At 34.6% G+C, this 144,179-nt stretch overlaps 11 protein-coding genes, 3 long non-coding RNA genes and 1 pseudogene across 14 annotated transcripts; 4 read left to right on the forward strand and 11 right to left on the reverse strand.

Moving 5' to 3' along the window:
- Window positions 1-17,329: 17,329 nt before the first annotated feature.
- LOC108472201 (cytochrome P450 83B1-like) lies at window positions 17,330-19,050 on the reverse strand. The gene is made up of 2 exons (XM_017773708.2): window positions 18,154-19,050; window positions 17,330-18,062 (listed from the first exon to the last, which is right to left on the reverse strand). Exons 1-2 carry the CDS (start codon window positions 19,033-19,035, stop codon window positions 17,451-17,453), a joined length of 1,494 nt encoding a protein of 497 aa, XP_017629197.1. The 5' UTR covers window positions 19,036-19,050; the 3' UTR covers window positions 17,330-17,450.
- Window positions 19,051-22,193: 3,143 nt separating this feature from the next.
- Window positions 22,194-22,890, forward strand: LOC128285177 (uncharacterized). Its single transcript, XR_008275618.1, has 2 exons — window positions 22,194-22,513; window positions 22,610-22,890. It is a non-coding gene; the product is annotated as an uncharacterized LOC128285177 (long non-coding RNA).
- Window positions 22,891-25,772: 2,882 nt separating this feature from the next.
- Window positions 25,773-26,754, reverse strand: LOC108472434 (uncharacterized). The gene is made up of 2 exons (XM_017773957.2): window positions 26,120-26,754; window positions 25,773-26,020 (listed from the first exon to the last, which is right to left on the reverse strand). The coding sequence occupies exons 1-2, from the start codon at window positions 26,553-26,555 to the stop codon at window positions 25,938-25,940; spliced, it is 519 nt and encodes a 172-aa protein (XP_017629446.1). The 5' UTR covers window positions 26,556-26,754; the 3' UTR covers window positions 25,773-25,937.
- An 8,729-nt stretch (window positions 26,755-35,483) lies between these two features.
- On the forward strand, window positions 35,484-37,560 carry LOC128289425 (uncharacterized). Its single transcript, XR_008279072.1, has 2 exons — window positions 35,484-35,559; window positions 37,124-37,560. It is a non-coding gene; the product is annotated as an uncharacterized LOC128289425 (long non-coding RNA).
- On the reverse strand, window positions 37,518-38,485 carry LOC128289424 (uncharacterized). Its single transcript, XR_008279071.1, has 2 exons — window positions 38,010-38,485; window positions 37,518-37,737 (listed from the first exon to the last, which is right to left on the reverse strand). It is a non-coding gene; the product is annotated as an uncharacterized LOC128289424 (long non-coding RNA).
- Window positions 38,486-39,729: 1,244 nt separating this feature from the next.
- Window positions 39,730-41,247, reverse strand: LOC128289415 (uncharacterized). Its single transcript, XM_053025261.1, has 3 exons — window positions 41,073-41,247; window positions 40,190-40,545; window positions 39,730-40,083 (listed from the first exon to the last, which is right to left on the reverse strand). The coding sequence occupies exons 1-3, from the start codon at window positions 41,245-41,247 to the stop codon at window positions 39,730-39,732; spliced, it is 885 nt and encodes a 294-aa protein (XP_052881221.1).
- A 4,025-nt stretch (window positions 41,248-45,272) lies between these two features.
- On the reverse strand, window positions 45,273-47,131 carry LOC128289426 (uncharacterized). The gene is made up of 4 exons (XM_053025276.1): window positions 46,811-47,131; window positions 46,089-46,729; window positions 45,606-45,930; window positions 45,273-45,521 (listed from the first exon to the last, which is right to left on the reverse strand). Exons 1-4 carry the CDS (start codon window positions 46,965-46,967, stop codon window positions 45,409-45,411), a joined length of 1,236 nt encoding a protein of 411 aa, XP_052881236.1. The 5' UTR covers window positions 46,968-47,131; the 3' UTR covers window positions 45,273-45,408.
- Window positions 47,132-74,234: 27,103 nt separating this feature from the next.
- On the reverse strand, window positions 74,235-74,940 carry LOC128289416 (glutamate receptor 3.5-like). Its single transcript, XM_053025262.1, has 2 exons — window positions 74,679-74,940; window positions 74,235-74,596 (listed from the first exon to the last, which is right to left on the reverse strand). The coding sequence occupies exons 1-2, from the start codon at window positions 74,938-74,940 to the stop codon at window positions 74,235-74,237; spliced, it is 624 nt and encodes a 207-aa protein (XP_052881222.1).
- On the reverse strand, window positions 74,571-76,229 carry LOC128289427 (uncharacterized). Its single transcript, XM_053025277.1, has 2 exons — window positions 75,798-76,229; window positions 74,571-75,694 (listed from the first exon to the last, which is right to left on the reverse strand). The coding sequence occupies exons 1-2, from the start codon at window positions 76,093-76,095 to the stop codon at window positions 75,051-75,053; spliced, it is 942 nt and encodes a 313-aa protein (XP_052881237.1). The 5' UTR covers window positions 76,096-76,229; the 3' UTR covers window positions 74,571-75,050.
- Window positions 76,230-80,062: 3,833 nt separating this feature from the next.
- On the reverse strand, window positions 80,063-82,337 carry LOC108472200 (glutamate receptor 3.1-like). Its single transcript, XM_053025263.1, has 5 exons — window positions 82,220-82,337; window positions 81,458-81,540; window positions 81,073-81,364; window positions 80,513-80,922; window positions 80,063-80,428 (listed from the first exon to the last, which is right to left on the reverse strand). The coding sequence occupies exons 1-5, from the start codon at window positions 82,335-82,337 to the stop codon at window positions 80,063-80,065; spliced, it is 1,269 nt and encodes a 422-aa protein (XP_052881223.1).
- Window positions 82,338-86,269: 3,932 nt separating this feature from the next.
- LOC128289433 (uncharacterized) lies at window positions 86,270-87,561 on the reverse strand. Its single transcript, XM_053025286.1, has 2 exons — window positions 87,147-87,561; window positions 86,270-87,037 (listed from the first exon to the last, which is right to left on the reverse strand). Exons 1-2 carry the CDS (start codon window positions 87,349-87,351, stop codon window positions 86,421-86,423), a joined length of 822 nt encoding a protein of 273 aa, XP_052881246.1. The 5' UTR covers window positions 87,352-87,561; the 3' UTR covers window positions 86,270-86,420.
- Window positions 87,562-90,192: 2,631 nt separating this feature from the next.
- LOC108473946 (glutamate receptor 3.1-like) lies at window positions 90,193-92,894 on the reverse strand. The gene is made up of 5 exons (XM_017775781.2): window positions 92,414-92,894; window positions 91,676-92,307; window positions 91,299-91,581; window positions 90,802-91,214; window positions 90,193-90,718 (listed from the first exon to the last, which is right to left on the reverse strand). The coding sequence occupies exons 1-5, from the start codon at window positions 92,667-92,669 to the stop codon at window positions 90,323-90,325; spliced, it is 1,980 nt and encodes a 659-aa protein (XP_017631270.2). The 5' UTR covers window positions 92,670-92,894; the 3' UTR covers window positions 90,193-90,322.
- Window positions 92,895-94,054: 1,160 nt separating this feature from the next.
- LOC108472199 (uncharacterized) lies at window positions 94,055-94,861 on the forward strand. The gene is made up of 2 exons (XM_017773706.1): window positions 94,055-94,119; window positions 94,210-94,861. The coding sequence occupies exons 1-2, from the start codon at window positions 94,055-94,057 to the stop codon at window positions 94,859-94,861; spliced, it is 717 nt and encodes a 238-aa protein (XP_017629195.1).
- A 1,000-nt stretch (window positions 94,862-95,861) lies between these two features.
- Window positions 95,862-99,755, forward strand: LOC108474082 (uncharacterized; annotated as a pseudogene).
- Window positions 99,756-100,607: 852 nt separating this feature from the next.
- On the reverse strand, window positions 100,608-101,504 carry LOC108472983 (uncharacterized). The gene is made up of 2 exons (XM_017774550.2): window positions 101,223-101,504; window positions 100,608-100,934 (listed from the first exon to the last, which is right to left on the reverse strand). The coding sequence occupies exons 1-2, from the start codon at window positions 101,336-101,338 to the stop codon at window positions 100,721-100,723; spliced, it is 330 nt and encodes a 109-aa protein (XP_017630039.1). The 5' UTR covers window positions 101,339-101,504; the 3' UTR covers window positions 100,608-100,720.
- Window positions 101,505-144,179: the final 42,675 nt, after the last annotated feature.

Genomic DNA, 144,179 nt, shown 5'->3' on the forward strand with positions numbered 1-144,179 from the left:
ATTTTACTGATTTTGCATTGTTCAAGCACTTTCATTAGTGTATATATATATATATGAATATATTTTAATTTATTTTATTTTACAATTTATGTATTAAAATTCTCTTATATATATTTTACATTTGAAGATTTATGTGGTATTTAACCTCATACTATTATACATGACTGATATTAAATTATTTTTACTTTAGTACACGTTATTGATTTCATATTATTCTATGTAAACATTTTCTATGTATGTATATATATATTTTCCTTTAAATTTATTTATGTGTATAATGTGTTTCTTTTAAGGACTCTATTTTAAATTGTATATTTTACTTATTCTATACATTTCCATATATTATTATCTTTATGTAAGTATTATCTATACATATCATTAATCCAAATCAATTTATTTCATACGAAATTATTTTATACATTATTTATTTCAAATTTCTTTTTACACATACATATATATATTGGTACACATGTTTGATTTATATACATCACTAAATCCATGTATTTTATACATATAGTTTTTCTTTGTATACATAATTATGTTTTTAAAATCTATTACATATATAATTTATGATAAAATTAACTTAATCTTATATGCATTATTAATTTCATGTTATTTTTACAAATAATTACTTCTAAATCTGTTTATGTACATATGTATTTTGTAAACCTATTATTGTGTATTTCCTAAGATTATATTTTATTATGAATTCTTGCTATCCTTTCATATTTTATATATTATTTAAATTTTCCTTTATTGTATATATTTTAACAAATGTTTTTAACACTTGATATATTATTCGATTTAAAATCTTCATTCGTAACACTTATTTTAATGATTACATATATATCTCTAGTTTTTTCTACAAATAATTTCAAATTCATCAATTCATATATTATATATATTATGTGTTCAACGGTTCATCATTATTTTAAATTTGTCTTATACCATATTATTTTTAATTCTCATTTTGTTTTGTATATTTTGTATCGATAGTATTATATTAAGCTATATATCATTGTTGTATACTATTTTTCATTTTTTATTTGTTATATCAATTGTTCTCCATACATGCTTGGAAAGTTGGTTTCATTTTGCTTAGATATGTTATATTCAATTGTTTGATTTGATTGGTTAAATAAGGTTATGTTATCTTCATTTACCAAGTATTGTATTTTATGCATGCTTTTATCCCATGATTATTTTTTTTTCTTTTGGTTTACAAATGTTGCTTTATAATTTTCAACTCTTTAAAATCAATTATTACATTTTATTTCAAATAAATTAAGGCATTCTGAGTTAGTTTACAATCATTTATTTAAATTTTTTAAAACAAAGCAATGTTCAATATTTGAAAATTCAGAAAATCGTGCCCTACCGTGCTGGGTTTCGATTTTTCGTTAGACTAAATATTTGGATATCCTGTTGTAATTTTTGACCTAAAAGCTTTTGGGAGTCAAAAATCAATCGTGTTTTCAAAGGTATAAAGGATCATGTCCTATCGTGCTGGATGTGGTGTTGTATACCTTTGAAATGAGAGAGTTTTGACAACCAACTTGAACCACTCAAATGTTTTAAAAAAAACCATATTTCAAATTCTTTTTAAACAAAACCCTAGACATAAGGACAGTACTTAATCAATCTGGTACCAGTTTTTGGGCGTAGTGAGGGTGCTAACCCTTCCTCATACGTAACCGGCTCCCAAACCCATCTTTTTTTTACGTAGACCAAAATTGATTTAAATGGAACAAAATGCTTTAACAAAAAGATTGGTGGCAGCTCCACATTTTGTTTTAAAAATTTGATCCTCGTTTTTCTCTAAAAATGGCTTCGACAGCTTGGCGACTCCACTGGGGATTGAACAAGGGAGTCAAGCCATAAAATTGATTATTTTCTGTTCTTTTATCTAAATTTGAAAAATTAATTTGAAAATCATGATTCTTTGTGGCCTTTGTTTGCATGATTGTTTTGATCCATGTCTTGTGGAATAATATTGCATTGCATTGCATAACTGTTGCGGTTATACCTTTAAGTGGGAGTGAGAAGCTATGCCTTCGTGAGGTTTTCACCTCCGCATGGGCTAGTAGATTACTTCCGGGATACATCCGTACCTATGATTTCGTGAGATTTTCATCTCCGTATGGTCATAGGGAAATGTATTCTACTGAACTGAACTTGATCCATATGAGCCTATAATGGGTGAGGATTAAGGAATCTGCTGGTTCAGGTTCCATTTCTCTAGAACCAAGCTACATATAGTGAATCCTAAGAGTTCACCTTAGGTAGGACTATATCCGAAGGTTAGTAGTCACCCGAATAGATACTTTATTTGTTATTTATTTCTTCTGTACTAATGTGTTTTGTTTTTGTTTTGTTTATAACTGCATTGCATTACATAATCATAGAAATGAGGTGTTGATTCATATTTGATTGCTAAACAGAACAGTTTGTCATAGGAAGACGAATTTCTTGATAAAGTGGATTATAATACGGTTGTCTGAATATGGTCCAAGTAAACACAATAGAAGAAGGCTGATAGTTCGCAGAGGAAAACAAGAATTTGTTTTATTGCCCAAGGATTCAAGCCAATAAAGATTATTCAAGAGCCGTCGTGTCCTGACTTTCTTAAAGGAGCTAATCAACATCGCGAGGATAATAAGTCGCGGCCTGGATCAAGCAAAAAGGAGCTAGTGGAGGCATTTATTGGAAGCTTGATAGATTTTACTTTTACGAAGAAAAGGGATCGGTGTTTTCACCTGGAATATGAAAGCAATTTCGTATATGTAATCCGTTTTATGTAAAGGAATTTGTTTTCTAGAAAAGTTGTTCTAATGGAATTGAATTCAAAATCAACACCTTTCTTTCTTTTACATTCATCCCATGCATTTGCATTGCATTGTATCATTGCATCATTTGCATTAGGTTTTTATAAAAAGGTCCCTAATTAGTTGAAACCATTTCAGTTAATCTGGGAACCAATAAAAACTTACCAACCAAGTTTCGTTACGGTACCCGTGCTAAGAAAAAAGATATAAACCAAAGATTGGAAAGGCTTGAACAACTTCAAAGGGAGATGCAAGACCAGTTACAAATGCAAATGCAAGAGCAGCTAACTAAGATCCGACAAGATATGAGAGACCAAGTGCTAGAGTCTCAAAGGAATATGATGGATTTGTTGTCCCAATTGCTAACTAAGGGGCTAGGAAAAGGGAAAAACTCCATGATTAATGCTGGGGAGAACAAGGAGGAGCCTCTCTACCTTCTGGGTTTCACCCCGACAAATGCTCAAACATGTTCGCAAAGTGTACCTATTATCAAAACTTAGCAATATCAGGCTGGTACCTCGGCACCAGTAGATTACCCAATAGGCTTAGGCTCTAATTCGGGAGGCAACCCAACCAATCTTGAAGCTCCTGATTTGGATAAAATGGAAAAAGTAAAGAGGGAACTGCCAAGACAACTTGAGGATCGATATAGGTAGTTGGAGGAAATATTGAAGGCAATGGAGAATGTTGGCTTCTACTGTGGGATTGATGTCAAGGATCTGAGTTTGGTCCTCGATCTAGTACTCCCGCCAAAATTTAAGATTCCAGAGTTTGAAAAGTAAAATGGGACTAGTTGGCCTGAAGTTGACATCACAATGTTCTGTCGAAGGATGATAGGGTACGTTAACAATAACCAATTATTAATTCATTGCTTCTAGGATAGTCTAATCGGGTCAGCAGCTAAATGGTACAGTCAGTTGAGTCGTGCTAAAATCAATTCATGGAAGGTCTTAGCACAAGCTTTTATGAAGCAGTATAGCCATGTAACAGACATGGCACCCGACAGAATTACCCTGCAAAATGTAGAAAAGAAGCAAAATGAGAGCTTTAGGCAATATGCCCAAAGATGGAGAGAGGTAGCAACACAAGTCCAACCGCTTCTTCTGAAAAAGGAGACTACGACACTTTTCATCAATACTTTGAAAGCCCCGTTCATTGACTATATGTTGGGAAGCGCTACTCTGAGCTTTTCAGATATAGTAATGTCTGGTGAGATGGTTAAAAGTGCAGTAAGAAATGGACAAATAGATGTGGGAGAGAGCGCTAAAAGGTCAACCCCGATAAACAAAGAAAATGAAGTGAACATTGTGAGCATGCCTTCTAAATTGGTCAACATAGGCCAGCCGAGAGTTGTAACAACTAGTTATCAAAGAGAATTTAAATGACATATCCAAAAAGAGGTCCAGGGAATAAAAGATTCCAAACCCTTATATACTTGGGGATGTTTTAAGCAATAGGATTGTGGAAGAGATCCCTGTATTTTTGGAGTTAATCTAGAGTAATGTTCAAAGCGCGCTTGTTGCTTTTAGCCTAGGGGCAATAAGAATCCTTTTGTGAAATAGGCTTATATCTAAAAAATTTTATTTCAATAAAATACATTCTTTTTGAATAAATATTTTTTCATTCTTTATATATTATTTTTTTCTTTAGACTATTTTTTAAAATATACTTTCATTATTCATTCCTGGTCATACCATACAAATAATCATCATTGGAATCATTTATTCTTTGGAATTTGCCTTTGTACCTACAATAGGTCCCCAAATATCAATAACATGAGCAACGTTGTAACTAACTCCCTTTAAGGGTGAGATACGTGTTTAAGTGGATCTCAGGACTTTAAAGATGATAGAGATTGTGATTTATTTCCTGATTTGTTAAGGACGGTAGAATAAGATGAAAAATGGATCCTACTTTACGAAGGATCATTGGACATTGTGAGCAAGAGGCAAAGATCGAAGCCTGAGTCACCACAAAGACAAAGCGAATCGTCATTGCATTATTCCAAGAATTCAAAGATGTTATCGCATAATCATGTCAGATATACTAGGGATACCAAGACTTGTGGACGCTAATAAATGTCTATACGGGTGTAAGAATGACACATGTTAATGGTTTCATGGTAGCCAAGCTAATCATGAGGTTTGGGTATTGTTGATCCACTATGGAAGGGGATTGCATTAGTTAGGCTATATTTAGGGAGACAAGATTTATGTGACTCATTTATTTCTTCACAGGTTTTCTCTATGTGAGGCATGGATGTTATTAGGCCATTCTCATCTAATATACATCGATTTATCTTGGCAGTCATTGATTACTTCACGAAGAGGGTGAAGGTCACTTCATATGCCAATATTACATGATTGATAGTTATCAAATCTCAAAAAAAAAAGGTTGCTGACTAGTAATGTCAAAAAGGATCACTTTTAATACAACTACATAATGTCAAAAGTTTGCAATCTGTTCAAAGATCAGACACTATATCACAATGCAGCAAAGGTATCCAAAAAGAAAAACAAAAGTATAAAAAAATAAAAAAATAAAAGGAAAAGGAAAAGCACTAAAACAATAAAACAAAGGTCATAGTGAAAGATGATCGAGTCTTGTAAGGATTGGCATAAAGAAGTTATCATTTACCCTCTATGCTTATCGAACGTTGGCCAGGGCCTTCCCTGGGGCAACACATTACTCATTGGTTTATGGGATAGAAACAGTTTTGAAGACGAGATTCTTTATCTCCGAGTCTTGTCAAAGTTGAAGAAGGCAGAATGGATCTAAACTCGATAGATCAGTTGAATTTGAAGAGAGGAGATTTTGTCGTGGTCTAATACACTAGAAATGAATGATATGAGAAAATTCCATGAAGGGAACTTGATATTGAAGAAGATACTTCCTATACAAAAAGACTTCAAAAGAAGAAATATGCCGAACTAGTAGGGACCTTATGTAGTAAAGAAGGTTTGTTCTGGAGGACCATTGATATTGACCAAAAAGATTTCCCCAATTCGGGGAATTCAAAATGTAGTCAAAGAGTATTCTACCAAAAATGGGAGAAGCCAAGGTAAAAACCCGCAAAGGGCGCCTTGAGACCTTAAAAAAAAGATCGAAATAAAAAATCACAATCAAAACGAAAAAAGAAAAATCAAAAAAAGAATCAATCAAAAAAATAAAATAAAAAATAAAAAAGAAGAAAGAAAATGAGAGGCTAAGACGAAAACCCGCAAAGGGCGCTTTGAGACCAAAGGGGATTTGAGTTGAAAACCCAAAAATGGCTGCTCAAATTTGGATCAAAATGGGGCATACAGTAGTCTTGCTATGCCTGAATTAATAATGAAAGAAGTATGTTACGTCTTGAAGCATCGACAAAGTACTTCGGATCTCCTAAACATAGATTGAGCTCAGAATGGTCCTCAAGAAGTTTGTACAAAGAAGCTCAAGCTGCGATATCTGGGGCACATAGCTTTCTATTTTTACCCATTTTTTTGTTGTTATCTTTGATTACCTTATTCTTTTCAGGTCACGTCTCAATAAATTTCTTTCTTGATTGCATTTGCTTGTTTGTTTTGAGCAATGTTCTCAATTAATTCCTTTCTTGTCCATGGTTATGATCTTTTTCAAGCATTTTGCATTGAAATGACGATTTTTGGACTAATAATACTTTCATAAAAGAAGTTTCGCATATTACTTTGGGAAGTTTCTAAATAATACAGGAGCCTGAAATAGGACTATTGTTTAAAACTCACCAAGCTTAAGGGTTGGAAATATTTAAGCCCAAATTGGATTATCTCTTTGGAATTTCTGTCAAAAATATTGGTTGAACAAAAAGAAATTACATCGGTGTTATAATCCCAATGAAAAGTGAACAATAAGATTATTCTTGAGAAAAAAATGGTATTCTGTATTCCTGCAGATATCAGGCATATATGTCTGGTTATTACACCCAAAGAATGGTGTAACAGATCAAATTGATTGAAGATGATGCAAATCCTATACCTCTGAGTTACAGCAGGATGGATAGAAGAAACCAAATGATTATTCCCCTGAGGTTGCAATGGGAAGTTCAAACTTTATGTCCCAGAAGTTACAGTGTAAGGGACTCTGAAATTACAGTAGGGCAAGCTTACTGAGCAAAATGTGATTGTTTCTTTGGGTGTTCTGTCAAGAATACCAGCTGAACAAGATGACAGTATAATAAATCAGTGATAGTGCCTTAGTAAACAACGAGCGATGATACCTTAAGCATTTTTTTAAAAAAAAAAGATCATTTTTATTTTTGCATTCATATATCATTCATAATACATCTAGTTAGGAGCATTTGATTCATTTCGATCATAGCATCCTAATTATTTGACATAAGCATCACATCTAGTTAGGAGCATTTGATTCATTTCGATCATAGCGTCCTAATTATTTGACATCAACATCATATCTAGTTAGGAGCATTTGATTCATTTCGATCATAGCGTCCTAATTATTTAACATCAGCATCACATCTAGTAAGGAGTATTTGATTCATTTTGATAATAACATCCTAATTATTTGGCATAAGCATGATACATGAAACCGAGTTTACAGGACATGTCCAAGAGGATGGTGTAGTAGCATCGGTGAAGTCAGATCTTATATCCCTAAAGTAAAGATTACAAACCTTATCTCCCTGAAGTTACAGTGGAGCAGGCTCAATATACAAGTCTTATCTCCCTGAGGTTGCAGTGGAGCAGACTGAAGATTGAATATCTTATCTCCTTGAGCAGCTGTGGAGTAGATCGAAGATGGCAAATCTTATCTCCATGTATCGACAATGGAGCAGATTTTAGCCACTAGCCTTATCTCTTAAGGTAGCAAGAGAGCAGGTTGGCGATTGTAGTCTTATCTTCCTGAAGTAGCAAGGAAGTAGACTGAAGATTGAAGATCTTATCTCCCTAAGCAATTGTGGAGCAGATCGAAAATGGCGAATCTTATCTCCATGTATCGGCAATGGAGCAGATTTTAGCCACCAAGGAAGCAGACTGAAGATTGAAGGTCTTATCTCCCTGAAGTTGCAGTGAAGCAGACCAAAGATGGCGAATCTTATCTCCATGTATCGCCAATAAAGTAGATTTAAGCCACAAGCCTTATCTCCCTGATGTTGCAGTGGAGCAGGCTCAATATACAAGTCTTATCTCCCTGAGGTTACAGTGGAGCAGACTGAAGATTGAAGATCTTATCTCCTTAAGTAGCTATGGAGTAGATCGAAGATGGCGAGTCTTATCTCCATGTATCAGTAATGGAGCAGATTTTAGCCACCAGCCTTATCTCTCTGAGGTAGCAAAAGAGTAGGCTGGGATTATAGTCTTATCTTCTTGAGGCAACAAGGAAGTAGACTGAAGATTAAAGATTTTATCTCCCTAAGCAGTTGTGGAGCAGATCAAAGATGGCGAATCTTATCTCTATGTATTGGCAATAGAGTAGATTTTAGCCACTAGCCTTATCTCCCAAGGTAGCAAGAGAGCAGGTTGGCATTTGTAGTATTATCTTCCTGAGGTAGCATGGAAGTAAACTGAAGATTGAAGATCTTATCTCCCTAAGCAGTTGTGGAGCAGATCGAAGATGACGAACCTTATCTCCATGTATCGGCAATGGAGCAGATTTTAGCCACCAGTTTTATCTCTCTGAGGTAGCAAGAGAGCAGGTTGAAGTTTGAAGTCTTATCTTCCTGAGGTAGCAAGGAAGCAGACTGAAGATTGAAGGTCTTATCTCCCTGAAGTTGTAGTGGAGCAGACCAAAGATGGTGAATCTTATCTTTATGTATCGGTAATGGAGTAGATTTAAGCCACAAGCCTTATCTCTCTGAAGTTACAGTGGAGCAGGCTCAATATACAAGTCTTATCTCTCTGAGGTTGCAGTGGAGCAGATTGAAGACTGAAGATTGAAGATCTTATCTCCTTGAGCAGCTGTGGAGTAGATCAAAGATGGCAAATCTTATCTCCATGTATCGGCAATAGAGCAAATTTTAGCCACCAGCCTTATCTCTCTGAGGTAGCAAGAGAGCAGGTTGGGATTATAGTTTTATCTTCTTGAGGTAGCAAGGAAGTAGACTGAAAATTGAAAATTTTATCTCCCTACGTAGTTGTGGAGTAGATCGAAGATGGCGAATCTTATCTCCATATATCGGTAATAGAGCAGATTTTAGCCACTAGCCTTATCTCCCAAGGTAGCAAGAGAGCAGGTTGGCGTTTGTAGTCTTATCTTTCTGAGGTAGCAAGGAAGTAGATTGAAGATTGAAGATCTTATCTCCCTAAGCAGTTGTGGAGCAGATCGAAGATGACGAACCTTATCTCCATGTATCGACAATGGAGCAGATTTTAGCCACCAGTTTTATCTCTCTGAGGTAGCAAGAGAGTAGGTTGAAGTTTGAAGTCTTATCTTCCTGAGGTAGTAAGGAAGCAGACTGAAGATTGAAGGTCTTATCTCCCTGAAGTTGTAGTGGAGCAGACCAAAGATGGTGAATCTTATCTTTATGTATCGGTAATGGAGTAGATTTAAGCCACAATATCGGTAATGGAGTAGATTTAAGCCACAAGCCTTATCTCTCTGAAGTTACAGTGGAGCAGGCTCAATATACAAGTCTTATCTCTCTGAGGTTGCAATGGAGCGGACTAAAGGCGAAGATTGAAGATCTTATCTCCTTGAGCGGTGTGGAGTAGATCAAAGATGGCAAATCTTATCTCCATGTATCGGCAATAGAGCAAATTTTAGCCACCAGCCTTATCTCTCTGAGGTAGCAAGAGAGCAGGTTGGGATTATAGTTTTATCTTCTTGAGGTAGCAAGGAAGTAGACTGAAAATTGAAAATTTTATCTCCCTACACAGTTGTGAAGTAGATCGAAAATGGCGAATCTTATCTCCATATATCGGCAATCGAGCAGATTTTAGCCACTAGCATTATCTCCTAGGTAGAAATATAGCAGGTTGGCGATTGTAATCTTATCTTCTTGAGGTAGTAAGGAAGCAGACTGAAGATTGAAGATCTTATCTCCCTAAGCAGTTGTGGAGCAGAGCGAGGATGGCGAATCTTATCTCCATGTATCGGCAATAGAGCAGATTTAAGCCACCGGTCCTATTTCCCTAAAGTTACAGTCAAGATTCAGCAAAATTGGGCAAAATTGGCCCTATTTGAAGTCTTTGCTCTATTCTCATTACACGACAATGAGCAAAGAGGGGCAGTTGTAATAGGCCCATTTTTCCCGGGCCCATACCAAAACCAAAATGAAAAAAGCAAAGCAAAATAACAAAATAAAATCCAATGATAAGTGTCTAGTCCATTTACAAGTTACACTTATGGCCCAACAGACCCAATAAACTTAATTACCAAGCCTATTTACAAGAAAACTATCATAGCCCAAAATTTTAACCCAATTGAAACCCGACCCAGGTGGCCCAATTTCTGGTTTCAGGGACTAAAACCCTAAGACCAATATTGCAACCTCCTCAGCGAGGGTCTCTAACGCCACAAAGTCCCGAGCCTCATCCACGTCATCCCCACGAGCGTTCTCCTCCGTACAATTGAACCTGCGAGAAGAAAATAACTGACTAACAACCATAACAGTGCAGCAATTGACAGAAATAAGCTAGCAAATGACAGCAAAAATTAGTGTTTTTTTAAATATATATTTTTTATTTATTTTGTAAATCCGGCTATAAAAAACCATGGATATAATCTGTAAATGACTTACGCATACTGAATAAAAAATACGAAAGCAATTTTGAAAAGGTGATTCAGTCATCAATTTTGGCCTTTATTTTTTCTGTTTTTATTTCTTTCTTATTGGTGAATCTATCATGCAAATATAAAAATGAGGAGGATAGTTTGCTTACCAGTCATTTGGCGTCGATCCAATCGGCGTTTGCTCCTCCGATCCAAAGGCACACTGATCCTTAGGGACCGGTTGAAGCCATGGCGGAGATGAAGGATTATTTCGGTGTCGTTGAGGTTTGCATGAGAGGTTAAGAGGTTTTAAGGAACTGATTTAGGGCTTTCTTTTGAGGAAATAATCTGCTAATTGATTTTAGGGCAGATTTTAGCTTTTATATGCGTTTAAAAACGGCGTCGTTTTAAGCCGTGCGGATTGGCGTTGAAACGGCATCGTTTCATGATGCAACCCAATGACTCGACCCGATTTCTTTAAAGATCCGTGCGTCTTATAGGGAGGGGATAATTGCGCTTGCGGTCCATCAACATTTCCATTATGTTTTAATACGGTCTGTTTTGTTTTCAAGTTCTCCCCTTAATTTCAATACTGTTTCAAATTAGTTTGTTTCTAAACATTTCATTTTAGAATTTGGTTCATTTGCACTTTTAGCCCTCTTAAGTTTGCGCGTGTTGTATTTTGGTCATCCATATTGTTTTAATAGTTTCATTTACTTGTAAACTGTTTCTTTGATTTTATTTTTATTTTAATGGAGTTTTTTATTTTATTTTTTCCTTTCTTTTATAATTCTTTTATTTTCTTTAAAAATTATTTATTATTCATCTCTACCTTGAATTATTTTACTGATTTTGCATTGTTCAAGCACTTTCATTAGTGTATATATATATGAATATATTTTAATTTGTTCTATTTTACAATTTATGTATTAAAATTCTCTTATATATATTTTTACGTTTGAAGATTTATATGGTATTTAACCTCATACTATTATACATGATTCATATTAAATTATTTTTATTTTAGTACACGTTATTGATTTCATATTATTCTATGTAAACATTTTCTATGTATGTATATATATATTTTCCTTTAAATTTATTTATGTGTATAATGTGTTTCTTTTAAGGACTCTATTTTAAATTGTATATTTTACTTATTCTATACATTTCCATATATTATTATCTTTATGTAAGTATTATCTATACGTATCATTAATCCAAATCAATTTATTTCATACAAAATTATTTTATACATTATTTATTTCAAATTTCTTTTTACATATACATATATATATATATATATTGGTACACATGTTTGATTTATATACATCACTAAATCCATGTATTTTATACATATAGTTTTTCTTTGTATAATACATAATTATGTTTTTAAAATCTATTACATATATAATTTATGATAAAATTAACTTAATCTTATATGCATTATTAATTTCATGCTATTTTTACAAATAGTTACTTCTAAATCTATTTCGTACATATGTATTTTGTAAACCTATTATTGTGTATTTCCTAAGATTATATTTTATTATGAATTCTTGCTATCCTTTCATATTTTATATATTATTTAAATTTTCCTTTATTGTATGTATTTTAACAAATGTTTTAACACTTGATATATTATTCGATTTAAAAATCTTCATTCTATAACACTTATTTTAATGATTACATATATATCTCTAGTTTTTTCTACAAATAATTTTAAATTCATCAATTCATATATTATATATATTATGTGTTCAACAGTTCATCATTATTTTAAATTTTTCTTATACCATATTATTTTTAATTTTCATTTTGTTTTGTATATTTTGTATCGATAGTATTATATTAAGCTCTATATCACTGTTTTATACTATTTTTTCATTTTTTATTTGTTATATCAATTGTTCTCCATACATGCTTGGAAAGTTGGTTTCATTTTGCTTAGATTAGTTATATTCAATTGTTTGATTTGATTGGTTAAATAAGGTTATGTTATCTTCATTCACCAAGTATTGTATTTTATACATGCATATTATCCCATGATTATTTTTTTTTCTTTTGGTTTACAAATGTTGCTTTATAATTTTCAACTCTTTAAAATCAATTATTACATTTTATTTCAAATAAATTAAGGCATTCTGAGTTAGTTTACAATCATTTATTTAAATTTTTTAAAACAAAGCAATGTTCAATATTTGAAAATTCGAAAAATCGTGCCCTACCGTGCTGGGTTTCGATTTTTCGTTAGACTAAATATTTGGATATCCTGTTGTAATTTTTGACCTAAGAGCTTTTGGGAGTCAAAAATCAATCGTGTTTTCAAAGGTATAAAGGATCATGTCCTATCGTACTGGATGTGGTGTTGTATACCTTTGAAATGAGAGAGTTTTAACGACCAACTTGAACCACTCAAATGTTTTAAAAGGAACCATATTTCAAATTCTTTTTAAACAAAACCCTAGACATAAGGACAGCACTTAATCAATCTGGTACCAGTTTTTGGGCGTAGTGAGGTTGCTAACCCTTCCTCATACGTAACCGGCTCCCGAATCCATTCTTTTTTTACGTAGAGTAAAATTGTTTTAAATGGAACAAAATGCTTTAGTAGGTGATCCAATCACACCTAAACAAAAAGATTGGTGGTGGCTCCACATTTTGTTTAAAAAAGTCGATCCCCTTTTTTCTCTAAAAATGGCTTCGACATTGTTAATTCAAATTGAGTTTTAAATGATTATATTTAGATTTGATATTTTTAAAGGAAGCTTGGATTCAAAAATGGTAAATCTTGAAATCTTGGGTAAACTTGTGCTTTCAAAGTGATTTTTGATTCATTCTAACCTAATTATAAGGTATTTCACTTCAATTTGATAGTTCATAATTGAATTTCTAAGAATAAATCATTTTCCTTTTTACATGTTCTTGAAAGCTTCCATTTGTCGGAAATTTTAGGATCACAGATTTATGTGAAATTATGTAAAATTAAATATTATTTAGGATGTTTGAAATTGAAATGGAAGATTAGAAACGAGATTAGGATGTCGAAACTTCAATTTCGACAAAACTAGTTAGTTTTCGATAGTGAGAAAGAAGAGGCTTGAATTGTATTTTCTTGTTGTTTTGGTTGTGCTCAAGGTTATTTTTAATGAAATTGCAATGTGTTTATTGCGTGTACAAAGTTTCGGATCAAGTGAGAGTATCTTCGAGCAAGTCAAAAGGCAAGCTTTTGACTAATAAGTGGAAGCATGATTGGTGAGTGTCCGAAGTCGTTGTTGGTATGCATGATTCGTAGCATTAATCGGGAGCTCAGAATTAACCTAAACCCCTATCTTAAGTTATGAGTGTAAGCCTTCTCTATATTCTTTTACATTTGTTGTGAAATTATGCTTGATGTATGTCGAGTTGTGGAGTGTGAGGCTATTATGACAGGTAATGTGTGTGAATACTTATATGTGATATGTGATATACTAGTTGTAATGCACAAATGTGAGATGTAATATATGTTGGCTCAACGAGCATTATTGTGGCACATGAAGTGCAATTAAATGTGAATTTGATAGGCATGAGTTGTGTACAAGTTTGTGATGTAAATTAAGGAATATGAACAGAGATTATGTGCATTAAAACAATAATTAAATATGTATAATTGAGGATAATTTGGTCTTATGATCTCTTGAAACCGTTGAATATAGTTGGCATGCCATAGGATTATAAGTACTCACATTTGTGTTTTTTTTTATTTGGGCATTGAGGCCTCGAGACAAATTGGAGATATAAAGGAATGTTGAGCTCTATTTATCAGGACATGTTGGTGTGTTGGAGAGTGTTTAGCTTTATGCTATACTTATGGGAAATGTTGGACTTTTTGAGTCTTTGGTGTAATGGAGATCCATTTATCCAATGTTGGTGATAGAGCCCACTTTTATGTTTCATATTCTTAAGTTGCCAAACTATAATTAAGTGAATTATATATATGAGTGATGTTATGCATAAGTGAATGTAAGAGTATATGCTAGTTTTATGAATTAATGAAGCATGGAAATGTTATTTTGACTTGGTGAAAATATGGTTGTGAATATGCCCTAGTATGCTCTTGCTTATCTTATGATGTTGTGTATGTTTTGTGGTAATTCCTAACATTCGCTGATCTTATTTTAAGCTCACGCACTCGACGTTAAAATTTTATAGATAAATAGCTCTTTCGGTGTGAGTGGAGCGGCAAAGGAAGTGATCTAAGCAAAGTAATAACTTTCGAGTATGTGGTTTTATAATTTTTGGACACTTTGAATAAAGACAATGTGGGTTAGAGTTTTAGTTTTAGTTATTATCATTATTTTACTATTACTATTTTGGGATTAGATTGATAGAATGTTGAAGATGCTTTTGGATTTCGCTTATGAACATTTTGATGTTTGAGATTGAGGTTGATAATACATGTTAGGTATTCTCGATGAAAATGTATTGATATGGCATGACAAATTATTAAAAGATGATATTAGGTTCAATTAAATTAGACACTAGTTGTATGTTAAGTAAGAATATTGTTTTGAGCATGAAGAACATTTTAACTTATGAAATTTTTAGCATTCTAAGTAAAAGTATCGATACTCATGACCAAAATAACGATACCATAAGAATGGAACATTTTCAAAAATTGACAGTAACCCAATTTGGTATCGATACTTGTGATAAAAATATTAATACCCCTAACAAGGTATCAATAAAATGTTTTAACCAAAATTGGCAGAGAGCTAAAACAATATCGATACTTACGTTCTATTTTGAAAATTTTTAGATTGGTTCCTATTTCTTGAATAATTCTATTTCCGATGTTCATTATATGTTGATTATTCATGATTTCATCTTTAGATGTTAGTGGTAGTCGTTGCTCATAATTAAAACCGTATATGCATGTGTATAAGTTCCTACAGTTGTTGTAGCATCCTATAACACGAGTCTGACGATCAAACCGGATGAGGGGTTTTACATTTGTAAATGTCATAGCCAACACCTAGCTTGGTAAAATATTGTCCACTTTAGGTGCACATGTCCCTCACGGTTTTGTTCTTGGGAGCGCTCATACACCCCCAAAATGTCTCTTACCACTTAAGTGTTGTTATCCCCTTTATGTAGCCGAGGCCTCTCCTGTGCTTTGCCGATGTGGGATTTGCCTAGGATGTTATAAAGCGTTTTCTTGTAAATTAGTTAAAAACGCTTACAGCTGAAAGTGCTTTTCTTATTTTGGCCTAATCCGATAACTTTTTTAAAAAAAATTCAAGTCTAATATATATGATGTGATGCTAATATATATAAAGAAAATTAATATATTAAAACAGTAATGATATAAAAATAATAAAAATATGACATAAATATCTCCTTTTCTTCTTTTTAAATAATAAAATATGACATAAATATCTCTTTCATATACGTCTATTAATAGGATTTTCATTTTATCCAAAATAAAAATTTCCACCCGGTTTTAAAATTTTTCTTAAGAAAGAGATGCAATTATTTATATACAAATTTATGAATTTATATATTGTTTATTTGAAAATATATATATATATATAATTGTTATGACTACCACATTCTTCTAACTCATTTTTGTTTGTGTTAAAGCTTTTCATAATTGAATTTATCTAATTAAACTGATTAGATTAGAAATTGATTAAAATATTAAATTTAAAAGATTTAAAAATAATAATTAATTTATAAAATAATATAAATTAATTGAGTTTAAATATCATTTTAGTCTAAATAAAATTAATCTTATATAGTAAAATGAATGAACAACACTGGGATTATATTAAAAATAATATTAAAAATTTTAGTTAATAATTAATAGTTAATTGTGTGAATTTTAGATATAAATTTGTTGAATATTCTCCAAGATCAACGTGGGAAAGAGAAAAGGACGCGTGCACGGGTTTAACGAATGAATTTAGTAATCTTCCACTTACGTCGTTTACTAGCTAATACTATGCAACTGTCTGTAAAATGAACGTCCAATCTTTCAAAATTTGGGTAAGCTCTAATGTGGCAAAATAATCTCAACATCACATATACCAAATGTGAAAAATTATAACATTACAACCTGCCTGGTTATATATTTCAATCTCCGACCAATTGAAGATGACAATCGGGCACAATAATTTGCAAACAATAAGCATCGTAGCAGATTTTGACTTAGGATTTAGAATTTCATATGTTAAGATTGGGAATCTTAATTGGATACAGCATATCCTAGAAAAGGTTTATACTATACGCATATCTTTGTTTCTTTATTTTTATCACGTGACCATATAAGTTATCTGCAAGTTTTATTGATTTTCTCAAACATAGATTTAAATTTTGATGATACTCTCTATTGTCACCGAAAAAAGTGATTTAAGAAAAAAGGTAATATTGCAAATTCAGCTCTTATATACTAAATGTTAACTTAGCTTTGATGAAATGAACTGATAAATGAGTGGTTGATTTTTTGTATATTAGGTGTATATAGTAAATTCATGTGGGTAGTCATGAGTGTTCTATGTTGCCATTTATGCCTTCAATTGATGAATTTGCATCAATGGTATGATTTTTAAGTAAATTTTATTGGAGGCACTAAAGGATGAATTTTAAATAATACTGCATTGATAATTGTATTAAATTCTAACACCAAAGTCGATCAAAGAAATTATATTGGAATAGAAACCTAAACAACCATTTGTGTTGATTGAGGCCACACCTCTAATTGATTATTGGCACCTGTTGTCCCTTATTGCTGCAAAAGAGAATATATACATATATATATATATATATATAATTGAGAGTTTTATTCATAACTTATTTTTTTAAGTGATTTTCATATTGCATATCAAAGCTACAGTGTTACTAAAGACCTTATTCATAAGCACGCAGTAAACAAGTAACTATCACAAAGGCAGGGATTGTTTAATCATAAATCTTCCTAGCCACAAGGATAAGAGCATTTTTTTTGTGTGTAGCGAGACCAGGTAGTGCATCAAAGTCTATGTCTTCTTTTGTCATCGCAATCGGCATTTCCCAATCGAACTTGTAAAGAAGATTAGCAAGGGCAAGTTCCACTACTGCAACTCCCATATGCATTCCAGGACAAACTCTTCTACCAGCACCAAATGGTATGAGCTCAAAGTGTTGCCCTTTGTAGTCAATGGGACTACCAATGAACCTTTCAGGATAAAACTCTTCTGGATTTTCCCAAGTTCCAGGGTCTTTTCCTATTGCCCACGCGTTCACATAAACCAAGGTTTTGGCAGGTATATCGTACCCACCTATGTTGCACTTTCGGAGTGTTTCTCGTGGCACTAACAATGGAGCTATTGGTTGCAATCTAAATGTTTCTCTTATCACAGCTTTTAAGTAAGTCAAATCTCGAGTATCATCTTCATTTACAAAACCTTTTTTTCCAATCAAATTCCTTACTTCTGCTTGAGTTTTCTTCAAACATTTTGGATTTTTCATTAAGAAGCTCATCACCCATATTATAGTGGCTGCGGATGTGTCTGTTCCAGCTATAAACACGTTCTGCAAGAAAAACAATGGGTTCTATATATGTAAAAAGTGTGAAGCTCAAAAGTTAATTAAAGATATAAGTGTTGAGTAAAGATGAAATGACCATAAGAATAGCTTTTATCTGATCGATAGTCAGATCAAATGAAAAGTCGTGATCCTTCCATGTTTGTAGTAACACGTCGAGTATGTCCTCTTGTTGGGGTTTTGGCCTATTAGGATCAAGACGTTCATCAATGAGTTGTTGATAAAAAGTATCAAGCTCTCTGAAAGTTTTTTCAAGACGACTAAGCAATCCAGTGAATCTATCGAGCCAACCCATGTACGGAAAGTAGTCAGAAAAACTGAAGCTTGATACTATGGCTTGACTTTCATTAAGCAGCTCATGGAATCTGCTTCTTTCGGCTCCTTCTTCGTCGTACCTCTTGCCGAAGGCTATTCTACAAATTATTGTACTGGAAAGGCACATTATTGCTTCACTCAAGTTGACAGGTTTAGCATCAACAGATAATTTGGATATTTTTTCAATCAAGCGATCAACTTCATCTTCTCGGATGGGACGATACTGTTGCACTCCGCTAAAGAGATGTACAACACAAATTTTCCTCATCTCCCTCCAGTAGTCATTATACGGTGAAAAAGCCACATCCGAGGCATTGTAAGATAGTTTATGACTACAACGTTGATGAGGCCTGCTGCAAAAGTCAAGGTCATGGGTTTTCATAACCTCTTTAGCCATTTTTGCTGAAGAAACTACAAGGATTGGCTTAAACCCAAATCGCAAGTACACGAGAGAACCATACTTTTGAGAGAGTTTGCTAAGAAAAAAATGAGGGGCTGAGTTATCAAACAGCTGTATATGTAAGTGACCAATCAAAGGAAGAGAAGGAGGGCTAGGGGGAAGACGATTAGAATTGCCATGTTTTAGGAGAATGAACAGGAACAAGGAGAGTGGTAGAAGAAAGACCAGAAACACTACTATTTCCATTGTAATCTACTCAATGAATCTGTTTGAAAGTTGAGATGGATGCTTCCCCCCTTATATAAGAAACTGAGAACCGTAACCCTGTGGTGCTTATTGACCATTGTGGTTAATTAAGATATATCTTCATGGACAGGAGTAGCGAGGGAGAATAAGTTTCAATCACTTTGCGTCTATAGTATGAATCATGAAAGATGAAATGTATTGTAGAAATTTAAGCTTCGTATTACGTATTTAGCTTTAAAATGATAACAGATCATTAAAAAAAATTAAGTTTAGCAAGGATTGTTCAGCCTCCATTGTATTACATGTTCCACAAATTAAAAGAAAAATAATACAAACAAATGATCGAAAGAAGTGGAAATAAATTTCTCCTTCGAGTATTTGGACTAAATTCTAATTTTGAAATCGATATTATAGGAAGAATTTTACTTGAATATTATCCCGACCCAAATAAGAATAAATTCAAACCACAAAATGAAAGAGAACTCCTATTATTATATCAAAATAGTAAAAATAATAAAATCTGAATTTTATTTTTCTCCTTTTGCTTTAATTCTTTTAAAACTATATAATTATTTTAAATTTAAATTATGTATTTAAAAGGTAGGGTTTTATTTAGGTTGATTTAGAAAAATAAAGTTGTTTTTTCTCCTATTGCTTGGTTTTTGCTTTGAATTTTCTATAATATATATACGTATTTTAATTTTAAATAATGTATTTAGAGGGTTGGATTTAGACGGAAAAGAATCCTTTTTCTTGGATTTTTGCTTTGAATTTTCTAAAAAGAATATGTAGTCATTTTAAATTTAAATAATATATTTTTAGGGTTTGATTTTATTTGGGTTGATTTAGAATTTGTTATATTATAATTATTTTTCACTAGTTAATTAAGAGATAATTAATAAAAAATTATATTTTATTAATTAAATTAATATGAAGTAAATAATAAATAAAGTAGTTTAAATATTTGTGAATCATTCAAATTAAGAATTTATATTTCAGATGAACACTCTTTCATTTGAATGAATGACATTATAAAGGTTCACCTCCAAACCATTTAACAAAACTTCACAAGTTCAAGAAACCAGATGTTAAAGTGCAACATGTGTCTAATTTTTGTTATTTAATATAATTTATGTAAGTAATTATTATCAAAATATAATTAAAATATAAAAATAATTTAATAATAAAATAATTAAAATAGTAATTAATGTAATTATAAAATATTTAAAAATTATATTTGATACATTGTTTAAAAGATGGACATATTACATGTAACATCCTTGACATCCCCTCGAGATGTGATCAATGTCAATTCAGATCGATACTCTAGAATAGATAAAATAGAATTATTAATATTAATGGGGAATATAATTAGAATATTATAATAAATTAAAAATTTTGAATTTAGGGAAATTAATTTAAGAAATGAACTAAATTATAAAAGTGTGGGAAGTGTTGGGTTGTAGTGTAAAAATTAGAAATAAGAAAAAAAAACCAAGAACTTGGAGTGTAATTTATCCATTAAAATACAAAAAGGAGCAACTTTTTTACCCAACTAACCTAAAAAAAATAAATATTTATAAAAATAACCTAACTTGAAAGACTATGACGTAAACGGCCTAAAATCTACAATGTTGGGCGGTGTTGATATTCCAATTTTCGGCACTCGAGTTAATCACGGTGTAATGATTGACTGCTAATTGGGTCGAGGTTTAAAAAAAATATGTTTTTGATGCCGACACTGCAATAGTCGGCATCCGTATGTATTTTTTGTGTACTTTTTTGAAAAATATAGGCATTTTCCGATTCAAAAATATTTTTTATTAGGTGTCAGCGTCTAGGTGGCCGGCACAAAAAAAAATTAAAAATTTAAAAAAAATTTCTTTATTTTTTTGTGTTGGCACTGTGGTGGTCAGCACTGGTGGCACGATTTTTTATTTTTATTTTTGCCTTCTCTCCACCATCACTAGTGTGATTTTTAAATTTTTTTCCCGACGTGTTATGGTTATCGAGACCACTGATATTTGGTTCTTCTTTAAGCCTTGAACAATGTGACTCCTAAGCCATCAGTTGCATAAGAAGAGAGATTTGAAGAAAATAACACAATATCAATAAAGAAGTACTGAATATTTGAGAAGAAAAAAATAGTTTTAAGTTTAATTTACTTATTATAGTACTTAATAGGCAAAGAAAATAAGAGAAAAAAGATGATGGAAAAAATTCAACACTCAAGAAATCAGCAGACGAAGAAGATAAAGAAAAATGAAGAGTTTGACATTTATGATTTTAACAGAGAAAAAAGTTGTATATGAAATATCATTAATAAATTAAATTAATGATTTTTTATGGTTTCAAGGCAAGAAAAATGTAATGCAATTTTATATTTTCAATAGTAAAAAGGTTGTATATGAAAAAAATGCCCATTAATTAGTTTTTAATCTCCATATACAATTTTTTCCCTTAAAAGGTTAATTAATAGCCTTAAAAGAATATTGTTTAAGGCTTTTAACTTCAATAAAAAATTTATAATACATTATTTAAACTTTTTAAATCATACCATTTAAAAATAATAATGCAGTTATATTATATATGATTAAAAGACATTATAAAAATAATTTTGGTGGAAATATATACAACTCAAAAATAAAACACTAAATGAAAGACATGTGTGGACTCCTCCAGCAACCATAAACAAGTTCTTCTATCCCTTATTGTCTTAACGATATTGTCTGTAAGTTTATTGTCCTATTTAGAAATATGTTGAATATTTCGGTGACTAAAAAACTTCAAAACCGTATGAATTTTCCTTACTAAAATGAAACTAAAGTTTCCGAAATCGCTATCCCTAATTATGTTAATAGCTTCGAGGCAGAGACATTATAAATTATTAACCATAATTCATGTTTATGTTCCATATTAATGAATGATAATGATATAAATTGATGCAAAATTCCATTTCATATTGATTATTAAGAATCAGCAATCAAATATTCATATATATATATATATATATATATATATATATATATAAACGTTACCATAACTATGTTAAATTCCTTATCAAATACAAATTAATATATATATATATATATTCCAAGTGCTAATCTCCACCATTGCATTGGCATAAGAATTGCAAAGCTCTTTAGTCATCTGTCGAACCATAAACGATATGATTTGAAATTTTGTTGGAAAGACGTACAAAAAGAAAAAACCAAAGACAAAGACGTCACACCTTGTTATATATCATCATCATTTCACAAGCTTCACTTCCACGTCTCTTTTTCCCTAACCTTACCAAGTTTTGTTTTTCTTTCATTTTAGTCCCTTCATTTTCAATCCTTTCCCAAACTTAAACATTTCTTCCTTAATTGTTAGCAAAATTAAGAGTATAACTCCATAGTAAGCTTATCATCTTGCAAAGCTAGTTAATAGCCATTTTAGGAGGAGAAAGAAAAATGAAGAAAGTTAGGGATTTAAGGTAAGAAAGATAAATTGGCTCATAGAACATCAATTTTATTTCATCATAATGCATGGAAATAATATATGATTTTTGTTTTGATATTGAATATTGTAGATGTGTTGTGTAATGAAGAGAAGGAGAAGAAGAGTGAATATCAAGTGGGTGAGAAGGGTAAGGAGATAGCAAACAAGTGAAGAAAGAAAGAAGGGGTACTTCATTTCAAGCAATTTTTATTGTAAGTATTTCAAGAATTTATTTTACTTGATTTAAACCCTATTTAAAAACATGATAAATTGGTTAAGTAACGTTCATGTAATATGTTTTGTTGTTAAAAAAATATGTTGTATTTTGGAAATTATTTCAAAATAAAACAGTATTAATATAATGCATTGAAAGTGTATGTGTAGTGAAATTAGAGAAAATGACTAATTTGCAAAGAGTGAAAAAGTTAGATAGGTGAATTAGATATTGACATGGATTGATTTAGTGAAATGTTGAATGTAGACACATAATAGGTGTCAAGTGAAATAGATGATTGGTTGATTCTATTTGGTAATGACTAAATTGTAAAAAATGGTAAATTTTGAATTGATTTCTTTGGTGAGAAAATACAATAAAATTGCATAGTTTGAATGTCCAAGTGGACAAAATGAGAACTAGTAGGATATAAATGAAATGTCATTAGGAAAGTGACTACACACACTAGTGAGAGCGGCACTACGGTGCAAGTGTTGGTGGCACTTCTGTGCAAAATGACATCTGCACGTTCATGCAAAGAATAGTGGCACTTCGGTTCACCTCATCGACATTTTTGTATATCCTATTGTGTTCTATTAAGTCTACAATTGAGCAACTGAATTGAAAGACAAGTGAACGTTAAAGTGGCATTGGTAAGTGGCTTGTATTTTGTTGAATCGGTATCTTATTGTAGTTTTCATTAAAACAAACTTGTGCATAATGATGGAGATTAATGTGTCATTCAATTTTTGATATGTTTACTAACTCGTGAGCTTAACATGTTTCTTTCAAACATGTTGGTAAAGATTTTTTTTGAAGCTAAAAAGTGAATATCGTCTATAACTCATTTCATCACATCTCCAGCATTAGAAGAAGTTGAAAATGTTATATATAAATTTAAAAAATGAAATTATTAGGTATTGATCTTCATTGTAAACCTAAACATGCTAGTAGGCCTACCAACACATCACGTCCAAATACATGCGTGGGAAGCCTAACATGACTCAACTTTTAGTTGTTTTTAGTAAGACAGCTATCTTAAGGCATCAAATCATATAAATCCTTTTCATTAGTCAGATCATTTTAGAACACACCTTTTTACATCGAATACACTTCTATGTGAACCAACTTCCGTTAAGCCAAGAGGAACAGATCCATCTTCTTCCCTTGGTCACAAAGGATTCTAACTTTTCTTGCATCCGATTTGAAGTTTAGAACCATGGCTGCAACAAGTTATTAGTGTCAGCCACTTATTTTCAATGCAAAACTATTTATTTCATATTCCATTTTTTAAAAAAATTAATTTAACAATTTTTCATCTTTTTAATGTTCAAATTTATCTTTTATTTAAATTAAAATAAATTGAAAAATTAATTTTGTACTTTATTGACATAGAATACAATAAGAATTTAATTAATTTTAAATTTTAAAAGTTTAAAAAGTATTTTTAAAAATTAAAATTATTAAAACTATTTAAAAATATACCCATTATAAAAATAATTTTAAATTTTTAAATTTTAATTAAATGTTAATATGTTATTTAAATTGTATATCATGTTAGTAAAGTTAACAAATGTTAATTTTTCATAATGTTAAAGTGATTTGACAAAAATATACAAGTTTAAGAGCTAAAAAATAAAAAAATTAATTACAAAAACTAAAATAATTTATTTTATAAAATTAAAAGACGAAAAATAATTATGTTGAATATAAAAATCACATAAAATTACATCTCTCTAATTATTTTAAAGGCTAATCAAAATCCAACGGAAAAAGTAATTCATTATAGCTTTCTAGGATATGAGTTTTTGTTTATAAATTCAACCTCGTACCAAATTAATGATCTTTGGCGCTAAGTAGAGGGGATTATCCGCAGGCTAGGCTTAATAAAAAATTTAAGTCCATTTATTAGACCCAGGTTCAGCCCGAAAAGTGGGCCTAAAATTTTGTTCAAGCCGACTTAGATAAAAATATTAAAATTTAAACTTGACGTAGCTCGTCAGATTAGTTTTATATTATTTTTAATATTTTTAAATATATATAGTACATCAAAATATTAAAAATATCAAAATAAATATATCCCAATAAATTAAAAATAAATTTTAAAAATATGTAGACTTAAATAATAACACTAAAATAAGTACAACTTCACAAACAAGTACCTCTAAAGTAATAACAAAATTAACAAATGTCTTTAAAATAATAACAAAATTAACAATAAAATAAATTTTATACAATATCCAAACAATAATAATAAAATAGTAACAACATAATAGTAAAATGGTAGCAAAATAGGGAGAAAACAATAAGAAAATAACATTAAAAAAAGAGTAATTTTTTTTTCTTTTAGTGAATTCGGGCTAGGTTAAGTCGAGCCTGGGCCAAAAATACCTTACCCCTCGGCCTAGTCCATTTTTTAAACGAGCCTTATTTTTTTTTATCTAAACCTATTTTTAGGCTTATATTTTTGCTCAAACCCTCCCATAATTCAGGCGAGCTTTTAGATCAGACCAGATGACCCGACCCGTGATCAGGTCTAATGCTCAGTGCTAGCATTGCCTGAAATTCCTGTTGCTAATTGTAGATACGAATGAATCCCTCTTCACCTTGTCATCACATTGGTACACTTTTAAATAGAAATGCAATCAAGTTGAGTTAGAAATCGATTTTTTCATTCGAACTTAATTGAATATATATTTAAAAGCACTCATTTACATAATTTTTTTACTCAAGCTGGTGATAAAGATAATTAAAAAGAACTCGCATTAAGGAAAAAGCATAAAACCCTTTTCCTTAAACCCATCCATGAATGAAAGCAAGCTGTATCCACTTTCTGTCCAACGGATGGATTCCATTATCAAATACAAAGAGTTTAAAGCCCTTAAAGTTGAAAAAAACATACGTGAAAAAGCTGCCGACATCTTTTGACCTTTTACACATTATAGTTCAGAGTTCAGACAGAAACTACATTACCTTAAAAATATCAATTTGGGTAAAAAAAAAAAAAGAAAAACTATGAGAGCATTGCAAAATTGCCTACTTAAAGCAAGAACAGTCAAATCTATTAGTAGCTCCTTTTTTTTCAATACAAGATAGCGATTTTCAACTGCTTTTCTTCAATTTCCGAATGAATCAAAGTTCTGGAATTTTTTGTTTACATTGATAGCAAATCTGGGTTATCCTTTTAATTTGAAGACCGTCATCATCACCGTGAGCTTTGCCTCACCGAACAAGCAACCACTTGTGCCCATTGCTTCAGCCTTGTCTTCACCGTCTGCGGTGGATCAGCTTCACCGGTCATCAAACAATAAAATCAGAAAACGAAAATGAAAATGAAATAATTCCAACAGATTTAAGATACTATTGAATTGAAAATTTATTACTTACCAGGGTCAAAGATGGCATGGGGACTGCCAACAGGGGAAGGGATACTATCACAATCGGAAGCAGCTGAAGGAGACGACACAGACCTGGAAACAACGTCGTTATAGTTCTTGTTAACGGCGTAGTAAAGACCCAAAGCCGGGAAAGTACTAGACAAACGCTGATCCAACTCGGTAGAATCGAACTCAAACCCAAACCCCAACTCAATACAAGCCTTGAGTTCATCAAGGTCTTCATCCGTCACGCTCTTGCTTCTCCTCTTCTCGATTTTTCCTTTCCTTCTAAGCCATGCCTCGTCACGGTTAATATCCGGCGACCACGATCGCTGCTTGTAAAGCTGGGATAAAGAAGGCATCATCGGCAGTTGTTGCGGTGATTCTGATTCTAGCTTATTTGCTCGCTGTTGTGGAAGTGGTGGCGGGTTAATAAAATTAGACATGGAAACAGCCGCTCCCCCGAGGAGGTCCTGAGGAACCTCGCCCGCCGGGGTGGGGAGCTCAATGGCGGGTGTGTTGATTTTGGGATATTGGTTTACAAGCGAAGGATGAGATGGGTTATATGGTGGCGGTGGAGGTGGTGGGTCAGGGGTTGACGCTGAGGAGACTTGGGATTGGTTGGTCTATCTTTATTCTTTTCCCTTATTTATTTTGCTTTTAAATAAAGTTTTAAATGTTTCTTAGAAGATTGGTAATCGTAAATTATACTACTATTTGTTTCCTTATATTATATTAAGCAATCTATAAAAATTTTTTGGTTCTAATCTATAAAAATTTTAAATTAATGTTGAAATCAGCATACAATCAAGGCGAGGTCTAAGGAACTTCTATTTTAATTTGAAATTAGCTCTATATCACTTGCATATCACCATTAATTATAAAATTGAATAATGACGTGGGATGTAGTGGTTATTATCTTTTAATAATGAGGTTTGGGTTTGATTTTTGCCTATAGAAATAGTCTACATTTTATTCTTATCTGTTATCTATTTAGAAAGTATTAGCGACAAGAATATTAATCATTTTTATTGACGGTAGATGTATTGATTTCTAAAATATAAATTATATACATTGTATAATATTAGTAATTGAATTTAATCGAATAGAGTTAATTACTATATTTTGGGTTGTTCTAAAATTTTAAATTTTAAAAGATAAAGATTAATTTTAATCAAATTAAAGTATATAAATTAAATTTACAACTTTCATAAAATACAAAAACTAATATCATAATTTAACCAATTTTCTTTCATCCTCTTTACATTAATTAATTAATTTTCATTGAATTTATTGAATTTTAAATAATATATATAGCATATGGTCAGCTTCAGCCACTTGAAATTTCTAGCTGAGTTTCTCCAAGAAGTTTCCTTTATAAGATATAACCCAATTTGAACACTGTGAGAATTCCAGTGTCGTATATGTAAAAGTAAAACAAGTATTACAAGTTATGTTTTCCATTTGAAAAATAGATAATTTAACTTTTATATGTTAGATAAAAATAGTTTTTTATTAAAAATTTTATCTATTTTCACTATTAAAAGTTAGTGTAACTGAAAAAATATCCAGACAGTTATACATGGTGTGTCACGCGTACATCATGCTAACGTATCATGACTAAATTTTAATAGTAGAAATAAATAAAAATTTTTACTAATAAACTAATTTACTCTTTGATCTAATGTGTAATAAATAATTTACTTTTTTTAAATAAATGACACATAACACAATTTAATTCTTAATACAAAAATTTCATAATAATTTTATCGAAAAATAACACCTTATATATCTTTATATATTCCTCATCAACCTATCGAATGAAGTAATTAAATTAAATTATTTTTATTTTCATAATTTACATAATTATTTTCATGAATTTCATTGACATAATTTACATAAAACCAATCCTTATTTTTGGTTAAGTTATTGATTGCCGGTCAGAACAAGCCTTTCTAAGCTATTGACTTAAACCACAAGGCATCCCATGGGGCATGGGCATAGCCCACTGTATCAATAAATTTTCACAGCATATTCCACTCGCCGATGTTTTACATGTCATGTTTGAATGTGGAGGAAGAGTCTATGTCGGCAGCTTATCATCATACAATTTCACAATATAAATTCTTCAAATTTTTGAAATATAAAAATATAAGCCACATATAAAAAATAAAAATTTGAGGTTATGTTAAAGTTTTATAATAGATATTTATCTTTGCAGATATTTATAATTTTAATAATTATTTTAAGCTATTAAATAAAATTATTTATTGATTTATAACTTTCAATATAAAAGTATTGATATATATTTCCAAAAGAAGATCTCTAAAAAAGTTTCTATTAGAGATAATGTACAATAGATATTTGAGTAAATTAAATAGGTTTGAGAGGCACTGGGAAGAGTTGTAGAAGTCCTAGTCTTATGCACATTTTATTTGCTGATGACAACATAGCCTCTGGTGAGGCTATGAGAAGTGGTGCTTTGTTTTGATCCATCATTCAGGAATACGAAAATTTCTCGAGCCAACAGGTTAATTTTGGTAAATTTACTTATTTTAGTGGTCGACTTTATGGGAGCCTAAATTTATTGGGGGCATGTGGTTTCATGATATGGGGAAGTCCAACATTGCTTTGTTATCCATATAGTTCAACAGGAGTCGAGAGATATATGAAGATATTAAGACTACTGTTATTGAGCCATTTGCTTTTATTACGTTATGGAGCTAAAAATGATCTCTAATATAGGTAGCAACCCAGGCCAGCTTCAACAAGCGTAGTAACAACCGCCGCCACAGGAAAGGGAAGGCCAGTTTTGGTATCATGGTCCGTGACTGCAAGGGAGCAACTATTGGGACTTGCATGCAATAGAGGCTAAATATACTTGTATTACTAAATGTAACCAATGACCACTCTTCACGTAAATACATGCAAGACTACGACTGTTCTACTTTTGAAGTGGTCACCAACGTCCAATCATAATCGAAAATGCTTCTATAACACTATAACCACCGTTTAAATCCTTGGTCGTTGAAGTTGCAGCTGATTTCCCCTTTGGCTGCGACAAAACTGGGTAGTCAGCAACACCCTGAGTCCTCTACTCATTATTAACATTCCTTGAACCAATCTCTTCCAACGTCTTCTCGACGGTGGAATGACCGTGATCAACAATGCAATTGCAGACGTCGTGCTTGATAAAATTGTTGGGTGATAAAATTGTTGGGTTTTAACAGCAAAGGAGGAAAATAGAAGCAAGTAATCCGGATGAAGTATGAAACTCTGTCTGGAAATAGAGTAATAACGTAATTAACCCGGATAAAATATGAAAGCAATTTAAAATTCAAAGACTTGAGAGTTGCAGAGAAACTACTAACAAAGCAGAAATTTTTGGAAGAAAAGAATTTTTTTTTTGACAGTTACCTAACATAACTGCTCCCATAAATGCTTGTCAAAAGCTTAGCTAAAATTACAAACAAAATGTAGCTATCATACCAGTTATCACATTCAAATCTTGACCAAATCCTACTAACTTAAAAGTTAGATTACAAAGCAACCAAATCAAGTTAGAAATAAACAAAATGATTTTGCTTCATTTGGTTCAGCTCCAATGTTGGTTTGCATGTTGCGTTGCAGGCCAAAGCTTAACACTCCTCCTTGGACTGTATGCAACAAACTCCAATCTTTCTTCTCAAAGCTTCAAATCGTGTGGCACTGAAAGACTTAGTTAAAATATCAACAAACTGATTTTCTGAGCTGCAGTGAACCAGATTTACCTCCTTCGATTGTTCAACCTCTCGAACAAAATGGAATTTAATCTTAAAATGTTTGGTTTCGCCATGAAAAATAGGATTTTTAGCTATGGCAACCGCTGACTAGTTATCAACCCTGATCTCAGTTGCTTCAACTTGTTCTTCATTCAAATCACACAAAAGTTTCCTAAGCCAAATGGCTTGATTGACAACTGCAGTAGCTACAATGTATTCTGCTTCAGTTGTAGATTGAGCAACAGTTTGTTGCTTCTTTGAACTCCAACAGAAAACTCCCGAGCCAAGAGTAAAAAAGTATCCAGAGGTGCTTTTCATGTCATCAATGGACCCTGCCCAATCACTATCTGAATACCCTATCAATTTGAGCGTTTTTGCCTTCTCAAAAATCACTCCATGATTCAAAGTTCCCTTCAAATATCTAAGAACTCTCTTTGCTACTTTAAAATGGACAACATCACCGCAATGCATGAATCTAGACAATAAGCTCACAGCATACATAATATTAGGCCTAGTAGTTAAGTAAAACAAACAACCTACCAAGCTTTGATATTCCTTTTCATCAACCCTTTCTTGATCCCCACTACTAGTCAACCTCCCCTTGAGCCACTGGTGTGTTGACTGTTTTGCATTTTGACATGCAAAATCTATTGAGAATCTTCAAAGCAAAGGCATGTTAGCTAATGAAGATGCCTTGATCAGATTGATTCACTTCCATGTCAAGGAAGTATGTCATGACTGCCAAATCTGTCATCTCAAAAACTTCTTACATCTGCACTTTGAACTCATTAATCAACTCTTCTTTGCTTCCAGTTCAACTCTTTTTTGCTTCCATTTACAAGCAAGTCATCCACATAAAGTGAGACAATCAGAAGAGTTTCATTTTTTGACTTCTTTATTAATAGTGTAGGTTCACTAAAACTTTTCTCAAACTCGAGCCTAGATAGGTACTCATCAACCCTATCGTACCAGGCCCTTGGTGCTTGTTTTAGACCATACAAGGCCTTTTTCAGCTTGTAAACTTTGTCCTCCTCACCAGAAACCTTGAACCCCTCTGGTTGTTCAATAAAAATTTCTTCTTTTAAGAAGCCATTTAAGAATGCTGACTTGATATCGAGCTGGTGAATTCTCTATTGCTTCTGTGCAGGCAAGGCAAACAGAAGTTTAATTTTGTCTAGCCTTGCTACTGGAGCAAATGTCTCCATGAAATCAATGACATATTGCTAACTGTAGTCTTTCACCACAAACCTTGTCTTGTGCTTGTTCAATGAGCCATCAACATTGCACTTGGCTCTAAATACCCACTTGACACCTATGACTTTCTTATGATCAGGTCTATCAACCAAATCCCAAGTGTCATTCTTGTGGATCATATCTAATTCAGCTTCCATAGCCTTCTTCCAACATTTATCCCTAGCAGCCTCTTCAAAATCTGAAGGTTCAACTATTACAACATCACATCTTTGGTAGATATCAGCAATGGTCTTTGTCCCTCTCACAGGTGCTTCATCAAAATTATCATCAACTGGCCCTTCTTTAATTAGTTCCAAGCTGCTGTCTAGTTGATCTTCTTCAATCAATCTTGCATCTGTATCATCCCAGCTCCAAACCTTCTCTTCATCAAACCTCGCATCCCTACTCACCAAAATCTTCTTTGTTGAGGGATCAAATACCGTGTAGCCCTTATTGATGCTGCTATAACCAACAAAGATTACAGGCATAGATCTTTTGTCAAGTTTGGTTCTCTTTTTAACTAATATAAGAGTGTAGCAGACACAACCAAACACCTTTAGGTGTGGCACTGTTGGTTTGAGATTATGCCAAACTTCAAAAGGAGTTTTGTCCTTGACAGCAGTGGTAGGCAGCCTGTTAAGTAAATACACTGAAGTGTTTGCTGCTTCAGCCCAAAATTTACTTGGCAATTTGCTTTCAAATAACAAACATCTAGCCATATCGAGCACTGTTTGATTTTTTCTTTCACAAACTCAATTTTGCTGAGGAGTATAAACTGTTGTTAGATGATGATGAATTCTAGCTTGCTCACATAGCTTCTGAAACTTCTCGGAAAAATACTCAGCACCATTATCTGATATCAAAGCTTTGATCTTGCAGCCTGATTGGTTCTCAACTAGAGCTTTAAATTTGTTGAATGCTTCAAACACCTCTGATTTTTGCTTTAAAAAATAGATCCAATAGAATCTACTGAAATCGTCAATAAACAGCACAAAGTATTTGCCTCGACCTTTCCATGCCTTATTAACTGGAAAAGGCAGTCTTGCCTGCTTACCAAGCTGGCAAACCTCACAAACATCATCACTGACCTTAATTTTGGACATGTCTTCAACCAAATTCAATCTATTCAGCAAATCAAGTGACTTGTAACTGACATGGCCTAACCTTTTGTGCCATAAGCTAGCTAAGTTAGTAGCACTAGCATAGGCCTTTTTCTCTAACTGATTTACATCCAACATAAAACACTTATCAGTCATAGCCACTGTAACCAGTACTTGACCAAATGCATCCTCAACAACACAGGAGTTATTCTTGAAAACTAGTGGATAACCCTTCTCAATTAGTTGACCAACACTAAGCAGGTTTTGGTCTATGTCAGGCACATAAAGTACATCAGAAATAACTTTGTTACCTGAATGTGTGTTGATCACTGCACCTCCTTTGCCTTTGGCCTCACTAAGGTTTCCATTTCCAACTCTGACTTTGGAAGTAAACCTTCTGTCAAGATCCTTGAACAGCCTTTCATCTAAAGCCATATGGTGAGAACAACCACTGTCAACTAACCAGTTCTTACTGATTTTGTTTAAGGTTGCATAACAAGATGCAGAGAAAACATGCTCCTCCTGAGCTTGAAGGTTTCAGCAGCCTTAGCTTGCATTTGCTGCTGACCTTGTACCTTCTTTTTATTCTTGCATACCTTCTCAACATGAAATTGTTTACATCTCCAGTACTGAACATCTGTTCTATACCAATAGTTTTTCTCCAAATGTGTGGTCTTTTTACAGTGAATGCATGGTGGAAAGCTTTTTCTTTCAACATCCCTTTTTGATTTCTCCCTTTTGTCAAGCCATGGTTTCTTCCCTTTCTAACTTGATCCTGAGTCTTCTTTGACCTTTGCTTGGAAAGCTCCTTCAGGATGCTCTTCCTACCTATTGGCCCTCCTTTGCTCAAGTGCATACAAGGAATTAACCAACTCAGACAGTGAAATGGCTGATAAATCCCTCGAGTCCTCCAATGAAGAAATCTTTGACTCAAATTTCTCAATGAGAGTTGTAATGACCTTTTCAACAACTCTGCTCTCACTGAAATCATCACCAAGGAGCCTAATGTTGTTGACTATAGCCAGTATCCTATTAGAATACTGCTTCATGGTCTCTGACTCTTTCATCTTCAAGTTCTCAAAGTCTCTCCCAAGGTTGATCAGCTGTTGCTGCCTTGTCTTTTCTGACCCCATAAACTCCTCCTTTAGCTTCTCTCATGCTTGCTTTGGTGAGTCACATGCCATTATCCTAGTAAAAGTCACATCGGATACTCCATTTTGCAAGCAAGCCATAGCCTTATGCTTCTTGGCACAATCTTCACTATGTTTCCTTATCTGTGCAATAGTGGGATTGGCCCTCAATGGAGATGGTTCAGTATCATTCTCTACAACATTCCACAAATCGTGTGCTTGGAGATATGTCTTCATCTTCACTACCCAGATGTGGTAGTTTTCTCCAGCAAACACAGGTGGTGGTGGTGTAAAACTCATCTTGCAGCAACAAAAACAACTTCAACTTCTTTCTCTGTAAGTTTTCTCCATAAAGAAAAATACCAACAATAGAGGCCCTCAAAGATGACAGGCTCTTGATACCATTTTTTGGGTTTAACAGCAAATGAGAAAAACAAAAGCAAGTAATTCGGATGAAGTATGAAGCTCTGTCTGGAAATAGAGCAACAACGTAATTAACCCGGATAAAATATGAAAAAAGTTTGAACTTCAAAGACTTGAGACTTGCAAAGAAACTACCAACAAAGCAGAAATTTTTGGAAGAAATCAATTTTTTTTTGACAGTTACTTAATATAACTGCTCCCATAAATGCTTGTCAAAAGCTTAGCTAAAATTACAAACAAAATGTAGCTGACATACCAGCTATCATATTCAAATCTTGACCAAATCCTACTAACTTAAAAGTTAGATTACAAAGCAACCAAATCAAGTTAGAAATAAACAAAATGATTTTGCTTCATTTGGTTCAGCTCCAATGTTGGTTTGCATGTTGCATTGCAGGCCAAAGCTTAACAAAAACAAAAAAAAAAACCTAAGAAGGGTCTGCGTCCTTTTCCTCGTTTCATAGTGTCATCAATATTTGAACTCGAACAATCTGAAAAAGATAGCACATCTAAATCTTCTTCCTTAATCTGCTTGAATCTGAGAACGGCCTTGATATCTCACTAACAGAAGGAAAACTCCGTGGAAAAATCTGTAATGTAAGAAAAAAAAACCTAAAATGGTCATAAAGAAAAACTCTAAAAGCTTGAACAACAAATTAACATAACCAAAACTGAAAGGGCATGGTTTATATTACAATGGAAGAACCGTGTGGATTACAATTTGGGTTTCCAAAACTTTGCAGTAGTTTGCAAGCAAAAAGTGATTATCAGGCGTCCAAAAAAAGGCAGCCGTTATAACTCCAGTTTATAGTGCCTTGGCATAATCATCAAATGAAGATTGAGTACTGTGCTTGATATTCTTTCTTTGGAACCCAATGTCCTCCACTAAATGTTGCAACATCATTAAGTCTTCTACATCACAACCCAAAATTGCATTTGTTCTCTTGAGATATTTTATATCTAACCAACATGATGATGACTCAATTTTCGAGCATGTTGCTATCATGGAAGTAAAGCTTTGTGTATAGGTTAAGAAACAACCAAGATTAGGACCAACCATAGGCTCAACATAAAATAAGTCAAGTTGTTCCTGGGTAATCGTCCTGCACTATAAATAATTTGAGTATACCTGTAAATGGTCATGCTCAGAAACTAGGTGAACTACTATAGATTTATCTTACCATGCCCTCCATAGAAGAGAGTTGCTGTAACAGTCAAATTTTTCAGTGATGTCGGAAACAGTGATTCGAGATCACTAAATCTGACGAGTAAGTTTAGAAATTTTAACAAATAATAATTATAGGCCAAGCGTGAACTTAAAAGAATTATTTTTAATTAGTGAATTTTGCGATTTTAAAAGAATTAATCAGGTAAATTGGGTTGAAAACGAGATATCGAGACCCCAGATTCACAAACCGAGCCATAAATATTTTTATAAATATTTATGGAGTGTTATTAAGTTAGTATTAAAGTTTCGTTAGAAAATTTTAACGTTTCGTTAGTCAATTAATTAAAAAGGACTAAATTAAAAATAGTGTGAAATTTATTAAATTGTGATTAAATAGTTTAAGTGATTAAAAAGGAGGGATTTAAAAGGCAATTGGACCCAAATTGTATGGGCTGGACGGTTGGGCAAGAAAATCAGCAAAAAAGACAAGGAGAAACAAGGGCAAAATGGGAAATTTTGCAAATTAAACATATAAAACAAGACAAAATTGAAAAATCTAGAGATATCATCATTTTTCTTCAGCAAAAACACCATGGGAGGTCTAAAAGCTGCTGGTTTTTCATACTTTGACATATGTGAGTTCAATTCTTGCCCTTTTCTTTGAGATTTTTATGTTTTTTGTGACTTTTACAATTAGGTCCAAGTGTTTAATTCATTAGTTTTTGATTTTATGGACAAAATTAAAAGCTATCATTGATAAGTGTTGGCTGTTTATGATGAAATAAAATGAATTTTAAGCTTTGATTTTGTTGTTTGATGATTTTATCAAGTAAATTCAATAGAAATTGATTTTAGGACCTAATTGTGAAAAAGTTGTGAATTAAGGTTTAGTGTTACAATTCTGATTTTCAAAGGTTGTATAATAGTTTAGAATGATGGAATAAAATGTTAATTGAGAAAAATTAGCTTAATATATGGGCTAATTGAGCAAGGACTGAATTGTATGACCTGTGAAATTTAGAGGAAAAATGGTAATAAACATCTTGAACTAAAACAGCTTTGGACAGCAGCAGTAGGGGAACTTTGAAAAATCACCATAAATTTTAAAAATCGAATTAGAGGATGAATAATATATGAAATTAAAGCTTATTGAGTCTAGTTTCTCATAGAAGAAACAATGTAAGCAATTGAATTATAAATTATGAGATATAATGAATTTTGTGAGACAAGGTTAGGATGAATTCGGGTTCCCCTATTTTGACTTTGGAAAATCACCAAAAATTGGAGAAAATTAATTAGAGGCTAAAATTTATACGCTTAGAATCCTTAATGAGTCTATTTTCAATATAAATCAACGAGAACATTATCTGAGTTCTGTACTATGATATAATTAATTTTTAGTGAAGAGAGGTTAGAACTGTCGAATAGTGAAACAGAGGAAACTTAAATAAATAAACTGTACTAATTGGATAAATCTAAAATTTTGAAAATTTTATGGTGGAATGATATGTGAGCCTAGTTTCAGGAAAAATTTACGGATCTTAATTTGGAGCTCTGTAGCTCAAATTATAAATAATTGAGTGACTATGACTCGTGTGAACAGTTTGATGTGAGCATTAATAAGTAAATTGTGAAATCGTACTTATAAGAATATTATATACATTAAGGATGTGGAATGAAGAGGAGGAGGAGGAAAATAAATGATATATTTTTATAAGAAAACAGTATGAGAACGATACATATCATGACATGTATATATATGACTAGTTTCAATATGATGCTTGTTGGGTATGAAGTTGAATTGAAATGTCTAAGGCAAGTATTTTATTCTGCGCATCTGAAATGTGGTATTTTATAAAAATATGATCTAGCTTTAAATATGAATGCTTGATGATTAAGCGAAAAATTTTATGAGAAATCAGTTGAGTTCCGACTTGATTTTAATGTTCATGTTGGGCTTCGAGGGCCCAAATAAATGTTATTATATATATATATGATCTCAGAAAGTGAATAGTAATGTTTTGATTAATCTGTAAATGTTTTGTATGTACTGGTAACTTATAACACTCTGTAACCCTGTTTTGACGACGGATACGGGTTAGGGTGTTACAGTTGCTATAGGGAACCACAATATAGCTCTAACTTGTCCAAAATGTCTAGTTGTGGATTCAACTAACCAAAATAAAAAAAGAATTGCAGACCGTCATAGCTGACAAAGAAAACCTCATCTCGTTCGGGAAAGGCATCATGAATGAAAAAACTTGGTTCAACTCTGTTGAAGTTGGCCTGCATGCAGCACATGAAGCAGCTAAAGAGCAGACAATGCAGCCCGAGCCATGAAGTTGCAGTTGAAGATGAAGCTGCAGTTTTGTTTTGTTACTTCAAGCACTAGTTTAGTTACTTAGTTCAAAATGAACTTAGTTGGTATAATTTTGAAGGAATTAAGTGCTGATGGATTGATAAATCAGCATAGCTTTGTGTGCAAGCAATGTTTTATAAGTTTCAATGTAACTAGTAGTAGTAGGTGATGATTAGGTGATGTTTGTCTCATTTTGACCAGCATATGGACTGGTATATGTAATGGCTTAGTGCATTCATTCGAATGTTAATGAAATTTATCAGAATACATTACAAAACTCCCTTTTCTTTGCTTTCATTTTTTATCATTTCAAGCAAATTCTGTTTTGTTTCTTCACCAAGCAACAAGCCTTCAAACTCAAGGTTCTATCAAACCTTCATTCATCCTTGTTCTTAGTTCCAACAAGCTCATGGTCTTCCTTCTTCCGTGCACTGGCGTAAGGCGGATATGAATGCTTCAATACATTAAAAAAGATTTGGAAATTTCAGTCAATCAACAGATATTTTATAATAGCTACTTATTATAAGCTTCAAGACTCAGATCTACAGAACTGTAATCTTCGATCTCATAACAGAATAAAGAACAACTTATGTATATCATGGTAGAGTTAGTACTAAATGTAAAGCGAAGAGAAAGGGATTATAAGGAACAAACTAACGTTGCGAGAAACTTCTTTCAGCGATAGATCAATAGAATCTTGTATTGGAACCAAGTCATAAATGGTACCTGTTGCCATCATTGTGGTTCTTGTCGTCATGGCTTATGTAAGCAAACTGCCTGGGAATCGATCTTACTGCTGCAGCAATGCCTAACTCTGTATAATAGTGAACTAGCTTGGATGTTGAAAACGATAAAGTTGCAGCTATTTGAATGATCCCACCTGCATTTTGCGTTGGAGGGCGGCTTTTCAAGTTGAAAATGACAATATCTAAATCACACTTTGTCAGACTTCTCGTAGACAAGCATTCCAGGCTCTAACTCCCGATAATAGCCGATTGCACTAATCATTTGGTAAACAATTTCATGCATACAACGAGACATGCAACTTCTTGATGATTCATTTACCGCTGTTGCGTTAGCTCTTGCAGGCAGAGCACAAATTACAGTCACCTTGGCTCTCCTGGTAAACGCATTGATTTCTGAAAGAATGCCTATGAAAATAGAAACAGAAATGAATTTTAAACTGAAATTATTATTCCTTGACCTGAATGAACACCAAGATGATGTATTTATACACAAATAGAACAACTAGTTATGAAAACTGTTTAACAGAAGTAGTTGTAACAGACTAACAGTTCACAACTTCTAATAATTTCTACAATTTCATAACTTGTGACAGTACATAGAATTGGCAACCTGCGTGAATTCAGATTCTTGAAGGCCTCATAATCTGCAGTATTATCAACAACAGTCAGATTCATACATCAATTCTAACATAACTAAACTTCGATACAGGGCGAAGCTAGTAAATATTTTTAGGGGCTAAAATAAAATTTTAATAGTTTGTTATTTTTAAATTTTTAAACGATTAAATTAAATTATTATTTTGAAGGAATTAAAATAAAATTTTGTTTTTATTAATTTAAAATTTTAAAAATTTCTCATTTTAAGGAACCAGTATTTACCAGTCCCCTAGATACGCTACTGCATATATATCTATGGGTGTAACGTTCCCATACGGATGGTTGAATTCCAATATCATTGCCAAAAGGTTTCCTCCTGCATCTGCATTCTCTGATGAGTAGAAAATCTTTCCATTTCTCCTTGAAAATTGAAACTGAATCTCCTTTTGCTTTGGGTCATTAATGGTAGGACAATTTAGTCCACCGCAAGTTATCTCTTTGAACTTCCACTACTTTGAAACCTCCTAGTAATTACGTAGGGCTATGTTGTGTGGAAAAATGAGCATCTCACCTAATTATATTTGAATCGTTTCTCTTTTCTTAATCACGTCAAAAGAATGTTGAATTTAGACATCACATGGGACCACCATGATGAAATATCTCAAACTAAAAGGGATTGATTTTAAAGTTTATCTAACTTCAATTATCAAATAAATTATTATTCAATTTTTAATTGATGATTGGTGCTTATAGTCTTAACATAACTTTTCTATTAATCCATCATAATAAATGAGTTACCTCGTATTGATTTAAAAGATAAAATTATAACATTTAAAATTATTAATAAATTAATAGATTCAAATATATTTTTATATTAATTTATTGTTTTAATAGACTTAATATATTATGAATTTAACAAATATCATTTGAGTTTTATCGTATCAAATTATAAATAACATAGTATATTTTTAAGATTTGATTATCTGTGAGAAAATTTTAAGTATCTACAATAATATAGATTTAATGCCTTGTGTGTTTGTGGCATTAACGAGGAGTATCCATTAAAGTCTATAATCACAAAAAAAAATCGAAAATTCATCTATTTAAGTCCTTACTAGCTCAAGTTGGAGCTGATATCCCCTCTGGTTTCGACAAAACAAAGCTGACAGCCAAACCCAAATTCCTCTACCCATCAACATTCCTTGAACCAACCTCTCCCAACCACGTCTCAACAGTCGAAAGACCGTGATTAACAATGCAATTGTAGATGCCGAGCCTGATAAAATAAACAAACCTGAGAAAGGTCCGGGTCCTATGCCTCGTTTCATGGTGCCATCACCAGTTGAACTCGAACAATCTGAAAGTGATAGCATATCTAAATCTTCTTCCTTCATCTGCTTGAATCCCAGCACAGCCTCTGGTATCTCATTAACAAACGAAGAACCCCGTTGAAATACCTGTAATGCAAGTAAAATAAGAGACCCAAAAATGGTCAAAAGACAAGCCTAAAACCTTTAACAACAAATTAACATAACCAGAACTGAAAGAGAATGATTTTATTACAATGGAAGAACTGTGTCGATTACAGTTTGGATTTCCAAAACTTTTGCAGTATTTTGCAAGAAAAAAGCGATCATCAGGCGTCCAGATGAATGCTGCCTTTATATTTCCAGTTGATAGAGCCTTTGCATAATTATCAAATGAAGATTGAGCAATGTGCTTGATATTCTTTTTTTGGAACCCAATGACCTTCACTAAATACTGGAACATAATTGAATGTTTCATATCACAACCCACAATGGCATTTGTTTTCTTGAGATTTTTTATATCTAACCAACATGTTGATGTCTCGGTGTCTGAGCTTGTTATCATGGAAGTAAAGCTTTGTGTGTAGGTTGAGGAAACTGTTGAGATTTGGCCTGCATTGCAACAAAGAACCAGCAGCAAGATTGAAAGTAAGCTGCACTTGAAGCAGAATTGGTGGCGTGACTAATTCAGTTCATTTTGACTTTTTTGTTTCAATGTAACTTAGTTTAGTTACTTTGCAACTTGTTGCCAAAGTTAGTAGGATTTGATTTTTGATTTGAAGTTGATGTAGTAGCTGATATGTCAGCTTACTTGTGTTTGTCATTCAATCTTGTATTAGTAGATTAGTGGGAGTAGTTAGCTCATTAGGTAATAGTCATTTTGACTTATAAACTTTGTATTTTAGTTCTCAAAAAAAAAAATACAGATGATGAATGCTGCTGATTTTATCATCCAAGTGTGTGCTCAAGTTCACTCTCTCTTGCTCTCGGTTTCATTTTTGTTCTTAAGCAAATTTATAGTTGTTTGTATATTGTTGCTGCTAACTTTGTTCTAACAAATGGTATCAAGAGCCTAAGTCTTTGAGGGCCTTCTCTTGTTGTTTGTTGTTTGAGATTTTAAGCTTAAGAAAGTAGGAAACCGAAGTCGTTGAACTTGTTGTTGAGGATGAGCTTCACACCTCCTCCACCACTGTTTTCCTTGGTGAGAACTACCACATTTGGGTGGTAAAATGAAGACTTATCTTCGGGCACATGATCGTGGAGTGTAGTGGAGAATGATGCCGAGCCACCTCCCTTGAGAGCCAATCCCACCATTGCTCGGATGAGGCAAGACATCTTGAGGAGCGCCAAGAAGCCAAAAGCTATGGCTGTTTGCAAAATAGAGTGTCTGACGTGATCTTCACTGCATTATGGCATGTGACTCACCTAAGCAAGCTTGGGACGGAGTTGAAGGAAGAGTTCATGGGGTCCGAGAAGACCAGCAGACAATGATTGATCAATTTGAGGAGAGCCTTCGAGAACCTCAAGATGAAGGAGGTTGAGTCTATCAAGCAATATTCGATCGAATTATGACCACTTGTCAACGATGTCAGTTGCTTGGTGATGATTTTGCTGAAAGCAGGGTTGTTGAGAAGGTGATCACTACCCTTCCAGAAAGGTTTGAGTCCAAAATCTCCTCATTAGAGGACTCGAGAGACCTTACCACTATTTCTTTGTCTGAGCTTGTGAATTTACTCTATGCCTTGGAGCAGAGGAGGGCCAATAGGCAAGAAGAGCACTCTGAGGGGGCCTTCCAAGCAAAGGCCAGAGAGAGCTCCAATTCAAGTCAGAAAGGCAAAAAGCCTTGGCTTGAGAAAAAGGAGAAGTCGAGAAGAGATTCAAGCAGGAGAAGTTACCCACCATGCACTCACTGCAAGAGGACCACACATTCAGAGAAGTTCTGTTGGAGAAGACCAGATGTTCAATGTTGGAAATGCAAACAATTTGGTCATGTTGAGAAGCTTTGCAGGAATAAAGGCAAAGTACCAACACAACAAGATCAGGCACAGGTTGTTGAAGATGTTCCAGCTTAGGAGGAGCATGTCTTCAGTGCATCTTGCCTTACAACCACGAGCAGAGCCAAGTGCAGTTGGCTAGTGGATAGTGGCTGCTCGCATCATATGGCAGCTGATGTGAGTCTGTTTAAAGAACTTGATAGGAGTTTCAGCTCGAGGATCAAGATTGGGACTGGAAACCTGATTGAAGTTAGAGGCAAGGGAGATGTGTTAATCAGCTCTAGTTCGGGTAACAAGCTAATTTCAGATGTTTTGTATGTACCCGATATTGATCAGAACTTGTTAAGTGTTGGTCAGTTGGTTGAGAAGGGCTACTCATTGATTTTTAAGAATGGTTCTTGTGTCATCAAAGATTTTCTTGGGCAAGCGCCCACAGTTCCTATGGTGACAAATGTTTCATGTTGGATGTTAGCCAACTTGAGAAGAAGGCTTATTCGAGCAGAATGAGAGTCTTGGTCTATGGCACAAGAGGCTAGGCCATGTTAACTTCAAGTCACTCGATCATTGCATAGACTTGGTTTGGCAAAGGATATGACCAAGGTTGAGCCATTAGAAGGTGTTTGTGATGTATGTCACTTGGCAAGCAAGCAAGAAAGCCATTTCTGTCGATCAAGCCCGGAGAGCTCGAGAGAAGCTTGAGCTAGTGCATTCGACATTTGTGGCCGATGAAGACTCCTTCATTGAATGGGAGTAAGTACTTTGTCCTTTTCATTGATGATCGACTAGATTTTGCTGGATTTTCTTCCAAATGAAGTCGATGTGTTTGAAGCATTTGCGAAGTTCAAAGCTTTGGTGAAAACCAAGTTGGATGTAGGATCAAAACATTAAGGATGGACAATGGGGTGAGTATTTGTCGAGAGATTCAAGAGGCTATGTGAGCGGTGGGATCCAACATCGGTGACCACGTCTACACTCCTCAACAAAATGGAGTGTGTGAGAGGAAGAATAGAACTGTGATGGATATGGCTAGGTGCTTGCTTGTTTCAAAGCAAGCTTCCCAACTCTTTTGGGCTGAGGTGTCAATAGCTCGGTGTACTTGCTCAACAAGCTTCCAACACATCTTGTCAAAGTCAAGACACCCTTCAAGCATGGCATGGACTTAAGCCAACAAATGTCTCATTTGAAGATTTTTGGATGTGTGTGCTATGTCCTTGTACTGCTGAAAGAAGGACCAAGCTCGAGAAGAGGTCATTCCTTGCATATTTGTAGGCTATAGCAGTAACAAGAAAGGTTATAGAGTCTATGATCCTTCAACAAGGAAGATATTGGTGAGTAGAGACATTAGATTTGATGAAGAGAGGACTTGGAACTGGGATGGTTCGAATGCATGTCAGCTTGAAGAAGATTCAGCTGAAGGCAACTTGGAACTAGCTGAAAGTGATCCTATCAGTGGCAATGTTGATGATCTTCCTGTGAGAGGTACTAGATCCATTATTGATGTCTATCAGAGATGCAATGTGGCCATTGTGGAGCCTTCTAGCTACGAGGAAGCAGCTAGGGACATGAATTGGAAGAGAGCTATGGAGGCAGAATTGGACATGATTCAAAAGAATCAGACTTGGGATTTGGTTAAGAGGCCAGAAAAGAAGAAGGTTATTGGTGTTCGATGGGTCTTTAGAGCAAAGTTCAATGCTGATGGGTCATTGAACAAGCACAAGGCAAGGCTGGTGGTCAAAGGGTATAGTCAGCAGTATGGAATCGATTTTGAAGAAACCTTTGCCCCAGTAGCAAGACTTGACACCATCAAGCTTCTGCTTTCTTTAGCTGCACAGAAGCAATGGAGGATCCATCAATTGGATGTTAAGTCAGCTTTCTTGAATGGTTATCTCAAGGAAGAGATTTATGTTGAGCAACCTGATGGCTTTCAAGTTCAAGGACATGAAGATAAGGTGTATAGGCTTAAGAAAGCCTTGTATGGGCTGAAGCAGGCACCTAGAGCCTGGTATGACAGGATCGATACTTACCTGTCGAGGCTCGGGTTCGAGAAAAGCTTGAGTGAGCCTACCCTCTTTGTGAAGAAGTTAAAGGAGGAGACATTGCTAATTGTCTCGATTTATGTTGATGACTTGCTAGTGATTAGAAGCAAGGATGTCATTATTGATGAGTTTAAAGCACAGATGCAAGAAGCATTCGACATGACTGACTTGGGAACTATGACTTACTTCCTTGGGATGGAAGTAAACCAATCCGATCGAGGGATTTTCATCAGTCAGCAAGCATTTGCCTTGAAGATTCTAGATAAATTTGGCATGCAAAATTGTAAGCCTATGAGCACTCCTATGGCTCAAAGTGAGAAGCTGTCAAGCATTAGTGATTATGAAAAGGTTGATGAAAGGGAGTATAGGAGCGTAATTGGCTGTTTACTCTATTTGACAGCAACTAGACCAAACTTGATGCATGCAATCGGTTTATTGGCTAGATTCATGCATTGCTCGAATATGGTGCATTTCAAAGTCGCTAAAAGAGTGTTGAGATACATCAAGGAACCTTGAAGCTTGGTGTATTGTTTAAGAAAGAAAAACAGTTGAAGTTAGTTGGTTATTCGGATAGTGATTGGGTGGTCACGATCGATGACATGAGGAGCACGTCGGGTACTTTTATACCCTTGGCTCAAGTGTGTTCTGTTGGAGTTCGAAGAAGCAATGATCGTTGCTCAATCAAGCTATGAAGCGAGTATATAGCAAAGAAGAAGAAGACAAATCAAGCCATTTGGCTTAGGAAGTTGCTATGTGATCTAAATGAAGAGCAACTTGATGCTACCGAGATCTTGGTTGACAACCAATCGGAAGTTGCAATAGCCAAGAATCCGGTCTTTCATGGAAAGACCAAGCATTTCAAAATCAAGTTCCATTTTATTCGAGAAGCTGAGCAATCCAGAGAAGTTAGCTTAGTGCATTGCTGTTCAAAGGATCAGTTGGCTGACATTTTGACAAAGCCACTTGGTACTGTACGATTTGAAGCTTTAAGGAAATCTATTGGTGTTTGTTGCATACAGTCCAAGGAGGAGTGTTGAGATTTGGCCTGCATTGCAACAAAGAACCAGCAGCAAGATTGAAAGCAAGTCGCACTTGAAGCGTAATTGGTGGCGTGACTAATTCAGTTCATTTTGACTTTTTGTTTCAATGTAACTTAGTTTAGTTACTTTGCAACTTGTTGCCAAAGTTAGTAGGATTTGTTTTTGATTTGAAGTTGATGTAGTAGCTGATATGTCAGCTTACTTGTGTTTGTAATTCAATCTTGTATTAGTAGATTAGTGGGAGTAGTTAGCTCATTAGGTAATAGTCATTTTGACTTATAAACTTTGTATTTTAGTTCTCAAAAAAAAAAATACAGATGATGAATGCTGCTGATTTTATCATCCAAGTGTGTGCTCAAGTTCACTCTCTCTTGCTCTCGGTTTCATTTTTGTTCTTAAGCAAATTTATAGTTGTTTGTATATTGTTGCTGCTAACTTTGTTCTAACAGAAACAACCAGGATCAGTATGAACCACGGGGCCAACACGAAATATGTTAAGTTGTTCCTCGGTGATTCTCCTGCAATATAAATAGTTTATCTGTAAGCGGTATCCTTAAAGAACGTGCTCAGAAACTAGGGGAACCACCATAGATTTATCTTACTATGCCCTCCATAGAAGAGAGTTGCTATAGGGTGCCACAAAATAGCTCCAACTTGTCCGAAAGGCAAACTACCAGATTCATGACTAGTTGTAGATTCAACTAACCAAATAACAAAAACATTGAAGACCGTCATAGCTGACAAAGTAAACCACATCACGTTGGTGAAAGGCATCATGAATGAAAAAACTTGGTTCAGTTCAAGGTCTTCCTTCCTCAATTGATCTGAGCCTTTTTCAAAATATGGAGATGATAGTTCTACATACTGGTCTGTCACCATTCTTTGGTAATCCCTAATTACTGGTAAGCCAACGGCTGCATCATAATCCTTCAATACATAAAATAAAATAAAATAAAAATTGAAATTGAAATTTCAGCCAGTCAACAGATATTTTATAATAGCTACTTACTTTACTGTAAGTTTCAAGATTCAGATATTCAAAATTGTAAAGCAAAGGGAATAGATTATAAGGAACAAAAATTAACCTTGCGTGAAACTTCATTCAGCGATTCATCAATAGAAGCACCACAAAGTCGAATCATTTTATTTTTCCTTGTGGTGTCTGTTGCCATTATTGCAGTAGCTTTCTTAAAAATATCAATCCAAAACCCTGTTAATTGTGTATTCTTGTGGTTCTTCTCGTCAGGGCTTATGCTAACAAACTCGCTGAGATTCGATCTTACTGGAGCAGAAATGCCTAACTCTGTATAATAGTGAACCGGCTTGGATGTCGAAAACGATAAAGTTGCAGCCATTTCAATGATCCCTCCTGCATTTGGCGTTGGATTGCGGCTGTTCAAATCAAAAGCAACAATGTCTAAGTCACTAATTCTGTCACACTGCCCATAGACAACCGTTCCAGGCTTTAACCACAGGTAGCCGCCGATTAGACTAGCAAGTTCGCTAGCAATTCCATACTTATGTCGAGACATGTAACTGGTTGAAGATTCGTTTCCCGTTGTTGCTTTACCTTTTGCAGGCAGCGCACAAAGTACGTTGGCCTTGACTCTCCTCGTAAACACATTGGTTTCTGCAGAGAATGTAGTTTCATAATTTGTGACAGTACATAGAATTGGCAACCTGTGTGATGTTAGATTTTTTATCGCCACGTAATTCTGATAATGATCTGCAATATTATAAACAACAGCTACTTAATTATCGATCATGAAACAAGGAGATTACATCAAATGTTTTTGAATCACTTTACCTTCGATATCTATGGGTTTAAATTTCCCATGCGAATGGTTGAATTGTAGTTGGATTTGGTGTGCATCTCCAACAGTGTTACATTTTGATGACAGTAATAATAATAGCAAAGCAAAAGCAAAAAGCTTGGCAAAGATGCTACTCGTTTCTTCCAACATGCCTCTAATGAGTATAGTTGTTGCTCCTATTTCTCCTTGAAAATTGAATCTGAGTAATCTCCATTGGTTTGAGCTTGCAGGGAAGGACAAGATAATATTTTTAATTTTGGATCAACAGTTGGACTTTTCTTGGCATGTTTTCACATTGTTGACCACCCCTAATTGTCTTAGTCTCTTCATTGGAAAGCTCCTAGTAATTGTGTTAAGGCTATGTTGTATGGGAAAAATGTGCACCTTATGCATGATTGTTGGAGTTTGACCCAATTAAGTAATGAATAAGTAAAGAATAGTCGAAACAGATTCGTACAAAATTAAACTTAAGTGGACAATTCTAGGATAGAAGTTACTTTAGAACAAAATAGTAAGACTTTCTAAAGATGCGTTTGAACCCCCAACCCCAAACACATACACAAAGCACATAGCCAAAAATACAGAGAATAAATTATTATTGAGTTCCACAATTAAACATTCAAATTTTTGGGGCGTTACACGATTCCCATGCTTCAATATCACGATACCCTTATCCTTGGTGATTTTTCGCTCAATTTCGTGCCACCATCGAGTTTCTACAATACTCAATCGATTGTTAGGGTCCAAATGACACATTTGACCAATTTAGGTCTCAAAATAAGAAAAAAAAATCAATTAACACTGATTAGAATGCAAGAACTAAAATTAAGCTAAAACTACGAAAAAGACTTTTAAATTTCTCGATAATAAGCTCTGTAGGTGTAACGAGGAGCCTAATTTGACATATCAAATTATGATAGATCAATGCTAATGGCCAAGTCAGTAACATGATTATTCTTAATATTTTAAAAGAAATCATGCTAATTCCTATCACAAATATACTTGAATCCAATAATAACCATTCTAGAGATGCTTTTGGTTGATGTTATGTAACGTTTTACTATTGTTGTTAGAATAAGACAGTATTAGTTTGAAATAAGATGTTGTATCAGTTGATTCGTAACTTAATCGAATCAGATTAAAAAAATCAATTGAACTGTCGGCCGAACATTTTGATACTAAATCTTTGATGCAAAGATTGAAGAATTTTTTTAACAAGTTTTGAACTCATCTCTAAGGGTAAAAACTTGATTAAACAAATCACAATGTTTGGCATAAAACTCACCAATTATCCCATTTTATTGCATCCTCTGTTACGCCACGAGATGGAGTATGACACGACCATATCATCTTAGTACAATACTCAATAATTTAAGTATTGTCTTAAGATGATATAAAGGGAAATACGACAGCGTCGAAAATACTCTCAAGATTAAAGGGAGACTTTGTTATCCTTCCACACATATCACTAACAATATATATTTCTATTAAGGATATAAATAAGAGTTCAACCCAATAGTGAAACTATGAGCTAACTATTATAACCCATTAGTGGGGCCAATGCCAACTATTATCACTCGTTAGTAGGGCATGTGCTAACCATTATAGCTCATTAGTTGGGCCTAAACTAACTACTATAACCCATTAGTAAGGTCAACGGTAACTTCCATTTGTCAATCAAATACGAAGCATTAAACTCATTTGTCTATATTACTTCTATATAAATTACTAGTCCAATAAAACCATAAGGTTATACTTTCCTTTCATAGCCTTAACTCTTCTCCAAAAGTTACTAAACATGTCCAAGATTATCTTAATATAACATAATTTAAACAATGCTTTTAGAAACCAATTATGAAAGTGAATAAAAAATATATCTTTCGAAAGATTACAACTCGAGTTATAAAACATGAAATCGAGAAACACTTAAAGCGAAAGAATCTAGAATTTATAACTTTTCAACCATATAAAGGAATGGTTGGTATTTGTGTAACACCCTTAAAATTTTTATATTTTGAAAGTAGTAATAAATTGAGATTGTGTATAATTGATTTCTCAATAAAATGAAAGAAGAATGTTGTGATATATTAATTTGAGATAGGGACTAAATCGTAAAGATGTGAAAAGTTTTGAGATTCAAGTATGATAATCCAAAATTTGAAAGATTGAAGTAAAAACATGAGAAAATTGAAGGACCAAAAGAGAAAGTAACCCAACTTATTATGACAAGGAATTGGTATGCAAGACCAAATTGAATAAGTAGAAAACTACAATAGATTAAATCACAATTTTATCTAAAGTGAGAAGTGATTCAAGGATGAAATTTTGAAAAAACATGAAAGGTAAAATGTTCATTACTCAAAATAGATAATTATATGGTGTAATAATTAAAGAAGAAAAGTATTGAAATATGATTGAAAGATTATTTTATTATTAATTTATTATAAGGTATTTTATATTAAATTGTATTATTTTATTGAAAGATATTTGCATGGAAACATGAAGAAAAGTCCCCATGCTTCCAACGCCACTTATATATATGAGACACTTTTCATAAAACCCACTTTTCTCTCAAATTCCTAGAAATTTTTCATAGTAACCCAAAAGGAGAAATGATGTAGACATATTAGAGAGTTAGATAACCATCTTAGAAGCAATAAATGAGAAAATAGAATTAATGAAAGTTGAAAAAAAAGGCATGAAAGTGAGAAAATAATACAGGAGAAGCAAAGACAAGGAAGCTCTTATGAGAAAAAGGTGAGTATTCATACTATCCTTATTTATATTTCAAAGATTTAATTTAATATATGATAATGATTGAATGTATGGTGTGTGAATTTAATTAAAGTAGTAGTGATGAAAAGTAAACAAAACAAGTTATGTGGAACTAAATGTTGAAATGAGAATATAAATGAAATGAGATGAGATAGTGATGAAATAAAAGGGAAAGTGTGATGATATACATAATTAAGTGATCTTGAACAAAAATTTAATTGTTTATAAGTAAAATAGATGTTAATTATTGGTATAAGTGATACAAATTAAAATAAGTGAATATATTCAACAAAACAGTTTTAGACAGAGAGTGAGTTCAACTTTAGAAATTCACTAAAAATTATAGAATTCGATTTAGGGATTAAATTAAATATTTAATTAAATCTTATTGAGTCTAGTTTTGCACAAAAAAAATGGTGTAAGTAATGAAATGGTGTAAGTAATGAAATTGTAAGTTATGAGATATATGATTTTTTGTGAGACAAAGTTAGGATGATTTCGAGTTCCCAGTTCTGACTTTGAAAATTTATTAAAAATTGTACAAAAAAATTTAGGAGATTAAATTTATATGCCTAAAATATTGATGAGTCTATTTTCAATGGAAATAAACAAAAACATAATATGAATCTTGTACTGAAAGATAATAATTTTTTAGTGGAGAAGGGTAGAAACTACCTAGCAACAAAACGGGGGAAATTTTAAAAAAACTTAATGTATTAATTGACTTATGTGAAAATTCTAAAATTTTTATGGTAAAAAGGTAATTGAGTCTAGATTCAAAAATAACAAGCAGATTTTAATTTGGAACACTGTAGACTAAGATATAAATAATTTAGTGATTGTTACTTAAGTGGACAACTTTGTTAAAATTATGTAATTAGTAAAATTGAAATTAATATTGCATATACACATACAATACTAAAAGCCATAAATTCTTGTATGAGTACATGTACACAAGAATGATGAATGAAGAGGAGCAGGAGGAAAAATATTAAAAGAATGTGATGCTAAGAAATTAATATAAGTCATAGAATTTCTAATAATAATAGTTTAAGTGAATTGTTAAGAGATTAAATGAATAATTGTAATATGGTGTATTAATGAATTTATTTGTAAAATTTTGATAGTTGTGTTAATATTTAATTAGAAACATATGGCATTGAAATTGGAAATAGTTACATGGGAATTATATGTATATGAAATTGGTAGAATTTTGGTATACAAATTTGATTGTAAGTGATAAGAAATGATAAAAAGGAAATCAATTGGACACAGAATTGATGTCACGACAAAAGGTTCACCGTGTCGCGACGAGCAAAGATAGTGAGTGACGTCAAAACAAGGAACCGCCAACGTTGCGACTAGGGCTCGGGATTTTGAAAACTTTTTAATTTAGTCCCTATTTAATTATAAACTATTACGAAAGCTATCGGAAGCTCGAATTGAATTTAGAAATACTTTTAAATTGAGTTGTAAAAGTTATCTGGTCTTAGTAGTACGATTAAAATGATGAAATGAATTGAATTTAATAATAATTGTTTCGACAATGAATGTAACACATTGGCACCATGACTTGATGATCGGGTCGGGTATGAGGATGTTACAATTTAGTACTGTATCAATGTACTTTTTTTATTCCATAAGCAGCCTTATAAAATTTTCATGGGTCTTTGTTTTTAAAATATTTTATTATACCCTTATAGGACACTTGTCAACACCTTGCCCTACTTATGGAGTCTAAAAACTCTACTGGCAATGTACCAAATACTTTCATAAATCAAACAAGTACATATACCTAGAAAATAATAATACAAAAATTTTGTTACTGTGAAAAATAAAATAAAATAAAATAAATAAATAAAAATACACAGACTTTACGTGGAAACCCTTTCGGGAAAAAACTGTAACAACTCTTACCCGTATTCGTTGTCGGAATAGGGTACAAGGCATTACTAGAGTTTACCGAATTAATTTTCTGTTAATACGAGTTAAATACTATTCATTTACTAAAACATGTCATTACATCCTTTAGATGGGCCTCCAAAGGCCAAAACATACTTCGAGACCAAACTAGAATTAAATCGAAACCATAGGGAATTTTTCGTAAAATCCCAAAGTTTTTTTTTTTTGCTCAATATAACCCCTTTATAAATATCTAACCTTCCCTACAAATTTTAAACCGAGACCAATCCAACCAACCAATTCATTTCAATCAATTTGATACCAAATTATACTACTATTACAATTATACTATTTAACATATTCATCATTCTTTACTTTAATGTATATTCATTAAACAAGTCTTAGTATTTATATAATTATCAAACCTTATACATGTCATATAAATCAAAAAGGAAATTTACAAAAGCTACCAGAGATAATCTGGATAGTGTGATCCTCTGTGTTGATCCGATCCTCCGTATTCTTCCACGTCAATCTACAAGAGACATTGAATACATTCAAGTAAGCTTATAGAAGCTTAGTAAGTTCATAGGCATAAAACATAAATTAAATCTTACCAAATATTTATATATTTATACAATAAACACAACTATTAAGTTCACCTGTCAACCACAGTCATTGGTGAGTTCTCTTGTATAAACTTACTACCATTCATCCATTTACTTTAATTCTTTTGGGCCCGTTTGTCACATATCATTCTTCAACCAAATTAGGGAACAGTTACGAAAAATTGAGTACTTCACTTTCACTTTGCCATAGTATAACTGTGGTCTTGCGTATAATCACTTATCACTTTTTGAAGTCATAGTCCTGCCACAGTCTTACACTAATCACATTTATCACTTGTCACTGATCAGATAAGTGTAGCTAAAGCTACCACTTATCACTTATCACTTATCACTTATCACTTGTCACGGATCAGATAAGTGTAGCTAAAGCTACCACTTATCACTTGTCACTTATCACTGATTAGATAAGTGTAGCTGAGGCTACCACTTATCACTTGTCACTGATCAGATGTACTCAAATCCGATGTTCCGCTCAATTTGATCATTTATTTGATTTTCGGGTTGTTATTTTATTCTCTATTCATCAATAAATATATTTCATCATACATTATATAATTCATAAAATTTACATATAATCATTAAACTTCAACCATATGAACTTACCTGGGTCGATTTGTAAAATTTGTGAAAGTTCAAGGACTAATCAGCTACTTTTTCTTTTCCTCGACTTGCTTCGGGTTCTCGATCTATCATTGTAAAATCATTCACTTATCAGTATTGACTTCATCTTCAACCCGCTTATAAGTAATATTATCTATAATTTAATTGTTTACTTATGTATATTCCAATGTTGTCCATCGGTGTCATAGTCACTAAATTATTTTTATATTTAGATACAGAACCCCAAATTAGGATCTGCTAATTTTTCCTGAAACTAGACTCATATATCTTCTTATCATAAAAGTTTTAGAATTTTTGGTTTAGCCAATAAGTACAATTTATTCTTTAAAGTAACCCCTGTTCTGCTGTCTGACAATTCCGACCCTTCTTCACTAAAAATTAATTATCTCTTTGTAAAGAATTTGGATGATGTCCATGTTTGTCTCTATTGAAAATAGACTATTAAGGATTTTAAAATATAAATTTAAGCCCTAATTATTTTTCTCCAATTTTGATGATTTTCCAAAGTCGAACAGGGAACCGAAATCATTCGACATTGTCTCACAAAATCTATTATATCTCATGATCTACAATTCCGTTGCTTACACCGTTTCTCCTATGAGAAACTAGACTCAATAAGATTTAATTTCATATTTTGTTCATCTTATAATTAAATTTTTACAATTTATGGTGATTTTTCAAAGTTAGACTACTGCTGCTGTCCAAAACTGTTTTAGTGCAAATGTTGATTTCGATTTTTGCCCCAAATTTCACAGTTCATACAATTCAGTCCTTGCTCAATTAATCCCTCAATGAAGCTAATTCTTCCCAATTAATGCTTTACCTTGACATTATAAGTTATTTAACAATTATTTAAATTCATAATTTCCACATAAAACCCTAACTTCAAACTCTTTCACCATTAGGTCCCAAACATTCACTTTCTATTCAATTCTTTCAATAAAATCAGCATATAAACAATTTAAAACTCTAATTCCATGCTAAATCATCATATACTTCCAACACATATTCATAACAACTTCCAATTTCTTTCATAGAATCAAAAACTAATGCATTCAACAAGTGGACCTAGTTGTAAAAGTCATAAAAACACAAAAATTTCAAGAAATAATCAAGAATTGAACTTACTTGCAGTAAAAATATAAAAAAAAAGCTTAAGAAAACCCTTATATGGTGTTTTTTCTGATGAGAATGCAGAAAAATAATGAGAATTCTAGATAATTCCACTTTAGTCCTAGTTTATTAAGTAAATTTTGCAATATTTCAATTTTACCCTTAATTCATCAATTTTCCTGATTTCATGCACCTTGCCGTCCAGCCCAAATAGACCTTGGGTCTATTTGCCTTTTAAACCCTCTTTCTTTTATCATTTAAGCTATTTAATCATTTCCCATAATTTTACATTTGTTACAATTTAATCCTTTTATTCAATTAACTATCGAAACTTTAAAATTTCTTGTGAAACTTTAATACTAACTTATTAACACTCCATAAATATTTATAAAAATATTTATGGCTCGTTTTGAAAATTTTTCAAACTCTCGATATCTCGTTTCCGATTCTAATTTAATTTTTTTATTTCTAGTACACTATTCGCTATTTCAAAAATTTTCCTAACTTCACACTTAACTTATATTCACTAAATTATTAATATTTTCTACTCATTTATCGGATTTAGTGATCTCGAATCACTGTTCCGACACCACTGAAAATTTAGGCTATTACAATTCAAGGGCAGAGGAGAAGAAAATTCACTATGTCGAATTCGAATAATTACAAGAGGAAAGACTATGTCTATTTATATGCTTGTAAAGCCATATTCTAGTAAGACTGAAATACCTTATTCTAATCAATATCAAATAGATGGAATTTAATAAGGTTTAAAAAACATTATTCTAAAATAAAATAAAAGAAGTGTAATTCTACATGGATTCTTCTTTTATTTTATTTTATCACTGTATTTTATTTAAATAAGGATTCGGGTCACTTAATTCTAACAATCTCCACCTTGACACGAATTCTCAATGAACAAGTTCTTCATCGCGAACTCTCAACGAATAAGTTCTCCACCTCTTCCACAAAACCCTTTAAGGGTTTAACTTCAACAATGAACACCAACCAAGTCTAAGCAATGCTCAAACTTGGTTATAGGAAGTGACTTAGTCATCATATCTGCAGGATTTTCATGAGTACTAATTTTGCTCACAACTATATCACCACGAGCAATAACATCACGAACAAAATGATACCGAACATCAATGTGTTTTGTTTTCTCATGAAACATTTGATCTTTTGTAAGAAAAATGGCACTCTGACTGTCACAAAATATTGTACTGATTTGAAGGTCTTCATTGAGTTCACTAAAGAGTCCCTTCAACTAAATAACTTCTTTACAAGCCTCAGTAATCGTCATGTACTCAGCTTCAGTGGTAGACAAAGCGACTGTAGTTTGCAAAGTAGCTTTCCAACTGATTGTACAACCTCCAATTGTAAAGACATAACCTGTGAGAGATCTTCTTCTATCAAGGTTTCCAGCAAAATCAGCACCAACATACCCAATAACTTCATCTCTAGTTCTTCCAGACTGTAAGCCAACATCAATAGTACCTAAGTATTTTAAAATCTACTGAACTGCTTTCTAATGTTCTTTACTGGGATTCGCCATATATCTGCTAATTGCACTAACTGCATATGATAAACCTGGACGTGAACAAACCCTAGCATACATGAGAGATCCCACTACACTAGAGTATGAAACATGTGACATGTACTCAATCTCATCATAAGATTGTGGAGAAAAAACCGATGAAAGTCTGAAATAAGCTGCTAAAGGAGTACTAACAGGCTTAGCACTCTGCATATTGAACCTGCAAAGAACTTTCTCAATATACCCCTTCTGACTTAGGTACAATTTACTTGCTTTTCTATCTCTGAGAATCTCCATACCAAGTATCTTTTTTGCTGGTCCCAAATCTTTCATCTCAAATTTTTCACTTAGTTAGGCTTTGACCTTTCTTATCTCTCCTTTATCTTTTACTGCTATCAACATGTCATCAACATAAAGAAGTAGATACACAAAAGAACCATCACTGTTTTTCTTAAAGTAAACACAACTGTCAAAACTACTTCTTTTGAAATCATTAGAAGTCATAAAGGAATCAAACCTCTTGTACCACTGTCTTGGTGATTGTTTCAAACCATAAAGGGACTTTTTCAGCAAGCAAACATAGTCCTCTTTTTCTGAGACTGTAAAACCCTCTGGTTGTTGCATGTAAATATCCTCCTCAAGTTCTCAATGTAAAAATTGAGTTTTTACATCTAACTACTCAAGCTTCAAATCATGCATGGCCACAATACCAAGCAAAGCTCGAATCAAACTATGCTTAACAACTGGGGAGAACATATCTGTGAAGTCCACTCCTGGAATTTGACTATAACCCTTTTCAACAAGCCTTGCCTTATATCTAGGTTCTTCAACTCCTGGAGTCCCTTCTTTCTTTTTAAATACCCATTTACAACGAACAGTTTTCTTACCTTTAGAAAGTTTCACAAGATCCCATGTTTTGTTTTTGTGGAGTGATTCCATCTCCTCTTGCATAACAAACATCCATTTTTCTGAGTCTTCACAACGAACCATCTCAGAATAATTAGATGGCTCTTGATTCGCATCTATATCTTCAACCACATTTAAAGCATAAGCAACTAGATCAGCCTTAGCATACTTCTTTGGAGGTTTAATTTTTCTTCTAGTTCTATTTTTGGCGATAGAGTATTGCGGTGAAGAAGCAACTCTATTCTTAATTTTTGTACTAGCTTGAGGATTCGACTCTGTATTAATCTGATGTTCCACCTGCTTTTGATTTTCTTTATTGGAAGAGTCTTTAAGAGATAAGTTAGGTAGCATAGCAGTTTCATCAAAAACATCTCTGCTAATCACAACTTTTCTATTTTCAGGACACCATAACTTATACCCTTTTACACCAGCTTAATAACCAAGAAAAACGCATTTAATGAATCTCGGTTCCAATTTTCCATTATCAACATGAGCATACGTAGGACACCCAAAAATCTTTAAATCAGAATAATTAGCAGGATTACCAGACCATACCTCTTGTGGAGTCTTTTTCTCAATGGCAACGGATAAAGATCGGTTGATCAAAAAACATGTAATAGAGGTTGCTTCTGCCCAAAACGACTTTGACAAGTTGGCATTTGACAAAATACATCGAACCTTCTCCATGATCGTTCTGTTCATTCGTTCTGCAATACCATTTTGCTGTGGAGTATGGCGAACTGTCAAGTGTCTCACGATCCCTTCTGACTTGCACAATCTATTAAACTCATCAGAGCAAAACTCTAACCCATTGTCTGTGCAGAGGTATTTTATTTGTTTTCCCATCTATTTTTTAATCATAATTTTTCAAGGATTAAATGCGGAAAACACATCACTTTTCTACTTCAGAAAGAACGCTCAAACTTTTCTAGAAAAATCATCAATAAAGGTTAGCATATAATTAGCTCCACCTCTCGAAGGCACTCTGGATGGCCCCCACAGATCAGAATGAATATACTCCAACGTTTCCTTCGTGTTATGGATTCCTCTGGTGAATCGAACTCTTTTTTGCTTCCTAAAAACACAGTGCTCACAAAAATTCAGTTTGCAAATTCCTTGCCCATCAAGAAGTCCTCTTTTGCTCAATTCTGCCATGTCATTCTCACTCATATGTCGTAGGCGTATATGCCAAAGTTTAGTAATATTATCATCTGACAAGAAAGAGGAAGCGACAGCTACATCATCAGTAACAGTAGAACCCTGCAAAAAATATAACTTGGCAATCTTTCTCTGCCCTTTCATCACAACAAAAGAACCTTTGGAAATCTTTAAAACCCCACTTTCAGCTGTGTATCTGCACCCTTTTTGTAACGCCCCAATTTTTAAGAATTCTGTGAATGTTGGCATAGGTTTAATTATGTTAGTGGGCCTCTAGAAGGCCCAAGCTTAAGATAAAACCCGACAATTTTAGTTAATTTTTGTTCCATAAGAAAAAGGGGGTGAAATTATGAAATAGAACCTATGTGAAAATGTTTGAAAATGCTATAGGCTAAATTGAAGCGGCCAAATAAATAGGAGTGCAAAATAGGAGGATTTGCATGACAAACCTCCCATTTTACATGAAGTGGTCAGCCATCATGTTGTTGTAGACAATATGAGCACTTGATATCCATAATTCATGGTACAAATTGATAATGGGTTAGGTAAATATTCCATGATAATGGATTAGGTAAATATTCCATGATAATGGGTTAGGTAAATGTTCCATGATAATGGTTTAGGTAAATGTTCCATGATGGGCATTTCATGTCTTTTGTATTAAAGAATTAAATGGATGAAAGATGAAATTTTATTAAAAGAAAAAGGGGTGAAAAGAACAAAGTTTTGCCCATCTTTATTCATCATAGCCGAAAGTTAGAGAAGAGAAAGGAGAGGAGAAAGCTCTTGAATGTTCGGTCACTTGGGGAAGAAAATTGAAGGTAATTTCATGGTAGTTTACTTCTATCTTGATGTTCATGAGTTCTTCTTGATTCTACCTTAACTCTTGAAGCATATTTTGGTTTTTAGTTGTGTTGTGAGCATTTAATCATGAATTAAAATGAAGGAAATGATTGTTGTTTCATGTTCTTTTGATGAAAAATGGAAGATAGGTGAAGTTGAGCCAAACAAATGAGCATGCATATGCCTTAGATGCTAAGGGGAAAAATCGGCTAACATGTTGTGCTTTAAAATGATGAAATGGAGATTATACTTAAGTAAAATCATAGATATGTGATGATTGATTGGTGATATACATGTTTAAATAACATGCATGCAAGGTATGTGTGAAAGAGTGATTTGGTAATAAATCTGCTTGGGACAGCAGCAGTAATGTGACTTTGGAAAATCACCATAAATTGTGGGAGATGGATTGAAGCTGAATAAATTATGTAATTAAACCTTATTGAGTTTAGCTTCAAATGAAATAAACAAGAACATAATTTGAATTCTGTACAATGAGAAATTTGATTCGTAATGAAGAGTGGTCAGATTAGTCAAACAGTGAAACATAGGAAACTTTGAGAAAAATCTGGTATTGATTGGCTAAACCAAAAATTCTGAAAATTTTATGGATAGAAGATATATGAGTCTATTTTCAGGTAAAATTAACGGCACTTGATTTGGAGTTTCGTAGCTCCAGTTATAAATGATTTAGTGACTGTTGCTCAGGAAGACAGCTTGCAGTGAAATTATGATTATGTGGTAAACATCGACAAAATTTGTTAATGAGTTGCTTATTGATTTCTTATAAGCTTACTCGATTTGTAGGTGTGGTTGGCCAAATATTGTAAGGGGTTAATCGTAGTTCGTATTTGAATAGTTAGATTAACGTGTTAGTAATCCAATTGTAGGCGGTTCTTGTGTAGATCTCATCAATATAAATCGCAAAATGTGTGTAACTAACACCCTCTTATAGACTAGATCGGCACATGTCGAAAAAGTGAATCTTAGAAAAAGTTGGTATTTTGAGATCTTACGAGTGTGTGAATGCTCATAAGATTAATAGTTTGATGTATATGGTAAATTAAAGTGATAAGACTGCAGAGTCGCGATTACATGCATTTCGATATTTTTGGGCTTAATGGGCCAAAAGCGGGATAATGGGCCAACGGCCCAAATTGGTAAGAAAACGCGGTAAGTGTTTCGATCGATGCGTAAATGGCTATGTTATGTATGAAAACCTTAAGAATAGCTAAATTACTTGAATACCCCTATGTATGCAAAATTACCATTATACCCCTAGGGTTACTTTTGACTGAAAAGCATGACGATCTGATTCTGTATGATGTATGCCATGATTATATATCTGTTGCATGTTATGCTATGGAGGAAGCGTCCTGGTGGATATGCCACAATTATCTGATATGGTGGCTCTGCCACATATATCTGTTCTGGTGGCTCTGCCACAATATTTGTATTTGGTGACTTCGTCACAATATCTGGCAGCCTTGCTGCGATTTCTGTGGTGTGTAGCGGTTGGGTGGGTCGAGTAGTCTCCCCACATGGTGTAAGGCTGGTACGGGGGTGTTATGGATGAATCTGGGTTGGGTTTCTGCATAAACATATAATATCTGTTCTATTCTGTTATGGGCCTATGGGCTTTATTCTGAATTCATTTCTAGGCTAAGGCCAACTTATTCTATTTCTATGGTTTGGTGATATAGGCTATGGTTGGGTTAATTTACATCGAGTTTCCCCAAACTCACCCTTTTATTTTAATCCACGCAGTAATCCCCAACCATAGTGAGCTTGGAGTCGTGAGGGAATTTGAGTGGCCACCCGCTCGAAAGTTTGATTTTCTTACGTGAACTAGACATCCTTTTATTTACGTTTGAAGTTTTGGGTTTTAAATGTAATAAGGCCACTTAATTATTTTTAATGGTTTTAATATGTATTACTAAGATAGGTATTACTTATTTTAACTGTTGAAATTGGATAGCTTTAGGGCGCGTTTTAAAAAACAACAATTGATTTCAAAATAACACGACAAAAAGCAAAGCTTCCTCAATGAAAGTATTTTCCAAAATTAATCACTTTTCCTAAAAATGACTTAATTAAATCGGTTTCCTAGAAATATCCATGACGTTAAGATGTGGCAATGGCGGTATGCATGTCTAGGATTGGATCCGAAGGGAGCTTGATACTTAAGCAGTCCGATGGACTCACCACATCTTTTTCGGTTTCCTACCTGGTGCACAGCTTCCATTCACTTTAACCTATAATGAAATTATCTTTTAAAACACTAAGTAAGTTTTTCTGGATCAACAATATAAAATATTTTGAACGCTTCGATGTGGCATGTCGGATCTGGTCATAACGTCTGAGTCGGGTTTAGGGTGTTACATTTAGTGGTATCAGAGCCTAGGTTGCAATAACTCGGCTGTGAAATGGGTTTACAAAAATAAAGATTTTCGAAAGCGAAAATTTTATAAGGAATGCGAAAAACTCGATTTTCAAAATTTAGATCTTTAGAAGGTGGCATTCCGAATCACCGGCTCAAGTCTGTAAGTATTCTGAATTTTTCTGAATATTTTCCTGAATTATCTGTCTGTACTGAAACCCTACTAGGACACTCTAGATAGGATAATACTGAAACCATAGGAAAATCTGATAAGAGATTGAAACTGTAGCTAGAATTCGATTCTGCGAAAACAAACTCTGAATTTCTTTCTGATTCATAAAACATCTGTAATAAACACTGGAATATTAATTGATGTATAAAAATTCATAATCAAGATAATACGATATGAGTACAAGAGGCCGTGGACGGAGCCGAGGAAGTGCTCGAGCGAGATCTTCGTCTTCAAGACATATGCTGGCGGTGGATGCACCGGTACCACCGGCAATAGAGGTAGAGTCTTATGACCGCGGTGCCGAGAATGATGCCCTGTCACAGGCAATGCTTCCTATTCTGGAAAGGGTTACCGGGGTAAGTACGGGCAATGGAGTTCGGGGATCTATTTCTGAACGACTTCGGGCTAACAGAGCGGAGATATTTAGGGGTGTGTCTGGTATAGCCCTGAATGTGGCGGAATATTGGTTTAGAGGCCACAGAACGGATTATGGATGACTTAGACTGCTCTGTGGAGCAGAAGCTGAAGGGAGCCGTATCGTTGCTGCGGGACGAGGCCTATCAGTGGTGGCTCACTGTGAGAGAAGGGATCCCGGCTGATAGGGTAACTTGGGAACTGTTTAAGACGGCCTTTAAAGGGAAGTATGTTGGAGCAAGTTATGTGGACGCCCGCAGGAAGGAATTCCTGAATCTGGTGCAAGAAGGTAAAACAGTTGCCAAGTACGAGACCAAGTTTCTGAGGTTGATCCGGTATGCCATGGGCATAGTTGCTACGGAGTATGAGCAAAGTGTGCACTTCGAGGATGGTCTTAGAGATGACCTCAGGATGTTGATCGCTCCGCAGAGGGAGCGAGACTTCGCGGTCTTGGTGGAGAAGGCAAGGATCACTGAGGAGGTTAAGCGTGCTGAAAAGAAAAATTGGGAGAAGGATTGGAACCATTTTTGGAGGGATTCAGGACCTTCGGGTGGTGCAAATAGGATTATTAAGAGAGCAAGAGTGGAGGAACCAGTTCGAGCAGTACCGATGAATGTGGTCAGACCATCAATATATGGAGACTGTGGTAAGGTACATTTGGGCGAGTGTTGGAAACGCTCTGGTGTTTGTTTCCGATGTGGATCTATGGAACATAGAGTACGGGACTGCCCTCAAAAAGCTGATCAGGTTCAAGTTGCTGAACAGAAGATTGCTCAACCCGTAAGGGGTAGACCCCAACCACCGAGAGGATGTGAACAAGGTAGGGGTGGAAATAGAAACGGTCGAGGTCGGGGAGCACCTAGCAGGGGTGTCAGAAATGCTGAAGCTCGACAGCCAGCTTTGGTGTATGCAGCTCGTCGTCGAGAGGAGGGCGACGCACCTGACGTCATAACTGGTACGTTCTTGGTTTCTGGCATGCCATATACTGCTTTGGTGGATATTGGATCTACTCATTCCTATGTTGCATGTGCCATATCTGGGTTGTTGGATGTGCACTCTGAGAAGATGGTGAGTGGGGTATCTGTGTTAAGTCCTTTAAGTCATTCGGTTAGGGTAGACAAACTATATAGGATGTACCTTAGAAACTCAAGGCAAGGTTTTCCCGGAGATCGATGGAGTTACTGTTCGGAGAGTTTGACCTCATTCGGGAATGGGTGGCTTGTTAAGCATAGGACGACTTTGGATTGTCTTTGCAAAAGGAATGGTGTTAAGGACCACGGAGGGTGAGGAGGTTATGATGATAGGCGAGCGAAGGGATTATTTGTCCAATGTAGTGTCAGCATTAAGAGTCGAAAAGTGGATTCAGAAAGGTTATGAGACCTATTTGGCATTTGTAAGTCAGTCGGAAGGGGAGGGATTGTCAGTGGACAAGGTTAGGACTGTAAAGGAGTTCCAAGATGTTTTTCCGGAGGAGCTTCCAGGATTGCCTCAGAACCGAGAAGTAGAGTTTGGAATCGACTTATTGCCTGGAACGGCACCAGTGTCTATCGCACCGTATAGAATGGCACCAAAGGAGTTGGTGGAGCTAAAGGCACAAATTTAAGAGTTGTTGGATAGGGGCTTCATTAGGCCAAGCGTGTCTCCATGGAGAGCACCGGTGCTATTCGTGAAGAAGAAGGATGGTACAATACAGATGTACATTGATTATCGCCAGTTGAACAAACTGACAATTAAGAATAAGTATCCACTGCCAAGGATTGACGATCTGTTTGACCAGTTTAGAGGGGCTTCTGTATTTTCTAAGATCGACCTCCGATCTGAATATCATCAGTTAAGGGTCAAGGAGGCAGATATCCATAAGACGACATTCAGGACTCGGTATGGTCATTACGAGTTTTTGGTTATGCCATTTGGATGATTTAACGCTCCTACAAGCATTTATGGATCGATGAATCGGTGTTCCAACCATTCTTGGATCGATTCGTAGTCGTCTTCATTGATGATAGCCTGGTATATTCTGAAACTGAAGCGAAACATGATGAGTATCTCCGTATAATGCTGCGAGTGTTAAGGAGAAGGAACTCTTTGCGAAATTCAGCAAGTGTGAATTTTGGTTGAGGAGGTAACCTTCTTAGGACATGTGGTCTCTGCCAAGGGATTAAGGTGGACCTCGAAAGATTGAAGCAATTTTGGAGTGGAAGCCACCTAGGGCGGTGTCGAAATTCAAGTTTCCTAGGGTTGGCGGGATACTCTGAAGGTTTGTGGAAGGTTTTTCGTGATGGCAGCACCTCGACAAAACTCATAAGGAAAAGAGTACCGTTTGTATGGGTGAGAAGAAGCGAGGAAGCTTTTGAGAAGTTGAAGAAAGTTCGATTGAAACACTGTGTTGATTCAAATGAGTCTGGGAAGGATTTTCTTGTGTGCGATGGACGCATCACACGTGGGTTTGGGTTGCGTGTTAATGCAGGAGGGTAAAGTAGTTGCATATGCATCATGACAGCTTAAACCTCACGAAGGGATCTTACTCATGATTTGGAGTTGGCGGCAGTGATATTTGCACTTAAGATTTGGAGATATTACTTGTACGGGGAGAGGTGTATTATATACACAGACCACAAGGGTCTTAAGTATTTGTTGACTCAGAAGGAGCTGAACCTTAGGCAAATGAGATAGATTGAGTTGCTTAAGGATTATGACTATTCGATCGAGTATTACCAAGCAAGGCTAATGTGGTAGCCGATGCTCTAAGTCGTAGAACTGTATCTGATCTGAGAGCAATGTTTGCTCGTCTGAGTTTGTATGATGATGGAAGTCTGTTGGCTGAGTTGCAAGTGAGGCCAACCTGGGTGGATCAGATTAAGGAAAAGCAGTTGAACGATGAGTCTTTGGTCGCTCGTTTTCAACAAGTTAAGGAAGGGGAAACTTCTGAGTTTGGGTTAAATGGCGAAGGAGTTCTGTGTTTCTGAGGAAGAATTTGTGTTCCGAATGACTCTGATTTGAGGCAGACAATATTGAAGGAAGCTCATGGAGGACTTTATGCCATGCATCCTGGAGGGAACAAGTTGTATCACGACTTACGAGAATTGTACTGGTGGCCCGGACTTAAATGAGAAGTAACGGAGTTTGTACGGAAATGTCTGACATGCCAACAAGTGAAAGCTGAGCATCAATTACCCTCTGGACTGTTACAGTCAGTGAAGATACCACTTTGGAAGTGGGAGAGGGTAACCATGGACTTTGTGAGTGGGCTGCCCTTGACACCATCAAAGAAAGACTCAGTGTGGGTGATTGTAGATAGGTTGACCAAATCGGCCCATTTCATACCTGTTCGTACTGACTTTTCACTTTAAAAGTTAGCCAAGTTGTATGTGGCGGAGATTGTGCGACTTCATGGAGTCCCAGTTTCAACTATTTCTGATTGGGATCCCATATTTACATCTCAATTTTGGCAAAGGTTGCATGAAGCATTGGGGACGCGATTGAATTTTAGTACGGCTTTCCATCCCCAGACTGATGGTCAATCGGAAAGGGTTATTCAGATTCTGGAGGACATGTTGAGGGGATACGTGATTGACTTTCGAGGTAGTTGGGAGGATTACTTGCCGTTGGAAGAATTTACGTACAATAACAGTTACCAGGCGAGTATTCGAATGGCACCATATGAAGCACTGTATGGACGAAGGTGTCATACACCTAGTTGTTGGACCGAATTAGGAGAGCGACAAGTTCTTGGACCAGAGTTGGTAGCTGATACTGAGGATAAGGTCAGCATAATTAGAGACCGGTTAAAAAAAGCATCTGATAGGCAAAAGTCGTATGCAGATTTGAAGCGTAAGGAGATTGAGTACTCAGTAGGTGATATGGTATTCTTAAAGGTTTCTCCTTGGAAGAAGATATTAAGGTTGGTAAGAAGGGCAAGTTGAGTCCGCGGTTCATTGGGCCTTATCGGGTTTTGAAGCGAGTAGGCCCAGTGGCTTATCGATTGAATTGCCTCGAGTTAGACAGATTCACGATGTTTTCACGTCTCCATGTTAATGCGTTATCGTCTTGACCTCGCTCATGTCCCGCCGCCTTGTAGAAATTGAAGTTCGATGATTTGACCTTTGAGGAGGAGCCTGTGCAAATATTGGCTCGAGATGTTAAGGTTCTCGAAGGAAATCATCCCATTAGTGAAAGTACTTTAGGCGTAATCATGGAAGGGAATAAGCTACTTTGGAATCGAAGAGACTATCGTCAACAATACCCTCAACTAGTTGGATCGAGTAAATTTCGAGGACGAAATTTCTTTAAGGAGGGTAGAGTTGTAACGCCCCAATTTTCGGAATTCGTGAATGTTGGCATAGGTTTAATTATGTTAGTGGGCCTCTAGAAGGCCCAAGCTTAAGATAGAACCCGACAATTTTAGTTAATTTTTGTTCCATAAGAAAAAGAGGGTGAAATTATGAAATAGAACCTATGTGAAAATGTTTAAAAATGCTATAGGCTAAATTGAAGTGGCCAAATAAATAGGAGTGCAAAATAGGAGGATTTGCATGACAAACCTCCCATTTTACATGAAGTGGCCAGCCATCATGTTGTTGTAGACAATATGAGCACTTGATATCCATAATTCATGGTACAAATTGATAATGGGTTAGGTAAATGTTCCATGATAATGGATTAGGTAAATATTCCATGATAATGGTTTAGGTAAATGTTCCATGATAATGGTTTAGGTAAATGTTCCATGATGGGCATTTCATGTCTTTTGTATTAAAGAATTAAATGGATGAAATATGAAATTTTATTAAAAGAAAAAGGGGTGAAAATAACAAAGTTTTGCCCATCTTTGTTCATCATAGCCGAAAGTTAGAGAAGAGAAAGGAGAGGAGAAAGCTCTTGAATGTTCGGTCACTTGGGGAAGAAAATTGAAGGTAAGTTCATGGTAGTTTGCTTCTATCTTGATGTTCATGAGTTCTTCTTGATTCTACCTTAACTCTTGAAGCATATTTTGGTTTTTAGTTGTGTTGTGAGCATTTAGTCATGAATTAAAATAAAGGAAATGGTTGTTGTTTCATGTTCTTTTGATGAAAAATGGAAGATAGGTGAAGTTGAGCCAAACAAATGAGCATGCATGTGCCTTAGATGCTAGGGGGAAAAATCGGCTAACATGTTGTGCTTTAAAATGATGAAATGGAGATTATGCTTAGTAAAAGCATAGATATGTGATGATTGATTGGTGATATACATGTTTAAATAACATGCATGCAAGGTATGTGTGAAAGAGTGATTTGGTAATAAATCGCTTGGGACAAAGAAGATAATGTGACTTTGGAAAATCACCATAAATTGTGGGAGATGGATTAGAAGCTGAATAAATTATGTAATTAAAGATTATTGAGTTTAGTTTCAAATGAAATAAACAAAAACATATTTTGAATTCTGTACAATGAGAAATTTGATTCGTAATGAAGAGTGGTCAGATTAGTCAAACAGTGAAACATGGGAAACTTTGAGAAAAATCTGGTATTGATTGGCTAAACAAAAAATTCTGAAAATTTTATGGATAAAAGATATATGAGTCTATTTTCAGAGAAAATTAATGGCACTTGATTTGGAGTTTCGTAGCTCCAGTTATAATGATTTAGTGACTGTTGCTCAGGAAGATAGCTTGCAGTGAAATTATGATTATGTGGTAAACACTGACAAAAATTTGTTAATGAGTTGCTTATTGATTTCTTATAAGCTTACTCTGATTTGTAGGTGTGGTTGGCCGAATATCGTAAGGGGTTAATACGTAGTTCGTATTTGAATAGTTAGATTAACGTGTTAGTAATCCAATTGTAGGCTGTTCGTGTATGGATCTCGTCAGCATATCGTCGCAAACAGGTGTGTAACTAACACCCTCTTATAGACTAGATCGGCACAAGCAAAGAAGCCGAAATGCCGAAAAGCTGGTATTTTGAGATCTTGCGAGTGTGTGAATGCTCATGAGATTAATAGTTTGATGTATATGGTAAATTAAAGTGATAAGACTGTAGAGTGCGTGATTCTGTGCATTTCGATATTTTTGGGCTTAATGGGCCAAAAACGGGATAATGGGCCAACGGGCCCAAATTGGTAAGAAAATGCGGTAAATGTTTCTGATCGTACGTAAATGGCTATGTTATGTATAAAAACCTTAAGAATAGTTAAATTACTTGAATACCCCTATGTATGCAAAATTACCATTATACCCCTAGGGTTACTTTTGACTGAAAAGCATGACGATCTGATTTTGTATGATGTATGCCATGATTATATATCTGTTGCATGTTATACTATGGAGGAAGCGTCCTGGTGGCTATGCCACAATTATCTGATATGGTGGCTCTGCCACATATATCTGTCCTGGTGGCTATGCCACAATTATTCGATCTGGTGGCTCGCCACATATATCTGATACGGTGGCTCGCCACAATATTCAGATCTGGTGACTTCGTCACAATATCCGCACCTTGCTGCAATTTCTGTGGTGTGTAGTGGTTGGGTGGGTCGAGTAGTCTCCCCACATGGTGTAAGGCTGGTACGGGAGTGTTATGGATGAATCTGGATTGGGTTTCTGCATAAACATGTAATATCTGCTCGCTCATTATGGGCCTATGGGCTTTATTCGAATTACATTGCAGGCTAATGCCAACTTATTCTATTTCTGTGGTTTAAGCTGATATAGGCTATGGTTGGTTTAATTTACACACTGAGTTCCCCCAAACTCACCCCTTTTATTTTTATCCACGCAGGTAATCCCCAACTATAGTGGGCTTGGAACTGTGAGGGAATTCAGAGTGGCCACCCGTTCTGAAAGTTTGATTTTCTTCTGGTGAACTGGACATCATTTTATTTACGTTTGAAGTTTTGGGTTTTTAAATGAAATAAAACCGCTTAATTATTTTTGATGGTTTTAATATGTATTACTTATTTTAACTGTTGAAATTAGATAGCTTTAGTGCGCGTTTTCAAAAACAACAATTGATTTCAAAATAACACGACAACAAGCAAAGCTTCCTCAATGAAAGTATTTTCCAAAATTAATCACTTTTCCTAAAAATGATTTAATCAAATCGGTTTCCTAGAAATATACATGACGTTAAGGTGTGGCAATGGTGATATGCATGTCTAGGATTGGATCTGAAGGGAGCTTAGTACTTAAGCAGTCCGATGGGCTCACCACTTCTTTTTCAGTTTCCTACCTGGTGCACAGCTTCCATTCACTTTAATCTATAATGAAATTATCTTTTAAAACACTAAGTAAGTTTTTCTGGATCAACAATATAAAATGTTTTGAACACTTCGATGTGGCATGTCGGATCTGGTCATAACGTCTGGGCCGGGTTTGGGGTGTTACACTTTTGAATCAAGAGTGCTCAACGAAATTAAATTTCTTTTCAATTCTAGAACATGTCGTAAGTCACTAAGTGTTCTGACAACTCTATCAAACATCTTAACTTTAATTGTTCCAACACTTGTGATTTTACATGAAGCATTATTTCCCATCAAAACAACACCTTCAGAAACTGTTTAGTAAGTTGTAAACCAATCCCGATTGGGACTCATGTGGAAGGTGCAGCCCGAATCAAGTATCCACTCCTAGCTTACTTTAGAATCATTGACAAAAGCGACTAGAAGTTCACTATCGCTGTAGTCTTCTACAATATCAGCTTCACCGTAATTTTCTGGTTGTTTTCCCTTTTGATTCGTAGCCTCTCTTTTAATCTTATTTTGTAGCTTATAGCACTCAGATTTAATGTGTCCTTTCTTCTTGCAGAAGTTGCAAGTTTTACCTCTATTTGAAGACTTTGATCTACCCTTAGATTTATCGCGAGGATCCCGTTCCTGTGTCCTTCTACGATCATCATCAGCATTCCGGTCTTGTCTCCCACGAATAATGAGACCCTTTCTCTGAGAGTTAGATTTAACCACAAGATGCTTCATCTTATCATATGAGGTCAAAGAATCATAAACCTCATCAACTGTGAGAGACTCGCGGCTATATAAAATTGTGTCTCTAAAGGTTGAATAAGACGGGGGCAACAAACAAAGTAGAATTAACCCTAGATCTTCCTTATCATACTGAACCTTCATGGCCTCCAAGTTTGAGAGAATTTCTTTAAACACTGTTAAGTGTTCGTGTACAAACGCACCTTCCTCCAAATGATGAGCATAAAGACGTTGTTTTATATGCAATTTGCTTGTTAGAGTTTTCAACATACATATTTATTCTAGCCTCTTCCATAATGCAGCGGCGGTTTTCTTTCATCACATCTTGCAAAATTTCGTTGGACAAATATAGATGTAATTGTGTTAACGCCTTTTTATCCTTACGCTTCTTCTCTTCATCTGTTAATGTTGAAGGCATCTTATCTATCCCTAGCAGGGCATCCTCCAGATCCATCTGTGTAAGAACTATTTGTATATTAGTTTGCCACAATGCAAATCTAGTGTTTTGATCTAACAGTGAAATTTCATACTTCAATGACGCCATTACCGTGATTAAGATGAATAACCCAGAAGCTCTGATACCAATTTATGAAAAATAAAATAAAATAAAATAATAAAAAAAACACACAGATTTTACGTAGAAACCCTTTCGGGGAAAAACTACGGGCAGAGGAGAAGAAAATTCACTATGTCGAATTCGAATAATTACAAGAGGATATACTATGTCTATTTATAGGATTGTAAAGTCATATTCTAGTAAAACTGAAATACATTATTCTAATCAATATCAAATAGATAGAATTTAATAAGGTTTAAAAAACCTTATTCTAAAATAAAATAAAAGAAGTGTAATTCTATATGGATTATTCTTTTATTTTATTTTATCACTGTATTTTATTTAAATAAGGATTCGGGTCACTTAATTCTAACAGTTATTATTAGATAATATGCAACCAAAACAAAATTTCCATTCTCTCTCATCATTCATAAACAAAATCATTCTCCATAATCATATATAATCTGTTACAGTTAGTAGCAAAACAAAGTTCGAGCATGGTTGTGGCAATGATAAAACATGAGAAATTTCTAGACTATATGATTCCTTTATGTGAAAATTAAACATCGATAATTACAATGAATCGTAAAGAAAAAGAAAAAAGAGAAAAGAATATACAGAATTTTACATGGAAACCCTTTAAATATAACTGTATGGTTGGAGATAGATTTGTCCATGGGTCGGGCTACTCGTTCAAGTTCTAAGGTTTGCCCGAAAAATGAGATAGTTTGAGTAAAAATATAGACCCAAAAAATAGGTTTAGACAAAAAAAATGAGGTCCATTTTCTAAACAAGTTAAGCTTCAAGTAAGAGTTTTTTAGCCCAGGCTTGGCCAAAAACTATCAATACCCTTAACAAAGCATCAGCACCTTTCACAAAAGTATTGATACCCTACCTAGTATCAATATCAATACCATTTTAAGATTCGATGTTTTGAAAATTAAAGAAAAATTGCCTGAGTATCAATACTGTCCCTAAGGTATCGATACCTCATAGCGAGTATCGATACATTCTCTATTGCATCGATACTCTAGGTTTTAATATAGGTAGGTTCGAGTTTAACATCTATAATCTGGGTTGGACTTGGGTAAAATTTTGGGCCTATTTTTAGGGTCGGGCCTATCAATTGGGCCTAAAATTTTGTTAGGGCCTGACCCATAGACAACTATAGTTCGAGGCCTACAAAAATAAATTCTTACTCAATAATAAACTTGTAGATGGTAGTAAGTAGGATTAAATCCAAGACACTAGTGATAATTCTATTTCTTTAACAAAATAAAAATAAGAGGAGTTTTAAAATTAAAACTAAATATATAATTATGTAAAAAGAAGTTACAAAATAAAATTTTAAAATTCAATATAATGAGAGTCTCAAAAGTAATTTATCAGTTTTGATTTATTAGTTTTATCACCAATGAAAAATAGTTTCATTATTTTTAATAAATTAGTTATAGTTACCGATATTGCACCTAATAACTGATTTCTTCTTACATTATCAATAATTAAAAGGAAGCTTGCTGAAATTATTCCTTTTATGAATAAACAATATTATAATTTCTTCCTTCAAAAAAAATTTCTATAAATTTGTGCATAGGGATTTAACTTATCGATAGCATTAAGAATAAAAAAAAAACCTAATTTTAACCAATAAATACACACAAGTAAAGCTCAATTAGATTAAATCGCATCTCTACATAACATGAATTCCATAGGTAACTTATACCCAATTGTGTTATTCATCAAAAACATTAGAATTTATTAAACAATTATGCATAAAGAGTACATAAATTTTAAGAGTGCTACCATTTGGACTTGCATAGATAACAAGTTTACACATTAGGTATCTTTATAAATCATTATCAATATTTTTATTATCATGGATGTTAGAGGTATAATGTATGTAATCTAAGTGCAATTAATCTTCTACTTTCATGTTTCTTTCTTAGTAAATACTACAAAACATTATTAATATAATGTTGAAACTATAATAATAATTTTATTAATAATATTAATTAAAACAACACATTAAAAATTTATTTTAGAAATAAAAGTATTTCTCGGCATTAACAACATACACATTGTTTATTTTAGATTTCAAAATAGCATTAATATTTAATGCATTTATAATATAAATAAATTTTTTATTTCGATTTTTTAGAAATCAAAACAATAAAAATTAAATAGTAGTCTTAATTTATTTATATATTCACGTATAAAATGTAGTAAATATTAGTCCTATTTTTACATCTATGACTGCCATTTACATTCGTGATGTTAGGAGTCGGTAACATATGTTTGGGAAGTGGAACCAATCCTTGCTAGTTGAAGTTGAATCTGACTTCCCCTCCCGTTTTGAGAAGACAAAGTAGTCAGCGCTACCCAAAGTTCTTTACCCATCAACATTCCTTGAATCACCTTCTCCCAACGTTTTCTCATTTGTCGAATAACCACTATCAACATTACAATTGCAGATGTCGTGCTTGATAAAATAAACAAACCTGAACCACAAGAGTTAGGTAAGATGGAAATATTTTTTTCTATCTTAACCGATGATTGAAGGTTCAATCCTCACCCTAAGTATGTAGCATCTTTAAAATTCGTGACCAACATTTATCTCTTAATGGGCCTATAGAACGCAGAGAATTAGTCATTGGACTCGCTCCAGTGGATACTAGAGGTGCTAATGGGTTGGGTCGAGCCTATGCAAGGTATTTAGACCATTTTTCCAAGCTCGGGCCCGGTCCAAAAAATGGTTTACTTTTTTGTCCAAGCCCAACCCAATTTAAGAAAAGTAAAGTAGGGCTCCACCCGGCCCACCGATATTTGATTTTTTAGATTAATTTTTATTCAAATTATTTTTTTAAAATATAATACACTAAATGTACTAAAAAAGGATAAAATAAAGTTTTTCTAACACATTAAAAATACATTAAAAAGTATTTATATTAAAAATACTACCATAAATATAATACATATTTTATTATATTAAAACACAAATAAATATAATAAAAGTTATTTCTTAAATATAAATTTTAAAATTTTATATTTTGGGTTGGGTTATTTAGTTGGGTAAATTTTTTAAGTTTTGGACAATGAATTTAATTGTTATTGGATTATTGATTTAATATAAATATATAATTATTATTTAATATATATAATTAATATAATATTATTTTATAACATAATATTTGAGCCAGACCAGTCCGAGCTCAAAGTAAAAAAATCTTGCCCAAGACCTGATTTATATAAGAAATGGACCTTAAAATTTACCTAAATCCATTTTTCGGACATCGTATTTTGTTCAAACACAATCATATTATGACCGGGCTTTTGTGCTTAGGTGGGTGGCCAGCCCACGAGCAAGTTTAGTGGATAGATTGGAAAAGCAAAAAAAGACAAAACCTGAGAAGGGGCCAGGTCCTATTCCTCGTTTCATGGTGCCATCAATTGTTGAACTCGAACACTCTGGAAATGATAGCAAATCATCCTTAATTTGCTTGAATTTCCCACTCTCATATAATCGCAGGATGGCCTCCGACATATCGGAAACAATAGGAGAACCCCATGAAAAAATCTGTAGAAATAAACAAAAGACATCCCTCAAAGCTCGAACAATAGATTAATAGACTTAAAATTGAAGAGTATGTGTTGGAAATTGGCCTGCATGCAGCATGTGAATTTCCAACATGTCAAAAAGCAGCCCGAGCCATGCATGCAGCTGTGAAGAAAAGAGATCAAACTGTTGTATTATTACTGGGTGAAGTATGCATCTTGAACCAGAAAAGTTGGCCTCCATACAGCCCATGCAGATTCAAGCATGTAAGAACAAATACACATAAGTTATCCGGGTAAAGTATGTGCAAGAATTCATACACATAAGTTACCTGGGTAAAGTACGTGTAACTGAATCTGTTTGTTTTGGTTCTTTTGTAACCAAGTCTATGAAATGTGTTCTAGTTCGTTTTGAACTTAGTTTAAGCCTACATTTGATGTAGTTTGATGATGTAAGAGCTGATGACCAACTTTACTTAAGTTTAGTTTTGTAAGTTCCAATGTAATAAGTGGAGTTAGGTAGTGTTTAGGTGATGAATTGGTTGATCTTTTGACCAGCCAATGACTGGTATATGTAATGGCTTTAAGCCAATATTTCAAGTGAATGAAAATTATCAGATTTTCTTCCATATGCTCCATCTTTCTTTGCCTTCTAAAAACTTCTAAGTTCTGTTCTTCATTCTTGACAGTAGCTAAAAGCTTGAACTCCAAGCATTTTTCCTTCATATTTTATCCGGGTATAATACGTTGATGCCGGTGCTCTGTTTGAAATTCTTACTTTACCCGGTTAAAGTGTGTCAAAAACCCAACAGTATGGTTTTTATTACAACTGAAGAACCATGCAGATTACGGTTGGGGACCCAAGATCTGAAACCTTTCCAGTATTTTGCAAGAAGCCTTTATATTTCCAGTTGATAGAGCTTTAGCATAATCATCGATTGAAGATTGAGCAATGTGCTTGATGTTCTTTCTTTGGAACCCAATGCACTCCACTAAATACTGCAACATAACTGAATCTTCCATGTCACAACCCACAATAGCATTTGTTTTCTTGAGATCTTCTATATCTAATAAAGATGCTGACTCGGTGTCTGAGCTTGTTGTTATCATGGAAGTAAAGCTTTGTGTATGGGTCGAAGAAACAACCAGGATCAAGACCAACCATGGGGCCGACACAAAATATGTTAAGTTGTTCATCGGTAATTCCCCTACATTACAAAATATTCATGTTGTCGACATAGAACATGCTCAACAATAAGGTGAAATGCTTGAAGTTAACATAAATCTTACTATGCCCTCCATAGAAGAGGGTCGCCAAAGGGAACCAGAAGATAGCTCCAACAGATTCATGACCAGTTCTAGACTCAACTAACCAAATAACAAAAGCATTGAACATCGTCACAGCTGCCAAAGTACACCACATCTCATTGGTGAAAGGCATCATGAAAGAAAAAACTTGGTTTGGTTCAGGTTTTTCCTTCATCACTAGCATTGGGCCTACTTCGAAATACGGATATGAGAATTCTATGAGCTCGGACCCTTTTTTGGTCATTACTGCTAAGCCAATGGCTGCGTCAAAAGTCTTCAATACATAAAAAACATTTGGAAATTTCGGTCAGTCAACTGATGTTTGATAATTTGTAGGAAATAGAAGGAACAAAGTCACAAACTAACCCTGCGAGCAAGTGCCATAAACAATTGATCATCAGAACCGTAGAAAGGAACCAGTTTATAAGTGGTATTGATTGGCATCACTGCAATAGCTTCTTTAAAAAGATCAATCCAAAACCCTGTTATGTGTGCTTCATTATGGTTCTTCTCGTCCTGGCTTATGTTAAGAAACTGCATGGGAATTGATCTTACTAGTACGGCAATGCTTATCTCTGTATAATAGTGAACTGGCTTGGATGTCGAAAACGATAAAGTTGCAGCCATTTGAATGATCCCACCTGTATTCGGCGTTGGATTGCGGCTGTTCAAGTTGAAAGTGACTATGTCTAAATCACTAATTCTATCATATTCCTCGTAGACAGATGTCTCAGGCTTCATCCACAGGTAGTTGCCGATTAGACTAGCAATTTCGCGAGCAATTTCGTACATATGACGAGACATGTAACTCGTCGAAGATTCGTTTCCCATTGTTGCTTTATCTTTTGCAGGAAGCGCACAAAGTACGTTGGCCTTGGCTCTCTTGGTAAACGTATTGATTTCCACAACGAATGCATTTTCATAACTTGTGACGGTACATAGAATTGGTAACCTGTGTGAAGTCAGATTTCTGATGGCCACATAATTTTGATAATGATCTGTAATAGTATCAACAACAGCTTCTTTCTTGTCAGATTCATACATCATCAGTTCTAACATAATTAAAGTTGGATCATAAGCAAATATTATATAACACTTTACCCTCGAGATCTATGGGTGTAACATTCCCAGGCGAACGGTGGAATTGTAATTGGATTTGATGTGCATCTGTGGCTGTGTTACAACGCATCATACGTGAATCATCCTTCGTATCTTTCTGATCTTTTCCGTCTCTTATTCCACTACAATTTGATGACAGTATTAATAGCAAAACAAAAGCCAAAAGCTTGACAGACATGCCTCTAATAACTAGAAAATCCTTCTGTTTCTCCTTGAAAATTGAAACTGAATAGTCTCCGTTGGTTTGAGCAGCAGGGAAAGGCAAGATAAAATTTCTCATTTTGGGTCAACGGTAGGGCTTTACCGGCATGTCACTGTCCACCACAAATTACCCGTAGGAAAGACTTGCGTTACTCGGAAACCTCCTAGTAATTGTTTGTGTTAGGACCATATAGTGTGGAAAAATGGGCACTTAATCACATCAGCAGCACCCAATTATTGGAATAAATAAATGGCTAAGTCGGCTGTAAACTTCATTTTCCGATAACACAATAACAACAGAATATATTGGTGAAAATAAGTTATAAATCCCTGTATTTTTCAAAAAATTGAAATTTAAATCTCAATTCAAGTTTAACCATTAAATTTATTGGTGTGACATTTTGAAATAAAAAAAAATTTACTTGATACCCACATATTTAAAAATAATATTGCAATTAGGCTAAATTTAAGAATTTTTTTTAAATGTTAGCAATTAGAATTAAAAATATAATGATTAAATTCTAAATTTTCAAAAAATATAGAGAATTATGTCATATTTTAACCTTAAAAAAATTTGTTATATTTACTCGACAAGCATCTCTTGTGGATTTCTGGTCGTCCATATGTTCCAACAAATATGGGCGACTAATCCCACCTGTTCTTTTACTCCTTTAGTCATACTGCCTATATCGGTCCACCATTTAAACATCCCTCTGAAACCTTCCTTCCTTAGACAGTAACTAAAGGAAGAAAGTTTCCAACTGTCATACAAAATGGGCAGAAAAATAGAACATGTTCCATTGATTCGATCTCTTCACCACATCTCTAGCATAGAGACGATACCACATATCGTCTTTTAGTGAGATTTTGGAGGGAAGGATTGGAGTTGTGACAAGATCTCCATAGAAATTTTTTAACTCGAGGGAAGATCTTCGAATTCCAAATCCCTTTTGTCCAAATCTTTTTTTTTTTTAAAGGTTGACTTTTTGTTTAAAAATGAAAAGAAATGAGAGTCACCACCAATCGTTTTTGTGAAGTGTAATCGGGTCACCTCGTAATTTGCTTGTTTTAATAGAGGATTTGATTTACTAAAACAATGATTTTTGGTCTACGAAATTTGGAAAAAATGGGTTCGGGAGTCGGTTACGTACAAGAAAGGATTACCACCCTTGTAACACCCAAAATTGGTACCTAATCAATTAATTAATGTCTTAATGTCGAAAGTTGAGAACTCAAAAAGAATTTAAAATACGATCCCTCTTTGTATTATGTTATTTTTACTTAAAAATTACTCGAATAGATTGAAAAAAAACGTTAAAGACCTTCTCGTCTCGAGGTAACAAGATGTTACATCCCGTAAGTTAGGACGCGACACCTTAAACCGTTTGAGAATAAGCTAGCCTTTATTTTTTATTTGAAATCTTATGTGTTTTAATTTTAAAAGTATGTTAGGTTATTTAGACCCAACGAGAAAAATTGGAACTCCGTAAGTTAGGACACGACTTTTCTCGAGTTTCCAAACATAAAACATTGCCTTATTTTAAAATTTTCAAATAATAACAAGCGTAATATTTAAACGATGTGTGTTTTTTAGATACAATACATTAATTGAGGGATATATCTAACTTAATGTATAGCGGTGATACATAAAATAATATATAATAGTTATGAGTAAGATGATAAACAAGTAGAGGAATACTATAATTATATTAATACAAATGTAATTATAATAATAATAACAATAATATTGGTGATGAAATCGTAATTTTTTAAAATAATAATAATAAACAAGGCAATCTTAAAAATGAAGTAAAATGGGAAATGCACGATAATGATAAAAATAAGTAATGAAAATATCAAAAATAATGAAAACAATAATATAAAAAATAAAAACAATAAATAAACAAATAAATAAAATAAATTGAAATAATAATAGCAATAGAGCAAAAATATAAATATGAACAATATAAATTTTAAGATAAAAAAGCCGAGATGATGATAAATAAATGAATAAATAAATAGACGACAATATTAATAAAAGGAAAAGATTCATGAAAAGCTGAAATCGCAATAATAAATAGGTAAATGAATAAGTAAATAACAATAAAATAAAGAAAAATCCCACGAGAAGGTTGCAATTAATTGAATAAGGGATTAAATCTGAATTAAAACGAAATTTTCAGGTCTAAATAGCAATAAAAAATAAATAGGTAAGGATTGAATCAAAATTGAAATGAGATTTAAGGGAATAAATTGTAAAATAAATAAAAGAGAATAAAGGACTAGAACTGAATGCGCGAAAAAGGACAGAGATTAAACGGGAAATTATACCCAGACACCTCCCCTAAACGCACCGTTTCAAGAGGTCAAATGGTCGGAGGACCAAAATAAAAAACAATAAAATTAAGTGGATAAATTTGAAAAGAAAAAATGAAAATGGGATCGGATTGAATAGCCTTTAGAAAGCGGAGGGACCGAAATGGAAAACTTCCCCTCCGTGCTAAAACACTCGAATCTTAAGGGATATTCAGGTCAAATGCCTAACGGCGTCGTTTTGGCAACTGAAACTTGGGTCCAAAACGACGCCATATAGACCTACATATAAATAAAAAAATAAAAAAAAATGAACACTCCCCACATTTTCTTAAAATTTTTCGGAAATTCTCTCAAGGCTTCTCTCACCCTCCCCTCCCAGGCCATAAATCTGGCCATCAGTCCATCAGTCCATCATGGCCACCAGTCTTCGGCGATGACGGCCATCACCTCCGGTGGCTGGAGTTTTAAGAAAGGCCCTTTTTTTTCCGTATTTTCCATTTTAGATTTCGAATCTAGAGGCGATAATATAAAAAGGAAAGAAAATTGTAGCCATCGCCCCCCCTTTTCGCCTTACGACCCCTTATATTCCTTTTGAACGAAGCCCAAACTGAAACCCGAAAGGGGTTTCATGGCTTTCGAAGAGGAGGAGCCCCGGTGGTGGTGAGGTGCGAAGAAAAAAGGTAAATTTCAAACCCCTTTCTTGTTTTATGATTTATGAATTCTTTTGATTAATATTCTGTGTGTGTAAAATACAATGGGTTCTTTGGCTTTATAGTCGATTACAGAAGATTTGTATGCTACTGTTTACTTTTTTATTTCTTCTGCTATTTCTCTGTTTCTGTCGTCCTTGTTTGTAGGTCTTTGGAGAGTCAATAGAGAAAAAATTCTTCCACTTTAGTGCAAGGCCGCAGACGGACCTCAAGACGAGGGGCGGGCGGTGCACCCGAGGAGGAGCGGCGCACATGGGAGCCTCTAAGGTTTCTTTTTTCCGAAAATGTCTAATCATTTTGGGCCATTGGGCTTGTATTTGGGTTAGGGTTAATTTCTTTTGTGCCATAGTGTATTCAAGTGTATTTAGACCCTGTAAATGGACTTGTAGTTGCACTGTATATTTGTTTGGTTTTGTTTATCTAATTCTATTTGGGCCTTTTGTTTGTTTGTAATTCTGGCCCGCGCAAATTGGGTTATTACACTTTTCTTCCAATCCCAAATTGAAAAGCTTTCATCACTAGATGATGTAACTTGATGGTCTTCTTTAAGTGACGAGAATATAATATCCAGATCGAACCGAATAGATTCCTTCTATTTAGATTATGGATCCAAGCCAAGGAATCGTCAACATGAAGGGGGGCGATATATATAAATTTTAGATTATGGAAAAGATATATATATATATATTTTCTTTATGATCGTTCCTTATAAATTTCTGACATAATTGTTTTCATCGGCATGATATATATAAGAAACTGAATACATTTCGACCTCCATTTACACCCATGATACTAGGAGCTGGTAAGTTCTGCTTGGGAAGTGAAACTAATCCTTGCTAGTTGAACTTGGAGCTGATTTCCCCTTTGGTTTCGAGAAAACAGAGTAGTCAGCCATACCCAAAGTCCTCTACCCATCAACATTCCTTGAACCAACCTTTCAAGATACTTATCATTTAGATACAATACTGGTCTAGCTTGTTGTCCATCAATTGTTGATCATCTCCGACACTTCCAACATTTTCAACTAATCCTTGCTAGTTGAACCTGAAGCTTATTTCCCCTCTGGTTTCGAGAAAACAAAGTAGTCAGCCACACCCAAAGCTCTCTACCCATCAACATTCCTTGAACCAGCCTCTCCCAACGTCTTCTCAATAGTCGAATGACCGTGATCGCCAATGCAATTGCAGACGCCGAGCCTGATAAAATAAAAAAACCCGAGAAGGGTCCAGGTCCTATTCCTCGTTTCATGGTACCATCATTAGTTGAACTCGAACAATATAAAAGAGATAGCATGTCTTCCTTCATTTGCTTGAGTTTCCCACTTCGTATTAATAGCTCCATGGCCTCTGACATATGTGAACCGAAAGAAGAACCCTGCGGAACGATCTGTAATACAAGAAAAGAAAATTGTCAAAGATGTTCCTCGAAGCTTGAACAACAAATTAGGAAAACGAGCATCGTTTATATTACAATTAAAGAACCGCGTAGGTCATGGCTTGGGCTCCAAGCTCTGAAACCTTTGCAGTATTTTGCAAGGAAAACTTCGGCATACGGCGTCCAAAAGAATGCAGCCTTTATATTTCCAGTTGATAGAGCCTTTGCATAATCATCAAATGAAGATTGAGCAATGTGCTTGATATTCTTTGTTTGGAACCCAATGACCTCCACTAAATGCTGCAACATAATTGAATCTTCCATATCACAACCCACAGTTGCATTTGTTTTCTTGAGAATTTCTATATCTAAGTAAGATGATGACTCGGTGTCTAAGCTTGTTATCATGGAAGTAAAGCTTACTGTATAGGTTGAAGAAACAACCAGGATCAGGATGAACCATGGGGCCAGCACAAAATTAGTTAAGCTGTTCCTCGGTGATTCTTCTGCATTACAATATGACCAATTATCAGTACAAGGGTTACTTGAAGATGCTTGTATATCCTATCATGTAGTGTGGTAATTGCAACTGGTATCCATATAGAACATGCTGCTCAAGAATAAAGTAAAATACGTGATTTTAAAATAAATCTTACTATGCCCTCCATAGAAGAGGGTCACCAAAGGGATCCAGAAGATAGCTCCAACAGATTCATGGCCAGCTCCAGATTCAACTAATCGAATAACAAAGGCATTGAACACCGTGATAGCAGCCAAAGTAAACCACATCTTGTTGGTGAAAGGGATCATGAATGAAAAAAATTGGTTCATTTCAAGGTTCTCCTTAATCACTACCACCGGGCCTACTTCAATATATGGATATGAGAATTCTACAACCTGGGATCGTTCCTTGGTCATTACTGCTAAGCCAATGGCTGCATCAAAAGTCTTATCATACATAAAAAGGTATGGAAATTATTTCAGTCAGTCTAACTGATGTTTGATTTGTAGGAAATATAAAGAACAAAGTCACAAACTAACCCTGCGAGCAAGTTCCTTAAACAGCTGATCATCAGACCCGTAGAAAGGAACCAGATTATAAGGTCTATCTGTTGAGATTTGGCCTGCATTGCCACAAAGAACCAGCAGCAAGATTGAAAGCAAGCTGCACTTGAAGCAGAATTGGTGGCAGCAGCTAATTCAGTTCATTTTGACTTTTTTGTTTCAATGTAACTTAGTTTAGTTACTTTGCAACTTGTTGCCAAAGTTAGTAGGATTTGTTTTTTGATTTAAAGTTGATGTAGTAGCTGATATGTCAGCTTACTTGTGTTTGTAATTCAATCTTGTATTAGTAGATTAGTGGGAGTAGTTAGCTCATTAGGTAATAGTCATTTTGACTTATAAACTTTGTATTTTAGTTCTCAAAAAAAATATAGATGATGAATGCTGCTGATTTTATCATCCAAGTGTGTGCTCAAGTTCACTCTCTCTTGCTCTCGGTTTCATTTTTGTTCTTAAGCAAATTTATAGTTGTTTGTATATTGTTGTCGCTAACTTTGTTCTAACAAATGGTATCAAGAGCCTAAGTCTTTGAGGGCCTTCTCTTGTTGTTTGTTGTTTGAGATTTTAAGCTTAAGAAAGTAGGAAACCGAAGTTGTTGAACTTGTTGCTGTAGGATGAGCTTCACACCTCCTCCACCACCTGTTTTCACTGGTGAGAACTACCACATTTGGGTGGTAAAAATGAAGACTTATCTTCGTGCACATGATCCGTAAAGTGTAGTGGAGAATGATGCCGAGCCACCTCCCTTGAGAGCCAATCCCACCATTGCTCGGATGAGGCAACATCTTGAGGAGGCGCCAAGAAGCCAAAAACTATGGCTGTTTGCAAAATGGAGTGTCGACGTGATCTTCACTCGCATTATGGCATGTGACTCACCTAAGCAAGCTTGGGACAAAGTTGAAGGAAGAGTTCATGGGGTCCGAGAAGACCAAAGAACAGATTGATCAATTTGAGGAGAGACTTGAGAACCTCAAGATGAAGGAGGTTGAGTCTATCAAGCAATATTCGATCGAATTATGACCACCATCAACAAGATGTCATTGCTTGGTGATGATTTTTTGAAAGCAGGTTGTTGAGAAGGTGATTACTACCCTTCCGTAAAGGTTTGAGTCCAAAATCTCCTCATTAGAGGACTCGAGAGACCTTACCACTATTTCTTTGTCCGAGCTTGTGAATTCACTCTATGCCTTGGAGCAGAGGAGGGCCAATAGGCAAGAAGAGCACTCGAGGGGCCTTCCAAGCAAAGGCCGAGAGAGCTCCAATTCAAGTCGAAGGCAAAAAGCCTTGGCTTGAGAAAAGGAGAAGTCGAGAAGAGATTCAAGCGGAGAAGTTACCCACCATGCACTCACTGCAAGAGGACCACACATTCGGAGAAGTTCATTGGAGAAGACCGGATGTTCAATGTTGGAAATGCAAACAATTTGGTCATGTTGAGAAGCTTTGCGGGAATAAAGGCAAAGTACCAACACAACAAGATCGAGCATGAGTTGTTGAAGATGTTCCACTCGGGAGGAGCATGTCTTGATGCATCTTGCCTTACAACCACGAAAGCGAGCCAAGTGCAGTTGGCTAGTGGATAGTGGTCGCTCGCATCATATGGCGGTGATGTGAGTCTGTTTAAAGAACTTGATAGGAGTTTCAGCTCGAGGATCAGGATTGGGAATGGAAACCTGATTGAAGCTAGAGGCAAGGGAGATGTGTTAATCAGCTCTAGTTCGAGTAACAAGCTAATTTCAGATGTTTTGTATGTGCCCGATATTGATCAGAACTTGTTAAGTGTTGGTCAGTTGGTTGGGAAGGGCTACTCATTGATTTTTAAGAATGGTTCTTGTGTCATCAAGGATTTTCTTGGGCAAGAAACTGCCACAGTTCCTATGGCTGACAAATGTTTCATGTTGGATGTTAGCCAACTTGAGAAGAAGGCTTATTCGAGCCAGAGTGAGAGTGCTGGTCTATGGCACAAGAGGCTAGGCCATGTTAACTTCAAGTCACTCGATCTGTTGCATAGACTTGGTTTGGCAAAGGATATGACCAAGGTTGAGCCATTAGAAGGTGTTTGTGATGTATGTCAGCTTGGCAAGCAAGCAAGAAAGCCATTTCCTGTCGATCAAGCCTGGAGAGCTCGAGAGAAGCATGAGCTAGTGCATTCTGACATTTGTGGCCCGATGAAGACTCCTTCATTGAATGGGAGTAAGTACTTTGTCCTTTTCATTGATGATCTGACTAGATTTTGCTGGATTTTCTTCCTGAAACAGAAGTCTGATGTGTTTGAAGCATTTGCGAAGTTCAAAGCTTTGGCTGAAAACCAAGTTGGATGTAGGATCAAAACATTAAGGACAGACAATGGGGCTGAGTATTTGTCTGAGAGATTCAAGAGGCTATGTGAGCAGGCTGGGATCCAACATCAGCTGACCACAGTCTACACTCCTCAACAAAATAGAGTGTGTGAGAGGAAGAATAGAACTGTGATGGATATGGCTAGGTGCTTGCTGTTTCAAAGCAAGCTTCCCAACTCTTTTTGGGCTGAGGCTGTTAATAGCTCAGTGTACTTGCTCAACAAGCTTCCAACACATGCTGTTAAAGTCAAGACACCCTTCGAAGCATGGCATGGACTTAAGCCAACAGTGTCTCATTTGAAGATCTTTGGATGTCTGTGCTATGTCCTTGTACCTGCTGAAAGAAGGACCAAGCTCGAGAAGAGGTCTGTTCCTTGCATATTTGTAGGCTATAGCAGTAACAAGAAAGGTTATAGAGTCTATGATCCTTCAACAAGGAAGATATTGGTGAGTAGAGACATCAGATTTGATGAAGAGAGGACTTGGAACTGGGATGGTTCGAATGCATGTCAGCTTGAAGAAGATTCAGCTGAAGGCAACTTGGAACTAGCTGAAAGTGATCCTATCAGTGGCAATGTTGATGATCTTCCTGTGAGAGGTACTAGATCCATTGCTGATGTCTATCAGAGATGCAATGTGGCCATTGTGGAGCCTTCTAGCTACGAGGAAGCAGCTAGGGACATGAATTGGAAGAGAGCTATGGAGGCAGAATTGGACATGATTCAAAAGAATCAGACTTGGGATTTGGTTAAGAGGCCAGAAAAGAAGAAGGTTATTGGTGTTCGATGGGTCTTTAGAGCAAAGTTCAATGCTGATGGGTCATTGAACAAGCACAAGGCAAGGCTGGTGGTCAAAGGGTATAGTCAGCAGTATGGAATCGATTTTGAAGAAACCTTGCCCCAGAGCAAGACTTGACACCATCAAGCTTCTGCTTTCTTTAGCTGCACAGAAGCAATGGAGGATCCATCAATTGGATGTTAAGTCAGCTTTCTTGAATGGTTATCTCAAGGAAGAGATTTATGTTGAGCAACCTGATGGCTTTCAAGTTCAAGGACATGAAGATAAGGTGTATAGGCTTAAGAAAGCCTTGTATGGGCTGAAGCAGGCACCTAGAGCCTGGTATGACAGGATCGATACTTACCTGTCGAGGCTCGGGTTCGAGAAAAGCTTGAGTGAGCCTACCCTCTTTGTGAAGAAGTTAAAGGAGGAGACATTGCTAATTGTCTCGATTTATGTTGATGACTTGCTAGTGACTGGAAGCAAGGATGTCATTATTGATGAGTTTAAAGCACAGATGCAAGAAGCATTCGACATGACTGACTTGGGAACTATGACTTACTTCCTTGGGATGGAAGTAAACCAATCCGATCGAGGGATTTTCATCAGTTAGCAAGCATTTGCCTTGAAGATTCTAGATAAATTTGGCATGCAAAATTGTAAGCCTGTGAGCACTCCTATGGCTCAAAGTGAGAAGCTCTCAAGCATTAGTGATTATGAAAAGGTTGATGAAAGGGAGTATAGGAGCGTAATTGGCTGTTTACTCTATTTGACAGCAACTAGACCAGACTTGATGCATGCAGTCAGTTTATTGGCTAGATTCATGCATTGCTCGAATATGGTGCATTTCAAAGCTGCTAAAAGAGTGTTGAGATACATCAAGGGAACCTTGAGGCTTGGTGTATTGTTTAAGAAAGAAAAACAGTTGAAGTTAGTTGGTTATTCGGATAGTGATTGGGCTGGCTGCATCGATGACATGAGGAGCACGTCGGGGTACTTTTATACCCTTGGCTCAAGTGTGTTCTGTTGAGTTCGAAGAAGCAACATGATCGTTGCTCAATCAACTGCAGAAGCGAGTATATAGCAGCAGAAGAAGAAGATAAATCAAGCCATTTGGCTTAGGAAGTTGCTATGTGATCTAAATGAAGAGCAACTTGATGCTACTGAGATCTTGGTTGACAACCAATCGGCAGTTGCAATAGCCAAGAATCCGGTCTTTCATGGAAAGACCAAGCATTTCAAAATCAAGTTCCATTTTATTCGAGAAGCCGAGCACTCCAGAGAAGTTAGCTTAGTGCATTGCTGTTCAAAGGATCAGTTGGCTGACATTTTGACAAAGCCACTTGGTACTGTACGATTTGAAGCTTTAAGGAAATCTATTGGTGTTTGTTGCATACAGTCCAAGGAGGAGTGTTGAGATTTGGCCTGCATTGCAACAAAGAACCAGCAGCAAGATTGAAAGCAAGCTGCACTTGAAGCAGAATTGGTGGCAGCAGCTAATTCAGTTCATTTTGACTTTTTTGTTTCAATGTAACTTAGTTTAGTTACTTTGCAACTTGTTGCCAAAGTTAGTAGGATTTGTTTTTTGATTTGAAGTTGATGTAGTAGCTGATATGTCAGCTTACTTGTGTTTGTAATTCAATCTTGTATTAGTAGATTAGTGGGAGTAGTTAGCTCATTAGGTAATAGTCATTTTGACTTATAAACTTTGTATTTTAGTTCTCAAAAAAAAAATATATAGATGATGAATGCTGCTGATTTTATCATCCAAGTGTGTGCTCAAGTTCACTCTCTCTTGCTCTCGGTTTCATTTTTGTTCTTAAGCAAATTTATAGTTGTTTGTATATTGTTGCTGCTAACTTTGTTCTAACACTATCCACTGACATCATTGAAGTAGCTTCTTTAAAAATATCTACCCAAAACCCTGTTATTTGTGTTTCCTTGTAGTTCTTCTTGTCATGGCTTATGTTAATAAACTGCCTGGGAATCGATCTTACTGGTACACCAATGCTTAACTCGTTATAACAGTGAACCGGCTTAGATGCCAAAAACGATAAAGTTGCATCCAGTTGAACAATCCCACTAGCATTTTGTGGTTGGCGGCTGTTCAAGCTAAAAGTGACGATGTCTAAATCACTAATTCCATTGGACTTGTACCTAGTCAATCCAGGTTTTATCTTCATCCACGGGAAGTCTCCGATTGCTCTAGCAATATCGCGAACAATTTCATACATATGACGAGACATGTAACTCGTTGATGATTCATTTATCATTGTTGCTTCAGCTCTTGCAGGTAGAGCACAAAGTACGGTCGCCTTGGTTCTCTTGGCAAACTCATTTACTTCCATAGAAAATGCAGTTTCATATTTTGTGACAGTACAAAGAATTGGTAACCTGTGTCTGTGCGTAGTCAGGTTTTTTATGGCCACACAGTTTTGATAATGATCTGCAAAATTAATAACAGCTACTTCTTGTCAGATTCATACATCTATTCTAACTTAATTATATATCGATCAATCGATCGATCGTGATACAAGGAGATTACATCACGTTACCATCGAGATCTATGGGTTTAACTTCCCCATGCAAATGGTTGAATTGTAATTGGATTTGGTGTGTATCTCTGGCGAAGACAAAATGCGTAAATACATCAGCTTCTACATCTTCTTGATCATCTTCATCTATTGTCCCACTACACTTTGATGATAGTAATAATAGCAATACAATAGAAAAAGGCTTGGTAAAGGTTGCCCCCTGCATGGCTCTAATGTGTAGAAAATTGAAACTGAATTCTCTTTCGTTTGAGTTGCAGGGAAAGCTAAGCTAAAAGTACTCATTTCGGGTCAACGGTAGGGCTTTCAAGGCGTGTTCTCATGTCCCTGTCCACCATAAATTATCCTTCGGAACTTGCATTACTTGGGAACCTCCTAGAAATTGTGAGGAAAAATGAGTATATACACGTCATCAGCGCCCAATAATGGAGTTAATAATTGCTAAGCCGGCCGCATGCCATGACTGAAGCGTCATTCGTATCATTGCTACCAATGAAGGTTCTCTCCTATTGCTAGTGATAACATGATAAAACCAGATTATCTTAGTTCTACATAAGAAAACAAAATTGTTCTGTTTACTCGTTGCGATAAGTACTGACTAGTATCCATTAGGTCTTTAATCACAATAAACACAATATAATAAAAAAATGCATGTCTGGTTTTCATTTAAATACAACTCAATGGCGTTGTGAAGACAAAAATAAATTCCTACTCAAGTTGGGTTAAATCCAAATATTATAATTCTATATTTTTAAATGCATGTATAATAATTCTATTTTTTAATAAAACAAAAAAGAGTTTTAAAATGAAAATTAAATATATAATTATATAAAAGATATCACAAAATAAAATTTTAAAAATTTAATATACTGAGAGTCTCAATAGGAATCTATTGGTTTTGATTCATTAGTTTAATCATCAATGCAAAAATAATTTCATTATCAAAAGAAAGCTTGTTGAAATTATTTCTCTTATCAATAAACAATTTTATAACTTCTTCTTCAAAAAACTCTATAAATTCGCTCATAGCATTTAGCTTATCAATAGCATGAAGAATAAAAGAGACCTAATTATAACTAATAAACACACACAAATGGGACTCACTTAGATTAAATTGCATGTCCACTTAACATGAATTGCATATGTAGCTTATATTCAATCATATTATTCATCACAAATATTAGAATCTATTAAACAATTATAGATGAAGAGTACATGAATTTTATACATGCAAAAACAATATTTTATAAAGTATATATTCATGTATAACATGTAATAAATATTAATCCTATTTTTGCATCTATGACCGTCATTTGCATCAGTAATGATAAGAGCCAGTAACTTATGTTTGGGAAGTGGAATTAATACTTGCTAGTTGAAGTTGAATATGGTTTCCCATCCGATTTCAAGAAAACATAGTAGTCAACCTTATCCAAAGTCCTCTGCCCATCAACATTCCTTGAATCATCCTCTCCCAACCGTGATCAACTTTGCAATTGCAAATTTCGTACATGATAGAATGAGTAAACTTGAACCACATAAGTTAGGTGAGATGGTAGGATCTCTCTTATCCAGTGACTAAGTTAAAAAATTATTTTAAGGAGACCGAAATTAAATTGTATATTTTTACAATACTAAAAATGTAATTTCACTATTTTAATAGTCTATATCTTTATAATTTTTAAAGAATTAAATTAAATTTTTATTATTTAGGGGGTCAAAATACAATTTTACCATTACTAATTTAAAATTTTATAAATTATAAATGGCCTAAATAGAAAAAAATTTATTTTAGGGGGATCAGGCCCCTCTCAGCCCCTGGCTTTGCCAATGCTCTTATATTAAACAGTGGTTGGGAGTTCCATTTAAGTATAAAGCAATTTTAAAATTTGTGGCGTACAAAATAGAGGGATTAGTATGGTTGGTGCACCAAGATCTGAAGCCTTTGCAGTATTTTGCAAGGAAAAAACTCGAATAAGGCGCCCAAAAGAAGGCAGCATTTATATTTCCAGTTGATAGAGCCTTTGCATAATCATCAATGGATTATTGTTCCTTCGGAACCCAATGACCTCTACTAAATGCTGCAACATAATTGAATCTTCCATATCACAACCTACAATAGCATTTGCTTTCTTGAGATTTTCTATATCCAGCAAGATGATGACTCGGCGTCAGAGCTTGTTGTTATCATGGAAATAAAGCTTTGTGTATAGATTGAAGAAACAACCAGGATCAGGAAATATAAGGATTTGGAAATTTCAGTAAGTCAACTGATGCTTGATAATTTGTAGGAAATATAAGGAACAAAGTCACAAACTAACCCTGCGAGCTAGTGTCTCAAACAATTGATCATCAGAACCGTAGAAAGGAACCAGTTTATAAGTGGTATTGATTGGCATCACTGCAATAGCTTCTTTAAACAGATCAATCGAAAACCCTGTTACTTGTGCTTCATTATGGTTCTTCTCGTCCTGGCTTATGTTAAGAAACTGCATGGGAATTTATCTTACTGGTACGGCAATGCTTACCTCTGTATAATAGTGAACTAGCTTGGATGTCGAAAACGATAAAGTTGCAGCCATTTGAATGATCCCACCTGTATTCGGCGTTGGATTGCGGCTGTTCAAGTTGAAAGTGACTATGTCTAAATCACTACTAATTCTGTCAGATTCCTCGTAGACAGACTTCCCAGGCTTCAACCATAGGTAGTTGCCGATTAGACTAGCAATTTCATACATTTGACATGTAACTCGTCGAAGATTCGTTTCCCATTGTTGTTTTATCTTTCGCAGGCAGCGCACAAAGTACATTGGCCTTGGCTCTCCTGGTAAAAGTATTGATTTCCCCAACGAATGCAATTTCATAACTCGTGACAATCCAAGAGGCCGGAGTTCCATACTCGTCGATCAGATCTGGTAAGCTGATGTACAAGTACAGGGCCTTCAATGCCAGGACAAGGCGATCGAAGGCACCCATCGTTCCTTATATTTTTATACTCAACTATGAAGTAGTTTTATATATATATTTATATATTTGAACTCAAACTAAATTTTACCATTTCAAACATATTTTGATTTTTCAATGATCGTTCCTTACAGATTTCTAACATGATTGTTTTCATCGGCATGATAAATATAGGAAACTAAATACATCTTCGACCTCCATTTACACCCATGATGCTAGGAGCTGGTAATTTGTGCTTGGGACGTGAAAGTAATCCTTGCTAGTTGAACTTGGAGCTGATTTCCCCTTTGGTCTCGAGAAAACAGAGTAGTCAGCCATACCCAAAGTCCTTTACCCATCAACATTCCTTGAGCCAACCTTTCCCAGCGTCTTCTCATCGGTCGAATAATCGTGATCAATATTGCAACTGCAGATGCCGTGCCTGATAAAATAAATAAACCTAAGAAGGGCCCAGGTCCTATTCGTCGTTTCATGGTGACATCAATTGTTGAACTCGAACACTCTGGAAATGATAGTAAATCACCCTTCATTCGCTTGAATTTTCCACTGCCATATAATCGCACCATGGCCTCTGACATATATGGAGCAAAAGGAGAACCCCTTGGAAAAATCTGTAGAAATGAACATATGACATTACTCAAAGCATGAACAACAGATTAATAGAGTTAAAATTGAAGAGTATGGCTTTTATTACAACTGAAGAACCACGTAGATTACAGTCGGGGCCCCAAGATCTGAAACCTTTGCAGTATTTTGCGAGAAAAAGACCCCAATAAGGTTCCCAAAAGAATGCAGCCTTTATTTTTCCGGTTGATAGAGTTTTAGCATAATCATCGATTGAAGATTGAGGAATGTGCTTGATGTTCTCTCTCTGGAACCCAATGTACTCCACTAAATGCTGCAACATAATTGAATCTTCCGTATCACAACCCACAATAGCATTTGTTTTCTTGAGATCTTCTATATCTAAGCAAGATGATGACTCGGTGTCTGAGCTTGTTGTTATCATGGAAGTAAAGCTTTGTGTATAGGTTGAAGAAACAACCAGGATCAGGACCAACCATGGGGCCAACAGAAAATATGTTAAGTTGCTCCTCGGTGATTCCCCTGCATTACAAAACAAATTCATCTAGTCTATACAGAACATGCTCAATAACAAGGTGAAATGCTTGAAGTTAACATAAATCTTACTATGCTCTCCATAGAAGAGGGTCGCCAAAGGGAACCAGAAGATAGATTCATGACCAGCTCCAGACTCAACTAACCAAATAACAAAAGCATTGAACACCGTCATAGCTGCCAAAGTACACGACATCTCGTTGGTGAAAGGCATCATGAATGAAAAAACTTGGTTCAGTTCAGGTTTTTCCTTCATCACTAGCATCGGGCCTACTCCGAAATATGGATATGAGAATTCTATGAGCTCAGATCCTTTTTTGGTCATTACTGCTAAGCCAATGGCTGCATCAAAAGTCTTCAATACATAAAAAAGATTTGAAAAAATTTCAGTCAGTCAACTGATGTTTGATAATTTGTAGGAAATATAAGGAACAAAGTCACAAACTAACCCTGCGAGCAAGTGCCTTAAACAATTGATCATCAGAACCGTAGAAAGGAACCAGTTTATAAGTGGTATTGATTGACATCACTGCAATAGCTTCTTTAAAAATATCAATCCAAAACCCTGTTATTTGTGCTTCATTATGGTTCTTCTCGCTCTGTCTTATGTTAAGAAACTGCATGGGAATCGATCTTACTGGTACGGCAATGCTTATCTCTGTATAATAGTGAACTGGCTTGCATGTCGAAAACGATAAAGTTGCAGCCATTTGAATGATCCCACCTGAATTCGGCGTTGGATTACGGCTGTTCAAGTTGAAATTGACAATGTCTAAATCACTAATTCTGTCAGATTCCTCGTAGACAGACGTCCCAGGCTTCAACCACAGGCCGTTGCTGATTAGACCAGCAATTTCGCGAGCAATTTTGTACATATGACGAGATATGTAACTCGTCGAAGATTCGTTTCCCATTGTTGCTTTATCTATTGCAGGCAGCGCACAAAGTACGTTTGCCTTGGCTCTCCTGGTGAACGCATTGGTTTCAGCAGAGAAAGCAGTTTCATAACTTGTGACAATACATAGAATCGGTAATCTGTGTGAAGTCAAATTTTTTGTGGCAACATGATTTTGATATTCATCTGCAGTATTATCAACAACACCTTTCTCCTTGTCAGATTCATACATCAATTCTAACATAATTAAGTTCTATCATAATTCATAAACAAATATTATAAAACATTTTACCATATAGATCTATGGGTGTAACATTCCCAGGCGAATGGTTGAATTTTAACTGGATATGGTGTGCATCTGAGGCTGTGTTACAACTCATCAAACATGAATCATCCTCTCTATCTTTCTGATCATCTCCATCTCTTATCCCACTACACTTTGATGACAGTATTAATAGCAAAACAAAAGCAAAAAACTTAGCAGACATGCCTCTAATGACAAGAAAACCTTTGTATTTCTCCTTGAAAATGGAAACTGAATCTCCCATTCGTTTGATTTGCAGAAAAGGGTAAGCTAAAATTACTCATTTCGGGTCAACTCTAGGACTTTCCTGGCATGTTCTCATGTCAATGTCCACCGCAAATTATCTTTACCCACCACTCCTCAGTAACCTCTTATTAAGTGCTAGTTATCAATTGTTGTGGTTAAAACTGGTGTTTGAAAGTGTTTTTTTTTAATGCTTTTGAAAATTCTGGAATATCATAACTGATAAATAGAATTATACACTTCATTATAGTTGAACAATGTAATCGTATATTGATAATAATACGCATGTTAATTAAGTTAAAACTTAACCTGTAAAAATTAAAAATTAATTAAATTATATGATATTTTAATATCTTAATATAATGATACAATAAGTATAAATTTTGAACACCTTTTAAGTAATTAATATAAAGTATTTATAAAAATAATGATAGATAAAATATTTTAAAACTTAAATATAATAATAAATTATATTAAATAATTTAATACAATGATAAATTATATTTAAATAATTTAATATAATAGTACAAAATATAAATTAATCTGTTTTTATCTACTTTTAAATAATTAATATAAATAATAATATTTTTTAAAACTTTCACTTCCAAACACATAAGGTAAAAGTGCTTATATCCCAATTTTTGCATTCAAGTAGAAAAACAATTTTCAGAGGGAAGATGGAGAGAATCTCCGGATTAAAGACGAATGGGAAAGGAGAAGAGAGTAGTTAAGGGTAGCAAAGTCTTCAAAGAACGAGTACTGCATTAAATGGTCGGGCTGTTAGATGTGACTGGGAGATTTCCTTTTGATTTCCTTTTGTTTTATTCTATCATTTATTCCTTACTGTCATTTTATCATCTTTGTTTAGAAATGGGCTATGCAATAGGTATGCCCAATTTAGGTTCTTGTTTCGCTTCTATTGGCAGTCGGACTTGAGCCCAGATGTTAATTTGGATATTGAATTTTATTCTATTAATAAAGATCCCAGTCATATTATTCAAAAAAAAGTAGAAAAACAATTTTTCACCGTAGTTGACCCAAAAATCAGTTATCCTTCTCGGTGTAAAACAATTTTTCACCGTAATTTTGACCGCAAAAATCAGTTACCCTTGGTGTAAAAGCACCTTTGGAACCCTAAACGTAATGTACAACATGGCTTAATTGTGTTTGGATTATATTGTGTTTGGAAAATTGAACATCTTAATCACGTCAGCAACAACTAACTAACGGAATTTGTTAGTAATTTGACTGTTCGGTTTAATATAGTTCTAAATCTACCTACAAAAATAAAAATTACAATCTGGAAACTTTCATCGAATTATTTGCCAACTCGAGTGAACATGCAGCACAGGAAGTTAGTGTCCAACTTAGTTTGTCCCCGTTGTAATGCAGGAGCCGAGTCCATGGATCATATTTTTAGAAAATGCCCTATTTCAGTTTCAGTATGGAGTGTATTAGCAATCCCAAATATTCTACAGGATACAGATTTAGAGTTCATATAGTGGCTCACCTGGATTTTTACCCATCACTCTCCTCCTCAGTTGTGCGTTGTGGGCCATCTGCGGAGACAGAAATACTCGAATCCATGATAAAGTCAGTAGAAGAGGTCAGGATATAGCAGCCTTTGTAAAAAACTATATTAAAGAACTTGATGGGGTTGAATCAAGAAACTCAAAAAACTGGAAGGAGGTTGAGAAATGGAAACACCCACCCGGACAAGCAGTAAAAATCAACTTTGATGGAGCATATGATGCGAGACTCTTTCAATCGGCTTCAGGGATTGTGGTGAGAAACAGAGAAGGAGATATTCTCCTATCTTGCTCGGAAATTCATCAAGAAGTCCCCTCCGCTTTCGCTGCGGAAGCGATCGCTTGCAAGAAAGCAACCCAGATAGGAATCAAAATGAAATGGTCAGACATTATCATTGAAGGAGATTCGCTATCGGTTATTAAAAAATACAAGATGGAAAGACACGACAAATCACAGATCGGGGTATTTATTCATGATATTAAGCAGGCAACATCTAGATCAAAGCATCTCAGATTCGAACATACTCCAAGATCAGCAAATGGCCTAGCACATATACTAGCAACAGAAACTTTGAAGACGAAAGAAGAGATATACCTGGTTGAAGGAGTTCCTCGATTTGCAGAACTGCAAAAGGTTCTTGATAGTGAACGAGAACCAGATTGAAGATAAAAGAAGATGAATGGTACGAGGGTAAATGTTTTTTCAAAATGAATAGATGGAACGTCTTTTGGTGATTAAAACCCCGTCATAAATGCAATACCTTGAGAAATGGAGATGACAGATAGATGAAGTGACAGGCATCAGGATTTTCTGATTGGGCATATCTTTGGTTGAAAATAACTGTTCGTCTAGATTTTTCTATCTTCTTAGACTTTATTTTTCTGATTCGGGCCTAGTTACACTTGGGCCTTTTTTCCTGGTTTTTGTTTTTACTTTATTTTGGACTGAGTTGTTTTTCGTTATTGATTATAGAAGCCCAATCTGAATTTTAATCAAAAAAAAAAAGATAAATGTAAAAAGAATTTACTTAATAGCTACACTAAGTTGGTTTTAACCAACTGTTAAGTATTTAACTATTTTTATTTAAAATACAAATAAAAGAGAAGTCGAACGATATTTTATAATTTTTACACTTGAATGATTTAATAAAAAATTTCTAATAATCGAGCCATCAGGTTTATTTTTACATTTTTGTATTCCATATAATTGTCTCCTTCCTTTTATGAATAGTAATTAAAACAACAAATTAGGACCTTCAAAGTGTTTATATACTAATTTGATTCAAGGTTTTATATGAATTTTGATTTTGTACAATTATAATTTTAATTTTGATTCAATTGAACACATTTTAAAAATATATAATTATATATATCAATTTATTTTTATATTAGATAAGTATAATTATTTTATATATATAATATATAAACATAAAATTATGTTATATTAATAATAATGTTAGAAATTTGTAAAATTTAAATTAAATCAGAATATCAAATTTGTAATCGCAAAAATGTATAACATTATATATTGAAGTAAAATTCAAGTGTAATTTTGAAATTTATCGGTTTATTTAAATAAAAATTGTAATTATCCTAAATATAAAGAAGAGGCCTATCAGCCCATTCATTTCTAAAACATCTGGGCCTTTTTTTATTTAAATAAAAAAACACCATTTATCCATTAAAGAAAGCAAAAACATGGGGTTTTTCAGTTGTTAACCCAGTTTTCTACCAAACTAAATTTTCCGCGAAACCAAACAAAGCCGAGATTTATTTTTGAGAATCGTCGCTAATTTTTCCATTTCACTCCAATTCTCATCATCTTCGATTTGCTTTCATTTAGGGTTTAGATACTCCCGATTCTGTTCCTCAAAGATGTGGCACGAAGCTCGGCGATCAGAGAGGAAAGTCCACGACATGATGGACGCGGCTCGAAAGAGAGCTCAAAGACGAGCCATTTTCTTAGCCAAAAGACGTGGCGATCCTCAACAATACATTCAACTCCTTGGTTCTCGCTGCTGTATCTACCGCGAAGATGCTCTCTATCACGCAACTCAAGACCAGCAAGGCCTGTAAGTAATTTAATCAAATTTCCTATTAATAATCTTACTAATAGTTCTTAAATATTTCGAATTCTTACTCCATATATTTACAGGATTCCTTGGAATGGAAAATAATACGTTTTGATTGATAGGTAGTTTGATTTCTCTTTTTCTTTTCCCTTTTTTGTTACATTTATTAGATTTTTTTAAATTATGGAAAATAATGCATTTGTTTACAATATAGATTTGATGGCCGAGCTCTACTTGATTTTATTCGGGAGCCAAGAACATGGAATTTTAGGAATCTAGAAAAGTCTGAAGAAGAGGAAGAATTAGAAGAAATTGTTAATTTTGAGCGTTATCGGGATTTAATTAAGCATCGGCGTAGAGGATGTCGGTACTTCTTTTTTAATTCCCGGAATTGATGATCTTTATTTTTTTAGTTTTCTTTGTTTGTGTTGAATTCATTATTGTTACCCTTGTTATATAAGATATAATAAGGATGAAAGTCTGTTATAAGAATAAAGTTTAGTTTCAGAATGTGCTTTATGAGCTGAAGTTTGTATCTTTCGACAGTTACAGATGAGGAAGGTTTACAACATGTGAATCTAGAAATGGAGGCGAAAGTTCTCACGCCATTCAATCAGACAGGTAATGCATATGATAGTGGTATGCTTAATATATTTCATATAAATTTGAAATTTGAAAGTTCGACTTTTATTTAAGTTTAAATAGAACTCTGGTTCTTTGCAATTACTTTTGATGTGTGTTGCATAGGGTTTCCGGGTAATTTTAGACATGAAATTATGTTTATGGTTGGGATAAATCTTTTAGTGTCATGCTATTCAGAAACAAATGTGAGATTGGTTAGCTTTATTGAAGACGAAAGTTATAAACTTATTCTTCATATGATTTTTGGGAGTCGTCTTTAGTGGGCTTATTCTTTGGTATACATAGTTGATTGATTGCTAAGCAGGAGAAATACATAATTTTTTGGAATGATTTTGATGCATATATTACGGTCTGTTGGTTATCAGGGTTATAATTTCCGCCTTTAGGAAAGTTTGCCACTTTTTACTTATTTTGATATATCTGACTGCTGTATGTTGTTATGTGACTTCTTTCTCTTTTCTCTTTTGTTATGTTGGCAGATCACAACCAGCGCAATCAGCTAATAAAAGTTCTTATTCACAAGTTGGATTTTCTTATGATGGTGGGAAAGAGGAAGCTTACTTTTCAGATGCTGATGAAGAAGAGGAGGATGAAGAAGATGATGATGAATTCGACAGTGATGATAGTAATGATGAAGGAATGGAAATAATAGCGAAAGGATTTGGAGTGAAAAGGTATGGTTGGCTTGTTTATATGGATAGAAAAGCAAAACAGGAGGAAAAAAGACAGAAAGAAGTAATCAAAGGCGATCCTGCAATTGTAAGTTGAAAAAGACGCATTGGTTGTAGTTGAATTTTATTATTTAACGTATGTTGATAACAAATGTGAAATCTTTTAGAGGAAACTGAGTCGCAAAGAAAGGAGAAAAGCTGCTCAAATAGAGAGGGAGAGAGAAAGAGAAGCTGCACGGATAACCGGAACACGAGTACTCCGTACTGATCCCTACCGGTACCAAGTTTGTTAGATCTCTGATACATACTTTTAGAATTGGGTTTGACATCATGCATAGAAGTTTCAATGCTTTCTTTTGCCAAAGCAGGGAATCTAGGGGTAGTCCAACCTATGATGCTTATCCACGTAGGAGGTATGCCCTGTTCTAGGCTTTTCTTGGAGCTATTATTTGACACATAAAATGAATTTACATATGGTTTTCCTATTCAGATCAAGATCTAGATCACGTTCATATTCTCCATCATACTCAAGGTGCCATGCCCGTGGAGGTTATTCTGATGATTCTCATAGAAGAAAACCAAAGGCTCCAAAAATAGAGTATATTACAGAGTTTGGGGGTTCTGGTGATGGAAATGGACCAAAGCTTGATGGAGTTTCTCCATCATCATCTCCTCCATTGCAGGCTGACATTTTAAACCGGTCGGGAGCACTCGACCTTTCATTCTTGCAAAGATAGATTGGCAGTCTTTACTCTGCTGCAGCTTATCCCCATTTTGTTGCCTGAGGCAATCTTTTCCGGTTTAAAATAGATCTTCCCTAGGTTTATCAGCATAACTGGAAAGAGGGAATAGGAAGGAAGCTTCCCTTCTGAAGATCATATTTTTTCCTGAAATGGAATCTATGTGAATGCTTCCCAGTTGAATGAAACCGTAAGGATGGCCATAACTAATGCTTTTCCTCTCCTGCAGGCCATCATCTGGTCATATACTCGAGGCACTTCATGGTGATCCTGCATCTGGTGTATCTCTTGACAAAGAAAAGAGTGGTGAAGTGTTAAAACCAGCATTGAGGTATCACGGAAATTTTTGCTTCTATCATTACATTTTTCCACAAAGGTTTAGTTAATAGTTTTTGAGTTGCATTGAATTTGACAATTTTATTTCTTTTCTGTTAGTGGAACATCAGCATTAGCCAAGTTGACAAAAGCAAGTGCCTCTGGAGGGCCCTCAAAACAGGGGCAGGTTGAAAAGAAAGAAACTCCACAGGAGCGACTAAAAAGGATTATGAACAAACAGTTAAACAAGCAAAGTATGATATAAATTATATTTATTTTATGCAGCTGTTGGTTCAATGATATCCTGTCATGCTCCATTGGAGTTATAAAGGAATTTACTTTCTTTATTTTTTTCTTGCTGTTGAGATAAAAAGAGGCAGTTTGTAGTTTGTACAATTCGGTTTCTGCTTGTCCTATCACATTGTTTCTTGTGTTTTATTTATGATTTGATGAGCTGAGTGCCTCTATAGTTAAGAAGGACACTGCTGCGGAAATGGCTAAGAAATTAGAGCAGGAGCGCCAAAGACTGGAAAAACTTGAAGAAACAAGCCGATCAAATCGTCAAAGGTACCGAAGCCGCAGTCGCAGTAGGAGCAATAGTCGTTCTCCTCCAAGGTATATATCCTGGAATATATTTTTGTGCTCACTCCATATTGTTGAAGACAGAATTTTCTCGGTGCTCTCATATAATGTATCCTATTTATGAGGTGAATAATTTGTTTACTGCAGAAGACATCGACGAAGTAGAAGTTCTAGTAGGAGTCGTAGTCGAAGATATGTTTCTCGCTCACGTTCACGATCTAGGTCCCGCTCTTACTCTCGCTCGCATTCTCGTTCAAAGTCCCGCACACCCAGGTAAAATGCTTGGCAGTGAAGACTTTTCTCTGAATGATGCTTGGAGGCTGATTTAATGTTGGTATAAAAAATGCAGGGTAAGAAGCCATTCAAGGTACTGAATTAGAAGGTGATTGCTGCAAATAATGCTGGCAAGCAAGCAGGGTATTTGATATCTATGTTATGCAGGGTTCGATAAGAATATGGGTATGGGGATTAGTTTTACATGTTATTCAAATATAAAACATTAATACTTTTATAAATTAGATTTTTTAATCTTAAAATATTTCTTTAAATATATTTATTTATCAGAATTATTTTTTATTATTATAAATTTATCCATTTTTGAAAGTCAAATCACACGTAGTAGCATCCAAAGAATCAGACCTATATCTTATGTTTTTTTTGTTCATGTTGACATGTTAGAATTATTGACGAGGAAGTCTCAAACACAAATGGAACACAAATAATGCTTGAATAGGAAAAACCAATCAATGGGATAATGTTCCAAGGTTCATATCAAGTTATTTTTTAAAGTTTCATTTGCCCTTGTTGTAGATATGGGTGTGCAAAAGAAATACAATCAAATGAATTTTGAGGATAAATTAAAGTTAAATAACTATAAGAATATCAGTTAATATAAAAATTCATTCAGGAATCCTTAATAGAACAATTTAAGAATCATTGATGGAGAGAAATTTTATTTTTAAATTTTAGTTTATCGATTATCTATTTGGATGGTTACATATTTTTAAAATAATTTTATTTATTTAATAAATATATACTTTTTGAAGAATTAATAACTATATATTTAAATAGATAAAATTATTTTAATCACCTTTAATCCACTAAATATAATTTTTTAGTAATAATAATATTTCACTTCTAACTATTGAAATAATTATAATATTGTTAACATGTTTCAACACAAATGTAAGATTTAAAATGACTCCTACAGCATTTAGGATACTAAATGGAGTTAGAATTAGATAAATTCATTCAATAAATTTATTTTTTAAAAGAAAGCTATTAGACAGAATATTTTTTAAAACAAAATGTACAACATGATAAATAGATAAGTCACTTATTTATCACTTAATAGATGTAAACAGATTAATTTGCCCGGGCCCGAAGAAGAACCAAAAAAAAAGTAAATAAATAATATAAAAAATCCAAATATTAATAGTCCATTATATGTCCAATTATATAGCTCAAATTCAATAGCCTAGTTACAAGCCCATTTGCAAAATCAATCAGCCCCATCTCTAACCCATAACCCTGATGGCCCGATAGGCCCAATACCTAAACCAAATTTCAGAAACCCTAGCCTTTGCTTAGTACCACAGCCTCCAGGCGCCGTACAACCCCCAACCCGCAACACGGTACAACAGCCACACGCACCTCCGTACACCCCCACGTCGAGTGCCACATATCCCCCCACAGCCGGCCCCGTACCTCCGCACCTACAAACAAACAAGAGAACGACAGTAGCAAATACAAAAAAGAGAGAAAATTGTATTTTTATTTTTGAACATTTCGGCTATAAAGCCATAGATAATCTGTTGTATTTTTTTTTGGGGTTTCCTTACACACGCACAAAAAGAAACACATATTGAATACAAAAGCAACCAAAAAAATTTTAAAAAAGGTGATTTCGTGCGTCTTGTGTTTCCTCTTTTGAATCTGTTTTTCCTCTTTCTTTTCGTTTTGCATGTGTTTTCTTAGAATAATGAAATAAGGAGGGAGTTTACCTTCGTGAATAAACGACTGAAATCCTCATCTCCTTTGTGGAGATCGGAGTTTGAGAGGAGATTTCAAGGTCGAAATCGACGACCCTTGAACGTGGGGAACCACTTTGGACCACCATCCATCGATTACAATGGCGGAATGGGTCGAACGGCGGATGGAATAAGGGTAAGCTTTTAGGGTTTTCAATTTCCCCTTTTGTTCTGCCGAAATGCCTTGATTTCTAGGCTGATTTTCCTTTTAAATGGAAGGCACGAAGTGACGCCGTTTCAGGCAAGGCTTAACAACCTTGAAACAACGTCGTCTCAAAAGGGGGGGTTAGGATCCGCGTGTCGACCCGTTGGGTAGGCCGGATCTGCGCTTCTTTGTTTAAAAAGGTTAATTTCGCGATAGGTCCTTCCTCCTTGCGTGGTCATTCAATAGCATACCATTTGTTTTATTTATTTCTTTTAATTTAGCCCCGAAATTTACGCTTGTTTGCAAAGGGATCCGCACCTGAACACTGTGTTTTGGGAGTTGGGTTATTTCCAGCTTGAGTCCCCACGCATCTTCGCGCATGGCATATTGGTCCCTATTGTTATTATTGTTTATTTTGAATTATCCCTTTGTTTTAGTTGAATTTTAATTAAGTTTTTTTGTTTTATAATCCTTTTTATTCTTAATAAATTATTTGTACTTTTTAAACAACTTTGGTAATTATTACTTTGTCATTGTAAATTTGTTTTTTTGTAATGTCATCATCACATTTCGTATATTTTATATAAATATTTATTTCCTTCACATTATTATACCTTATAATAAAGTTAATGTTATTTCATACATATAATGGTTTTTACTCTATTCATGTGTTCTAAAATATATTTTTGCTATTCTAATATGTTTTGTATATGTTTTGCATAAAATTTAAATTATTTTTATATTTATTTATATTAGTACATATATTTAATTTATATACATTATTAAACCTATACATTTTATACATATAGTCTTCTTTGTATATAAGCATGTTCTTAATTCTATTATAATTTATAATAAAAATAATTTAATCTTGTGTACATTTCTATGATATTTTACTAACAATTATTTCTAAGTTTATTTATATACATATATATACATATGATTTGTAGATCCACTATGTTTTAAAGATTATATTTTATTATATCTTATTATTATTATTTTTATACTTTAAGCATAATTTAAAATTTTCTTTATTACGTGTAAATTGTCAAATTTAAGCCAATATTCTTCAACACTTTGCATATCATTCGATTTAAAATATTCATCCTATAATATATGTTTTACTAATTAAGTATATATTTTAGTTTGTTTTTACAAATAGTTTTAAATTCACCTATTTACATATTGTGTAAATTATATTCGTCATTATTTTAAAATCGTTTTGTACCACATTGGCTTCTAATTGTTATTTTGTTTTTTTCACATCTTGCATTGATTGTTTTATATCATGTTATGTATATTATTTTGGGACATTTTATGTATTGTTTTGTGGTGTCATATTGTTGTGTTATTATTTTCTTTATTGTATTATATATCAATTATTTCCCATCCATGATTGTAGTCGAGATATTTATGTTAAGTTAGTTATATTTAATTATTTACTTTGTTAGTTGATTAAATAAGACACATTATTCTCATTCGTCAAGTATTATATCTTATGTGTGTACATTATCCCATATCATTGTTTTCCACTTGGTTTATGAAATGTGGTTTATAAAATTCAAATCTTTATGATTAATTTCGTCTTATTTCAAGTCGCATTAATGCGTTTTAAGCTAGTTTTATAATTATTCATTTAAAAACTCTATAAAACGAAGGCGATGTTCGATATTTGGCAATTCGCGGAATCGTGCCCTATCGTGCTGGGTTGCACTTTCTCGTTTGCTCAAAATAATCGAATGTCCCTTTTGAATTTCACTCATGTTTTCTAAAAACTCTTTGAAACGAAGGAAATGTTTGATGTTTGGCAATTCGGGAATCGTGCCCTATCGTGCTGGGTTGCGATTTTTCATTTGTTCAAATCAATCGAAGATTCTTTTGGAATTTCACTCATGCCTTTAAAAACTCTTCAAAATGAAGGTAATACTCGATGTTTGGCAATTCGGGGAATCGTGCCCTATCGTGTTGGGTTGCGATTTTTCATTTGTTCAAATCAATCGAAGATTCCTTTGGAATTTCACTCATGTCTTTAAAAACTCTTCAAAATGAAGGTAATACTCGATGTTTGGCAATTCGGGGAAACGTGCCCTATCGTGCTGGGTCGCGATTTCCTATTTGTTCAAAATAATTGAATATTCCTTTAGAATTTCACTCGTGCTCTCTAAGTTCTAAAATAAGGCAATGTCTGATATCTAGAAATTCGAGGAATTGTGTGCCCTACTGTGCTGGGTTTCGATTTTTTTGTTGGACTAAATAATTGGGCATCCTTTTGCGGTTTTCAACCTATAAACTTTTAGAAGTCGAAATTTATCGTGTTTTCGAGGGTATAAAAGATCGTGTCCTATCGTGCTGGATGTGATGATGTATTCCTTTAAAACAAAAGAATTTTGACGACCAACTTGGGCTATTCAAATGTTTATAAAAGGAACCGCATTTCAAAAAACATTCTAAAATTTTAGACATAAGGACGGTATTTAATCAATTTGGTACCAATTTTGGGCGTAGTGAGGGTGCTAATCCTTCCTCATGCGTAACCGACTCCCGAACCCGTTTTCTCATATTTCCGTAAGACCAAAATCGTTTTTTTGGTAAAAAGAAATATTTTATTAAAATAACCAAATTTCTAGGTGGTCCGATCACACCTAAACAAAAAGATTAGTGGCACCAAATTTCTAGGTGTTTCGACAATAGAGAATAAATTTAATGGATTTTTATTTTATTTTATTTTATTTTATTTTATTTAATATTATATTATTTTTACCAAATAATCTAATTATATTCAGTATTTAATTTTAAATAAAATAACAAACATATTTTATAAATTAAATTCAATACTTAATTTTTAATACTTATTTTTAACACTTAATTTTTAATCTATCATGCATAACCTAAATAATAAGAATCAGAATAAGAATAAGAATAAGAATAAGAATAATAATAGTGATTGAGTTGAGGCCTAAAGCTTCTAAAACCTGGGCCTCAATTGGAGTGATGTTATCTTAGGCTGTGTTTGGTAACCATGAAAATATTTTCCGGAAAATGTTTTCCTAATTTTACGCTGTTTGGTTACATGAAAATATTTTACATAAGTAAAACGTTTTCAGAAACACTGTAAAATGGGATACTTTTTATGTAAAATGTCTTACGGATTTTTTTCCGTAAGACATTTTCCAAACTCTCACTTTCCCTTGCGCCGTTCATCTTCCTTCTTCTTCATCCATCCAGGTATTTTCTACTTTTACTTCTTCTGTTCTTCTTCTTTCATTTTTCCTTTCGCATAATCTCTTCTAATGGTAGCTTTTCGGTCTTAGGTGCTTTCTCTTTCGCATACAACCGGTATCATCCTTGCATCGTTCTTCATCTTCTCATCCAGGTAACTTTTCTCCTCTCTTATTCCATTCTTCATCTTTAATTGAAAGTGTAAAAACGTTATTTAAGCAAATATACAGAAGACAGGAGCATTTAAGGGTTTAGATAAATACACCAAAAACCTCACGCTTAGGCTTCTTATTTTTCCCTTTTCTGCTAATACGCACTTACCCCATCTCTGCAATCTGCTTTTTTTTTCATGTGACAGTTTAAAACATTGAATTGAAGGTTATTGACTAGATTTTCTATTTCTGGATTTTAAACAGTTTAAAATTATATATGCTTATCTCCATTTGTTTAAGTTAAATAAGGTTAGTTGATTATCACTTGGAAGTTGTCAAAAAATAAAAAACTCCTTAAATCATGAAACAAAGACATTTGTGGAAACATTAATGCCATAGTTGTAATGCCCCCACGCCCGAGACCGTCGCCGGAGTCGAGTATGAGGTGTTACTAAGCTTAATTTAACATATTTAGAACTTTGGATTATTTATTTCTACATTCACAGCTTTTAAGCTACTTGCATCACAGTCACAAGAAAAATAATATCTCAAGTTACAAAATTGGAAATCAAGATCCGTAAATTTTCCCTAAATCTAGACTCATATACCTATATACTAATTTTTTTCTAGAATTTTTGGTTGGGCCAATTAGTACAGTTTATTAGTTAAAGTTACCCCTGTTTCAGGACTTGACTGGTCTGACCTCTGTTTACTACGAACCACATTTCTCTCTGTAAAAAAATCCATATGACTATGAGGTTTATTTCTACTGAAACTAGACTCAATAAGGATTCTGAGAATATAAAATAAACTTCCTAATTATATCTTTACAATTTATGGTGAATTTCTAAAGTTGGAACAGGGGATTCAGAAACTGCTATGACCCTGTTTCACTAAAATTCAAATATCTTGTAACATATAATTCCTTTACCTGTTTCATTTGTTTCATGTGAAACTAGACATAATAAGCTTCAATTTTATATGTAGTTCATCACCAATTTCAATTTCTATGATTTTTAGTAAATTTTTAAACTCGCATCAGTGTTGCTGCAGTATTCTGTTTATGGCAAATTTCATCCCTTTTATGAGTTTTTATGCACTAAGTATCTTAATAATTTTCCTTAACATCAAATATAATCTAAACTAACTATTTTCATAATTTATCATTATCAAGCATTTCCTCAACCATTCCATCACCATACCATAAGATCATTTACACAAAAAAGTATATTGCTATACATGCCATACTTAAATTTACAAGCCATTACCAAAAGTCTTAGGATAGTGTGGTGAGCCTTCGACCTATCCCGACTCCTAAGTCTGGCTTGTCCAAAACTACAATGAGTAAGAAGGAGGAGTAAGCATAAATGCTTAGTAAGTTCACATGCAAATAATAAGTAACATAACAAACAATCATACCAATCAACATTAGCATGTATCACTAAAACACATATCACATTTTTAATCATTTTTCATCATCTTATTACCTTATCGTGGTTGTATCAATACTCAACCCGAGGGTTAAATACATACCTGTCCAAAATATCCATTTCACATCACTTACCAATACGTCTCTTTACATCTTGAATATTCCTCCATTTGAGTAGAACTTTACCCGTTGAACACATCGGAATATAATTCGGATACATGGATAACTTGCACATAAGTGCCATATATGCAATCAAGCAATCATGTAACCCGCCCATAAGCGAACTCGGAATCAACTCAACGAGCTCGGGCGTTCACATCCATAAGTGAACTCAGACTCAACTCAACGAGTTCGGATGCCTAGTTACATCTCACGAACTCGGACTCAACTCAACGAGTTCGGACATTCGCATCCATAAGTGAACTCGGACTCAACTCAACGAGTTCGGATGCTCAACCATCCTAGTGACATGTCACTTGTATCCTAATCTATTCCTAAGGTTCAAACGGGATTTTCCTCGAACACTTATCCTTGCCGTCTTTCGTAGAATGTCAAATCAATACTCAGTAACAATTATATTTAACAAGTAGTTCACATAATTTACATATTATTTGAAATTAAACACAAAGCATACATTTCATAATAAAATTCAGCATAACATATAATTAACATCAATAACTTAAAAATAACCATTATGCTACATTATTTACACATGAACTTACCTTGGTGCCAAAATACAAAGATTTTGCAATTTAGTCCACAATCTTTTCTTTTCCTCGATTGAGGTTGATTCCACGTCTTTCTTGATCTAAAATAACACATTTAGCTTATTTAATACTCACATTATCAAATTAATCCTTAACTCAAATTTTGGCAAAATTACAATTTTACCCCTAAACTTTTACATATTTACGTTTTTGCCCCTAGGCTCGGGATTAAACTTTATTCCTTATTCTTATGTTTTACAACATTCTGATCACTTTTATCTTCTATGGCAACATCAAATTCTCACTCTAACATGTACTTGTGACTATTAGGTATTTTTACCGACTAAGCCCTTTTACTCGTTTTTGCTTAAAATCGAGTAGTACAAGTTGTCTAACATAATTTAAAACTTCATATTCTATCATAAAACATCAAAGTACACAAATTTCACCTATGGGTATTTTTCCAAATATAAACCCTAGGTTAAATTATTGCTAACATAAGCTTTATCGAGTTATCGGGATCTCAAAAACGTAAAGATCATTAAAAACGGGGCTTGGAATCACTTACTATGGAGCTTGAAAGCTTGAAACAAACCCTAGCTATGGAGAACCCTTGAAATTTCGGCCTAATGAAGAAGATGGACAAAAATTGGCTTTTAATTTTGTTTTTAATTCATTTTAATAACTAAATGACCAAATTACTCTTACTACTAAACTTTCCAAAAATTCCTTTCATGTCCTAATTTTGTCCATGAACTTAAAATTGGTCAAATTGCTATTTAAGACCTCCTCATTAATATTCCAAAACAATTTCATACTAAAAACTTCTAGAATGCAAGTTTTGCAACTTATTCGATTTAGTCCCTACTTTCAATTTAAGCACTTTAGGCATAGAATTTCATCACGAAATTTTCACACAATCATGCAATCATATCATAAACCTCAAAATAATTATAAAATAATTATTTCTATCTCAGATTTATGGTCACGAAACCACTATTCCGATTAGGCCCTAATTCGGGATATTACAACTCTCCCCCCCTTTAAGGATTTTCGTCCTCGAAAATCTTACCCAGAAACAGATGTGGGTATTGATTTCTCATAGTTTCTTCGGATTCCCATGTAGCTTCTTCTACTCCATGCCTTTGCCACAACACCTTCACAAGTGCAACATTTTTATTCCTTAGTTGTTTGACCTCTCGAGCTAAAATCTTAATCGGTTCTTCTTCGTAGGTCATATCTGGTTGTAGTTCAATTTCTATCGGTGAAACTACATGTGAAGGATCCGAACGATACCGATGTAACATAGATACGTGGAACACATCATGAATCTTCTCTAATTCAGGTGGTAATGCTAGCCGATATGCTACCGGTCCAACTTTTTCAATTACTTCATACGACCCAACAAAACGCGGACTTAATTTGCCCTTCTGTCCAAATATAAGGACTTTCTTCCACGGAGTCACCTTTAAAAATACTTTATCACCAACTTGAAATTCAATGTCCTTTCGCTTTAGGTCTGCATAAGATTTCTGTCTATCTGAAGCAGCTTTCAAACAATCTCGAATTATCTTCACTTTTTCTTCAGTTTCTTTTATTAGATCAACTCCATAAATCTGATTTTCCTTGAGTTCAGTCCAATACAATGGCGTTCGACACTTACGACCATATAATGCTTCATAAGGTGCCATTTTCAAGCTCGTCTGATAACTATTATTGTAAGCAAATTCCACCAACGGTAAGTATCTTTCCCAACTTCCTTGAAATTCCAATACACAACATCTAAGCATATCTTCAAGAATCTGAATTATTCTTTCTGATTATCCATCAGTTTGTGGATGAAAAGCAGTACTGAAATTTAACTTCGTACCTAACGCGTCTTGCAACTTTTGCCAAAACTTGAGGTAAACCTTGGATCTCTATCTGAAATAATCGATAATGGTATTCCGTGTAATCTAACAATTTCTCTAATATACAGTTCAGCCAACTTGTTAAGAGAATAATCCGTACGTATTGGGATAAAATGAGCCGACTTAGTTAATCTGTCAACTATTACCCAGATGGCATCTTTCTTTCCCGGAGTCAATGGCAATCCTGAAACAAAATCCATAGTAATCCGATCCCATTTCCATTCAGGAACCATAATAGGCTGGAGTAATCCTGAAGGTACTTGGTGTTCAGCTTTCACCTGTTGAAAAATTAAGCATTTGGACACAAACTCTGATATATCTATTTTCATTCCATTCCACCAATACATTTTCTTCAAGTCATTATACATTTTTGTACTACCCGGATGAATCGAGAAATAACCACTACGTGCTTCCCAGAGGATCTTTTGAATCAATTCCTCATTCTTGATACACAATCCGATCTTTAAACATTAAGCACCCATCGAACCAATTCAAATCGATCCGTGTCGACTTCACATTATTTTCTTTTGGCTAGCAAATCTTGATCATTTTTCGAGTTTGAAATCTCTTGCAAAAACATCGGTCTTGCTCTTAACTCGCTAGAATCGAACCATCATCGACATTTTCAATTGAGTGTTCATAACTCTCAAAGCAAACAACAACTTTCTACTTAAAGCATCAAGAACCACATTCGCTTTTCCGGATGATAATCAATAACAAGCTCGTAATCTTTCAACAATTCCAACCATCTTCGTTGTCTCAAATTCAAGTCTTTTGTGACATCAAGTACTTAAGACTTTTATGGTCGGTATATACCGACATTTTCACCATACAAATAATGTCGCCAAATTTTCAAAGCAAACACCACCATGACCAATTCCAAATCGTGAGTAGGATAATTCCTCTCATGAGGTTTTAAGCGCCTCAAGCATAAGCCACCACTTTTCCTTCTTGCATGAGTACACACCCCAATCCATTTAGAGAAGCATCACTATACACCACAAATTCTTTACCTAATTCGGGTTGTACCAACACCGGTGCTTCTGTTAATAACTTTTTCAATTCTTCAAAACTGTTGACATTCTTCCGTCCATTCAAATTTAACATCCTTTCGAGTAATCTAGTCATAGGAGTAGCAATTATAGAAAATCCATTTACAAACCACCGATAATACCCACTAGCCCCAAGAAACTTCTAACTTCGATTCGTTTTTGGTGGTTTCCAATCAACAATGGCTGAAATTTTACTAGGATCAACCCGTATACCATCACCAAAACAATATGACCCAAAAATCCAACTTCCGGAGCCAAAATTCACTTTTACTAAACTTAGCATACAATTGCTTATCTTTCAAAGTTTGCAAAACTATCCTCAAATGCTCAAGATGCTCTGTCTCATCTTTTGAATAAATTAAAATATCATCTATAAACACCACAATAAATTTGTCCAAGTATGGCGAAATATGCTATTCATTAAATCCATAAACACAACAGAGCATTTGTCAATCCGAATGGCATAACTAAAATTCATAATGACCATACCTTGTTCTAAAAGCGTTTTAGGCACATCCAACTCTTTTACCCGCATTGGTAATACCGGATCTCAAGTCAATCTTTGAAAACCATGTCGCTCCTTTTAGTGATCAAACAAATCATCAATTATTGGCAACGGATACTTGTTTTTGATTGTCACCTTGTTTAACTGCCGATAATCAACACACAACCTCATAGAACCATCCTTCTTTTTCACAAATAACACGGGAGCACCCCAAGGTGAAAAACTCGGTCTCACAAAACCTTTTTCAGTCAACTCTTGCAACTGCGACTTTAATTCCTTCAACTCTGCTGGTGCCATTCTATACGGAGCAATCGAAATTAGAGATGTTCCCGGTATCAAATCAATACCAAATTCTACTTCCCTGACTGGAGGCAAACCCAGCAATTCTTCCGAAATACTTCGCAAATTCACACACAACCAAGACCGATTCAACTTTCTTTTCAACTTCTTTTGTATTAATTACATACGCCAAATAAGCTTCATAACCCTTTCTCGATATCTTTGAGCCAACATTGAAGAAATCACACTAGGCAATGCCTCTCGATTTATCCGATTCAACCCGCAGAGTTTCACCATTTCCACACTTTAATTCTATAATCTTTTCTTTGCAATTTATTTTAGCATCATGCAATGTCAACCAATCCATACCCAAAATAACATCAAACTCATCAAACGTTAACAACATCAAGTCGGTTGGAAAGTAATGACCCCGAATCATTAAAGGACATTTCTTGCTTACTTTATCAACTATCACACATTTGCCTAACGGATTCGACACTCTAATCATAAATTTCGTGTTCTCAACGGTATATTCATACTAGACACCAATTTCATGCATACATATGAATGAGTAGAACCGGATCGATCAAAGCAATAACATTAACATTATAGAGGAAAATGTACGGTAATCACATCGGTGAGGAAGCATCTTCACGTGCTTTAATAGCATAAGTTCTAGCCGGAGCCCTTCCTTCAGTCTAACTGGTGCATCCTCGGCTTCATTCTTCTCGCTTGCTTTGCTCGACACTTTTCTTGGATATCTTCCTCTCGAATCCGCCCCACTTGTTTTTGTATTCAAATTTTTCTTTTTCACTCTCTTTGGGCAGTCTCTAATAAAATGATCCGGAGAACCACATCGAAAACATTCATTTGCTCTACACGGACCAAAATGATTTCTACCACACCGCTGGCACTCAGGTTTAACAAATCTCGAGTTCCCCTTTGGTGCCAAGTAGTCCGGGATTTAGGACCCACATTTTGCTTCCTATAATTCCCATATGATTGCCCAGCTGAAGCTTGGGAACGAGGATTCATATTCCTTGACTTTCCAGGTTGCTGTGAAAATGAACCACTCATCGGTCTTTTCTTCCAATTTCTAGTCTCAGCCTCTACCTTTTTCTTTTCTTTAAGTAATTCTTCGACCTTACAAGCTCGATCAACCAATACTACCATTTCTTTTAATTCAAGAATTCCAACAAATACCTTGATGTCTTCGTTGAGCCCGTCTTCAAATCGTCGGCACATCTTGGCCTCTGTAGGAACATACTCTCTGGCATACTTACTTAATCGAACAAACTCTCTTTCATATTCTGTAACCGTCATATTACCTTGCTTCAGCTCAAGAAATTCTTTATGCTTCTGATCAATAAATCTTTCACTAATATATTTCTTCCGAAACTCTTCTTGAAAGAATTCCCAAGTTATTTTCTCTTTCGGTACCACCGAAATCAAAGTCTTCCACCAATTATAAGCTGAATCCCTCAACAAAGATATAGCGCATTTCAAACATTCTTCAAGTGTACAAGATAATTCATCAAATACCCGGATAGAATTTTCAAGCCAGAACTCTGCTTTCTCTGCATCATCATCAATATTTGCTCTAAATTCTTCAGCCCCTTGTTTACGAATTCTGTCAACGGGGGTTCTGTGAAATTTTATCATATCCATACCTTGAGGCATCGGGGGTACAGGTTGAGGAATTGGGGGAGGTGGGGGAGGTCGTACATTTGGGTTCGTCTGAACGAACTCGATGTACCATGCACTCATCATGTGGAGAAAGGCTTCGATCCTTTCTCCTCCTCCCTAACCAACATGAGGGGTGGGTTTTCGATCGTATTGCTCCTTTAGCCGAGCTGGTGCATTACTCTCTACTTCACTGCACAATTGGATCGGGATCCATTTACTATAAAAAAATCATTTAAAAGGTCAAAAGTCGTCACACTATCACAATTCATACATATGGCATGTATAGCAAAATCCATACATACAACACGTAGTCCGAGAACCGACTAAACCTGCTCTGATACCACTAAATGTAATGCCCCCACGCCCGAGACCGTCGCCGGAGTCGAGTATGAGGTGTTACTAAGCTTAATTTAACATATTTAGAACTTTGGATTATTTATTTCTACATTCACAGCTTTTAAGCTACTTGCATCACAGTCACAAGAAAAATAATATCTCAAGTTACAAAACTGGAAATCAAGATCCGTAAATTTTCCCTAAATCTAGACTCATATACCTATATACTAATTTTTTTCTAGAATTTTTGGTTGGGCCAATTAGTACAGTTTATTAGTTAAAGTTACCCCTGTTTCAGGACTTGACTGGTCTGACCTCTGTTTACTACGAACCACATTTCTCTCTGTAAAAAATCCATATGACTATGAGGTTTATTTCTACTGAAACTAGACTCAATAAGGATTCTGAGAATATAAAATAAACTACCTAATTATATCTTTACAATTTATGGTGAATTTCTAAAGTTGGAACAGGGGATTCAGAAACTGCTATGACCCTGTTTCACTAAAATTCAAATATCTTGTAACATATAATTCCTTTACCTGTTTCATTTGTTTCATGTGAAACTAGACATAATAAGCTTCAATTTTATATGTAGTTCATCACCAATTTCAATTTCTATGATTTTAGTAAATTTTAAACTCGCGTCAGTGTTGCTGCAGTATTCATTTATGGCAAATTTCATCCCTTTTATGAGTTTTTATGCACTAAGTATCTTAATAATTTTCCTTAACATCAAATATAATCTAAACTAACTATTTTCATAATTTATCATTATCAAGCATTTCCTCAACCATTCCATCACCATACCATAAGATCATTTACACAAAAAGGTATATTGCTATACATGCCATACTTAAATTTACAAGCCATTACCAAAAGTCTTAGGATAGTGTGTGAGCCTTCGACCTATCCCGACTCCTGAACTGGCTTGTCCAAAACTACAATGAGTAAGAAGGAGGGAGTAAGCATAAATGCTTAGTAAGTTCATATGCAAATAATAAGTAACATAACAAACAATCATACCAATCAACATTAGCATGTATCACTAAAACACATATCACATTTTTAATCATTTTCATCATCTTATTACCTTATCGTGGTTGTATCAATACTCAACCCGAGGGTTAAATACATACCTGTCCAAAATATCCATTTCACATCACTTACCAATACGTCTCTTTACATCTCGAATATTCCTCCATTTGAGTAGAACTTTACCCGTTGAACACATCGGAATATAATTCGGATACATGGATAACTTGCACATAAGTGCCATATATGCAATCAAGCAATCATGTAACCCGCCCATAAGCGAACTCGGACTCAACTCAACGAGCTCGGGCGTTCACATCCATAAGTGAACTCGGACTCAACTCAACGAGTTCGGATGCCTAGTTACATCTCACGAACTCGGACTCAACTCAACGAGTTCGGACATTCGCATCCATAAGTGAACTCGGACTCAACTCAACGAGTTCGGATGCTCAACCATCCTAGTGACATGTCACTTGTATCCTAATCTATTCCTAAGGTTCAAACGGGCTTTTTCCTCGAACACTTATCCTTGCCGTCTTCCGTAGAATGCCGAAATCAATACTCGGTAACAATTATATTTAACAAGTAGTTCACATAATTTACATATTATTTGAAATTAAACACAAAGCATACATTTCATAATAAAATTCAGCATAACATATAATTAACATCAATAACTTAAAATAACCATTATGCTACATTATTTACACATGAACTTACCTTGGTGCCAAAATACAAAGATTTTGCAATTTAGTCCACAATCTTTTCTTTTCCTCGATTGAGGTTGATTCCACGTCTTTCTTGATCTAAAATAACACATTTAGCTTATTTAATACTCACATTATCAAATTAATCCTTAACTCAAATTTTGGCAAAATTACAATTTTACCCCTAAACTTTTACATATTTACATTTTTGCCCCTAGGCTCGGGATTAAACTTTATTCCTTATTCTTATGTTTTACAACATGCTGATCACTTTTCTCTTCTATGGCAACATCAAATTCTCACTCTAACATGTACTTGTGACTATTAGGTATTTTTACCGATTAAGCCCTTTTACTCGTTTTTGCTTAAAATCGAGTAGTACAAGTTGTCTAACATAATTTAAAACTTCATATTCTATCATAAAACATCAAAATACACAAATTTCACCTATGGGTATTTTTCCAAATATAAACCCTAGGTTAAATTATTGCTAACATAAGCTTTATCGAGTTATCGGGATCTCAAAACGTAAAGATCATTAAAAGCGGGCTTGGAATCACTTACTATGGAGCTTGAAAGCTTGAAACAAACCCTAGCTATGGAGAACCCTTGAAATTTCGGCCTAATGAAGAAGATGGACAAAATTGGCTTTTAATTTTGTTTTTAATTCATTTTAATAACTAAATGACCAAAATACCCTTACTACTAAACTTTCCAAAAATTCCTTCCATGTCCTAATTTTGTCCATGAACTTAAAATTGGTCAAATTGCTATTTAAGACCTCCTCATTAATATTCCAAAACAATTTCATACTAAAAACTTCTAGAATGCAAGTTTTGCAACTTATTCGATTTAGTCCCTACTTTCAATTTAAGCACTTTAGGCATAGAATTTCATCACGAAATTTTCACACAATCATGCAATCATATCATAAACCTCAAAATAATTATAAAATAATTATTTCTATCTCGGATTTATGGTCACGAAACCACTATTCCGATTAGGCCCTAATTCGGGATATTACAACTCTCCCCCCTTTAAGGATTTTCGTCCTCGAAAATCTTACCGGTAAACAGATGTGGGTATTGATTTCTCATAGTTTCTTCGGATTCCCATGTAGCTTCTTCTACTCCATGCCTTTGCCACAACACCTTCACAAGTGCAACATTTTTATTCCTTAGTTGTTTGACCTCTCGAGCTAAAATCTTAATCGGTTCTTCTTCGTAGGTCATATCTGGTTGTAGTTCAATTTCTGTCGGTGAAACTACATGTGAAGGATCCGAACGATACCGACGTAACATAGATACGTGGAACACATCATGAATCTTCTCTAATTCAGGTGGTAATGCTAGCCGATATGCTACCGGTCCAACTTTTTCAATTACTTCATACGGCCCAATAAAACGCGGACTTAATTTGCCCTTCCGTCCAAATCTAAGGACTTTCTTCCACGGAGACACCTTTAAAATACTTTATCACCAACTTGAAATTCAATGTCCTTTCGTTTTAAATCTGCATAAGATTTCTGTCTATCTGAAGCAGCTTTCAAACAATCTCGAATTACTTTCACTTTTTATTCAGTTTCTTTTATTAGATCAACTCCATAAATTTGATTTTCCTTGAGTTCAGTCCAATACAATGGCGTTCGACACTTACGACCATATAATGCTTCATAAGGTGCCCTTTCCAAGCTCGTCTGATAACTATTGTTGTAAGCAAATTCTACCAGCAGCAAATATCTTTCCCAACTTCCTTGAAATTCCAATACACAACATCTAAGCATATCTTCAAGAATCTGAATTACTCTCTCTGATTGTCCATCAGTTTGTGGATGAAAAGCAGTACTGAAATTTAACTTTGTACCTAACGCGTCTTGCAACTTTTGCCAAAACCGTGAGGTAAACCTTGGATCTCTATCTGAAATAATTGACAATGGTATTCCGTGTAATCTAACAATTTCTCTAATATACAGTTCAGCCAACTTGTTAAGAGAATAATCCGTACGTACCGGGATAAAATGAGCCGACTTAGTTAATTTGTCAACTATTACCCAGATGGCATCTTTCTTTCCTGGAGTCAATGGCAATCTTGAAACAAAATCCATAGTAATCCGATCCCATTTCCATTCAGGAACCATAATAGGCTGAAGTAATCCTGAAGGTACTTGGTGTTCACTTTCACCGTTGACAAATTAAGCATTTGGACACAAACTCGATATATCTCTTTTCATTCCATTCCACCAATACATTTTCTTCAAGTCATTATACATTTTTGTACTACCGGATGAATCGAGAAATAACTACTATGTGCTTCTGTAGGATCTTTTGAATCAATTCCTCATTCTTGGTACACAAATCCGATCTTTAAACATTAAGCACCCATCGAACCAATCGAAATCGATCCCGTGTCGACTTCACCTTTATTTTCTCTTGGCTTGCAAATCTTGATCATCTTTCTGAGCTTCAGAAATCTCTTGCAAAAACATTGGTTTTGCTCTTAACTCTGCTAGAATCGAACCATCATCTGACACTTTCAATTGAGTGTTCATAACTCTCAAAGCAAACAACAACTTTCTACTCAAAGCATCAGCAACCACATTCGCTTTTCCCGGATGATAATCAATAACAAGCTCGTAATCTTTCAATAATTCCAACCATCTTCGCTGTCTTAAATTCAAGTCTTTTTGTGACATCAAGTACTTAAGACTTTTATGGTCGGTATATACCCGGCACTTTTCACCATACAAATAATGTCGCCAAATTTTCAAAGCAAACACCACCGCGGCCAATTCCAAATCGTGAGTAGGATAATTCCTCTCATGAGGTTTTAACTGCCTCGAAGCATATGCCACCACTTTTCCTTCTTGCATGAGCACACACCCCAAACCATTTAGAGAAGCATCACTATACACCACAAATTCTTTACCTGATTCGGGTTGTACTAACACTGGTGCCTCTGTTAATAACTTTTTCAATTCTTCAAAACTCTGTTGACATTCTTCCGTCCATTCAAATTTAACATCCTTTCGGAGTAATCTAGTTATAGGAGCAGCAATTATAGAAAATCTATTTACAAACCACCGATAATACCCAGCTAGCCCCAAGAAACTTCTAACTTCAGTTACGTTTTTCGGTGGTTTCCAATCAACAATGGCTGAAATTTTACTAGGATCAACCCGTATACCATCACCTGAAACAATATGACCCAAAAATCCAACTTCTCGAAGCCAAAATTCACTTTTACTAAACTTAGCATACAGCTGCTTATTTCTCAAAGTTTGCAAAGCTATCCTCAAATGCTCAGCATGCTCTGTATCATCTTTTGAATAAATTAAAATATCATCTATAAACACCACAATAAATTTGTCCAAGTATGGCCGAAATATGCTATTCATTAAATCCATAAACACAGCAGGAGCATTTGTCAATCCGAATGGCATAACTAAAAATTCATAATGACCATACCTTGTTCTAAAAGCAGTTTTAGGCACATCCAACTCTTTTACCCGCAGTTGGTAATACCCAGATCTCAAGTCAATTTTTGAAAACCATGTCGCTCCTTTTAGCTGATCAAACAAATCATCAATTCTTGGCAACGGATACTTGTTTTTGATTGTCACCTTGTTTAACTCGCCGATAATCAACACACAACCTCATAGAACCATCCTTCTTTTCACAAATAACACGGAGCACCCCAAGGTGAAAACTCGGTCTCACAAAACCTTTATCAGTCAACTCTTGCAATCTGCGACTTTAATTCCTTCAACTCTGCTGGTGCCATTCTATACTGAGCAATCGAAATCGAGATGTTCCGGTATCAAATCAATACCAAATTCTACTTCCCGACCGGAGGCAAACCGGCAATTCTTCCGAAATACGTCGCAAATTCACACAACCCAAGACTCGATTCAACTTTCTTTTCAACTTCTTTTGTATTAATTACATACGCCAAATAAGCTTCATAACCCTTTCTCAGATATCTTTGAGCCAACATTGAAGAAATCACACTAGGCAATGCCTCTGATTTATCTGATTCAACCCGCAGAGTTTCACCATTTCCACACTTTAATTCTATAATCTTTTCTTTGCAATTTATTTTAGCATCATGCAATGTCAACCAATCCATACCCAAAATAACATCAAACTCATCAAACGGCAACAACATCAAGTCGGCCGGAAAGTAATGATCCCGAATCATTAAAGGACATTTCTTACATACTTTATCGACTATCACACATTTGCCTAACGGATTCGACACTCTAATCATAAATTCTGTGTTCTCAACAGGTATATTCATACTAGACACCAATTTCATGCACCCATATGAATGAGTAGAACCGGGATCGATCAAAGCAATAACATTAACATTATAGAGGGAAAATGTACCGGTAATCACATCGGTGAGGAAGCATCTTCACGCGCTTTAATAGCATAAGTTCTAGCCGAGCCCTTCCTTGAGTCTAACTGGTGCATCCTCGGCTTCATTCTTCGCTTGCTTTGCTCCCACTTTTCTTGGATATCTTCCTCTCGAATCCGCCCCACTTGTTTTTGTATTCGAAATTTTTCTTTTCACTCTCTTTGGGCGTCTCTAATAAAATGATCAGGAGAACCACATCGAAAACATTCATTTGCTCTACACGGACCAAAATGATTTCTACCACACCGCTGGCACTCAGGTTTAACAAATCTCGAGTTCCCTACACTGGCTGCCGAAGTAGTCTGGGATTTAGGACCCACATTTTGCTTCTTATAATTCCCATATGATTGCCCAGCTGAAGCTTGGGAACGAGGATTCATATTCCTTGACTTTCCAGGTTGCTGTGAAAATGAACCACTCATCGGTCTTTCCTTCCAATTTCTAGTCTCAGCCTCTACCTTTTTCTTTTCTTTAAGTAATTCTTCGGCCTTACAAGCTCGATCAACCAATACTACCATTTCTTTTAATTCAAGAATTCCAACAAATACCTTGATGTCTTCGTTGAGCCCGTCTTCAAATCGTCGGCACATCTTGGCCTCTGAGGAACATACTCTCCGCATACTTACTTAATCGAACAAACTCTCTTTCATATCTCAGAATCGTCATATTACCTTGCTTCACTCAAGAAATTCTTTATGCTTCGATCAATAAATCTTTCACTAATATATTTCTTCCAAACTCTTCTTGAAAGAATTCCCAAGTTATTTTCTCTTTCGGTACCATCAAATCAAAGTCTTCTACCAATTATAAGTGAATCCTCAACAAAGATATAGCGCATTTCAAACATTCTTCAAGTGTACAAGATAATTCATCAAATACCGGATAGAATTTTCAAGCCGAACTCGCTTTCTCGCATCATCATCAATATTTGCTCTAAATTCTTCAGCCCCTTGTTTACGAATTACATCAACGGGGTTCGTGAAATTTTATCATATCCATACCTTGAGGCATCGGGGTACAGGTTGAGGAATTGGGGAGGTGGGGAGGTCGTACATTTGGGTTCGTCTGAACGAACTCGATGTACCATGCACTCATCATTTGGAGAAAGGCTTCCGATCCCTTTCTCCTCCTCCCTAACCAACAGAGGGGTGGGTTTTCAGTCGGCGCTGCTCCTTTAGCCGGAGCTGGTGCATTACTCTCGACTTCATCTGGCACAGCTGGATCGGGATCCATTTACTATAAAAAATCATTTAAAAAGGTCAGAAGTCGTCACACTATCACAATTTATACATATGGCATGTATAGCAAAATCCGTACATACAACACGTAGTCCGAGAACCGACTAAACCTGCTCTGATACCACTAAATGTAACACCCCCACGGCCGAGACCGTCGCCGGAGTCGAGTATGAGGTGTTACTAAGCTTAGTTTAACATTTTTAGAACTTTGGATTATTTGTTTCTACATTCACAGCTTTTAAGCTACTTGCGTCACAGTCACAAGAAAAATCATATCTCGAGTTACAAAACTCAAAATCAAGATCCGTAAATTTTCCATGAATCTAGACTCATATACCTATCTACTAATTTTTTTATAAAATTTTTGGTTGGGCCAATTAGTACAGTTTATTAGTTAAAGTTACCCCTGTTTCAGGACTTGACTGGTATGACCTCTGTTTACTACGAACCATATTTCTCTCTATACAAAATTCATATGACTATGGAGTTTGTTTCTCCTAAAACTAGACTCAATAATGATTCTGAGGATATAAAATACACCACCTAATTATGTCTTTACAATTTATGGTGAATTTCTAAAGTAGGAACATGGGATTCAGAAACTGCTATGACCCTGTTTCACTAAAATTTAAATATCTTCTAACATATAATTCCTTTACCTGTTTCATTTCTTTCATGTGAAACTAGACATAATAATCTTAAATTTGATATGTAATACATCACCAAATTCAATTTATATGATTTTTAGTAAATTTTCAAACTCGCATCAGTGTTGCTGCAGTATTCTGTTTATGGCAAATTTCATCCCTCTTATGAGTTTTTATGCACTAAGTATCTTAATAATTTTCCTTAACATCAAACATAATCTAAACTTGCCATTTTCATAATTTATCATTATCAAATATTTTCTCAACCATTCCATCACCATATCATAAGATCATTTACACAAAATAGTATATTGCTATACATGCCATACTTAAATTTACAAGCCATTTACCAAAAATCTTAGGATAGTGTGACTAAGCCTTGACCTATCCCGACTCTGACCGGCTTGTCCAAAACTACAATGAGTAAGAAGGAGGAGTAAGCATAAATGCTTAGTAAGTTCATATGTAAATAATAAATAACATAACAAACAATCAAACTAATCAACATTAGCATATATCATCAACACACTTATCACATTTTTTAATCATTTTTCATCATCTTATTACCTTATCGTGGTTGTAATCAACACTCAACCCGAGGGTTAAATACATACCTGTCCAAAATATCCATTTCTCATCACTTACCAATACGTCTCTTTTCATCTTGAGTATTCCTCCATTTGAGTAAAACTTTACCCGTTGAACACATCGGAATATAATTCGGATACATGGATAATTTGCATATAAGTGCTACATATTCAATCAAGAAATCATGTAACCCGCCCATAAGCGAACTCGGACTCAACTCAACAAGCTCGGGCGTTCCCATCCATAAGTGAACTCGGACTCAACTCAACGAGTTCGGATGCCTAGTTACATTTCACGAACTCGGACTCAACTCAACAAGTTCGGACATTCGCATCCATAAGTGAACTCGGACTCAACTCAACGAGTTCGGATGCTCAACCATCCTAGTGACATGTCACTTGTATCCTAATCTATTCCTAAGGCTCAAACGGGATTTTCCTCAAACACTTATCCTTGCCGTCTTTCGTAGAATGCCGAAATCAATACTCGGTAACAATTATATTTAACAAGTAGCTCACATAATTTACATATTATTTGAAATTAACCACAAAGCATACATTTCATAATGAAATTCAGCATAACACATAATTAATATCAATAACCTAAAAATAACAATTATGCTACATTATTTACACATGAACTTACCTTGGTACCAAAATACAAAGATTTTGCAATTTAGTCCACAATCTTTTCTTTTCCTCGATTGAGGTCGATTCCACGTATTTATTGATCTAAAATAACACATTTAGCTCATTTAATACTCACATTATCAAATTAATCCTTAACTCAAATTTTGGAAAAATTACAATTTTGCCCCTAAAGTTTTGCATATTTACATTTTTGCCCCTAGGCTCGGGATTAAACTTTATTCCTTATTCTCATGTTTTACAACATGCTGATCACTTTTCTCTTCTATGGAAACATCAAATTCTCACTCTAACATGTACTTGTGACTATTAGGTATTTTTACCGATTAAGCCCTTTTACTCGTTTTTGCTTAAAATCGAGTAGTACAAGTTGTCTAACATAATTTAAAACCCCATATTCTATCATAAAACATCAAAATACACAAATTTCACCTATGGGTATTTTTCCAAATATAAACCCTAGGTTGAATTATTGCTAACATAAGCTTAATCGAGTTATCGGGATTCAAAAACGTAAAGAACATTAAAAGCGGGCTTGGAATCACTTACTATGGAGCTTGGAAGCTTGAAACAAACCCTAGCTATGGAGAACCCTTGAAATTTCGGCCTAATGAAGAAGATGGACAAAAATTGGCTTTTAATTTTGTTTTTAATTCATTTTAATAACTAAATGACCAAAATACCCTTACTACTAAACTTTCCAAAAATTCCTTCCATGTCCTAATTTTGTCCATGAACTTAAAATTGGTCAAATTGCTATTTAAGACCTCCTCATTAATATTCCAAAACAATTTCATACTAAAAACTTCTAGAATGCAAGTTTTGCAACTTATTCGATTTAGTCCCTACTTTCAATTTAAGCACTTTAGGCATAGAATTTCATCACGAAATTTTCACACAATCATGCAATCATATCATAATCATCAAAATAATTATAAAATAATTATTTCTATCTCGATTTGTGGTCACGAAACCACTATTCGATTAGGCCCTAATTAGGGATATTACAATTCCATTTTGATCTGCAGGAAAAAAACAGGTTGATAAATAGCTTAAAATTTAGACTATTACACAAGAAACACAAGGCGTTATGCGGTTTATTTCGAGTTTATTTGTGTTTAGGCAAGATGCCTTTGCAAGTTATATGACTAAAATGCTGTTAAAAGTAGTAGTGGTTTTCTTTATTTTTTCATCTCTATTTTTTCTTTTGTCATTTTGTCTGAATTGATAATTATTGAGGACGAACTTTACTTACTACTTTTAATCATTTGTAACTGTTTAAGCTTCAAATTTTGAATAACAAAGAGGTATTTTAAGGTATCTTATGATGGCCATTGCATTCAAAGCTACAAAGATTGGAAGCTTTAAAGTGAGAACTTGGAATAGCATGGAAACAATCACCTAGAGTGACTTGTGGGAATTAGATTTTTGTCTGGTTTGAGGTTTGTTCAACAGATAGGTGTAATTTGGGATTTTAAGGTTCTGTTTGTTGCGATCTGTCTATGTTTATGTTTTTAGGATGGGTCATTTTGTACCTGTTGATTACTTTGTTTTTATGCAGCTTTCATAGTTGTTGTACTAGCAAAAAAAAAAAACAATAAGTCAAATAATATATATTTTATTTTTTAAGTTCATGGTTATTGGCAGTGTTTGAATATGCTTACTAGATTTATCATTTTAAAATATGATTTATGATTAAAAAAAAAAGTCATGTAAAAGTGTGTAGTTTTTTGCCTTAAGCAATCGGTAGTTCAATTGTCTTTTGGTCTACTATTGTTATCATCACAAAATTAACTTGTAATGGTCTCAATTGAAAATTATTGTCAATCTCATTTTGTTAATAGCAGAAGCAAAAAATGAAACCATATATATATATATATATATATATATATATTATAGTAAAGGTTCCAAGTAGGTGCCATTGTTTGTCCATTGGGTTTTTTTCCACTGCCATTATAATTGTGCCATAATCTAACAACTATTGGTAGCTTAAATTGATCTTTAAAAAACATGCATACATATGTACCCATGTAGTCTTATTATTAAGAATAGAGATCAAGTTCAATTGAATATTGTATATAACCAAATTGAATAAAATCGTTTATTTATCGGTTTTCTTATTTTTTTAAAAATATATATTTATTCTATAATATTTAAAAAAATTTCACTAATTGGAAAATAAAATATAATAATCACAAATATGTGTAGGATGCAAAATTTGTTCTATTTGGTACTACAGGTTATGATAAATATGTCTTGAATTATGCCTTTTTTTGTTATTATTTATGTTGGGTTTGGTTAGTTAACTCTATTCTTTTTAGTCATGGTAACTTTAGGCATTGCTTGAGTCATTGCTTGAGAAACTTATATATATATATATATATATATATATATATGTATGCACTTTAGACAAGATAACTTTTGTCATATATATGCCCTTATGAAAAGTTTATGTATTTTTTGTAGTGATCAAATATTTGTGTGATATTATTTTGTGTAGATGGATCGTAATCAACATCAAAATGCAATTGTCGGAGTCGTGGCTTCAGTTTTAGCTTTTGGGGCTCTCTGGATAAAAAAATTAAAAACTAGGAAGGAAATTACTTCTCACCCTCATGTAAATCGAGATTATGAAAGAGAAAATTATATTAATAATATTTTATATAGTGGTGACCGGCATTGTATTGATATGATAAGGATGAGACCTGTTGCATTTTTTAATTTGTGTGATATTCTTTGTAGAAATAATTTGTTACAATCAACTAAATCGGTGAATATTAGGGAGCAAGTAGTTATATTTTTACATATAATTGGTCATAATGTAAGGTTTCGAGTGATAGGATCTAGATATTATAGATCAACTGAGACAATTCACCGTTACTTTAGGGTTGTATTGAGAGCTGTTTTGAAATTGTATAAACTAGTTATTAGATTACCTGATGAGTCAACTCCTAGTGAAATCAGAAACAATCCAAGGTTTTATCCTTATTTTAAAGATTGTATTGGAGCATTAGATGGAACTCATGTTCGTGCATCCGTTCCACTTAACATTCAAGGAAGATTTCGTAGCCGTAAAGGGGAGACGACACAAAATGTATTGGCTGCCATTACATTTGATTTGAAATTTTCCTATGTTCTAGCTGGTTGGGAAGGTAGTGCACATGATTCTCGTATTTTAAGTGATGCACTTTCACGCCCAAGAGGATTAAAAATTCCGGAAGGTAAGAATTATAAAACATTAAATACCAAATAGTTCTACTAAGCTCATAATTTATTAGTAATAATTATGTTTTGTCAAATTGTAGGTAAATATTATCTTGCTGATGCTGGATATGGCATCCGTAATGGATATATTACCCCATATCGTGGTGTTCGATATCATTTAAAAGAGTTTAGTGCTCAAGGGCTTGAAAATGAAAAGGAACTCTTTAATCTTCGTCATTCATCATTGCGAATCACTATTGAACGTGTTTTTAGGATTTTGAAGAAACGGTTTCGTGTATTAGATGCTGAACCATTTTGAGATTATGAAAGAGAAAATTATATTAATAGTATTTTATATAGTGGTGACCGGCATTGTATTGATATGATAAGGATGCGACCGGTTGCATTTTTTAATTTGTGTGATATTCTTAGAAGAAATAATTTGTTACAATCAACTAAATCAGTGAATATTAGGGAGCAAGTAGTTATATTTTTACATATAATTGGTCATAATGTAAGGTTTCGAGTGATAGGATCTAGATATTATAGATCAACTGAGACAATTCACCGTTACTTTAGGGTTGTATTGAGAGCTGTTTTGAAATTGTATAAGCTAGTTATTAAATTACCTGATGAGTCAACTTCTAGTGAAATCAGAAACAATCCAAGGTTTAATCCTTATTTTAAAGATTGTATTGGAGCATTAAATGGAACTCATGTTCGTGCATCCGTTCCACTTAACATTCAAGGAAGATTTCGTAGCCGTAAAGGGGGGACGACACAAAATGTATTGGCTGCCATTACATTTGATTTGAAATTTTCCTATGTTCTAGCTGGTTGGGAAGGTAGTGTACATGATTCTCGTATTTTAAGTGATGCACTTTCACACCCAAGAGGATTAAAAATTCCGGAAGGTAAGAATTATAAAACATTAAATACCAAATAGTTCTACTAAGCTCATAATTTATTAGTAATAATTATGTTTTGTCAAATTGTAGGTAAATATTATCTTGTTGATGCTGGATATGGCATCCGTAATGGATATATTACCCCATATCGTGGTATTCGATATCATTTAAAAGAGTTTAGTGCTCAGGGGCCTGAAAATGAAAAGGAACTCTTTAATCTTCGTCATTCATCATTGCGAATCACTATTGAACGTGTTTTTGGGATTTTGAAGAAACGGTTTCGTGTATTAGATGATGAACCATTTTTGGGAAAATCATTTGAGGACTGTAAAGAAACAGTGGCAGATTATATGCACAATTCAGGGTGAAAGTGGTTTTGGATGGGATGATAACATGAAAATGATCACATGTGATAGAACGACATATGATGCAGCAGTAATGGTAATATATGTATGTATATGTTAAGTATATTTCAATTATTTTTTACTTGTTATTCTAATTTTATATAATATCCAACAGGCACACAAGAAGTATGAACCATTTTTGAATAAAAGCATTGATCATTATGATGAAATGGCTTTGGTTGTTGGCAAAGATATGGCAACAGGGAGTTTTGCCCGAACATTTGCTGACAAAGATTTGGATGATGATAACATAGGTTCAGTGCCTATAGACTGCGAGAATGAAGCGACTGAAGAGGTAAGAACAAATGTATCTTCATCTGGCACATCCAAACGTAAAAGAAAAAAGGCTCAAGAAAGTGTCGAAGATGAACAAATTAAACTTGTGAGTGAACAACTTGGCGAAATTGCTAATGCTTTGAAACAATTTACTGCAGATAAGACACCACATCTTTACAAAGAAGTGATGTCAATGGAGGTAGAAGGATTTGATGATGACTTCCTTTGTTCTATGTTTGATTATTTAGTGAGTCATGAATCTGAGGCAAAAGCTTTTTTAGTTAAAAGAAAGAAGCATAGAAAAATTTGGCTTCAAAAATTTTCTCAAGGTTGAAGATATTGATAATGTGGTGTAATATTAGTTATGCACTTGGACAATGTTGTTATAATGTGTTGTAATATTAGTTATGCACTTGGATAATGTTGTTGTTATCATGTAGTGTAATACTAATTATGCATTTGGATAATATTATTAATTTCTAGTATTAATTGTGGTTTGGAAGCTAATTTATAATTATTCAATCCTTGTTTTTTTATAACACAATTACAAATAATTATTTGACTTTGGTTGTTTTCAATTTAGGACGGTTAATATTCTAGTTTAATAATTGAGTATTATTATATATTTAAAATGATTTATTTATTTATAAATAAATCATTGCAATACATGTTAAAAACAATTTAAAATATAAATGTATTAATATATATATATATATATATATATATATATAAAATAAATTCAATCAAACAAAGAAAAGATAATAAATTCTTTAAATATATAAATTTTTATTATAAAACAGCTTTTCAGGAAAATATTTTCAGGAAATTTGTCAAACAACAGAAAATATTTTACACAGATTCATCCAAACACCAGAAAAGTAAATCATTTTTCAGAAATCATTTTCTGGAAAATATTTTACCTGCAAACAAACGGATCCTTAATATAAAAATACATAGGATGTATGTCGAAAAAGGGGGGTGGATGTTTAGTAGTTGGAGTACAGAGGGCTCCACATCCAAACTCATCTTTGAGGTGGTGGATACTCATCACTCTCACTCACCACTCTACTTCATCATGCCCATTCTAGTTGGACCAATATCAAACCCTATATTGAATTGATTGAGGAAATATTTTTAAGCATCCTGCAAAATCCAAGTAAATTCCTTTTGATTGCCATTCGAAATATTGGGGTTCTGTCATTTTGTTCGATGTAATAAAGCTATATACCCTAAACCTCAAAATGGAGATATTGATGGAGCTTTTATACATGTATACATGAAGGATTTTTCGACTTGGATATAGTTTTTTTTTTTTTCATTGTTAGAGTTGCATTTGAATTATTATTTTAACCATTTGAAAAACCTAACACCTAATATCGAGTTATTTTTAATTTAAATTTTCATTATTTACCATAAACTTAACCCTAAGAAATATCTTTAAAGAAACTCATATTTATGGGTAGTAAATTTAATTTTATTTGAATTTTCACTATTTACCATAAATTTAACCCTCAAAATACTCAAAGAGTCTACTAATTAAATATTTTTTTTACTATGCCTATAAATACCTCTTCTTCTCATTTATTGTTCAGACAAACAAAAATTATATATCTCCCATAACTGTCGGCTTCTTAAGGCAAAAATATTTTCATATCCTAATTTATTTATCTTGAAATCGATTTTTTTAAACCCTGCTATGGCTCTATTGAGGGAAGAGAATCATATTACTCTAATTTTTTATTAAAGCAAGTATCATATGTTAATATTTAATTTTAGTGTTAATTTTTTTATTATATTGATTATAAAACATTGACTTTTTTTGTTTTCGTATACTTACTAGGTTGATGAACAAAAAGCTCTAAATTCGATGAAATATACATTATTCGATGTTGAATAAAGAGTATGGTCGACTTATAGAACATTTAGGTATAGCGGGTTTTTTTTTTTTTTAAGGTTACTGAAATACTTTGTATACCAATACGGTCGTTATTAACTACAACCTTGGTGGAAAGGTGGAGGCCAGAAACTCTTAGCTTTCACTTTCCCTATGATGAAGCAACAGTGACGTATTGAAAAAGTTCCATAAGTATAACTGAAAATTAGAATGATGATACATACCTCTTTATAATATAGTAAAAATTAAAATATTAAATGTTAGAAGAAAGAAGATAAATATATAATATTTTAACTTTAATTATAAGATTATTATCACCAATAGGCAGGGCTAGAAAAATTTTTTTGGTGGGCAAAATTAAATTGTATATCTTTACGATAGTAAAAATACAATATCACTATTTTAATAGTTTATATATTTATAAATTTTAAAGAATTAAATTAAATTTTGTCATTTTAGGAACTAAAATATAATTTTACCATTACTAATTTTAAATTTATAAACTATAAAAACTTAAATTAAAACTTTTCCTTTTTAGGGACCAAAGCCCTACTAGTCCTTTGCTCTGCCACTGGTTATCATTATATGAAATAGTAACTAAATTCTCAAAGTGATTGTAGATTAATTGATGGACCTCCATTAAGTGATTACAACTAATCACAAATGAATTTAGTGCAGACTTCATGTCTAATTTCAACCATTAATAAAAGATTTTTAAGATTGTGTTTATAAAGTTATCATGACATATTGGGTAAACTCTATCACCTTAAGATAGGAAGAGACTGTTGAATTTCTAATTTAGATGATGCATAGTCCAAATTTATCACATTATTCAATAATATGTTTCACTTTTCATAATTAAAATTGAATAATGACAACACCAAAACATAATTAGTATACAAAATTTATCCTTTCAATTTAAACTTTCTAATCTGATATTGATAGCACTAATGTTTGGCTAACATGACATGACTTGGGACAATGAAAAAAAACATGTGTTGAGTTATGAACGATTTAGGATAATTTTAGTGGCAATAATGGCTCCCCTTTGGTATATGACTCAAAAGAGTGGGAAATTGTGGAATAATTCAGTCATATGTCTAACAACTTCCTTGCTTAAATCTCATAATATGAACCAAGCTTTTTCTGTTCCTGATATTTGTCTAAACCCCACCAATTAAGTAAAAAAATATACTAATATATTTGCAATTCAAAAAATTAATTATGAAGAAAAGTTATTTCTATCATCATCTAAATAAAAAAATCCTATATTTGATGTACTAAAGCTATAAATTTATGTGATATCAATGGATTAAATGATGATACATTAACGATGAATAAAATTATATAATACTAGATTATGATGTATTTATAATGTGAGTGAAAAATAGATTTATGTAATAGATATATTCTTTAAAAATTGGCATAAATAATAAATGAGGTTCTGGTTAAGTGGTGATATATTATTGTTAAAAATTATAAAGGCTTAAGTTTAAATCATAGGATAAACTATAAAAATAGTCAATTTTGTTTGCATCAGATTATATTTTAGTCACTTGTACTTGAAATGTTACGTTTTAGTCACTTACACTATCGTTTTGTTAGAAGTGGTCACTCTACCGTTAAGCTCTGTTACCTCTCTAATGGCGGTCCTACATGACAATCTAAATGGGTTTTAAATGCCAACTTGATTGTCCTATGTGGCAATTCAATTTAAATGTATTTAATTAAAAACATTTTTTCATCCAAGCAACTGGATATCCAAATTAGCATTTAAAACCCATTTAGATTGTCATGTAGGACCGCCATTAGAGAGGTAACGGAGTTTAACGGTAGAGTGACCACTTCGTAATAAAACGATTAACGTAAGTGACTAAAACGTAACATTTCAAATATAAGTTACTAAAATGTAATCCAAGACAAACAAAAGTAACTATTTTTATAATTTAGCCTAAATCATATTATGTATAAGATATTAAATGCTAAAAATGCCTTCAGAAAAACATGATTTACTTTGTAAAATAAAAATATTTTCATCATTATCCAACTGAGTTAATGTTAGATTGATGTATGACACCAAATTTAGTAAAAATTTAATATTAATAGAAATATTTTTATTATTATCTAATTGAATTAATATTTGATTGACTCGTAGCACTTAAATCAATAAAAAATTAATATTAATAAAGATATTTAGATAAATAAAATCGAATCCACCCTTTATTCCATATTGTCAACTGTATGCACGCACGTATGCTCAGATTTATTACAATATACTAAATCACAACTCATTAAGCTTTAATTAAATAGTTTATTCATCTTCTAACTCCACTCTCACAATTTATGGTGATTTTCCAAAATCACTTTACAATTTCTTGTCCGTTCAGATTTATTACAATATACTAAATCACAACTCTTTGCATTCATATTATTAACCAAATATAGTTATGCAACCAAAACACAAATCATATATACCTTGTAATATGCATATCAAAATAACTCCAACCATGATCAGATATAACCGAATTTAAACATGAAAATTAAGCCATTTCGAACTCCTATACTAAATCAATACATACCAAAAGCTAATTTGTACATATCCGTCAACTTGAATCTAAAACCATAACCGAATACTCAAGTACATATTATCTATTCTATTATTACAATTTATGCACATGTGGCTAAAACAAATTGAACCATTTTGAACACAAATATCAACTAAAAATACAACCATTTCCATATGTATATTTTACTCATGCAAAGACCATAACCGAATCAACCATAGATACCACCCAAATCATCAATTATTTTTTTTAACACACCTAACTACTCAAAATCAACCTTTCATACACTCATATCTAATATCATAGGTAATGCCAAATGTTCAAATTCAACTAAATTTAAAGATTTAACCTTCATCATTTTAATTAATCACTACCTATTCTTCAAAACTTCAAATACATGGTAATTAACACATATACTCATTTTATTTTATTCCCTCCATGACCGAAAGCTCAAATTCTCCCAAAACTCAAAATTTTAACATGGGCTGAAATAAGAACTTGATAACTAACTTAAAAACAACTAAAATTTTAAGAACTAATAAAAATTCTTACCTTGATTTAAGCCTATGATAACCGAATGAAGTTTTCTCCCCTTTCCTCTCTTACATTTCGGCCAAGAAGAACAAAGGTGAAGCTTTGTTTTCATCACCCATTTTCTTTTTATTAATTCATTACTAAATTAAAATTATAAAGCCATTATAATTAAATAATACATATATTCTATATAACATATCATCATGGCCGGCCACTACCTAAATAAAATGAATATTTGACATGCAAGTCCATCCTCTTTGTCACATGCATTAATAGGCCACATAAGATTAACCTATCACATTTCAGAATTTTCTCACATAAGTCCTATTTAATAATTTCACATACAATTGACCAAATTAAAACATGAAACTTTCACACGTGCATGTACACATACAGTAAGCATAGATTATAACGGTTAATTATTTTTATGACTCGGTTTTGTGGTCCCAAAACCACTTTCCGACTAGGGCCAAATTAGGGCTGTCACATAAAGTTTTATATATGCAATGCTATCAATGTACAAAGGGGTCAAGCATTCAAGATACAGAGAGTTCAATTCAGTTTACATATTTCTATTTCTTTCATCTTTGAAGAACTAAGTTTATGTGTTAAGTTTATAGTTACCTGACTCATTTCAAAATCACTACTAATTCTATCAGATTCCTCGTAGACAGACGTCCCAGGCTTCAACCACAGGTAGTTATCGATTAGACTAGCAATTTCGTACATTTGACAAGACATGTAACTCATCGAAAATTCGTTTCCCATTGTTGTTTTATCTTTTGCAGGCAGAGCACAAAGTACATTGGCCTTGGCTTGTGACAGCCTTAAAACGACCCTAGTCGAAATGTGGTTTCGGGACCACAAAACCAAGGCATAAAAATAATTTAATATTTATTTTATTGCCTATAATGTGTGTTAACTCATGTGTGATATTTTTTATGCTTTGATTTAGAATTATAGATGTGAATTTCACTAGAAAGGACCTAGTAATAAACTTTGAAAGTATGAGGGGAAATGTGTGATGACTAATTAAAGGATGCATGCAAAACAATGGACTTGCATGTCAAATTTCCCCATAGCTAGTGGCCGGCCATGACAAGGATTTATGGGCAAAAATCATGTCATGAAACATGTTTGGTAAATGGGTTATGATGGAAAGAATAAAATAAGGGTATGGAATAAACAATTAATGTTAGTAGATGAGAAACAAAAAAAAGTGTCCATCTTCCTCCATAGCTTGGCGAATGTCCTAAAGGAAGAAAGAAAAATTTTGTTCATCTCTTTTCACTCTCTTGTTGGCCGAAAATACTAAGGTTAAGGAAGGAGTTTTGCTTCATACTTGGTTTGGAAGAGGATTAGGAAGAGGTTGGCTAAACTTGCATCAAGATTAAGGTATGTTTGAGGTTCATGCATGTTTTTAGTTGCTAGCTTAATGTTCTTGTTAGCCCATGGTTCAAATCCTTGTTATGTCATGGGAATGAAATTCGGCCAAAGTGAATGTGGTGTTAATGCCATTGCATGTTAAATGACAAGCTTGAAAGTGATACATGTGATGGAGGATTGAAGATTCTTAGATTTTCTTTTAGCATTTTTTTTGAATGAGATACTAAGTTCTTTGTTTCACCATGACCAAATTGAAATGGTGTGGTGTTGTGGTATTCGCCATGATATATCCATAAGTATAATTCATGCATGTTGCATGGTAAGTAAGATTTAAGCTTTGGAAATGTGTATATATTTGGATATAAGCCATTTGAGAATTCGCCCTTGCACCTACATGAATATATGTTTGCACATGATGGATTGGTATGACATATATACTAATTCAAAGTGTATATTTGCTTGTGATGATGTGTTGATTATGAAGTAAATAAGAGATGTGCAATGAATTACGATATGTAATGTGTTAGTAGTAAAATGTATGCTGTTTTTTTGTGTGGTATTAAGTGTATATTCGCCACATGAGGGTAATTAGTGTGCATGCATTCGGTTTGAGGCAAGCATATTGATGCCTATTCTTGGCTTAGAAAATTCGCTAAGAGGAATATTAACTAATGTGTTGAGTTCGATTTATGATTTCGTACATATGCAACTTTGATGCCTAATGTATATAAGGGCCAAGTACTTTGAACTTCACGTTGATGTTTGAATGTATTGAATTGCTTGTTGTGATGTAAAATGTGCATGACCATTGTGTATTTGAGCTAAAGGATGGCCATATGACCATTTACACTCCTTGTCATATTCGCCATAAGCTATCATGATGAGATTTTAATAAGTTAAATTTGTGTGAATTAGCTCAAGAGCAAAGGGGAGCTAAATCCGATAAAGGGAAGGAAAAAGTAGTTGAATAGCCGTCGAAATCGCTCGACAACATCCAAGGTAAGTCTTCGAGTGATGACCCTACTTGAATTATATCAAAATTATGCTCCTTGTTTGTGTGGCCATTGAGCCGAAATAGTAAAGGTTGATAAATATTTTGTGTTAGAGCTTTAGTAACGAAAATGAACTATGGACGTGTCTTGAATATTGATATATGTGTAAGTGAACATTGAAAATATATCCGGCTAAGACCGAAGGCATTCGTGCGAGTTGATATATCCGGGCTAAGACCAAGGCATTCGTATGAGTTGATATATCCGGCTAAGACCGAAGGCATTCGTGCGAGTTGATATATCCGGGCTAAGACCAAGGCCTTTGTGCAAGTCACCAAATCCGGGTTATGACCAAGGCAATCGTATGAGTCGCTATATCCGGTTAAATCGAAAGTATGTGATTCGGAGTGAGCAATCTTGCTGTGAAAATTTCAGCTTATACACTTGTGAAAATTCCAGCAATGAGGTATGTTTGTATGTACTTGTACTAATTGAATTCTTACAAGTAAGTATCGCTAAGTTGATAAACGAGCTACCGCCTTGGGCTAAGTTGTTCTTTTGTGTATGAACATAAGGGTCGGTGATGTGAAATAAGTATGAGTATGGGAATGTGAATTAGTAAAGTGGTTTAATTAGCCATGTGAATAAAATACCTTAGTCAAAGCTGATTTCATTGCTTGAGACTTACTAAGCATTAAAATGCTTACCCGTTGCTTTGGCTCTCTGTTTTATAGGTTTCGCTCGTTAGCTATCGGATTCGGGATCAAAGAAGTCAAGTCATCCACACTATCGAAGCCCCATTTTGGTACAAATTTTGGTTGAACTTTGAAATGGCATGTATAGGACCATCCTTTGTTGAAGGTCATGTACCTTCCGGTTTGTGTAAACTTGGATAGCCATGCGAAAATGGCTTATATACGTTTTAGCATAGAACTATAATCGTTTGTATGTTGACCCTTATGAGGTATGGAATTATTTTGAAACGATTAGCCATTGGAATGGTTAATCATGATCACGCTTTGTGCTATGTATGTAAAAGGGCCAATTGAATCATGGAAAGTATGAAATAGGTAAAGCCTACTAAAGGCAGATGCTGACAGCAGCAGTGACGTGGATGTGAAAAATCACTAAAAATAGTAGGAATGGTATTAAATAGCAAATAAATTATGTAAGTGTACCTTGATGAATCTACTTTCATATGGAAGAAACGAAATGGTCATATGAGTTATAAGTTAACAGATTTTAAAGTTCTTGTGAAATAGGGCCAGAACGGTTTCTGGATCCCCTGTTCCAACTTTGGAAAATCATTGTAAATTAACCAGAGATAATTAGGAGTCATTCCATATATGTGTAGATTCCTCTCTGAGTCTAGTTTCTATAGAAACAAACGGCATTAGTATTGAAGCCCTGTACAGGAGATATCCAATTCGTAACGCACAAAGGTCAGTGTAGTCGATCCCTACAACAGGCGAGACTTTAACTAATAAACTGTACTAATTGGCTCGACCAAAATTCTAGAAAAAATATGTAGATGGACATATGAGTCTAGTTTCAGGAAAAATTTACGGAACTGATTTTCGAGTTGTAAAACTCAAGTTATGAATTTTGGAGCGACTAGTACTCAGATTGGCAGCTTGTCTGAAAATTGTCAATAAGTGGGTTGAAGTTCTGTTAACACCTCGCGTTCGACTCCGTGACGGTCTCGGGTTCGGGTGTTACAATTTTATTGGTATCAGAGCTACGGTTTAGTCGATTCTAGGACTACCGTAATGCGTTTGGGTCTAGCTATACATGCCATTTTATGTGATTATATGATAGTGTGGTGATTTCGGCGTTTGAACTTGTGTTTATTTATAGTAATGGATCCCGATCCCAACCGAAGCGATAGCTGATGATGTGGAGAGTGTGGCGCTGCTCCGCACAAGGGACAGCGCCGGACTCTCAACCTGTTGCTAGCAATCCGAATGACGAGGCTAGACAAGCCTTTTATAGCGTGATGAATGATTGGTTCAACCAATACATTCGAACTAATACTACTGTTCCACAACCTCCATTCCCAACAAACATGCCCCGCACCTACAATGCCTCCGTAATTGACCAAATAAGGTCGAATAAGCCCCAGTTGATAGAATCCGAAAACATGGGGCTACTGAATTTAAAGCTACGGATAGTGATGATGCCGAGCAAGCGAATTTTGGTTGGACAACACGATCCGCATTTTCGATGAGCTATCTTGTACACCCGATGAATGCCTAAAGTGTACCATCTCCTTGCTACGTGATTCTGCCTACTATTGGTGGAGTACTCTGACTTCTGTTGTGCCCCACGAACAAGTAACTTGGGAGTTCTTCCAAACCGAGTTTCGGAAAAAGTATATCATCGAGATTTATGGACCAAAACGAAAGGAATTTCTCGAACTTAAACAAGGTTCCATGTCGGTTACATCGACTATGAACGAAAATTCGTGAGGCTTAGCCAGACGCGAGAATGCATTTCTTCAGAAGCTGTGATGTGTAAACGCTTCCAAGATGGACTGAATGATGAGATAAAGCTGTATGTTGGCATTTTGGAAATCCGAGAGTTTGTGACTCTCGTCGAGCGAGCGTGCAAAGCCGAGGAGTTTAGTATGGAGAAAAGGAAAGCGAAGCGGGAGCAAGGGAGTTTCAGAAGAGGTATTCGGGAAGCCCTTCCAACATCATCAAAGAAACTTAGAGATGGCTTAGGCCGATCTAGAGACACTTGGGCTTTTCTAGACGAGATCGCGATCGACCCCTGTGACCACACGAATCACTTCGATCGCCATGAGTGGGAATGATCGACGAGAGGACTGAGTGCCGTGATTGTGGCAAATGGCATTTTGAAGTCAGATTCCGTGACCGCTCTGTTACAAGTGTGGATCAGTTGACCACTTCATTAAAGATTGCCCGAGGTTGTCCGAGCAGAATGTAGATCGGAGTGGGAAACCGGTACTACCACCGCCGAGGTAGACCATCCGGAAATACGGGCAAGGCTAGTGGTGGTCGAGAGGATCTAGAGATCTTTGCGACAGATCCGAGGCTCGCGCTCCAGCTAGGACTTATGCTATACGCCGACGCGAGGATGCCTCCTCGCCGGATGTTATTCTGGTACTTTCACTCTCTTTGATACTAATGTGATTGCTTTGATTGACCCTGGTTCTACTCATTCTTATATATGCGAAACCTTAGCATCCAGTAAGACTTTGCCTATTGAGTCTACTGAGTTCGTAATTCGGGTGTCAAATCCTTTGGGTCGTTATGTGCTGGTCGACAAAGTGTGTAAGAAATGCCCCCTAGTAATTCGAGGTACCTGTTTTCCGGCGGACTTGATGCTTTTGCCGTTCGATGAATTTGATGTTATTCTTGGGTTGGATTGGTTGACCGTGCATGATGCGGTTGTGAATTGCAAAAGCAAGACTATTGATTTGAGATGCGCAAACAACGAGATGATCCGAGTTGAGTCTACGAACTTGAAGGGGTTGCCAGCTGTAATATCATCAATGTTGGCCCAGAAATATGTAAGAAAAGGGTGTGAAGCATACCTTGCGTATGTACTTGATGATAAGGAGTTAGGAATAGAACCCAAATCTGTGCCGGTGGTTTGTGAATACCCGGACGTTTTTCCCCAAGAATTGCGGGTTTGCCACTGTTCGGAGATAGAGTTTGGCATTGAGCTTGTACCTAGGACCACACCGATTTCGATAGCTCCATATCGTATGGCACCAACGGAATTAAAGGAGTTGAAAGCTCAGTTGCAAGAGTTGATGGATAGAGGTTTTGCTCGCCCGAGTTTTTCACCTTGGGGTGCACCAGTGTTGTTTGTGAAAAAGAAGGACGGAACCATGAGGTTGTGCATCGACTATCGTCAGCTTAATAAAGTGACAATAAAGAACAAGTATCCGTTACCACGTATCGATGATTTGTTCGATCAACTGAAGGAGCCTCGGTGTTCTCAAAATAGATTTGAGATCGGGCTATTATCGATTCATGAATCCGAGATTCGGACATACCCAAAACCGCCTTGAGCGAGATATGGTCACTACGAGTTCTTAGTGATGCCGTTTGGGCTCACTAATGCCCTGCGGTATTTATGGATTTGATGAATCGGATCTTGAGATCATATTTGGATCGGTTCGTAGTTGTGTTCATCGACGACATCTTGGTCTATTCAAGAGATGAGACCGAACATGCGAGCACCGAGATTAGTGTTGCAAATTTTACGGATAAGCGGTTATATGCTAAGTTTAGCAAGTGTGAGTTCGGTTAGAGAGGTTAGCTTCTTGGGTCACGTGGTATCTGATCGGTATTCGAGTCGACCCAAGCAAAATTTCAGCCATACTTAACGGAAACCTCCAAGAAATATTATCGAGGTTCGAGCTTTTGGGACTTGCGGTTACTACCGACGGTTTGTAAAAGGATTCTCGATGATAGCCACACCCATGACGAAACCGCTTGAAAGATGTCAAGTTTGAATGGACGGAAAAGTGTCGAAAAGTTTTGACCAATTGAAAACTCATTTGACGGAAGCTCCAAAGACTAGTACGGCCGAATCTGCAAAGAGTTTGTCATCTATAGTGACGCCTCCCTACTTGGGTTAGGTTGCGTATTGATGCAAGAAGGTCGAGTTGTGGCCTATCGTCGAGACAATTAAAGCCACATGAGAAAAATTATCCGACCCATGATCTCGAATTGGTCGCCATCGTATTCGCCTTAAAGATATGGCGACATTACTTATTTGGTGAGAAGTGCCATGTATTCGGATCACAAAAGTCTCAAATATTTGATGACTCAAAGAGACTTAAATCTGCGACAAAGACGTTGGCTCGAGTGTTAAAGGATTATGAGTGGTCATTGACTATCACCCGGAAAGGCTAATGTGGTTGCGGATGCCTTAAGCCGGAAATCACTTTGCTTGCTTTACTGACGATGAATGTACACTTGTCTATCCTACCCGACAATGTGTTAGTAGCCAATTAAAGGCCAAACCATTGTTGACTCATCAAATTCGTGAAGCTCGAAAGTTGATGAGGAGTTGCGTGCAAAACGAAGTGAGTGTGTTCGAACAAGGAATCGGAGTTTCAAATTGATGATGACGATTGTTTGAGGTTCGAAGTCGTTTGTGTGTTCCAAAGAATTGAACTTATTTCGATAATTCGAACGAAGCTCATTGTAGCCGAATGGCAATCCACCCGGGAGTACGAAGATGTACAATGAGTTGAAACGTCGGTTTTGGTGGCATGGTATGAAACGAGACATCTCCGACTTTGTTGCAAGATGTTTAATATGTCAACAAGTGAAAGCGGAGCATCAAGTGCCTTGAGGTTACTTCACCGATCACGATACCCGAGTGGAAATGGGATCGAGTCACAATGGACTTTGTGTCCGGACCGCCGTTGTCGACAAGTAAGAAGGATGCAATTTGGGTTATTATTGATAGACTAACTAAGTCGGCTCACTTTATCCACGTATGTATGGATTTTTCATTGGATAAACTAGCTGAATTGTACGTTTCTCGATTGTGAGATTACACGGTACCGATTTACATTGTGTCGGATAGAGATCCGAGGTTCACCTCGCGATTTTGGAAGAAATTACAAGAAGCATTGGGCACCAAGTTGCATTTCAAGACCGCCTTTCACCCCAAACCGATGGTCAATCCGAGCGATAATTCAGATACTTGAGGATATGTTGAGATGTTGCATCCTCGAGTTCAGTGGTTCGTGGGAACGGTACCTACCTTTGATTGAATTCGCTTACAACAATAGTTTTCAATCAAGTATTAAGATGGCGCCTTACGAGGCTTTGTACGGGCGTAAATGCCGTACACCATTGTTTTGGACCGAGCTCGGTGAGAACAAAATTTTGGAGTGGATTTGATTAAAGATGCTGAACAGAAAGTAAAAGTAATCCGTGAAAATCTGAAGATAGCCTCCGATCGTCAGAAATCGTATGCGGATTTGAAACGAAAGGACATTGAGTATCAGGTGGGAGATAAAGTGTTTCTTAAAGTTTCGCCGTGGAAAAGATACTCAGATTCTACCGTAAGGGCAAGTTGAGCCCGAGATTCATTGGGCCGTACGAAATCTCCGAACGAGTTGGCCCAGTTGCGTATCGTTTGATCTTGCCCCCTGAACTTGAAAAGATTCACAACGTCTTCCATGTTTCAATGCTTCGACGCTATAGATCTGATCCGTCGCACGTAATTAGTCCATCAGAGGTTGAAATTCAAGCCGATATGAGTTATGAAGAAGAACCGATTCGTATCCTAGCTCGTGAAATGAAAGAGTTGCGAAACAAAAGGGTTCCGCTAGTGAAAGTGTTATGGCTCAAACACGGATAGAAGAAGCTACTTGGGAACCCGAGAACTCTATGAAAGAGCAATATCCAAACCTATTTACGGTAAGATTTTGGGGACGAAAATTTCTAAAGTGGGGAGAGTTGTGACACCTTAAAACGACCCTAGTCGAAATGTGGTTTCGGGACCACAAAACCAAGGCATAAAAATAATTTAATATTTATTTTATTGCCTATAATGTGTGTTAACTCATGTGTGATATTTTTATGCTTTGATTTAGAATTATAGATGTGAATTTCACTAGAAAGGACCTAGTAATAAACTTTGAAAGTATGAGGGAAATGTGTGATGACTAATTAAAGGATGCATGCAAAACAATGGACTTGCATGTCAAATTTCCCCATAGCTAGTGGCCGCCATGACAAGGATTTATGGGCAAAAATCATGTCATGAAACATGTTTGTAAATGGGTTATGATGGAAAGAATAAAATAAGGGTATGGAATAAACAATTAATGTTAGTAGATGAGAAACAAAAAAAAGTGTCCATCTTCCTCCATAGCTTGGCCGAATGTCCTAAAGGAAGAAAGAAAAATTTTGTTCATCTCTTTTCACTCTCTTGTTGGCCGAAAATACTAAGGTTAAGGAAGGAGTTTTGCTTCATACTTGGTTTGGAAGAGGATTAGGAAGAGGTTGGCTAAACTTGCATCAAGATTAAGGTATGTTTGAGGTTCATGCATGTTTTAGTTGCTAGCTTAATGTTCTTGTTAGCCCATGGTTCAAATCCTTGTTATGTCATGGGAATGAAATTCGCCAAAGTGAATGTGGTGTTAATGCCATTGCATGTTAAATGACAAGCTTGAAAGTGATACATGTGATGGAGGATTGAAGATTCTTAGATTTTCTTTTAGCATTTTTTTGAATGAGATACTAAGTTCTTTGTTTCACCATGACCAAATTGAAATGGTGTGGTGTTGTGGTATTCGCCATGATATATCCATAAGTATAATTCATGCATGTTGCATGGTAAGTAAGATTTAAGCTTTGGAAATGTGTATATATTTGGATATAAGCCATTTGAGAATTCGCCCTTGCACCTACATGAATATATGTTTGCACATGATGGATTGGTATGACATATATACTAATTCAAAGTGTATATTTGCTTGTGATGATGTGTTGATTATGAAGTAAATAAGAGATGTGCAATGAATTACGATATGTAATGTGTTAGTAGTAAAATGTATGCTGTTTTTTTGTGTGGTATTAAGTGTATATTCGCCACATGAGGGGTAATTAGTGTGCATGCATTCGGTTTGAGGCAAGCATATTGATGCCTATTCTTGGCTTAGAAAATTCGCTAAGAGGAATATTAACTAATGTGTTGAGTTCGATTTATGATTTCGTACATATGCAACTTTGATGCCTAATGTATATAAGGGCCAAGTACTTTGAACTTCACGTTGATGTTTGAATGTATTGAATTGCTTGTTGTGATGTAAAATGTGCATGACCATTGTGTATTTGAGCTAAAGGATGGCCATATGACCATTTACACTCCTTGTCATATTCGCCATAAGCTATCATGATGAGATTTTAATAAGTTAAATTTGTGTGAATTAGCTCAAGAGCAAAGGGAGCTAAATCCGATAAAGGGAAGGAAAAAGTAGTTGAATAGCCGTCGAAATCGCTCGACAACATCCAAGGTAAGTCTTGAGTGATGACCCTACTTGAATTATATCAAAATTATGCTCCTTGTTTGTGTGGCCATTGAGCGAAATAGTAAAGGTTGATAAATATTTTGTGTTAGAGCTTTAGTAACGAAAATGAACTATGGACGTGTCTTGAATATTGATATATGTGTAAGTGAACATTGAAAATATATCCGGCTAAGACCGAAGGCATTCGTATGCGAGTTGATATATCCGGGCTAAGACCGAAGGCATTCGTGCGAAGTTGATATATCCGGCTAAGACCAAGGCCTTTGTGCAAGTCACCAAATCCGGTTATGACCGAAGGCAATCGTATGAGTCGCTATATCCGGTTAAATCGAAAGTATGTGATTCGAAGTGAGCAATCTTGCTGTGAAAATTTCAGCTTATACACTTGTGAAAATTCCAGCAATGAGGTATGTTTGTATGTACTTGTACTAATTGAATTCTTACAAGTAAGTATGCGCTAAGTTGATAAACGAGCTACCGGCCTTGGGCTAAGTTGTTCTTTTGTGTATGAACATAAGGGTCGGTGATGTGAAATAAGTATGAGTATGGGAATGTGAATTAGTAAAGTGGTTTAATTAGCCATGTGAATAAAATACCTTAGTCAAAGTTGATTTCATTGCTTGAGACTTACTAAGCATTAAAATGCTTACCCGCTGTTTTGGCTCTCTGTTTTATAGGTTTCGCTCGTTAGCTATGTAACACCCCTAACTCGTGACCGACGCCGTGTCGGACACGAGGGTTAACGAGACAAATCCTCTTAAAGTACCGACCAATTTGGCATTTCTGGACAGGCTGGAAAACTGCGTCACCGTCGCCTTAAAATCATATCTCGAGTTCCAAAACTCGGAAACTGGTTTCGTAAATTTTCCTGAATTTAGACTCATATATCCATCCATGGATTTATTTTTAGAATTTTGGTTGGGCCAATTGGTACAGTTTATTAGTTAAAGTCACCCATGTTACAGGGATCGACTGCTCTGACCTCCGCGCGTTACAACTTGAATATCTTTCTGTACAGGGCTTTAATACTGGTGCCGTTTGTTTCTAATGAAACTAGACTCAAAATGGAATCTGTACATATAAGGCATGACTCCTAATTCTTTCTGGATAATTTATGGTAAATTTTCAAAGTCACGACAGGGGACCCAGAAATCGTTCTGGCCCTGTCTCACGAGAACTTTAATATCTCCCAGTATACTGCTCATATGGTCGTTTCGTTTTGTCCATATAAAATAGATTCATCAGGGATCAGTTCCATAATTTACTCACTATTTAATTCTACTTATACTATTTTTAGTGATTTTTCAATCTCATCTCACTGCTGCTGTCCGCAACAGTTACTGCAGTAGACTATGCCAATTTCATGAATTTTTCCTTGGCCTTAATCATCCATCATACATGACACAAATTATGGTCACCTTAACAAAATTTGAATTTCTAAGACTCGTGGCTATAGGTTCTAGCATCCCACTCGACGACCACATAGGCCATTTTCACATGGCTTAAAGTTTACAACCCACAATTCGACAAAATATAATAGCCTATACATGCCAAATGTTCTTCAACAACAAAAAAGTAATACCACAAGATTTCAGCCGGTGTGATGACTTCAACGACGGTTCCGAGCACACAACAAGACGAGTCCCAGTGACCTAAAATGGGTGACAAGAAAACACTGAGTGAGTTTACAACTCAGTAAGTCATAAGCATTTATCAATCCACTAATAAAGTCACTACAACATGTACAACAAACGAGGCTAGGTACTCATCCATATCGAATCTATACCATAATACCTCGGACCTTTCGGTCCAATCTCGTACCAAGTCATACATCCACATTTCATATTCTACACAACAAGATAATCAAGCATTTTACACATTAACTCATTTTCCAGCACAACCATACGATTTCAATCATCACATAGATTTAAGGCTTACCAATTCAACCCCAAGCATGGACGTATTTTCTATTCATCATGAGCTCGAGGTACTTACCCGATCCGCTGTCCGTGATCAACTCGATAATATCGCACAC

The sequence above is a fragment of the Gossypium arboreum genome, chromosome 2, assembly GCF_025698485.1.
Source record: "Gossypium arboreum isolate Shixiya-1 chromosome 2, ASM2569848v2, whole genome shotgun sequence".
In the NCBI taxonomy this organism is placed as follows: Eukaryota; Viridiplantae; Streptophyta; class Magnoliopsida; order Malvales; family Malvaceae; genus Gossypium; species Gossypium arboreum.

What these genes read in the sequence shown, in the direction of transcription:
- LOC108473946 (XM_017775781.2), bottom strand. Translation starts at nt 92,669, where the DNA reads ATGGGAGATTCAGTTTCCATTTTCAAGGAGAAATACAAAGGTTTTCTT. An exon ending in TTAAGGCACTTGCTCGCAGG is followed by an intron (nt 91,582 to 91,675) that starts GTTAGTTTGTGA and finishes TATGTATTGAAG; the next exon opens with ACTTTTGATGCAGCCATTGG. An exon ending in ATCTACGTGGTTCTTCAGTT is followed by an intron (nt 90,719 to 90,801) that starts GTAATAAAAGCC and finishes TCATTTCTACAG; the next exon opens with ATTTTTCCAAGGGGTTCTCC.
- LOC108472983 (XM_017774550.2), bottom strand. Translation starts at nt 101,338, where the DNA reads ATGGTGGTCCAAAGTGGTTCCCCACGTTCAAGGGTCGTCGATTTCGAC. An exon ending in TCAGTCGTTTATTCACGAAG is followed by an intron (nt 100,935 to 101,222) that starts GTAAACTCCCTC and finishes GTTTGTTTGTAG; the next exon opens with GTGCGGAGGTACGGGGCCGG.
- LOC108472200 (XM_053025263.1), bottom strand. Translation starts at nt 82,337, where the DNA reads ATGCGAGTGAAGATCACGTCGACACTCCATTTTGCAAACAGCCATAGT. An exon ending in TTAAGGAACTTGCTCGCAGG is followed by an intron (nt 81,365 to 81,457) that starts GTTAGTTTGTGA and finishes ATGTATGATAAG; the next exon opens with ACTTTTGATGCAGCCATTGG. An exon ending in CCTCTTCTATGGAGGGCATA is followed by an intron (nt 80,923 to 81,072) that starts GTAAGATTTATT and finishes ATTGTAATGCAG; the next exon opens with AAGAATCACCGAGGAACAGC.
- LOC128289416 (XM_053025262.1), bottom strand. Translation starts at nt 74,940, where the DNA reads ATGACCAAAAAAGGGTCCGAGCTCATAGAATTCTCATATCCGTATTTC. An exon ending in CCTCTTCTATGGAGGGCATA is followed by an intron (nt 74,597 to 74,678) that starts GTAAGATTTATG and finishes TTTGTAATGTAG; the next exon opens with GGGAATTACCGATGAACAAC.
- LOC108472434 (XM_017773957.2), bottom strand. Translation starts at nt 26,555, where the DNA reads ATGTCTAATTTTATTAACCCGCCACCACTTCCACAACAGCGAGCAAAT. An exon ending in CCATGCCATCTTTGACCCTG is followed by an intron (nt 26,021 to 26,119) that starts GTAAGTAATAAA and finishes TGACCGGTGAAG; the next exon opens with CTGATCCACCGCAGACGGTG.
- LOC128289426 (XM_053025276.1), bottom strand. Translation starts at nt 46,967, where the DNA reads ATGTTGGAAGAAACGAGTAGCATCTTTGCCAAGCTTTTTGCTTTTGCT. An exon ending in TAAACCCATAGATATCGAAG is followed by an intron (nt 46,730 to 46,810) that starts GTAAAGTGATTC and finishes ATAATATTGCAG; the next exon opens with ATCATTATCAGAATTACGTG. An exon ending in TCTCTTCTATGGAGGGCATA is followed by an intron (nt 45,522 to 45,605) that starts GTAAGATAAATC and finishes TTTATATTGCAG; the next exon opens with GAGAATCACCGAGGAACAAC.
- LOC128289433 (XM_053025286.1), bottom strand. Translation starts at nt 87,351, where the DNA reads ATGCAGGGGGCAACCTTTACCAAGCCTTTTTCTATTGTATTGCTATTA. An exon ending in TAAACCCATAGATCTCGATG is followed by an intron (nt 87,038 to 87,146) that starts GTAACGTGATGT and finishes TTAATTTTGCAG; the next exon opens with ATCATTATCAAAACTGTGTG.
- LOC128289415 (XM_053025261.1), bottom strand. Translation starts at nt 41,247, where the DNA reads ATGGTGGGATTGGCTCTCAAGGGAGGTGGCTCGGCATCATTCTCCACT. An exon ending in CAACAAGTTCAACGACTTCG is followed by an intron (nt 40,546 to 41,072) that starts GTTTCCTACTTT and finishes GTTGCAATGCAG; the next exon opens with GCCAAATCTCAACAGTTTCC. An exon ending in ATCGACACAGTTCTTCCATT is followed by an intron (nt 40,084 to 40,189) that starts GTAATAAAATCA and finishes CTTGCATTACAG; the next exon opens with GTATTTCAACGGGGTTCTTC.
- LOC128289427 (XM_053025277.1), bottom strand. Translation starts at nt 76,095, where the DNA reads ATGAGAAATTTTATCTTGCCTTTCCCTGCTGCTCAAACCAACGGAGAC. An exon ending in TACACCCATAGATCTCGAGG is followed by an intron (nt 75,695 to 75,797) that starts GTAAAGTGTTAT and finishes ATACTATTACAG; the next exon opens with ATCATTATCAAAATTATGTG.
- LOC108472201 (XM_017773708.2), bottom strand. Translation starts at nt 19,035, where the DNA reads ATGGAAATAGTAGTGTTTCTGGTCTTTCTTCTACCACTCTCCTTGTTC. An exon ending in AGATAAAAGCTATTCTTATG is followed by an intron (nt 18,063 to 18,153) that starts GTCATTTCATCT and finishes TTTTTCTTGCAG; the next exon opens with AACGTGTTTATAGCTGGAAC.
- LOC108472199 (XM_017773706.1), top strand. Translation starts at nt 94,055, where the DNA reads ATGCAGGAGCCGAGTCCATGGATCATATTTTTAGAAAATGCCCTATTT. An exon ending in TTTCAGTTTCAGTATGGAGT is followed by an intron (nt 94,120 to 94,209) that starts GTATTAGCAATC and finishes TCTCCTCCTCAG; the next exon opens with TTGTGCGTTGTGGGCCATCT.